Here is a 116780-nt window from a genome sequence, read left to right on the forward strand (position 1 = left end):
CAGTGTGTGGGGGGGTGCTTTTAGCAATGTGCTGAAATCTGTCATTCCTTTTGTGTCCTCTGTGATGCTGGGAGCAGGACGCACCAGGGATGTGGGCCAGAGGGGATTAGCAGACAGGAAAAACACAGGCAGACCATCTATAAAACTCCGACCAGCCAACATCAAATTCTCACTTAGTTCAGCTCTGTTTCCAGGCCGTTTCGGTGGAAAAGAGACCTCCAAGCCTGTAGGATAGTGACCATGCAGGACTAGGGACTTGTCCAACATGACTGTAGTGTCCTGTGTCTCCCCAAGTTTTCAAGTCAAGGCTGCAGTTCGCTTTGCAATCATAACCAGCCCAAATCACCGGCACCATTTACAAATCCAAGACGCATGCACGCGTTCAAATGTAGTGGAGGCTTGAGAAAGGCTGGTAGACGTAGATGCAGAGCGTCTGGAGGATTGCATACCGATTGCAAAGTCAACCCAGAGATTTGGTGCATGCTAGAGAGGTCCAGAACTGTACTTACAGTACCAATGGGCTGCATGCTCATTAAAACCCCAATCTCAGTCCATTACGAACAGTAACACAACTGTGTGAGTCTGTAGCCAGTCCACGCCCTATAGCCCAAGCCTTGGCAGACCCCCAAGCCTCAGAGGTTTCCCAGCATTGCCCTGGCTGTGGGGATCACCTCCGCACACTGACGCCCCAACAGAGACGTGCAGGTTTTGCGTTCGTCGGCCAGTGTGCCAAATTTGTGCAGTTATCTCTGAGGCCCACGCCGCAGAGCCACACCACAGAGCCACTCCACACCGGGTGACTTTTGCTTTCACTTCTTACATCTGCAGCAGTAGATGTTTACTTCTCCCTCTGTTTGTTTTGTATCAGTTTTATTTTTGGCCAGGCTGCGGTTGTGTAATATTAATCAGGTTTCTAGGCATTTGTGGCGATCTAACGGGCTCTGGGGGTGACCTGCTCCTTCCCTGGGAGAGCGTGTTACGTAACAGTCCCAGCTGTCTGCAGTTGTAAGCAGCCTGAACAAACAAGAATCCCGCTGCTGTCATGTAGATTACAACAGTGTCCAACCCTGTATCACTTTGCATGAGTCTCTGCTGTGTTCACCATCTGTATTGTTTTCGTCAACATTAATTGCATTTGCCTGTGCATTAATGCTAACTCTTTCACAGTCCCTTGTACTTTTATAACCGACTGCTTTTTTGTTATGTTTCTAATGGATCATCTTGGAAAAAGTAATCAGAAAACGCAGTTCAAATGCTTGGTTACATACGCAGCTCCGTTACAGAGTGTTAGAATGTGGACGGTTTCTCTGTCCCTTCCCCTGTTAATAAAAAAAACTGTTGTTTCCTTGGGGGTCACGGAAAGCAAGAGCCACTGGTACTGTCATTGGTTTTAAATAGAGAAATGGATGCATTAATTTTGCCGGTGGGGGGAAAAACAATAAAAAACAGGATGTCCCTGCAGTGTGGAATGTTCTGCATTAGAGTGTCATGGCAACTTATTTGCGTGGATGACCGCAGAGACAATGGGGTCTCTTACAGGATCACGGGAGCCGGAGCATAGGGGTCTCAAAGGAAAACATCCCGTGAGACAGCGCTGGGTCCGGATCTATCTTATCTGCTAGGTCAGGGTGGACGCTAATGTTTAACCAATGATACATTGGACATTTTGCATGCGACGATTCGCCTGCTGTTGGACAATAGGGGCTTCCAGATTCCTCTCTTGGTTCAGATCTTTGCCGAGCACTGTTTGTTTGTTTAAGGGCAATGTTTGGGGCACTTTTTTCCCCACAGAGGGCTGCAATTAGGCCTAGATGACTGTATTAGAATTTCAAAAGGTAAAAGGTCTACCAGTGAGCCTTTTATTAGACGTTTTGTTTGATAAATTAATCTAATGTAAAGATTTGCCTTGCTGCTTAAATGTTTGCCTTCCCACCACTACACCCCTCCCCCCCCATCTATCCCAGCAGCTTTCGAGCAGAACAGTGTAATTGTTGTTTTCAGAGGCCGAGATAACATTCCAGGGCCTTGTTCCGCTGCTGTTAACACTGGGCTGAACATGCTGTCCCCGCGTCACGGCACAGATAACAGCGGCCGTATACTAATTAGAGGGAGGACGGCGGTTGCAGTCACAGGGTTTTTGCGTACGCCAAGCGCTCACCGAGACTCCCTGGGTCCTGCTCCGCACCACTCTTCTCTGACACACGCTTTCTCGATGTCTCCGTCTCTCTCACACACCTTCCCTCTCTTCCCTTTTTGAAAGTGGGGTCATTGTTCATTGAAGTGTGTACCCCGAAGTGTTTAGTCGATCTCAGTAGTCACACTCGGTACAGTGAACCCCCAGCCTGGACGAGAGTTAGTAGTAAGTGATGTACAAAGTTGTTTGTTGCTGTATTTTTTAATTTTCTCTGTTCACTTTGTAAGTTTTACTGTTCACTTTGATGGGGCTATTCACGTCCCTCCATCCCTCCCAGTGCCCTGGTTCTGGTCACCTACTGACCTAACCAATCTTCCCTTGTTTAAGAGCTGAAAATAACTGACCATAATAACTGAAGTAAGGGGATCACAAGATCAAATAAGGGTTCGGTTAAGGAGACTGGGGCTCCCTCGGGACACAGGGTTGGGAAGTACTGCTTTAGTAGGCTCCCATCTGGTGATTGTTTGGCTGAGGGGTCCCCCCCAACACACACACACACATACACACACACACACTGTTGTGACCCAGAAGTGCTTCACGGCGCCTCTTCACAGCTCTAACTCACGCTCTCGCCGCCGCAGGGTCCTGGGTGGAGCTGGAGATGAACGGGAACACTGGGGCTGCGACCGCACCTGCCCCCACCCCCGCCACCACAGACCCCCTGCTGCCACCCCTGGGTGTCATCGCTGGGGGCAACGGGAACGAGGGAGAGACGGGCGAACTGGAGGCAGAGCAGGGCGGGGGTGGGCTGGAGCACGTGCCGTCCTCGTCCTCCATCCACAATGGGGACATGGAGAAGATCCTGCTGGACGCCCAGCACGAGTCCAGCCAGAGCAGCTCCTCCTGCGACAGGTGAGGGGGGATGGACAGAGCGGGCGGTGGGAATGGCGCTGTGGGGTTGTGAGGCCGGGGTGGTGCAGCGATGGGCAGACCTCAGATCATAAAGCTCTCTATAGCATTAGCTTCTCTTCTCTTTTCCTTTTTTTCGTCTCTTTAAGTTGCACAGAAACACTTATCTGAAGTGCAGCAGGTTCAACAGTAAATAAAGACAACAGATTTGCCGAAGTTGGTTAATGATACACCGCCTATCTCTGTGTTCGCAGCTCTGAACCCCACTGAACTGCTTCCTGCTGCTCTAATAACTCGAGCCTTATCTGCACAGACTCCCTGACCCCGTAACTCGCAGGCTGCCCTGGTTTTAGAGGGGCCTGACTTCACACACGCTCTCACACATAAAAGCTCTCATACACACACACACACACACACGCACACACACTGTGGACTGGAAAACGTGGGTTTTTATTTCTATGAAACAGAAAATGAAATGCTTGTTTGTTATTGTATTTGCTGCTCAGGACTGTTTCTTGTGGAACCTGCAAGTCGCCCTGGATCAGGGTGTCGTCTAAGAAATAAATTATTATAATTATCATAATTATAAAACCAGGCCCAGTTTTAACCCTTACATTGCTGAAGCTTTGGTGATAGTAACCTTTCCTTCCAGTTTACTCATGAACACAGTACATGCCAATAAGAATATCTGAGTGTGTATGAGTCTCATATATTATAGACTGGCAGGGTTAGTTTCCTGCCTGCTGCACTGTGTAGCTTTAACTGATCCCACTCTACATGGTATGGGATATTTACATACAAATTAGCAGACAGAGCTAATCAAGTTAAGTATGGCTGTTGCTTTTTCTCTAGTGTTGCGAGGCGTCACCGCGTCTATAAAAAGGTGTTTTTTATTTCATTTTTTCTTTGTACTTCCCCTCCACACCCTTCAGGGCTGTGTGCCCAGGGATGAATGCCTGTTCTACATTTTTTCCACCTTCTAAGAGAAGAAAGAAAATAAAAAATCAGCACCCAACCCTGAGTTTTATTTAAAAAAAACATTTGATTAAGACCCCCCATGTGACATTACGAGGCGTGGATGACACCGCAAAGCTCGCTGCCCTGCCCTGCTGCAGACCTCCCCATTACAAGTCACTGGCTCCAATAGCGTTCACTGAATCTAGGTGATTAATCAATTATGGGTCAATCGAGCAATTAAAAAAGTGCTGGTGGGATTGGAGTCCTGCAGCTTGGCGCACTGGAAGAGTGTTGGCTGTGCGGGGGCTGATCTCTGTGTCATCTCTTCCCAGCCCTCCCCGGCCCCACAGTCCTCAGGACGAGGGACAGATCACCTTCGACGTGGAGATGCACAGCGGCAGAGACAGCGGCAGCATGCAGGTACGCTCCCCACACCCGGCTCCGTCTGATACGCACCCAGACACATCACTTTTATTATGCATTGTTTCTGAAACCCCCAAGTCTTCATTTCATACAGATATGGCAGTTAATTCGCCTAAAGCCCAAACAGTATTCTGAGCCACACCTCTGCATTGCAGGACAGAGAAACACACACTCCTCACTATAACTACATCTGTATGGTCCCGGCCCCATTTTAAGGCCTAACAACAGCCTGAACCCCAAGCCCAACAGCTCAAGCTAAGCCCATGCAAGTCTACCCTCGATTGGTTAACGAAGGCCTGACTGTACTGGGGACTCTCAATCCAGCCCCCAGCCCCGGCCAAGATGTTTGGTTTGACATTAAACTTTGTTTTCATGCACCATTGATGTAAATTATGGTCAGGACCTGGCAGATAGATTAACGCAGCATTCAGGGAACATGATGGGTTGATTTGTAACCTCCAACATGGAGAGGAGAGTCTTGTACAGTACAAACCAGGACAAGGTCGTCTGGCTTGTGTGACTAATCACTGCCCACTGCCCTGTGGTTAACCCTCTTGCCCACCCATCTCTCTCTCCCCGCCTCTCACCCCTCTCTCTCTCAGTCTGAAGAAGAAGGGATGGAGAAGGAGAGGGAGGACGACATCCTCATGAAGAAAAGTGCGGACTGGGTAGCGGACTGGTCCAGCCGACCTGAGAACATCCCCCCCAAGTGAGTGTCCTCCTCCGCAGAGCGACGTCTTCACACACCTGAGCCAGGAGACCCAAGCCAATCAAACCCAAATGTTTTTACTTATCAGACTGCAATTTACTTAATGGTTTCTGAAGGATTCTCTCCCTGTCCCCTGTCCCCTGTCCCCTCCTGCCTGCAGGGAGTTTCACTTCCGGCACCCCAGGCGATCTGTGACGCTCAGCATGAGGAAGACCGGGGCGATGAAGAAGGGTGGTGTGTTCTCCGCTGAGTTCCTCAAGGTCTTCATCCCCTCGCTGCTCCTGTCCCACATCCTGGCTCTGGGGCTTGGGTGAGTGAGCGGCACCCGGGCTGACTGAGATGCACACACACACACACACAAACACACACGCACACAGACGCACACACACACACAGATGCACACAGACACAAACACACACACACACACACAATACAGACACAAACACACACACACACACACACACACACACACACACACACACACACACATATACACACTAGCCCTATCCATATAGTGGGGTCAGCAGCCAGGGAGCTGCCCAGTTAAAGTGAGGCTCATGCCTGATGACAGCTGGGTCCGGGGGGATTGGATTCAGCTCCTCCTCTCCATTTTGATAAGTAGCGATAATCATTTCTGTAAAATACTTTATGATACATATATAAATATATTTTATACACACTGTATTATATAAAAGTACAAGTGTCAGTGTAGACATACAATGTGACCTGTTATGTGAATACATCACAGAGGCCGCAAAAGGCCAGATCAATAGTTGCCGGTGTCCCCTTACATTATATTAATCATATTTAATGTGCTCTCTTAAAATGTACTTGTTCATATTTTACTGTTTTTTTATTTTGCCATTTCTGTTCTACCATTATTTAAGTTGTTAGCCTCATACACACACAACCCCTCCCCCTTTCCAGCAAGACAGCAAGGATTTATTTTGAAATTCAATTAAAAATGCTGCATGAATAAATAAATACAATTAGAGCTCCTGAATGCAATATAACTAACTCACTCTACAGCATCTCATTAGGAGTGAGGAGATTGAATGTTTCTAGTTGATAATTGTTTTCATGAAATACTGTTCAGTTGACCTTTGTTTTCATTTAATAATTTTAGACACAAAAATGGTGGAAAAAGCCTTCTGATATTGTATAGGTAGATATTATACATACTATAGCGTGCCAGAGGGCAGTGTGGTGATCTCGAGCCTCACTAAGAGGCCTGGGCCTTCGAGTGATGCAGCAAGATCGCTGCACTGTGGTGCAGAACTGTTGTGGCCACTACCCCTGAAATACCACACTCTAATTATAATAATAGGTAACATTATTGAAAAAGACATTGATTAGCAGATAATGATTTAGTATTCCTATACTTCGTAAAAACAATCATTGCTCTATGAACTATATATATACACCGATCAGCCATAACATTATGACCACTGACAGGTGAAGTGAATAACACTTATAATCTCGTTATCATGGCACCTGTCAGTGGGTGGGATACATTAGGCAGCAAGTGAACATTTGTTAGAAGCAGGAAAAATGGGCAAGCGTAAGGATCTGAGCGACTTTGACAAGGGCCAAATTGTGATGGCTAGATGACTGGGTCAGAGCATCTCCAAAACTGCAGCTCTTGTGGGGTGTTCCCGGTCTGCACTGGTCAGTACCTATCAAAAGTGGTCCAAGGAAGGAAAAGCGGTGAACCGGCGACAGGGTCATGGGCGGCCAAGGCTCATTGATACACATGGGGAGCAAAGGCTGGCCTGTGTGGTCCGATCCAACAGACGAGCTACTGTAGCTCAAATTGCTGAAAAAGTGAATGCTGGTTCTGATAGAAATGTGTCAGAACAAACAGTGCATCGCAGTTTGTTGCGTATGGGGCTGCGTAGCCACAGACCAGTCAGGGTGCCCATGCTGACCCCTGTCCACTGCCGAAAACGCCTACAATGGCACGTGAGCATCAGAACTGGACCACGGAGCAATGGAAGAAGGTGGCCTGGTCTGATGAATCACGAGTTCAAGGTGTTGGATGTGCTGGACAAACAAGTCCGATCCATGGAGGTCCCACCTCGCAACTTACAGGACTTAAAGGATCTGCTGCTAACGTCTTGGTGCCAGATACCACAGCACACCTTCAGAGGTCTAGTGGAGTCCATGCCTCGACGGGTCAGGGCTGTTTTGGCAGCAAAAGAGGGACCTACACAATGTTCGGCAGGTGGTCATAATGTTATGGCTGATCGGTGTATATAGTATAAGAATTAAAAGCACACGCACACAGACACACAAAACACACACGCACACAGACACACACACACGCACATGCACACACACAGGTGGCTCAGACACACCAGAGCACTGAGGGAGGAGAGGAAGTGGCTGCTGAGAGAGGCGCAGTTCACCGTGCAGCCAGCTGAGGGGGCAGGGAGTCTTTGCAGGCCTGGATCCCAGACACTGCTGTAGTGCCCAGCACCCCTGACCTCAGCCAGCTGATCATTAAACTGAGCTGTTATTATTGTTATTATTATGGCTAATAGCAAGGTTTAAAGAGTACAGTCACACGTGCAGTTTGAGTCCTGGGCTGGGCAATAGGAGAGCAACACAGTCATCATCATCATAATAAACTGCTGTGCGAGTCTTGCCCATGCTGACCCCCCCATCTTCTGTCTGCAGGGTCTACATTGGGAAGAGACTGACCACCCCCTCCACCAGCTCCTTCTAAGTGCAAAAAACACACAGGAAACGTGCCTGGGATCCACTGAGTTGTGTTCGATGTCACAGTTTGTACGACGACTTCTCTCTCTCTCTGTCACTCCCTCCCTCTCTCTCTCAAGCAACATGTTTCTGTATTTTATTTTTTGTTAAGTATTCTTATTTCCAGTTGTTTTTCCTGCTCTCCTTGTCACCGACATTCACAAACTCAGGGGAGGAGAAACTCCCAGTCCCTTCGCCCCCCCCGCACGCAGACCTCACCCCCCACCCCCCCCAGCCCGCCACACAGGGCACTGGTCTCCTGTTCTCCGCGCCCATGATAAAGCACAGAGTGACGCGGAGGTGAATCACGAGTCAGATTGCTACATGTCTCCTTACCGATTCGACTCTTTAAAGAGGAGGCGAGACCGAGGACTGACATCGCTGCTTTTCTGCACCCCCGAGTCTTGTGTGTCTGGGTTTTTGCTTAAATCCAAGGACATGTTTAGAAATGGAAGACTGGTGGTGTAGAGATGCTTTGATAAACACTACTATGAAGTGAAACTGACTGCAGCCATTTATTTAAAACCAAAAACGGAGAAAAATGCCTCTAGTCGCTCCTGAAACGATATTGCAGACCTTTATCTCTGTGCCGTGTCGATTTCAGCCATAGGAAACTAGCCCATTATAAATGACAAACTATCCGACTACACACTAGCCAATTAGAAAGGACGGTGATTTAGTCGTGTCTGGGTGTGTGTTTGCTAGTTGAATCGCCTCTTCTCTTCTTTTCCTGGCTTCGCTTCGCTTTGGCATCTCAGCAGCGGCCCCCAGAGTCACAGCGCAGTATTTGAGTTCCAAAACAACAGAAAACTGGAAATCTGATCAAATTGGGAAAAGAGTGGAGGAGGACGTGCACTTTAGAGGCAGAGGTGATCATATCAGTATACACACACTGGGCTCAGACTGTTCAGAGTTGAATCCACACTGCTGGACGAGGAGTTAGTCTGATCTCACAGGATGGCCCGCCCAGCTCAGCACCAGAGCGAGGCGAACCCGTCTGTCTGTGAACGGGTGGAGTAAGCGTCCCGTGCGGGGGTGCCGGGGGCGCTGGCGGGGCAGAGGAGGGAATAGAGACGACCGGGGAGTCCAGGCAGAGACACAGAGAGAGTCTGTCCCTTCATAACGAACCGCACAATAACCCCCGGTCAAACTTTTGTTTTTAAATTAGTATTATTTATCTTGATTGATTTTTGTTTTGTTTTAGTATCTTAAATCAGCATTTGATGCATATAGTCCCAGTATTTACTTAGAGTACGCACATACACACCTCTGTAGGTTTTTTTTTTTTTAACTTCTGTTTTTCCTGCTGTCTCCCAGCTATTTGATCTTTTTAAATTATTATTGCATTTTTAGACCAGCGGATGGTTTTCAACAGAGCAGAAATATAAAAAAGACTAAACAGCATGGCGTGTCAGGGCATTAAATGAATGTAGAGCAGTAGCTAGGTTAGTGTGAATTGCTTGCGTATTGCCGGAAGCACGGGCACTCCATTGTGCTACAGCAACACGAGTTTGCGTGTCGGGCCGCGGTGAAGCTGGCCGAATTGTCACACCAGGCAAGCTGAGACAGAAGCGACGCTGGCTGTGACTGCAGTGACATTGCACAGCGCAGGGTATCCCAGTCACAGTTTTGTGTAGAAGTGCAGTTTTCCCAGATGCACCCTTGGCTCCGTTCTGCCATTTTCACTCCCGGCTCGATCAATCCAAATCCACTGCTCATCTGCTGAGAGAGCGAAAAGAGACGAGAGAAACCCAGGCTTGGATCGATGTTCTTGTGAGATTCTAGGGGGCTGTTTGCTTTAATTTTATTGGCAGTTTATTTATTATGCTCCAAATGTGCTTATTCAGATTCGGGTGGCGGGTAGGATTCCAGTGTAAGCAGGTCTCTGGGGCTCGTCCGACACCAGCCATGTGAAGTAGTGCTGAGAAGTTGTGCGTCCCTGTACTGTGAGAATTTCTGGGAGGAAACTGGCCAAGAAAAGGCATTTGGAGCGGTGCGCGCTGGCCGTCGCGTGGCGGACACTGTGAAAGACTTCCACTAGATGCGTATAATCCCATGGCAGTCACTGGACCTCCCTAGTGAAACGCAAAGTGAGCAGGACCCAAGTTCTCCCAGCCTCGGTCATCCCGAAAACCCTTAACCCATCTCTCCTCTTCTCAGAGTATCCGTTTTAAAGAAGGCATGTTATAACTGTATTATGACAGATGTTTTAGTGTGATTACAAGCACATACAAAAATGTTGCACAAGCTTCATCCTCAACAGTGTCTCCCAGTGCTTTGTTTGACTTTAGGCAGCTTCTTGCACACTTCTATTCTTTATTATGAACACCCCCCCCAGTAGCAACTCTGCCTGCTGTACTACTGTTGTGTCTCTTCTGTGAGGAGAGCCGTAGCAGAAGCTGCACTTTATCCGACTGTGAAGGTACAGAGCCAGAAATGTAGCGATCAGAGATGAAGGAGAGTCAGGCCTGGGTTACAGGGTCCGAGACAAAGAGGTGTGTCTTTGTTTCTGTTCTTTTTTTGTTATGTTTTGTTTGATTCCTTTCTTTCACAAGCTGAGTTAGAAAGGGAGGGGGATGTATAAGAAAAGCTTTAATGGTGAGTTTGAAGGGCAGGGCCCCGTGTTTATCCTTTAAACAAAAAATAATGAAAATAGTCACCGTGACAGTCGTGTCTCTTTCAATTAATCAAACCGAAAGGTTTGGATGTTAAAAAAAAAATCCTCGGCAGCCTCCGTGATTTTATTTGATCTTCTTTTTGAGTGTGGAGTATGATTTTGATGGTGCTTTTCTTCCTGTGGTTTCCTGCATGCCGTGTGTGTCCAGTAGCTGTCCACGCCTCTGTGCCCTGCGCTTTTTCACACCCAGAGGGGCGAGCTCACAGCCGCGTCCGGGACAAGAAAAGTAAGATACTGAAAAATTGTGGGAAGTCTCGTGGTCTTGCTTGCGTTCATTCAAGACCAGTTCAAGAGTCCAATAGCAAGTGGGGATGTGGGGGAGGTCTGAGTGGCCAACCCTGTTTGACTTCTCTTTCCCCCAGTGAAGGTAGGACTTTCATTGTCTGCAGCAAAACTGGGCTGTTTTATTGATCTTATTTTTGTTTGTTTGTATGTTATGTTTATTAAATGAACCCGAAATAAATTAAAAACCCAAAGTACGTGTCTATATTTAGCTGTGATGCATGGGAACGCAGTCCGCATGGCTTCGCTAAATTAAAGGGAGGGGAAATTAAAAGATTAAAAGAAGAATCCGACCTCATCGCAGGCATCTTTTGTGTGGGAAACAGACCTAAAATGCAAAGAGAAGCTCTTGGGTGTAAAAATTAATTATAATCTTATAAGAAAAACTGCCGCAACTGCATCGAGAAGGGCAGTAAGGATCGTGGAAACGAAACCGCATGGTACACGCATGGATTAAAAAATAAATGTAAATATGGTGACCTGTATTTCTGTACCGCTAGAGGAGACAGAGCCTGGCACGTGGAGAGCGGAGGACAAAGCAGATTTGGGCTGGGGGTGGAGGCTGGAGGTGGCAAGGCCTCCACTCGCTGTGCTTTCACCTGTCGTTCCTCACCTGGCACTTGCACAATTCAAAGATTCGTAACTATATTTTAAAATTAATTGTATTCAGTTTTTCTCATTCTTATCCACGTGATAATAGAGAGGTCAAACAAACGGCAGATCACCCAAGCGCCCGGCTCCCTGGTGTGACTTCTCGGCCTAGCTGTAGCAGAGCACATGTAGGAGGTCATGTTTTTTTTTTTTTTTTTTTTTACATATTTCCATCGAAACATTTCATTGCTGTGGGTCCACCTCCACATTCAGGAATCCAGCAATTGGAGTCCTGTTTTACGAGGTCCTCACACACACACACACGCACACACACGCACACACATGTCTGGCTACATGTCCTCATTATTGTCGTGTTCACAGGCATTTTCGCTCACAGGATATATTTTCATGTATCTACTTGTTCGACAGGTGTCCGATCGCTGTGCACGTCCACTCGGTCCTGTTGTTGGGTTCTCGGTAGTGCCAGTCCCCCGTGGTGACTGTGGCCTGACCCCTTTTCACATCGTGTGGGATCCATCATCTGGACCCCGACAAGGAAATAACCAGAAGTTCCACTGGTGCGTCTCTCTGTAGGGTCTATGAGAAGCCAGTTATCTGGGCGGTGGGCGGCTGCTTTGAACACCTTAAGGATAAATGAATGCAGCTTCTCCCTTAACTATTGAGTAGACTTCATTGTGTTATGGCACTCGTGAAAACCTAGTGACACTTCAGGAGGTAAACTTGTTTGTTTGTGTAACTGGCCACAGGATCTCTTCTTCTTTTCTTTCTTGAAACGGAGAGTTCATCACTCGTTCTGTTTTTTTGTTTTTTTTAATCATTGAAGTCATTGAATGATTCTGTCAGATGAACTTTGTGGACGGGGCTTGGGTTGAATATCTGCTGGGCGAATGAGACGACAATGAACAACCCTGATTTGGTCATTTAAAGTGAATCTTCACTAGCTCCAGGCACTTTTACTCTGAGCAACGTGAGAAGTACTGTACAAAGTTCATCTCTGTTCAACATCTAACATCGTTAAGCTTTTTAGTTGTGTTTATTTTAATAACTGAATCATGTGAAGGGTTTTTTGTTTTGTTTTTCCGAAAGCTTCAGGAGTTCACTGAGCCAAAGTAAATTGTTTCCTGCTTTTCCAGTTTTTTAGTTTTTGTTTGTTTACTTGTTTTTTTTGGGTAGCTCTTTGTAATATTGTAATTAATCATCAGACATGTAAGCGTAGCACTACTCATAATGTGCCATTAAAGAAAGTCTCTCAAAGAACTGCCTGCGACTCGAGTGTCTTGTTGTGCTTCTCTGTGAATGTTTAAATGAAATCCAGGTCCACCTGAAAGAAAATGAAAACCACTTCCCCCGTGATACCGACGTGCAAGCGATCCCAAACAGCGATCCGTTTGTCTGCGTTTTCGCACTTTCGCATTTCAGAAAGCTGTTAGTGACTCACGGGGGCCGGGATGGCAGCTCGCCCCAGGTCTCCTGCCTTGGGTAAGTGTGTAATTCACTTCAGTTGCTCTGTAGCTCTTTCAGATGCTAAGCGGGGGGAGCTAATGCACTGCATTAGGCGTTTAAGGAGCCGGAGGAGCAGAGGAATTCTCCCAGGATGCATCAGTAAGTGCAGAATGGCTGCTGGGATGGCAGCTCCCTCCCAGGCAGCTCCACCACCATTCTCCAGGGAGGCAGGGAGTGGAATCGATTACCCCACAGCTTTTTTTTTTTTCTTTTTCTTTTTCAAGATCCAGACTTCACCCTTTCCCGGTTCCTCCAGGATCTTTTAACCATTTTATGAATGATTGTTTTTAAAATGACTTTTAAAAATGAATCTTAACTGTTTTTAAAGATTTAGTTGTTTTTAAATCACTAATTGTTTAGGGTTTTTTTGGTTTAGTTTTGTTCTATTTTTTTGTCAAATACATTGTCCGTTTTGGATTTAATTTTAAATGCATTGGACCTTTTTTGTTTGTTTTTTATTTTTACCTTTTAATTGTTTCTTTATTTTGTCCAGTGCATTTTCAGTTATTTTCAATGTATTTGACTTTTATGTTGGTAGCAGTTTTGCTTTAATCACGTTTGTTTTGTTGTTTTGTGCACTTGTTTATTTGAAGTTAAGTATTTTGTTTTTCGTTAAATCACAAAGTGATTTTAAGAATTGATTTTAAAAAAGTTTTTAATCATAAGTATTAAAAATTTGAATTGTTTTTATTTGTTAAATGTAAAATACTCCAAACAATAAAACAGTATTTCCCGGTTCCTCCAGGTTTTTTCTTTCAGGATTCTTAGGGAACGCTACCTTCCAGTGCCTCGCCTCTGAACTGCCACCGTCCGCCTGTCTCGGCTCTGCCTGCTGGTTTCAGCACAGACCCCTCTACTGGCTCACTGTAGCCAAGCCTGCAAAGGGCTAGATTAGCATTTTAGGTGTTTGTGTGTGTTCATGATGTATAGTAGTGTGTCAGTGTTCGTGGTGTATTGAAGAGTGCGCGTGTGTGTGTGCGTCAGTGTTCATGATGTATGGCAGTGTGTGGTTGTCAGAGTGCACTAGCCTGATTGCCTTGTCTCTCTCAGTGGGGGGGAACAGGCAGTGCTGATTAATATTCATGTGTTTCAGTCTGCACATCGCACCGCCTCTGACCCCAGTCAGCTGTGAACATCCCGGACGCACTGCTGCTCTGTCCTCCTGAACGGGGGCAGGTGAGGATCCCTCTGTCTGTCCCCGCCTGCCTCTCCTCTGCTTGTGTTGTTTGTCTGTTTCTGGCGCATAAGCAAAGGAGAGGAAGTAAAGAAATTGAAGAGGAAACCTGGATGTGTGGAGGCCACTGAAATGTCATTTATTCAGTTACTAACTCAGACAAAGTTAGAGTGAAGATTTTAGAATCAATTTATTTATGCTTTTGACAAGAATTTGAAGGTGATCTTTGAATGGGCAGTTGTGATCAGGCTGGGAACTTCTTTAACATTTTACAAAAATCAACAAAAAGCAGCCATGATCTAAGAGTCAACAACAGATTCCGAGATTCTAGGCTGAGGCATCCATACTGCCCCCCCAGAAACAAACTTTTGTCTTGGAAATGTCCACAAAATTAGATCTTCCAGGCATCACTCCCAGCATCCTCCCTGCTCTTCCCTCGGTGCAGCTGCGTGTGCCGGACCTCCTCCTCCTCCACTGCTGTTGCTGTGCCTCTGCAAGATCGCATTGCAGGTCATCTGGTAGCAAATTAAATCACCGGCCGGCGCTCAGACCTGGGCTGGCCAGCTAATGGGGCCTTATCTGATTAGTGCAGCTTTACTGTACAACTGGGGGCAGGGCCGAGACTCGGTGAAATCCAGTGAGTCACCAACTCTGTTTAAAACAATTCGGCAGCCATGGCCCTGGTGAGGGGTGGGGGGTCTCTTTGAAATCCCCACCTGATTCAGTTTGGTTTAGCGAATACATGTCTTGGTTGTGGTCCTTGAGAGCCCAAAGTGCAAAAAATCTGCATTGGGCCCTTTACTGTGCTGTGATGTAGTGGGGCATTCCAGGGCCAGCACTGGCCTGTGTCTTGGATGAGGGCGAGGCTGCAGGCTGGACGGGAAGCAGAAATGGAAGAGGATGCTCCATGGGGAGCGTTGCCACTGCGTTCGGCATTTTCACAGAATGCCATTAGCAGGTTTTCCAAGCAGAAAAGTGTGTGTCAGTGAGTGTGTAGGGGTGGGGGCGTGACAGTTAAATACAGAAGACTAAGCTGAGGGAAGTCATCCACTAATTATGTGGGTGAATCGACCCAAAGGATATTTAATTGGGTCCGGCAGCAGCGATGATGGGAAGTAGACATTCCACAGTCAGAGCATCTCACCAGCTGCTGACCTCCTCTCCCACACAGACAGGGAACGTCTGCAGACCGGCACTGCCAGGACTGACCGCCTCGCCCTGAGTGCACCCCGTGCCACTGAAGAGGTGTGTGTGCGTGTGAGAGAGAGCACATCTGTGTCTTTGTTTTCTTCCTCTCCCTGTCTGTTCGCTCACAGGGGCCGTCGACAGCAGAGCCGCACGGCCCACGCCCTGGTAACCCACGGCAACATCACAAGCACTGCAGTGGGAGGAGCTGCGGGCTTCGGCGGGATCCCATTGGCTGGCAGCAGGTGTGCTGAGGTTCCGTATGGTGTGGAGAGGGGGAGGAGGAGGAGAGAGGGCCGTGTCCGAGAGAGAGACGATGCAGATTGTCACTGCAGACCGTGGGAGGTGGATCTGTCATTTGACTTAATTGTGTATTTCTGTATGTATGTGTTGCTTGGGAATGCATTTTTCTTCAGCTGAAATGCTTATCTAATATGATATGCAAAATAACCCATAATCCCTTAGGCACAAACTATATGTTTGCATTTCAGAGCAGGGTGTAAGGGAAAAGCTCACCTCAGCAGTTAGCAGAGTGGAGACGCCTGGCTGTAGCGTGCAGACCCCACCCTCAGGCCCCCACAGCTGTCCACCCTCAGACTTCATTTCAATCACAACGAGAGGATTCTTTACCAAGCAGCTCCTGGGTGCCACTGAGAAGCTGGGGTTCAAAAAGCAAGGAAAGGACAGCTTTGCTGAACCCCCTGCCCAAAAATAAATAAAAAGGTGCTGACATTTTATTTATTTGTTTGTTTACGTACAAATTTGGGGAGGAAAAATATAATTGCAACAGATGCAGAAAGATGACCAGGGGCCCCAGTCTAAACAGCGCACAGGGACTCGGACCGGCACCGGCTTTTAGGCTCCTGAGTGACTCGAGTGTGCCTGCAGCGGAGGGAGACCGTTCGCTCTCAATATGCTGATGTTAACTGTCTTGGACTGGCGGGCTGGTAAAAGGGGATCTGAATTTACACTCCCTGGGTGCCGGTGGTGATGCTGCGTGTTTCAGTGGGCTGTGGCTCTGTGGGAGGAGGGCTGCCTCGTTCATCGATACAGATGAAAACGCAGGCATGCGGGGGGAAGCATATCGCAGCTGCACAAACCGTATTAACCCACAGTGCAAGATGAACATGCCTGGGGCTAGGAGCACTGTGCAATGCTAAACTGATTCCCCGCCACACTTCCTTAATTGTTTGTTTGTTTGTTCTTTTTAAGTAGGAGGTTTATATTCTACTCAGTATATTTCTGTGGAAGGCAAGACAAACCACTGAATAAGGATACCACATCGCGTGAGGAATACACCAAAAACAAGGTGCACAACGTTGCAGATAAAAACAAAACATCCTTTGTCCTGTGAAGCTCTGAGATTCCAGTTCAATAGGCTCCTTTCTTTCTTTCTCTCCCTCTCTCTCACGTACTGGCTCAGGGCTCGGCTACGCGGGCGGCTCCTGCACGCTTCACGGGACTTGTGTTCAGATGTTTACAGAGAGAGCCCTTCTGCACAAGTAGCAGGCCTGCTTTGATGTGCCAGCCAGCTCTCCGAAGGAGCACCAGCCTGGAGACAACAGGGCTTAATTAGGGAGAGGCTGGGAGGGGGGAGGGAGGCTGATTCAGACCTAAAGACCCCCCTTGTCTCTCTCTCTCTCTCTCTCTCTCTCTCTGTCCAGTGCTGGCGCCAGGTTGTGCCCAGCCTGCCTGTTCAGCCCCTCTCTTCTGTGCTGCTCAGAGGGGAGCCACAAGCCAGCTTAACCCATTGTGCACCGTAACAAAACAAAGCCACCAGCCACCAGCCCGGCACACACGCTTTCAGAAGGAATGAAGCCTCTGAATTTAATAGAATACACTTTTCTTTTTAATGTGAAGCAAGAGAAATGTAATTAGGCCTAACGCAGAGACCGCTCAGCAGGAATTAAAATATGCTTTTATATCTCAGTGTAGATGCCACGGATACACGGACACACACAGAGAGACTAGAGCCCGCTGTTCCACGTACTGTAGTTATCCGTCTCTGCTGCCACTGCCTGTGTTGTACACGCCTGGCCCGTGTTCCTGCTGCAGAAAAGGGTCGGCCGAACAGCAAGGTTTTCGGTGGAAAGGCCAGAGCGATCTTATCAGGGCAACACTGGTCAGCAGTCTTTGCTTTGTTGTGAATCACACTCCCCCTTGCTGTTGGTCGTGTCTCATTGGTCACATTGTTTACACACACACACACACACACACACACACAATGCCCAAGGGAGACATTATTTTCAGAAAGGGCCAGAGAGGTCTTTGGGCTACCTCATCTCCATGGAAACAAGGCCTTGACTCGCAGCCCCTACTGAGTGGAGAGCAAACCAGCGCGACTGGACCCCTCCCCATCCCGTCTCTCCTTCTCTTTCTCTCTTCACTCTCTTCTGTTCTTCGTGTGGTGCAAACGGATATCAACCAGAATGTGTGTGTGCACGACAAGGACACGTGTATTATAATGTTTGTCATGTCATAAATAGACTATAAACTGAAGTGAACATGAATAGTCTGTCTAGCTATAGCAAATAAAGAATAACGATAGTATGTCTTTTAATTGATATTTTAATATACATCAATCGATAAAATTCCTAAAAAAAAAGTTGTGATTGATTGTACTGTGCTGGGCTCTGTGAAGACATGGTGAGTGCCAAGTGCTTTAAAGTGCAGTTGAACCCGAAACCAGCCACGGATAGAGCTATTGATTGGGCTTTCCTGTTCAAAATATATATGACCCTGAAACCAATATACACATGAAAACGAATCAATTAATTGATATTGACCGGAAAAGAAAAAAGCTTGTCAGTTTCCACAACTTGGATTCTCTCTCTCTTTTTTTATAGAAATTATAACTACTAGTACCCTAACCATAACCCTAACCCTAAGAAATTATAACTACTAGTACTTTACATCTCGCGGTGATGTTCAATTATGATTCAATCAATCAACCGTTAAATTACGTGATTTATTACTAATGCAGCGGGTTACAACGAACAACTGACCATACTAAGACAAAGAAATAAGCACACGCACACTCTCTCACTCTCTCTTGTTTGTGTGTGTGTGCTTATTGTTGTGTGCTTACACTCACACACACACACACTGAAATAGAAACACACACACACTCACAAATAGAAACTCACACACACTGAAATAGAAACACACACACACAGTAACACACTCACTCACACTCACGCACACACACAGTAACACACGCACACACACAGTAACACACACACACACAGTAACACACACACACAGTAACACACTCACACACACAGTAACACACACACACAGTAACACACACTCACACACAGTAACACACACACACAGTAACACACACTCACACACACAGTAACACACACACACAGTAACACACTCACACACACAGTAACACACACACACAGTAACACACACACACACAGTAACACACACACAGTAACACACACTCACACACACAGTAACACACACACACAGTAACACACACACACACAGTAACACACACACACAGTAACACACACACACACAGTAACACTCACACACAGTAACACACACACTCACACACAGTAACACACACACACACAGTAACACTCACACACACAGTAACACACACACAGTAACACACACACTCACACACACACACAGTAACACACACACACAGTAACACACACACACACAGTAACACACACTCACACACACAGTAACACACACACACACAGTAACACTCACACACACAGTAACACACACACACAGTAACACACACTGTAACACACTCACACACACAGTAACACACACTCTCACACACACACAGTAACACACACACTCACACACAGTAACACACACACACACAGTAACACACACACACACAGTAACACACACTCTCACACACACACACAGTAACACACACACTCACACACAGTAACACACTCACACACACAGTAACACACACACACAGTAACACACACTCACACACACAGTAATACACACACACACAGTAACACACACACTCACACACACAGTAACACACACACACAGTAACACTCACACACACAGTAACACACATACACAGTAACACACACACACACAGTAACACACACTCACACACAGTAACACACTCACACACACAGTAACACACACTCACACACACACTCACACACACACACACACAGTAACACACACACACAGTAACACACACACAGTAACACACTCACACACACACACACACAGTAACACTCACACACACAGTAACACACACTCACACACACACACACACAGTAACACTCACACACACAGTAACACACACTCACACACAGTAACACACACACACAGTAACACACACACTCACACACACAGTAACACACACACACACAGTAACACACACACACAGTAACACACACACTCACACACACAGTAACACACACACACAGTAACACACACACACAGTAACACACACACACACAGTAACACTCACACACACAGTAACACACACACACAGTAACACACACTCACACACAGTAACACACTCACACACACAGTAACACACACACACAGTAACACACACTCACACACAGTAACACACTCACACACACAGTAACACACACTCACACACACACACACACAGTAACACACACACACAGTAACACACTCACACACACAGTAACACACACTCACACACACACACACACAGTAACACACACACACACAGTAACACACACACTCACACACACACACACACACACACACACTCCTCCAGTTCAGCAGTGTTGCGTGGTGCTGAAGGGACAGCGCCCATCTTGCACCGGAACGACCGTCCAGCGCGCCGGTGTGATCAAACTCCAGCCCCGGGAGCCGCTGCTCAGAGGCGGCCACAATTACCAGTATTTGAGGTGCTCGTTTATGCTTTTCGATGCTGACGTCAGGTACTTCACAGCACCCCCCTGGGCTCGCATGTCCGCCTCCTATCCGCCCAGTGAAAAATACTATTGTTGTATCATCTTCAGTTTTCATTCATCCTGAGTCCACGTCCCACTGACTGGTATATATATTAAAGAACATGCTTTCAAATAATAATAACGCTTTTATTAGGATTATCATTGGTTTTATTAGTATTGGTATTATATTAACATTAAGTAGTAGTAGTACAACTTCCAATCAATCTTCAGAGTTTCAGTTTAATCTACATCTGACATTTATTCTGAAAGAAAAGTTCATTCATTTCAACGCTTGGCCAATGCAGCTAGAGAGACCGCGCCTTTATGGGTGGGGGGGCTTACTGACAACAACACAACACGTTATTGAGATCCATCATTCATTTTGTCAGCATTGCGCTTCGCAAAGAGAGACGCAGCCCGGGGGGGCGATAATAATAATAAAGCTGCCAATGCCTTAATTTGCAGGATGTCTTGAGTGGGAAAAGACTATAAACCTGAAATACAATGTACAGGGGTAGTACAATGTATTCACCACTGCCACCGCATCACTTCCGGATGAACACCCATCCCTCTCTCTCTCTCTCTCTCTCTCTCTCACATGTGCTTTCCTCTTCAGTGTTGCAATAGTCCTGGCATGTCTCTAGCCCACGCCTTAGATGCAACAGATTATAGACCCAGCCGATTCCTAAAGAGCTGCGAAAGCGACCATATGAGGAATAAGGACAATAACTAAAGTGCCTGGAGGAAGAAGAATCGATCCCGCTAATAGGTTTCATTCTGCATTTCATTACAAACAAACAAAAATCAGTGCTTAGAAATATAACCCGGAGACACGGCAAAGACACCCCCTAGAAGCACAAGTGATGGTCTTGCGCCTGTCGCTGTGACAGGGGGTTTCATTTCAGCTGCTGCCTGGCATAATCAGAAAAAGTCGAATCACAATGACTTGCGCATTGGAGATTCTGTACACATCTCACGTATACTGTAAAGCCTAATTTATTGTCTTTATTCCCCCCCCCCTCCCTCACCAACCCCCCCACCCCCACCACTCCGCCTCCCCCACTGACCTCCCCCCATGCATTTCATCCTCTTTTCCTTTCAGGGCTCCAGACCGGTCCAGACTGCGCCTCTCGTTCTGTATTGACTGAGCTGGGGGACCACCTGCACCCCCCCACACTGGAGACGGCAGCTGTGTTTGCTTTGTAGCAGTAGCAGCACCGGCGGCAGCAGCAGCAGCAGCAGCAGCAGCAGCAACATCTTTTGAACGATGTCCACCACCGAGGAAGTGCCTGCCTTCTTCAGGAACATGGGCTCGGGCAGCCCCAAGCCGCGGCAGAAATTCTGCGGCATGTTCTGCCCGGTGGAGGGCGCGACCGACAGCAAGACGCTGGATCTGGACTCGCTGTCTGCGGGCCGGGGCGGCGGCAGGGCGGAGAGCCGGGTCATTGACAAGCAAGGGGACATCCAAAGGAAGGTGGAGATCCGGAGGAGCACCGGCAAGGAAATGCTCCAGAACCTCAACGACATGGTAAGTGTGTTAATATGCGCAGTCATGGTACAGGTCTGTTGTATGTGGTCTGTTCCTCACCCTGCAGCCAGTCTTCTTTTGCATGTTGTTGTTGTTGTTATTATTATTATTATTATTATTATTATTATTATTATTATTCATTTTATTATTATTATTATTATTATTATTATTGGTCAACATGTCTTAATAAAATAATATATATATATACATTCAATACTCCTCCTCCTACTAATATTAATAATAATACTGATCACATGAATGAAAGAATGACCACAGCAAACACACCCTGTATTGATCACATTTTCCTCAGTCGCTCACGACTTGTTACTAATCCACCGCGTGTCGGGGAGGCGGACTGTGACAGCAATCACTTTCCAGCACGGAGGACATTTGATTTTGGAAGCTTTAAACTAACGATGGCTGCGTAATCCTGCCTGACAAAGGCCAGCAATGCACCTGCCGAGTAAGAAAGTGGGCAGCCATGCCTTTTGCACGGGCAACATTTGCAAAGTCACTGCCTCTATGCAATCTCTCTGGTTTTTGTTTGGTTTTTCCCTTTGTGCGTTTACCCAGGTCTCACAGGCTCTTGAGTAGAATTGAAATACAAATTATCAATTATTCTCCTGATATCAGAGACAGGAGTGTGCACCACCATTCCCAATAGCACCTACAGCTGGCTCTAGTACCTGGCCTGACCTAAAGAAGAAAAAGTCAACAAAACTCAAGCCCATTTCATTCATGGTATAGACAATCCTAAAGACTGTCCACAGTCCCGCTGTCCACAGTCCCATCAATTGTCCTTTGATACGGCGACTGAAGAATACAGTACTTCCATAGAACATGTTTTCTAACGCAAAAAGAATGAGAGAACTCAGCCTCTTCAGTCTCTCTCTCTGTCCAGATCATCCCAGAGATGTTCTATGGGCTGGGGTTTAGGACTCCAAACAATAGCCAGGCAGAGTTCTCAGATGCTGTTGTCCTTCTGTGACACTCCCATCTTTGTGACACTTTGTGCATTATCACATGGCACTCAACCCTCCCTATAAAACTCCATCAATTCTGGCAGTGACAATTTACTTTTCTACAAAACAAACAACTCACATTACTGGCTGGAATGATCACAAACACTAACCTCTCTGTAGCCCCCTGGACCAGCCTATGACCAGCAGAAGGTCTGTCTGAATACTTTGTGTAACAGTGAGGGGCTAAACTGTGTCTTCAGAGTTTCTAGAATACTTTTCTCTTAAGCTTCCCAGCTCCCTTTGTGTTCCTTTGTCAACAACTGCAAAACATCCAAACACATCAAGGGGAAGTTTTTGACATGATTAAAGCGCACGTAAGGATGGGAACCCAGCTGCCAAGCAACTGTTAGCAACACAATCGTTTAATTTCTCATTGAAGTGCTACAGGTGTCTTCCTTCACTACAGCAGTTCTTCGCAGCTCAAGTGGCAGTCCATATAATCTGAATTGCACATGTGAACACAGTGTAAAGATCTAGATGGGTCTGTAAACTGGGCCACAAGCTTCATGCTACCTTAGAACTGTTAGCACTTGTGTCGGGTTGGTACATGCAAGAAATAGATTTATGACAAGAGTGCCAACTTTAAAGGGTGAGGTAGTTCCTCTTGGACAGATTCTGTCTGGCATGAAAAAGCAAACTGTGGGCATTGCCACTGTGGCACTCAGTCACGTCTTGGTGTCGTTCGTTGACATTAATCCAAAGGAAGAGAATAGGGAATCAAGAATCGCACACTGTACTGCTGCTGCAGAGTCATCAGGCAACAGTTTTACCTATTAACACATGGATGGAGTGAATTAAAGTCCAGTAACTGCTGCAGGGTAAAGCGCAGTTCAGGGGCTCAGAGGTGAAGCTGGCAGCTCGGCCTAGCCACCATTAGAAGCTAAACTGAACTTCATACAAACCCAAGTGGGCATGGAAATCTCTTAACAACACCCTGAGGAGACCGAGGCAGCAACTGGAATAATCCCTCAAAAATGTATGCAAAGAAAGGAGAGCCACTTCTCCACCACCTGGAGAAGGTTATTAGCAGGTTCTGCTCATCGACTGGACTCAAAGAATCACTGAGATGAGCCCAAAAGACAAAGGACTGCAGGAATAAAGAAACAAGCCAACAAACAAACATTGCTCTTGACTACAATACAATTAATACTGTGAAACAGTGCACTCTATCCTAATCTTCGGAATTAAGAACATAAGAGTTAATGTAGTGATTAGAGGTAACTATGGGCTTGAGTCACTGATAGTTCAGCGATCTAGTAAAAGTGTCCCGTCACCTCTTGCCTCGTCCCAGTGAATAAGCACTAACTTCAGTTCTTTTTTATATTCTCTAAATATGGGTTGTGCCTTTTGTCAAAAATGTAGGGACTGATTGGAGTAGGACAGGTAATTGAGATGCACAGGAATAGAAAATAACAATACAGCGATCTCGTGACATGTTTTTTCTCAAACATTTAATGTTTCTTTAACCAGATCATATTTTAAATCTGTAATTTCCATTTCAACTGTAGACACACATTTACACATTTCCTGCGTTGTCAATGCAAACAGCTGGATCCCCCCAGTTTTGTCCCTAGACTGAATCAGTGTTCAACAGACTTAGACAATATAATTAATAAAATAGTATAGTTAAAAGAAACAATATTGATGAAACTACAGTAAATCCCTGAAAAAAAATGTTTCAAATGAAGGCTTTGAATATGATTCACTACAACAATACATGCATAACTGCACGGATACACACATACATCTGAGTGAGAAGTGCATCGCGATCACAGCAGAATGGGAGAGAGGTAGTGCTGAGCAGTGCATTGTGGTCCTGGTCTCTGCACTGCGAACATGACATCAGCAAGATGGCGGAGCGTGGTGGCCATCAGCCTTTCTTTTTGGCACAGAAGCGATGAGGGTTTAATGAGTTGCCTACACAGTGATCAGTGGAGGAGGGATTAAGTGGGGTGGGAGACAAGGAGAGCATTTTGGGGTCATCTTTACATAAAGTAATTTAATTTCTCACTTACCCCTGCCTCCTCCTCCCAAGGGAAGGGCAGCTTTAGGCTCTGAGTGCCAGTGTCCTCAGAAGCTAATTACTGATCTGAACTCACTATTCGGACAGTAAGTCAAATTGCCAGTTATTTTTAGGCGTTACTCAGCTGCTAATTAAACGATGCATCAGAGAGCTGATGGAATCACATTTAAATCATTTTTAATTTAATATGCTGTAGAAATGTGACATCCATGTGCATGAATTGACCTGTTTCTTGTATATTTGCAATGTTTGGGATGCATTTTAAATATATTTTAATCTGTACTCCACATATGTATTTTATACGCTGAGAATATAATGTACAAGTCAACCTCACCATATACTTGTACAATCTTTGAGTGGACATTTTGAGTTTAAGTGGAACAGAACACAAGAGGAAAAGGTTTAAAAAACTCCAATACGGTATAATACACTTTACTGTATTATATAACACAACACTACTACACTTCAGTATATTACATTACACCGTTATATTAAACACTACAGTGTTATATTAAACCACACTATAATATAACACTACAGTACTACACGGCATTACAGTATATTGCACTTCACTGTATTATATTATAGTACACTACAGTATATTACACTATACTTTATCTAAGACTACACTACTACACTGCACTACAGTCAATTACACTACATTTTATTATATAAGACTGCACTACAGGGTATAATATAACACTACAGTATTAGACTGCATAGTACAGCATATTGTATTTCACTGTATTATATAAAACTACTGTACTACACTACACTGAATATTATAATACTACAGTACTACACTGCACACTACACTATATTACAATGCACTTTATTATATAAATCTACAGAAGTACAAATCTAATAACAGAATTCCTTCTACAGGTGAACTACAATGGAAATATTCTCAAGAATAATTAGGCTGTTAATACATAATAAGCTCTTTCATATGCAAATCAAATCAAATAAGGAAAGAACAGGCAAAGTGTGGTACAGGACAGACAAAAGGTGTTTTACAGGGAATAAAATGTCATACGTGACCAAAAAATGTCATGCACGACCAAAAAAGTCATACTTGACCAATAAGTATCATATGTGACCAAAAAGTGTCATACCGAAATATAAAGTGTCATACCTGACAAAAGAATGTCATAGGCCTACGTGACCAAAAAGTGGCATACGTGACCAAAGAATGTTATACCTGACAAAAAAAAATGTCATACATGACCAAACATTTTCATGTGACACTAAAAAGTGCAATATCATATACAACTGAAAAATGCTATAATAAAAACCTGTCACATTCGACCAAAAACTCACACGGGACTGAAAAATGTCATACGTGATAATAAAATGAAATATCGGAACATCGGAACATAAAGTATTATACTGGAAACAAGTGTTGTTGGGGACAAAAAGGTGTCCTAGAGACAGCCCAGATGCATTCACTGTGCATTGCTAGCTGTTCAAATTTGGTAAAAATCTTGTTATACATCTTATTATTTATATATAGAGGTTATTAGTCAATGTTATACTATTAAACAATGCAGTGAGCATAAGCATTACTGTATAGTGAATGAATCTGAGGTGCTTTGTATATATATATATACACACAATGAGGGAAAAAAGTATTTGATCCCCTGAGAGAGTGAGAGACAGAATAACAACAAAAAAATCCAGAAAAACGCATTTCAAAAAAGTTATAAATTGATTTGCATGTTAATGAGGGAAATAAGTATTTGACCCCTTCGACTTAGTACTTGGTGGCAAAACCCTTGTTGGCAATCACAGAGGTCAGATGTTTCTTGTAGTTGGCCACCAGGTTTGCACACATCTCAGGAGGGATTATGTCCCACTCCTCTTTGCAGATCCTCTCCAAGTCATTAAGGTTTCGAGGCTGACGTTTGGCAACTCGAACCTTCAGCTCCCTCCACAGATTTTCTATGGGATTAAGGTCTGGAGACTGGCTAGGCCACTCCAGGACCTTAATGTGCTTCTTCTCGAGCCCCTCCTTTGTTGCCTTGGCTGTGTGTTTTGGGTCATTGTCATGCTGGAATACCCATCCACGACCCATTTTCAATGCCCTGGCTGAGGGAAGGAGCTTCTCACCCAAGATTTGACGGTACATGGCCCCGTCCATCGTCCCTTTGATGCGGTGTAGTTGTCCTGTCCCCTTAGCAGAAAAACACCCCAAAGCATAATGTTTCCACCTCCATGTTTGACGGTGGGGATGGTGTTCTTGGGGTCATTCCTCCTCCTCCAAACACGGCGAGTTGAGTTGATGCCAAAGAGCTCGATTTTGGTCTCATCTGACCACAACACTTTCACCCAGTTCTCCTCTGAATCATTCAGATGTTCATTGGCAAACTTCAGAGAGGCCTGTACATGTGCTTTCTTGAGCAGGGGGACCTTGCGGGCGCTGCAGGATTTCAGTCCTTCATGGCATAGTGTGTTACCAATTGTTGTCTTGGTGACTATGGTCCCAGCTGCCTTGAGATCATTAACAAGATCCTCCCGTGTAGTTCTGGGCTGATTCCTCACCGTTCTCATGATCATTGAAACTCCACGAGGTGAGATCTTGCATAGAGTCCCAGACCGAGGGAGACTGACAGTTATTTTGTGTTTCTTCCATTTGCGAATAATCGCACCACCTGTTGTCACCTTCTCACCAAGCTGCTTGGCGATGGTCTTGTAGCCCATTCCAGCCTTGTGTAGGTCTACAATCTTGTCCCTGACATCCTTGGACAGCTCTTTGGTCTTGGCCATGGTGGAGAGTTTGGAATGTGATTGATTGATTGCTTCTGTGGACAGGTGTCTTTTATACAGGTAACGAGCTGAGATTAGGAGCACTCCCTTTAAGAGAGTGCTCCTAATCTCAGCTCGTTACCTGTATAAAAGACACCTGGGAGCCAGAAATCTTGCTGATTGATAGGGGATCAAATACTTATTTCCCTCGTTAACATGTAAATCAATGTATAACTTTTTTGAAATGCGTTTTTCTGGATTTTTTTGTTGTTATTCTGTCTCTCACTGTTAAAATACACCTACCATTAAAATTATAGACTGATCATTTCTTTGTCAGTGGGCAAACGTACAAAATCAGCAGGGGATCAAATACTTTTTTCCCTCATTGTATATATATATATAGTCTATCTATCTATCTATACAGACGGGTGACAAATTAAAGGAAAAAAAACTATATAAAGTGTCTCAGTAAGGTGTTGGGCACCACGAGCCCCAGAACAGCTTCAATGCTCTTGGCACAGATTCTAGAGTCTCTGAACTTTTGGAGGGATGAACACCATTCTTCCAAAAGATATTCCCTCATTTGGGGTTTTGATGATGCTAGTGGTGGAGAGCGCCGTCTAACACGTTGGTCCTCAATCTCCCATAGGTGTTCAATTGGGTTGAGATCTGGTGACAGCGAAGGCCATAGCATATGATTCACATCATTGTCATACTCATCACACCATTCAGTGACCTTGTGCCCTGTGGATGGGGGCATTGTCATCCTGGAAGAGACCACTCCCATCAGGAGAGAAATGTGTCACCATAGGATAAAGGTGATCACTCAGAATAACTGTGTAATGATTTACAGTGTCCCTTCCCTCTAAGGGGACAAGTGGACCCAAACCATGCCAGGAAAATGACCCCCACAGCATAACAGAGCCTCTGGACCCCCTTACTGTAGGGGTCAAGCAGTCAGGACTGTATCGTTCTCTTGGTGTCCCACACATGCACTCACCCACTTGTTGAGAATATGGTGAAGGATGACTCATCTGATCATATCACTTTTTCCACATCTCTGTAGACCAGTGCCTATGGTTTTTGCTCCACTGAGCTCTCAGATGTGCATTTGTCTTTGTAATGAGGGGTTTCTGCACTGCAGCCCTACTATGATATCCTCTCTGTGTCACTCTCGACGGACTGTTCTTGCTGACACAGTCTGATCACGTCCTGCACTGACATTCTCAGTCACCTGGGAAAGGGCTGCTCTTCTGTTTTTCCTTAAATATCGCAGTAATGCACGAGCATCACGGCCATCAAATGTACGCTTTCGACCAGAATTTCCAACCCTATTTACTGTTCTTTCCCATACATGTAAATGCAGAAGTTGTTCCTATTGAAACACTAGTCAGTTAAGCGTCATTGTGAATGAAGCTCCTGCCATTCGTGCCCCAATAATGACCTCTCTGTCAAAGTCACTCAGATCCTTTCCTCTTGCCATCTTGATCCAAAATTGAGCTAAATTGGTCCTGCTCAGCAATTCTATACATGCCACAGAGCATGATAGCATGTTAATTGCTTAATTGTATCATGCAGTGCACCTGTTTGGAGGCATCTGCATTCGTTATGTTCCTCCACTCATTTATTCATTTTTTTCTTTTAATTTGTTGCCCGTCTATATATATATATATATATATATATATATATACACACACACATATATATACAGTACTGTGCAAATGGCAGGTGTGAAAAAATGCTGTAAAGTAAGAATGCTTTCATAAATAGACATGTTAATAGATTATATTTATCAATTAACTAAATGGAAAGTGAGTGAACAGAAGGAAAATCTACATCAAATCCATATTTGGTGTGACCACCCTTTGCCTTCAAAACAGCATCAATTCTTCTAGGTCAGTCATTTTGTAGGCATATAGTCAGGTGTTTGATTAAACAATTATACCAAACAGGTGCTAATGATCATCAATTCAATATGTAGGTTGACACACTATCATTAACTGAAACAGAAACAGCTGTGTAGGAGGAATAAAACTGGGTGAGGAACAGTCAAACTCAGCTAACAAGGTGAGGTTGCTGAAGACAGTTTACTGTCAAAAGTCCTACACCATGGCAAGACTGAGCACAGCAACAAGACACAAGGTAGTTATACTGCATCAGCAAGGTCTCTCCCAGGCAGACATTTCAAGGCAGACAGGGGTTTCCAGATGTGCTGTCCAAGCTCTTTCGAAGAAGCACAAAGAAACGGGCAACGTTGAGGACAGTAGACGCAGTGGTCGGCCAAGGAAACTTTCTGCAGCAGATGAAAGACACATCATGCTCACTTCCCTTCGCAATCAGAAGATGTCCAGCAGTGCCATCAGCTCAGAACTGGAAGAAAACAGTGGGACCCTGGTACACCCATCTACTGTCTGGAGAAGTCTGGTCAGAAGTGGCCTTCATGGAAGACTTGCGTCCAGAAAGCCATTCCTCCGACGTGGAAACAAGGCCAAGTGACTCAACTATGCACGAAAACACAGGGACTGGGGAGCAGAAAAATGGCAGCAGGTGCTCTGGACTGATGAGTGAAAATTTGAACTATCTGGCTGTAGCAGAAGGCAGTTTGTTCACCGAAGGGCTGGAGAGCGATACACGAATGAGTGTCTGCAGGCAACAGTGAAACATGGTGGAGGTTCCTTGCAAGTTTGGGGCTGCATTTCTGCAAATGGAGTTGGGGATTTGGTCATCCATCATGCAATTCCATCAGGGAGGCTTCTGATTGGCCCCAAATGTATTCTGCAGCATGACAACGACCCCAAACATACAGCAACAGTCATTAAGAACTATCTTCAGCGTAAAGAAGAACAAGCAGTCCTGGAAGTGATGGTATGGCCCCCACAGAGCCCTGATCTCAACATCATCGAGTCTGTCTGGAATTACAAGAAGAGAGACAAGCAACTGAGGCTGCCTAAATCCACAGAAGAACTGTGGTTCGTTCTCCAAGATGTTTGGGCCAACCTACCTGCCGAGTTCCTTCAAAAACTGTGTGCAAGTGTACCTAGAAGGCAAAGGGTGGTCACACCAAATACGGATTTGATGTAGATTTTTCTTCTGTTCACTCACTTTGCATTTAGTTAATTTATAAATTATAATCTATTAACTTATCTATTTTTGAAAGCATTCTTACTTTACAGCATGTTTTCACACCTGCCTAGTACTTTTGCACAGTACTGTATATGTATGTATGTATGTATGTGTATATACTGTACACCGATCAGCCATAACATTATGACCACTGACAGGTGAAGTGAATAACACTGATAATCTCGTTATCATGGCACCTGTCAGTGGGTGGGATATATTAGGCAGCAAGTGAACATTTTGTCCTCAAAGTTGATGTGTTAGAAGCAGGAAAAATGGGCAAGCGTAAGGATCTGAGCGACGTTGACAAGGGCCAAATTGTGATAGATAGACGACTGGGTCAGAGCTTCTCCAAAACTGCAGCTCTTGTGGGGTGTTCCCGGTCTGCAGTGGTCAGTACCTATCGAAAGTGGTCCAAGGAAGGAAAAGCGGTGAACCGGCGACAGGGTCATGGGTGGCCAAGGCTCATTGATGCACGTGGGGAGCGAAGGCTGGCCCGTGTGGTCCGATCCAACAGACGAGCTACTGTAGCTCAAATTGCTGAAAAAGTTAATGCTGGTTCTGATAGAAAGGTGTCAGAACACACAGTGCATCGCAGTTTGTTGCGTATGGGGCTGCGTAGCCGCAGACCAGTCAGGGTGCCCATGCTGACCCCTGTCCACTGCCGAAAGCGCCTACAATGGCACGTGAGCATCAGAACTGGACCACGGAGCAATGGAAGAAGGTGGCCTGGTCTGATGAATCACGAGTTCAAGGTGTTGACTTGGCCTCCAAATTCCCCAGATCTCAATCCAATCAAGCATCTGTGGGATGTGCTGGAAAAACAAGTCCGATCCATGGAGGCCCCACCTTGCAACTTACAGGACTTAAAGGATCTGCTGCTAACGTCTTGGTGCCAGATACCACAGCACACCTTCAGCGGTCTAGTGGAGTCCATGCCTCGACGGGTCAGGGCTGTTTTGGCCACAAAAAGGGGGACCTACACAATATTAGGCAGGTGGTCATAATGTTATGGCTGATCGGTGTATATATGTATACACACACAATCTACAAACAATCTGAATGTAAGCAAGCATAGGAGATAACAAAAACTGGTCATATGCTTGCTTACATCCAGATTGTTTCGTGCAAAGAATAATAACATAAAAATCAGATTGGTGTTGGTGTATGTGAGGGAAGGGAGAAATCAGATCTGGGAATGATATGGGTAGTAATTATTACATAACTGCCTTTGGAACGCCCTTTTGATTTTACACTGCTGATTTATTTTGATTGTAATTGTTGTTGATGTTGTGGTTGTTGTTGCTGCCTAATGAATTTGGGCAGGAATCGCTGTCTGATCCACGTGGAATGTCGATGGCTTTGATAAGATCAGTGCACGAGCCCCGACACCAACACACGTGTAATAGAATATAATTCATAATAATGTAATAATTTAGCTTTATATAACAGGGTCATTGTATTTGAAAACTACGACTATGCTTAAATACAGAAAAGAAAATGACTAAAGTTAAAACCGTTATAGTGACGCAAAGGAAGGCAAATGATGGAAATGGCCGATGGCAAAACTACATGGTAAATTATTTATATTATTAATACTGGTAATTTAGTCGCAGTAGAAGCAGTAATATTTTAGCAAACTGTGTTACTAGTAGTTTCTGTGGACTTCTTATTCATGTGGGTACAGGGATTCCTCAAGAATCGTTCAGTTTAGGGGATATTACTGTGATTTCGTTTTTTTGTAACATTATATATATATCATTATATATTGATTATTGATTATATCATTATGATTTTACCAACGCTATGGTAGCTCAGTACCACAGATTCAGGTCATATAATAGTAGCATAATAATAATAAATGCATACATAGCTGAGTGATAAGAAGCTACACTCACTATCCAGAAATACTGTTGATTTATTTTGGTTATTATTTATTTGGCCGGTCAATTTTAGTCAAGAAACTATAATATGATGCAGAATGGCCTGCTTTTTAAAAATGTCTGCTCCTTAGTTATTTAATAATGGCTCCTTGAAGGTTATTTTCTTCATTCATGGAACCTTTCCATGGTTCCAAACTTGGTAGCAAGAACCAAAAGGTGCTACATAGAACCCAAAAGAGCCTGTATTTGTTTACAGTGCACACACAGCAGCGGGTCCAGCGCAAGGACTGCACCACCTCGTATTTCAGAGAGCATGCAGTATTCCAGCTGACCTCTGGGATACAGACAGCGGATCAATGCAGTGCACTTCCAGGGAAATGCAAATGAACCACGGAGAGGCCGGTCCTGGCCCCAGTGCCAGTGCTGTGATTTGCATTCTGAGCAGGGAGGCTGTAACACCGAGACCCCCCCCACTGCATCCCAGGCTGAGAGAGAGAGAGAGAGAGAGAGAGAGAGAGGAGGGGGGGCTTGTCTGTGGAAGCAGGGCGGGGCACTGCGCATGCGTGCTGCACTCGGCTGAGCCGCTCTCTCTCTAGTGTGTCTGTGTCTGTCTGGCTCGGTTTGCTGCAGCAGCGACAGAAAGGAAACAGTCTTTGCTTTGCAGCCGAGAGGTTTTCTCAGTGCTGCAAACCGGCTGCGAGTCCGTCACAATCTGCCGGGTCCCGGTGTGGCTGCGTGTCCGTGGGGCGCATAGTCCAGTCCAGTCCAGTCCAGTCCAGTCCAGCCTGTTCCTTCGTCTCCCGATAAAGACCCGACCAGCCCGCATCCACTGTAGCGGCGAGGCAAGCCGACCAAGGACGCCAGCAAAAGCCCCAACGGAGTCGAGATGTCCGGGTACCAGGGCAAGAAAAACATCCCTCGCATCACCGTGAGTACAGAGAGATCTGATCCCCCCAACAGATCCGCTGGGGTCGGGCTGGTCTCGGTGGTGGGAGGATAGCGGTGCCTGTTGTTGGTGGTGATGGGGAGCTGAGGACAGGGATTACAAGGCGCACAATGGGGGCGAACAGCCCGGTTTTGCAGGCACGGATAAAGAGAGGCTCTGCAAACGACGGCGATCGTCCATTAGATGGATAATTGCGCATGGGACGCTTGGCAGCGGTTGCGGGCGTTTGCTTGGCGGTGTTGGGGAAACGTAACGGTGCAGCCCAGTGTTTCGTACGCAGTCGTCTGCAAGGTGTTGGCACTGACAGAGGGAGGGACCCTGGTTTGAATAGCACGGTGTTTTTTGACATTTTGGGCAATATCTGCCTCCAGTGCATAGAGAAAAGCGCACTCTTGCACTGTGATGGCGTGGTGCATATTTTGCGCGATCAATAGAGCGGTTTGAGGGGTTGGCTCGCTCGGTCGCAGTAGTGTAAGGTCCATGAACGGGTGGGTGGATGCCCTTGCCAATGCATGTGAAAGCAGGCCGTTTTAAGGGTTTCTGGGTGACGTGCCAGTGTGCGGCGAGAGTGGGCTGCGGAGCTCCTTTGTGCGCAATGTGCGGCTCGGCGAGGGGACTGCGCACACACGCCCATCCGCTGCCGCGTCGCCCCTCGCTGCGGGGCTGAGCCATCTTTGGTTCATTGCGTGCCATTGGGACAAGTGAGTTTTATTCGGGTGCAATACTCTTTTATGTAGCTGTGGCTGCGGTCCTGGGTCGCGGCTTGCTCTCCTCTTGTCTCCCTCTCCGCACACAAGCCCCAGGAGATCATGGCGCAGGGAGAGAGAGAATAGCGGAGCAGGATAATGGAAAGAAACAGATGGAGCTTCCCTCCTTCCCTGTCTCTGTCAGCCGCGGTGATAATGAGCAGGCATAGAGGGAAGCCAATAACACCACCAAAATATACATCTGTGTATTAATTACAGCTACTGAAGCGCTCTGGATGGGTCTCGTTTTGTACCCTGCCCAAGCATACATCTCCTACAAAGACCACCCCACCCCCCTCCTCCACATTCTGTACATTCATTAGTGAATAACCCTTGCTTTATTCAAGTCACCGCCATGCAAATTATGTTTGGGAATTCAAATAATCACAGCTCACTAAATAAGAAAAATGGGAACTAGGTCAATGGTTACAGCCCATGTTTTCGCAGTGGCTATGTGAGCAGTAGCATGCATTATTGAATAAGATGGGATAGTTCTGTAATACCCAGCGTAAATATCTCCACAGTCCTGTATATATCAATAGATTTATGTTTTTACTGGAAATGTACCCATTGGGGGGACAAAATTAAAACCAAAAATCCCCTTTTTCCCCGCTGGCCCCCCCTGCTTTTGTCTCGACAATGGCAGCATCTCTGAAGCGAGGTCTCGAGCGAACATGGGTGGGATCCTCCAGAGATCTGTCCAATTTACATTACAGGTCGGGAGTGGAGAGGGTGGGGGAGTGGGTTGGTCAACTGGTACGTTTCGAATGATGAATTGCAGACTGAGCAGCTAGACTGGTGCTGATGCTGCCTCAAGCCCCGAGCCACAGCCATCGATAGATCTATATTTTCCCCCCTCTTTGTTTTGATGCAGAATAAATCTTGCAATGGATGTTTCTCGCCGGATAAATCGTGCATTTTGCGATGAATGAATCTGGCTTCGGCTGGGTGGCTTGTAGGGAGCGCGTGCTTTGTTCGGTCTCCCTGCGTTGTCATTTGTCCTCCTGTTCTGAGTGCACCTGCTCAGCTGACATGCTGGTGGCGGAGTCTAGCCAACTGCTGTGCGCCTCAAGAGCCAGGCTGCCTGGTCCCGGTACGAGGATGCAGATTCTCTGCATAGCCCCGGCACAGAGGCCTGCACTCCGCCTGGCCTGTTTTGGCCAAAGAAAGGGGTTTTGTGTTGGTTTGCATGTGTGTTTTGGACTTATAAACCAGTGTTTTGTGCATTGTGTCTTTACAAATGTGTCATCAGAGCAGGAACAGTCTTTAGGACAAGAGAATGGGAATAAAACTCTAGTTAGTGTATTATGCGTTGTAGTACTCCAAATTCCTTTTAACACTAACATTAGGCCATATATTTAATTCCAAAATTAGTTGGATGTTGGTATGGCTATGGATATTGTTAGTTATAGTTGTAATAAAAATATTCAGTTTTTGCTGGTTCTTGTTTTTTTCCACCTCCTGGTTTGCCTGATTTGAGACTGACTGCTTACTTTAAGTCCTTGCTGCAGCCTGCTTATGAAAACCTCTGAGACTCATGGAGTTGTTACTGCGTTGAAACTGTATCAAATATCAAAATTTTACTTTAACAAACAGCAGCCATGATGCAGTTAAGACATAGATTATTGTAGATTGAACCCATGTGCTGACTTTTTTAATACAGCAGACGATAGGTCATACATTTCTCATTTCATACTTTTATCAGCAACTGGATTGAATTTGAAAATGTCCACATGGGTAGTTTTGTCTATCTATAAGCGTTATTGAAGTACGACAGTCATTCACTTGGTAATGCAGTCATCTTCACATTGGCTGTCTAATCGTTTTTAGGCCATTCTTCTCCCCGTTAGTTACTCCAGCTGCAGACGACGGGATTCACACGCTACAGCATTTGAGTCTTTTCCAAATTTGCGTAGCGGTCTCGGTATGAATGGTTTGTCACAGTTCTCGTGTGATGTTGCCGTGCCACAGGGAAGCCAACAAACGCAAATGCAGGGGACAGTACTCTGTACTCTTGGTTTCAAGGGAGGATGCTGGAGAAGGAGCGAGCGAACATCTTTCATCCCAGGGCTGCACGGTGAACTCATCCTTGGCTCAGATAATTTCCTTTGTAAAATTTACAACCGGCATTGCTGTGTCCTGCTGTGTTTCTCGTGGTATCCACGTTGCTGCAGAGACGACTATTGAAAAGGAAAATTAAAAAAAGAGGAAATAATACAGTCCGGGCACAATCCAATTTGGGAAAGCACTATTTTGTTTTTCCTCTTTTAAAACAGCAGCTTTTTCCCCAATTATTTATGAAGTCCTCTGTACAAAACATTAAGAAGAGAGTTTTCCACTGGCTATACAATTTAGGCCAATATATCTCTAGCTCAGGGCGATTCTGTATAGACAGCCACTGGATCAATGCAGACATCACTTGAGATTTGTACAGAAATGAGCAATATCCCCCCCACTCCTGTGGATGATATTAAAAGTCTATCGCCGCTGCCTGTTTCTCCCAGGGTGGAGTCATTGCAGCAGCCTAAAATGTTGTGGAATCGCATGGACTGATTGACACTCTGGAGTCCGTACTGGGAAAGGCAGGGCTTCTGGAATGCGTGGAAGCCCTGCTCTGGGGTTTTAAAGGCTGCTGCGTCCTGGGACTGGGAATTTCAGATCGAATGCCTAGTGACCCAGTTTGTACTCCACATAAATACTTCATCTGAAGCATTATCTTATTAAGAGACATTTCTGAGGGCGAGTGGCGTGACGGAACATAAGTGGCTGTTGCACGAGCTCGATTTCACTCTCGGGGCTTTGTGGGAATGCGAGTGGCATTTTTTTAATATGACAGCATGCGAGTCACATGTCCAGTATGTAACGTGTGGCCTAAGGTGCAAGTCGAGGGGAACACTTCATCTAATATCCTGTTTCCGCTGACCGCAGTACTACAGTGGGCTCGGGGTGTGTGTGAAAAATGTTCTTTGTTTCCTGGCCTCTTCTGACAAAGAGATTATTTTTCTCTTTCCTTAAAACCACTGTTAATTCTGTGCCTGACTGGATTAATTAGATATGCTTTCTGTAAGGGATATGGGAATGATTTCTCCGACTGGATTTGTGTGTAAACGGATGCTTTAGTCACAACACCACCTTCTGATGAAAAGGTTGTTTTTTTAAATTATAAATACACTGTCCCTCCCTTCCTCCCTCCTTCGCTCTGGTCTAAGGAGTGTAAGCATTCACTGAGAAACCGACATCGTTCTTCAGACTGAAGGTCTCGTCATCAAGCTAATGCACCCGAGTGCAATCCAGCACGACACCCTGGCACTCCGTGAATTAGCAGCTGTGAGGAAAATGTGTTTTCAGTCTCCACCACTTGTAAAATACATACAATGAAATAAAGGAGATAAAGGCCAGTAACCAAAATAAAGCATTACATCATCACTAAAGGAGTTTATTTAATGTATTGAATTATTAAAATCAGATTTACTAGTAATGTCGGTTCAGTTAGGGCTTTGAAACTCGTGCATTAAAGTGAACACACTGCAGTGGAAGCAAAGATCACCGTTAAACTTGATTTTTAAAAATGAATATATGCATCGTGGGCGCGTACACCTCCAGATCGAGGCTGGAAGTCTGCTGGTGTTTAGGAATTCTGTGGCAGATATCTGCATCAGGAATAATTCAAGACTAATAATAATAATAATAATAATTCAATTGTTTTTTTCATACATAAAGAAAACCAGATTTAAAGTAAAGCCGTGTGATGCTTTGTTTTTCAGTAAAATGCTCAGTTAAAACATTCTGAAGGTTTTGTATGAAGTTTCGTTGGTGACATGAAACCCAGTCTTCAGAAAGCAAAGGGGTGGTTATTGCCCTGTGTGTCGATACAGTGAGTCCAAAGTCAAAAGGCTCCCATTTAACCAGGAAGCGATACACTGGGTTTTCCAATTAACTGCATACGGTTTAATTTGGTTAACAAAGTGTGTGTTGCAAATAAACCAACAACAAATAAACACTTTGCCCATTACTGCTGGATGCAAAATAATGTTGGGATGTTTTATGTAAATCTGGCACAAGATGCACAGTACTTGTTTAACACTGGTAACAGCTCCCAGACTGACAGCTTGTGGTGCGGATCTCTTTATAGCATTGTGTCCCTCGAAGACTGCGTTTTTGTTTCGGAGTGATCCGGACATCAGGGAAAACTGGAATAAGTGCAAATCACAGTCTGGAAGCATTTAAAAATATTGTTGTCAGGCTAACAAAATATTTGTTTTAAGGGTCTCATTCCTTTGTTGTGATTCAGTGATGCCTACAATGGCACCGTATGACGTAGGTAACTGTTTGGTTTTTGAATTTCCAGCCTGTTGTTTTTCAAAGGCTAGTTTTAAGTGTGACATATTTCACCATTCGCAATGTGTAAATAAATAGACATATGAGTTGGTGAGGGCTGCTGTTTTCCATGATCCCTAGTTCCTATGATGATGTCTGTCATGAAAATAACAAGGCAAGCTCCATCAACTGAGAGAAACTTCTAGAGGTTTGTCTGTAAGTTCATTGCCAAGCTTATCCCACTCTCCATGTACACATCATACAGTTTATCTGAGTTAAATTAGATGCTAATTCATTCATATGTGCAGTCATTTCAGCTCTATATGAGAACATAAGTGGCTTAAGAAGGAATCAATCAATCAGTGAGTCCATGTTAAGCTCACACTATGCATCCCACCCAAACGCTCTCTGTATGTTTCACCATCTGCATCCGTTTAAATTTTTCCTCAACATGAATGTAGTAACATGGAAAAATAAGAAGGGGGAAAAAAAAATGCCGTGCGTCTTGGCCATTTCATTTCCAGCTCCCCAACTGTAATTCTGAGCGCTTGGACTGAGATGAAGAAAGGGGTGACGGCAAAACAACCTTCAATTACCGAGCTGCTGAAGGATCCTTCCCCGGGGTGACAATGGCTTGGGCAGAGTGCAGTCGGTTACATAACCCCGCAGAGGAACGGAGAAATTAACAGAAAAAACAGGCGCATCGGCTTTTTTTCCATTACCCTTTTAGCCTTTTTTGGCACAGTGCATTAGGAAAGGTCATTGATTGCCAGGGGTCTCTTTCCCACTCAGATGCTGGACTCATTTGTAAGTGGTGTATTGCTAATTGTGGCACAAGGTAGATTAAAAATAACTCCATAAATAAAGCAGGAAGTCGCTGATCTTAGCCTTCCTTTCTTTGTAATGAAATCGGCTTGTGCTGAGAGTGGACCTAAAAATAATAAATAAAAAAAAGTCCAGCGTCATGTTCCACATACCAGGGCCCTGGTTTCATCACCCCTTTGTGTGCAGTGGAGAACCCACAGCTACTGCTTAGCAATGATTTAATGCTGCTTTCCGGGAGAAGCAGCTTGGATTTTAGAAAACTACACAGTTCATCTTTCATGCAAAGGCATAATTGTGTGTTTTGTGGCTGCTGTTGAGTGCAATGGCGTAGTATGGTCCGAGTATGTGTAATAAGATAAAACTCAAAAATTGTTGAGTGTGCTCTCGGGAAGGCTGAGAGAGGAATGTGTAGTATTTTTGTAAAAATGTGTGTTTAGTCTGCGTTCAGTAAACTATCCCATTAATCTAATCTATAATATAACCTGGTGGATTGTTAATTTTCTTCTGTTCACAATGACTGAGCCCAGACAGAGCAAAGAAAATGGACCCAGTGTCCTCTCATTGTCACGTCTCCTGCTTCACTAGACGGACAGTAAATGTGAATTATTAGAGGGACAGGATTTTTGTTTGGTTTTAGTTTTCCCCTAATTGTTTTAATTGTATTTATTTTTCACAGCTGGGGATCGTCAACACAAGTACAGTAAAGAGGTGAAAGAAGGAGGGGGTTTGTGTTGTTCAAGTACACAGTAGCTCCTTTCAGAGCCAAGGTCTGTGGCCGTGCAGGGCAGGGTCACCCTCTGAGATGATGCAGACTGTCTCTCTTCCAGCACAGTCTGTTGCCCCACCCTACATCAAAAATAAATGCCTTGAAATAGATATTTTACGTAATGCAGTTTTGATCACAACTGGCAATGTCGGTTTTAGTTTTTTGCTTTGTTATGATTAGGGTTGTTTATAGGGAAAACTCTTTAGGGCTGTGTGATCATTAAATCAGGATTCCCACTCCATCCCACCGCAATACATGAATATCCTATGTATAGGCCTTGCGCTCGGTCCTCGGTCTGCGGCCTGTTTAATAGTCTGATTAACGCAGTCAGGCTGCTGTGGATATTACCAAGATGTCTGTCTGGTAACTACATTACATGAGTCACACACATGCCCTGTATACCAGCCCCATTTCTATATAAGGCCCCGAGCTGGACGCTCCTGTAGATGCAGACTCGGCAGGGAAACACAGCAGGCTTTGTTTGGAGAAGCCCAATAAGCGTAACAGCCTGTTTCCTGAAGATGTGATCAGGACCCCAAACAGTCATCTCTCCTGTTGTGTTGCTGGCAGATTTGCTCTTCTCGGTTATAAACTAATTATTACTCAGATTTTCCTGTTAGTTGAGCATTCACAATACTTCTAAATTGCTGGCCACAACATGTGCAGAATATGCTATTGCTTCAAGAGGGGGTTGATGTAGTTCTGTTGCTATAGAGGCCCAATTGTGGCTTGGTTATGCAGTTTGCCTCGGCTCTGTTTGGAGGACAACATGGCTGCACTTTGACATTGACACACGTGGTTTGTGTGTTTTAGTATTGCGGTACTGTACTTCTCAGCGCAGGTAAAAATGTCATTAATTGTAACTTGTCTTTTTTTCAGTGCACTTGACAGTGGAAAAGGAAAGGCGATGGTGGGGTAAATCATCTTGGTAATTTCTCGAGAGATTTGTTTTAAAAGGCAGAACACTGTGCTTTTCAAGGTAACTTCACAAGTCTAATTCCCACTGGCTGTCGTCCAAAATAAATCCTGCTACCGTAGTGTCAAGCTCACCTTTCAATGCTCTCTCTGTTCACAGGAGCATTCTGGTGTACAACCACTTGCTGTATAAATCTTTATTTAGCGTTCACAGCAATCCCCCAGTGTTTCAGTTCACACATGCAGCCCTTGACTATTGTCATTAATGTGTAAGAACTTGTCTTTAAGAACAAGATGCATTGTCTTCGTCTGTGGTGTTGTAATGAGAGGGTGTTGAAAGCCATGTGGGTTTAATTGCCCTGTGCCAGCTGTGATATGTGTATTTCTGGGAAAGCCTGAGCTTTGACACTGCATGGCCTGTGTGGTGAGTCTTAGTCCGGTTGTCCACACATCTTCGGGCCGAGAGTTTATAACTCCTGCTCAGTCTTGGCTAGCCTTCCCTCCCTCGGGTCACTGGCCCGTCACAGTGAGAGACACTCGTGCTTCTCCCCACTTGTGAGACACTTGTTCATGTGGATTTCTTGTTCCAACACTGGGACGGTCCCTTCCTGAGTTTTATAATGGTGTGACTTAAACACAACCCAGTATCATCCCACTTGAAGTCTTCATCGTCTGATTGTTTAAACCCTATAAAAATCAGGGGGGGTCAGAAACTCGGAATGCCCAATAGTTTTGACCAGTGAGAATTTTGCCAGAACTTGCAAGATACCTATGCAACAATATGGATGCTTTTATACATCTGCCAGGTGTAGCTGGCGTGAACAAGATGGGGGGGGGGGCATGTTCAGCTGTAGTGAATGAGAGCAGGGGGCGGAACAAGAGCAACGTCGCTTGTGTTTTTCAGCGTTCACGCGATCGTTTGACGGGCCCAATTTGCCCCAAAATAGCCACTTTCAAGTGTAACTGGAAAGCCTTCACCCAGCGCAGCCTTGGACAGAGAGCAGGAATGAGTGAAGCAGTCTGAGCAAACCAAGGAAGACACAGGAGTGCTTTTCACTCCAGCCCGTCTCCTAGCTTCTCTTCCAGGTCTCTCCCATTTGCATTTTATTTTCTTCTGTTTTTGTGTGCTGTCTTTCAGAATGAAATGTGTTTATACTGTGATAAGACTGCGAGCAGCCGAGCTATTCAGGGTTTTTGGCGAGGAGACCCGAGAGTTTTGCCCAGTCCTGGTAGTCATCCAAGCAGGCTTGTGTTTTTCTAGTCTGCTGTGTTCATCCCTTTGGGCCATAAAGACCCTCCTTACATCACTGTTTCGCTATTCTTATTTTGAGTCGGTACAAGCTGGTGTGCTTTATTCCTCATTCTTGATATATTGTACTGCTTTCAGATTCCCTTTCTTCTTATACAACACTGATGGGTGACAATATCAGAGCAATTACTTTGTAATGATAATGTCTTGGTGAACAGTGACACATTGTAACATGACGTAAGGTAGAAAGATGGTAGTGTTGTGATTAATGGCTGAAAGCAATCGCTGGCGTTGCACAATCCAGGCTAAACAGCCCCAGAAAGAAAATTAATATGAAACCACTCTGTGGATGCCTTCAAATCTGTTTCAAGATCAAAAGCATCATTATAGTGGTGGTGGTGGTGTTTTACCTTACTGAAGATTTGTCCGGTTTCACTTACAAATAAATTATACGTGTAAAGATTTCTGTGAGGGTTTTTGTTGGCTTGGTGGTGAATTGGCATTCCTTGACCCTAGAGATGATTGTATTATTGTATTAACTGATATTTACAGTTTCCCATTGGACAGTTACTGGTATTGCGTCAGCTTAAATACCAGAAGAGGATTAACAGTTTTCTATACTAAACGTATTCCCCCAAGGCAGCATGTGACAGTAGTGATTTAAATTAATCATTTTCTTTCTTTTCCAACCCCCAGAGTGACCGGCTCTTGATCAAAGGCGGTAAAATTGTCAATGATGACCAGTCTTTCTATGCTGACATCTACATGGAAGATGGCCTCATCAAGTAAGTTTGTGTTCATTGTGGTCTCATTCATGCAGCATTTTGGAGACCCTTCCTAATGACGGCAGCCTACTTGGTTTGTCGTCTCTCCTACAAACTGTAAACGTGGATGTACGTGTGCTCTGTGTAAACACAGGATCTCGTATTAATTAATTTTCCACCTCAATATTTGGGGAGATCTTCACAGACTACACACCATATCACTATTGATATCCATTACATGTGTTTTTTTTGCATACTGCTAAATCATTAAATCTAACTTGACCTGTATTCCTGTATTCTTATATAATGTTACCTGTAATTATATAACCTTTCCACCTGACCACTTTGAAGAGGGGCTTTTGAGGACATCCGCCTCGGGGAATGAGGGGCAGGGAGGTTTTGCAGAGCTGGGGGGGGACTGGAGCTAACCAGGACCTTCTTCCCCAGACAAATCGGCGAGAACCTGATCGTCCCTGGGGGGGTGAAGACCATCGATGCCCACGGACGCATGGTGATCCCTGGTGGCATCGATGTGCACACGCGCTTCCAGATGCCCGACCGGGGCATGACTGCTGCCGACGACTTCTACCAGGGCACCCGGGCAGCGCTGGCGGGGGGCACCACTATGATCAGTGAGTGGTAGTTGCAGGGGGCTAAAACGCTGCCGGACAGGGGGCAGTTGCAGCCCTGCCAATCCATATCAGCACACGTCTCTAGTAAAAGTAATTTTACTCTAATTGCAGCTTGGAACGATTATCGTCTCGTTAACCTAATTATCGAGTCTTTAATCTAATTATCGTCTCATTAACCTAATTATCATCTAGTTAGCCTATTTGCGAGCTGGTGGCGCTGAGATCTGTGAGAACATGGATTCGAATGGATTGGCAGGTGCTGGTGTTTGAGTCCCTCTGGATGCTGAAAGGGGGGCTTCTGTTTTATGTATTGTGATGATCAAAATTTTATATTATGAGGAGTAGGAAATCATTCAGAGAAGTGTATACTGGCCTGTTGACCACACACCTGTAATTGTTCCTCCTCTTTCTGCTGCTTCTGACCTCTAAGGGTTGGTCAGTCATGTTAGTCTCTCTTAGAAGAGAATCTAGTTTTACTGCACTTTATTCTGGGGGAAATCACACACTGTCCTTCTGTCATCATCCATAATCCACCACTTAATGGAAAATATGTATCTGAACGTTGATTCCTGTGATTTGGGTGATGTTTAAAACAAAGCATCAGACACCACAGTAAATGTATGAGAAATGAATGCTCGTGCCCCTGTAAGCGAAGCCCTGTCCACAACGCTGAATCTGCTTGTTTGTCTGGACAGTGGACCACGTGGTGCCGGAGCCAGGCGTCAGTCTGGTGTCTGCGTTCGAGCAGTGGCGTGAGTGGGCCGACAACAAGTCCTGCTGCGACTACTCCCTGCACGTGGACATCACTGAGTGGCACAAGGGCGTCCAGGAGGAGATGGAGGCGCTGGTTAAAGACCACGGTAGGCTCAGTGTTTTTCTTAATCAGTTTGACACAATGATTCCCTGCCCCACCCCCAATCAATATGAGCTTCCACTGAGTTCCCTGCAGTCACCTTCCAACCCTTCCAGTCCCTTAACCGGCCGTTCTTTGTCTATAGGTGTCAACTCTTTCCTGGTCTACATGGCCTACAAGGATGTGTTCCAGCTCACCGATTCCCAGGTAAGACTTGCTCCTAAAACCTGAAATGGCGGAGTTTGCGACTTTACCAGCATTCCTAATTGCATTTGCTATTGGCATTCTGTTCCAAAAACAGTGCTGCTGGTAATTAAAGGATGACTCTGGTAATTTGAACTTCTGAATAAGGGAATAAATAACCCAGGTTCCCTGTAATGTACAACCGAGTGATCTTCGTATGAGAATGTGGAATTCCATCCTGTATTATAACGGCTGAGGAAGTATGTTTGTGGACATGTCTCTGGGGATTATAGTTATCCCTGCTGGCCCGCGTGAAGAACAACTTCCTGTTGCAGCTGTGTACCCCAGCCTGCTGGTCTGACGCATTCCTCCACAGAAACCTAGTGCTGCAGGAATGAACAGAGCAGCCAACTGGAGAGAGAGAGAGAGATGGGGAGAAGTGCGAGGGCGAAGGCGGGGATGTATTTAATTAATCTTAAAAAAAACTTCATTCCTAAAATTGTAAATATAAGTCCCCACACCTGCTGTAGGAATGTGTGGGGCTATAGTGTTTCTTTGCCAATAGCGAAACACAGCGAGCGAAGGGAGAGCTGAACTACGGATGAACCTGGTTTGCTGTTGAACGGGTGGGGTGGGGGGTTCTATGCAGGGAGGACAGACTCAAGCATGTGAAAATACCAGACATACCAGACGGGAAAAATGATGGTCTGGCTTTAAACTCTAAAGAGACGGGCTTATGTCTGTCTCACAGTGAGTGTCTTGGAGTAGCCGACCTGTGGGCTGACCGGCCTCTGTCTCTCTCTCTCTCTCTCTCAGATCTACGAGGTGTTCAGTGTGATCCGGGACTTGGGCGCCATCGCGCAGGTTCACGCAGAAAACGGAGACATCATTGCTGAGGTAAAACGCTCGCTTCAAACGCTCATCTTTTTTTTTTTTTTTTCCAATTTATTGTACAGCCTCTGAGCAAAGTTATGAGCTGTGAAGACAGCTGCGTTCTTCTAACTTTGTAACTGACGGCAGGATAAAGGAATACAAATAAAACAAGACAGACTTTCTTCTCTCTACAACTCAGCGAGCGAAAGTTTTCTCCTCTTGTCTCTGTGGCTGTCAGCCTGCCTGGGCTGCTCGTTTGCATTGCAGTGCATGACCTGAATTAGCAATTAACTTACTAAGGAGGATAAAAATAGGGATGGATATAAAAGCCTAAATCTAGTGACTTTTGGGGGAGGGGGGGGTATGGATTGTCTTCAGTTTCTGTCATCCATCTTAGTCCTTTTTCTTTCTCTCTGGTACTTTCCTCTTCTTATTCCTGACCCGTTTGCGCATTGCTTGTTCCCCCAGGAGCAGCGTCGGATCCTGGACTTGGGTATCACGGGACCGGAGGGCCACGTGCTGAGTCGTCCTGAGGAGGTACACACTCCCGGGTCCCACCTTATTTTTTCCTCTCCAAGTTACATCAGCAGCTATTTAATTATACAGTTGATTCCACTGTATAAGAAATCAGTCATTCTCTTTCAAGTGCTCGGGCTGCTGGGAAACGGCTTCTGTGTTGTGGGGAAAGGAGTCCTGCTGTGCCCTCCCTGGCTCTACATCTGTTTGGCGACCCAGTGTAGTGCTGCCTTTTATTACAACAGATATGTTTCAAATTGAATAATTTGCCTAATCCAAACTGAATAATTTAAATAGCTGGAGATTTCAAGCATTTTCGCAACTTTTTGTACATGAAGCAACTTATTGGATCAGTTAATGTGTCAACGCAGTAACTGAGAGCTCAGCGGGATGCGTGGCTCCAAATGACGCTGTGCTGCGTTCGTCTGTGCAGGTGGAGGCCGAGGCCGTGAACCGCAGTGTCACCGTCGCCAACCAGACCAACTGCCCCCTGTACATCACCAAGGTGATGAGCAAAAGTGCGGCCGATGTCATCGCACTGGCCCGGAAGAAAGGTAGGCCCCTCCCACGCACGTGCTTCAACTGACTCTCATGGGATCACTATTGTTGCCAACTTCCTTGTTTTTGTTTCTTTTTTCACCCTTTGTTTTCTTCCCTCATCCCACACAGGAACCGTGCTTTATGGGGAGCCCATCTCGGCCAGCCTGGGCACCGACGGCTCTCACTACTGGAGCAAAAACTGGGCCAAAGCTGCTGCCTTCATCACGTCCCCACCGCTGAGCACTGACCCCACCACCCCAGACTATCTCAACTCCCTGCTGTCCTGGTGCGTAGTTTTACTGGGACCCACATAGTGAAAATACTAGAAATAATGACCTCTGCACGCATGATTACAAAAGCAAAAGAATAGAAGCGGCAGGGGAGCTAAAAAGTAATAAAGCTGCTCAATGTTCACCTGCTGTTACCAAAAGGGGGTGGCTCTTTTGACACTCGTGTATCGGTCAATAACATGGACTTCCTGGGTTCCTTCTGTGGGTTTTAAAGGTGAAATAGTCAATGGGGTCCATATCAGAAATGAGTACCTCTTTTTACTTGTTTTTCTTTGTAAACCTGACTGAAACTCCTGGATCCCAATGTGCTAGAAATGTCAACCCAGATTTATTTGGATCTGAAAGTTAGTCAACAATATCCTGTCTTTTCCTCCCGTCTCCTGCCACAGCGGGGACCTGCAGGTGACTGGCAGCGCCCACTGCACTTTCAACACTGCCCAGCGTGCCGTGGGCAAGGACAACTTCACGCTGATCCCGGAGGGAACCAACGGCACCGAGGAGAGGCTCTCCCTCATCTGGGACAAGTCTGTGGTGAGAGAGCCTAAATCCTGACCTGTGATGGGAATTTTCTTTGTTTTTATTTCATTATTTTGAGTTTGTTTGTTCGTTCTTCCTCATGGAGAGCTCTGGTGTGTCCTGTTCTTGGTGCTGATGAGGCTGTGTGGTTTCTTTTGCACACAGGTGACGGGCAAGATGGACGAGAACCAGTTTGTCGCCGTGACCAGCACCAACGCCGCTAAGATCTTCAACCTATACCCACGCAAGGGGCGCATTGCCGTGGGCTCCGACGCTGACCTCGTGCTCTGGGACCCAGACTCGGTCAAGATCATCTCCGCCAAGAACCACAACCTGGTGAGCAGGCGGGAATGCCACTCGGCCCAACACACCCCCTCACTTAACTCTGCCTAGAGGATTCAGTTTAGTACATGAAATGTAATAAGAGTTATATGCGAAATAATCACACTGAGGGTTAAGGCCTTTGCACACTGGATCCGTTGATGCATCCGATTTGTACATACATGAAAAGAGGAAAAAACTAATGTGTGCCTCCATATGTCACCTTGCACCATAATCCGTAATTGTCGTACAACGGTGATGCGTCAATTTTGGAAATTTGATTCGATCCGATTTTGTCTGTTAAAAATGACATTGGCCAATGAAAAACAACAGGAAGACGTGGATTGATGCACTTTGTTTGTGTCCTCTGGAAAAGCTTATATTCATGTCTAACCACGAAGTAGTATACAACAAAGCGCATAAATATAGACATCACAATGTACGGCAAGCTACTGCAGAGGAGCTGGGCATGAATGGTACCTACTGATGTAGCTAGAATTCTCCAAGAAAGTGGTTAAGCTCAGATAAACAACAAAATATGAGTTACATTATTTACAAGACTTTGCCCTTTCAAATAAAGTTTAATGTTGAACTATGTACTCCGATTTTTAGCCTTTATGGCAAGGTGTAGTTCTGTAGTTCTATAGTGTGTTGAGGAGGTAAAACGGAAACCGTGGCGTGGCTTGCGAGACCAGTGCAAGAATCAGGAAAGGCTGTGTATCTGGTGTGGTTTTAACGGATCCAATGTGCAGAGTCCTAGATGGACAACTTTCTAGATGACGGACTATAAATGACTCAACGGATCCAGTGGCAACAGCCTTTAATCTGCGAGGAAATGTTCTCCAAGCTCCTGAAAATGCATCGCCAAAGAGATGCTCCAAACAGCGCTAGACTGTGTTTATTACGTAATTTTCTCTCTCTCTGCTCCTCAGGCAGTGGAGTACAACATCTTCGAGGGGACGGAGGTGCGCGGGGCCCCGCTGGTGGTGATCAGTCAGGGCAAGATCGTGCTGGAGGAGGGGACCCTGCACACCACGGAGGGCACGGGCCGCTACATCCCGCGCAAGCCCTTCCCCGACTACGTGTACAAGAGGATAAAGGCCCGCAGCAGGGTGAGAGAGTCTGTCCCCACCACCCAGAGCTCCGTCTCTGAGCAAGGGGAGCCTTTTCCAACGCTCGTGGGTCCGGATTTTAATGTGATTTTAATTTGAGATGTTATAGTGGCTGTGCTGGCATAGAAATACTATTTTATTGGTAAAAGTATTTTACATTACAATAAAAAACAATCAAAACAAATTTTAATACTTGTGATTAAAATTTTAAAATCAATTCTTAAAATCACTTAATTTTTTTTAAATCTTAGTGATTAATATAAACAAATAAACTAAAATAAACGTGCTTAAACAAAACAATAAAACAAACGTGATTAAAGCAAAAAATGCTACCAACAAAAGAGTCAAATACATTGAAAATAACTGAAAATGCACCGGACAAATAAAAAAACAGTTAAAATGATAAAATAAAAACAAACCAAAACGGTCCAATGCATTTAAAATTAAATCCAGATGGTCAATGTATTTGACAAAAAAAATAGAACAAAACTAAACCAAAAAAACCCAAACAACTAGTGCTTTAAAAACAACTAAATCTTTAAAAACAGTTAAAATTCGATTTTTAAAAGTCATTTTTTTAAAAGACAATCATTCATAGAAATGGCAAAGGTAATGTGTTGTGGCAGTGAATTTGTGCAGTTCTGACTGTCTGTCTGTGCCGTCCCCAGCTGGCGGAGCTGCGAGGCGTCCCCCGCGGGCTATACGATGGGCCGGTGTGTGAAGTCTCCGTGACCCCGAAAACTGCCACCCCCGCCTCCTCGGCCAAGACCTCCCCTGCCAAACAGCCGTCCCAGCCAATGCGCAACCTGCACCAGTCTGGGTTCAGCCTGTCAGGTGAGTCTATTCAAACACACTGGCAATCACACACACACACACTACAATCCCACATCCCGACATATACACACACACACACGCACAAACATACACACACTGCAATCTCACATCCCCACAAATAAACACATACCCACAAACAGTGACATTCACTCACATTTAAACATGCACACACTCACACTCATTTATTTATTCACTTGACATCTTTACCCAAGGTGCAATGGACACAATTTGCGTTATACATTTTGTTTTACGCTGAAAATAAAGTCCTGAAAAACAAGGGGGTTATTCTCCGCAATGCACATCTATCTAGCTATCTAGCTAAAACATGAATGAAAGCTAACAAGCAGCCTGATATGGAGCCCCATGTAGTATAGGAACTAAATTAATAAGACACACACTATCAAATGGATTAGCCCAACACCTCGCCAACAGTTTGATTTAATTAATATTGATATTGAGACAGACGTAGAAGGCTTTTTGCCTGTGAGTCAGACAGAAATTCAGGTGAAGGGCAAAGAGATGCAGGATGTTTCTGTATAGCGGCCTATAGGCAACTTTAAGAGAAATTGTTAATCAGTTCCCCATGGTAACACTCTGGTTTCCCCTCCGTGCCACAGGAGCCCAGGTCGACGACAACATCCCCCGACGCACCACTCAGCGCATTGTGGCCCCTCCTGGCGGGCGAGCTAATATCACCAGCCTGGGATAAGCTCTCCGATCGGCTGCCTGGGGGGGTCAGGAGGCGGGTCACGGCCCGGAGTCCACGCCACCACTTGAGCTGAGCCCGAGACGGTCCCTGCAAGACGGCCGACTCAGCTACTCCCCTCACCCCCTCTCGCCCTCTCCCTCAACCCCTCCCCCGCAACCCACCATGGAGACACCAACCTCAAATTAAAATTGGTTGCCTCTTTAAAAAAAAAAAGAAAAACAAAAAAAAAGAAACACACACTCCATGTCAGAGCACTCCAGACTGTATTATTTAGTGTTTTATACTGTATTATCCTGCCATGCACCATTGTTGTTTTGTTTGTTTTATAAAAGGAAGAGTCAAGTGAATTGAGACTGAGCTGCATCTGTTTTTGTTACACAACATGAGGGATGTTTTTTTATGATTGTTCTTGTTATTAATAATAATAATCCTTTGTTGGTCTCTTGAGAGTCCGTATTTTATTCTGGGGAGAGAATGATACCCAAGAGCCGTCTTATTTATTGATATTGCTACATCAAAGCTGATGAAGTTTGTCTTTTGACCCTTTAAATTATCTTGTTTTCTACTGACCGCAGGCTAACGTGCCAAGGCTCAGAGGGCCGCTTCTTCACTGTACCGGTCAGCCCTTTATCATAGCGTCTCAGCCAGGGAGCACGAAAGCCAACAACCTTACTCACTAGAGAGCGATGGTTTACACTAAGCAGGCTTTGGCTTCAAATGAAATGGGTTTGGTCGGATCGTATGCGATTATGACCATTTTTTATCTTTATTCTTGGAGAAGCTGCATCAGAACTGCCTTCTGGTGTTTGGGACGAGTCAGAGGTCACTCCCATCAATGCTAACGAGTACAGAACCTGCTCTCTCGCACAAATACAGCTGTGTCTTTGCCCTTGTGCTTTTTTTCCCCTGCAAATGACCATGAATGTGGTTACTGATGGTAGGAATGGCACACGGGTCTCGTGGTATGATGACCAGGCCGTGATGGGATGGATTGAGGCCACCTCGATTCATGCCAGCTGCTTCAGGGGGTAGCTTTGTGTCAAAGACAGTTTAGTTAACGTAAAGCTAAAAGGGAAAGAAAGGATTTGGGACATTTAAACATGGACAGAATTTTTAATAGGTTAAATAAGAAACCTTGAATACCTAGTCTCATTTTCAAGGTATTACACTAACACAATTGTCAGATTTTATTTATTCGTGTTTTTCTCTTCTATACTGCTTCTGTACAAGAAAATCCTCTCAAATATTATACGTCTGTGTTTAATGTCTCACCAGTGTAATGGTTATTTATTTTTTAATGAGTCCTCGAGGGAATTGAAGTTTACGCTTGTGGGGGTCTGGTTGGCTGGAGAAACCTCTTGAACAAATGGGCTTCAGTGAGCAGCGCTCTGAGTTTTACAAGGACTGGAATATTGTGGTGCTGCACACTGGCCGATTTTACACCTCTCGTTTCACTTCATAGAGGGCCGTAAATGTCAGCACCGCTCAAGCGATTTTGAACCATCTGTTTCTTATTAAGTACAGCCGTGCGACTGGCTTGATAGTGGGGGAAATTTGGATCTAGTATGTAGGAAGGACTTAAGTGGAGATAAACTGAAAATCTATTAAAACTATTTTAAGTCTTAATGCTTCGTTTCGTATTTGACACGGATGGTTGTTTTTTAATCTACTTAAATACATCCTGGTGAAAGGTATATCTGATTTGGAAGCAGAAGACGTCTGAAAGTGCTCTGCTACTAATGTCTTACAGGGACTGGTCTTTCTCAATGCCTGAGGACTGTGCAAATACATTGTGAAACAAAAGTGATAGACATATCAGTGAGAGTGTAAGCCCTGTTTGAGAGAGAGAGATTGTGTGTGGTGTGGTGGCCAACTGAACCAGATTTCTAGTTCCACTGTGTTGTCCGAGCCTGTTTTACAGTATTATTGTTTTTTCTGTTGCTGGAAATGGTTGAAATGTCAGGTTCCCACTAGCTCATGCACCCTGGTTTACAATCTTTAAGGCTTTCTGTAACACAGCTCAGCGGTCTATCAATAATTCACTTCGGTCTTCCTTTTCTCTTTGCATTGATGCAGTCGGTTTTATTTTTTTCTTTAGTTTTTTACCCTCCTGATATTTTTTTATTTAAACCTTTTAATCGTGTTGCTGTTGTTGTTGTTACTTTGTTTGTTTGTTTTAAGGGAACAAAATGTCATACTGAAACCCAGAATTAGTATATTGGCTGTTAGCATGAGTCTCCTATTCGCTTGTTTGGTGTTTGAATGCGCAAAGCAAAAAAGGGGTGGGCAACACGGGGTTAAAAAAGTGATTCTTATCCCTTTATTCTCATTGCTGTAAGCCTGTTTTTTTAAAGCGTGTACAATACATTTTGGCAGAGGGGAGGGTTGTGTTCTCCTGAGACTAAAAGTATTTTGCTTGCTTTTCCATCCCCCCCTCTTCCTCTTTGGCTATCCAGCTGTTGTAGCAACAAGGTTGCCCGGGCGACAGCCTTCAGTATCCATGGCCTGGCTCTTTGTTTGTCATGACAACAGGGTTGGCTCAGAAGTTGCCTTAGCAACAATTCTGGACCTGGTGCTATTAGAATAACATTGCATTGGGAGAGTTTTTGCCCTTTTCTTTACCGTATCAGAGCCACCGCTGTGATTTCCGAGCCCATACAGTAGGTCTCCGGCTGCCGCCTGCTCCTATGCAGGGTTTTGAGAACTGCAGCTTGATTTAGCTTTTTTTGGGCACTTCTACAAGTCTCATTTTTTCAGTAATCTCTTGCTAGTGTGGTGGCAGTGAGGAGTTATGCTATTGTACTGATCCCTGTCAATTTATTTTCTGATGACAGACAAATGAGCTTTTTCTACTTATTACATGGTTCTTATTTTACTTTTCTCCCCGCTTGCTCTGTGCTCTGGGGGATCACTGTTCACTTGCCTGTCTCTGCCCCCACCCCACCAGCCCCCATAGTGCCGAGAAGAAGAAAAAATACCAGTGAATGGCACCTCTTAAAGGACCGCTTTGTGTCGCTGGCGTTTCCCTGTTACTGTTTGTCCCGTGGGTTTCTTGACTGTTGTTTTCTGGAGTGGTGGTTCCTGTGATGTCCAAGCCAGTTCTGCGCTTCTGAGTCTGTGGCCTGTTGATGGTTTTCACCCATCTGTAAGGATGTTGTAATGGAACGAAGAGCAAGAAAGAAGTGTCGATCTGACGTGCCCATGGCTGCAGTATTTCTGCTGTCAAGCTTATTGTAACACTAATGAGCAGTCCTGCGTCCCGGTACCATTCTTTACTGTACGTTTTTACAATCTATTGCTCTCCTGCAAGACCAGAAAATAACCAATCTGAGCAAAATGAATAAGAGAATTAAAATGACAGTAAAGAAACGGGCGGAGCACATAGCAGCAGGATATCAATCCAGTAACGGGAGAACACGAGGTCCAAGACTATCCTTTTCCACCCCCGTCCATCCACCTCCTTCTACTGGTCTGATCTGACTTTTCTAAAATGCAAGTCTGTGTTGTGAGCAAAACAGCACAGATTGAGAGAGCAGCACAGTCTTCTCGATGTCGGTTTTCTGTTTTGGTTCTTTCATTCTTTTCTTTTTTTTGCCATTGTAAAAGTGAAAATGTTGATGGTGTATGTTCGTAGGCTATGGGTTTGAGGATGCTTGTCTCGCTGGAAAGAATTCCATTGATGGTTAATTAAAAAAAAGATTAAAAAATATTTTAAAAAACGATAAATGCCTTCCAATTCATTTCTTTTAAATATGATGATATTATTATTGTGTTCTATCTAACATGAGACCTGGTAATAAAGCCCGGTGTTGTTTCAGTGTCTTATGTCAAGTCTTTATTTACTTCAGTCTGCGTTTATTCCTTGTTGCAACCACAACATTTAAAGATATAATTTTACAAATCACATCCCTGTTGTGCTGCATTTAAAAAAACAGGTGGTGACCATTTATTATTATTATTATTATAATACTAGGTTATTACTGTACACTAGAGGGCACTACAAAATCCAACTTTCAGTCTTTCTGAAGTGCATTACTCTTTTCAGGAATAACACTCTGTTAAGATCAAAGCTTTTAACGAGTCAGCAGATTTTAAGAGGTCGTATATTTTTACAGAATGTGGGTTTCGTTTTCCATTAACGTAATCCCACCGCAATTCCAAGCACAAGGCGAATTACAGGCCAAATGGCTGCCAGGAATCTGCTCTCAAAGCCTGCATGCAGTCTTACTAATGGCACGGTTACTGGGTGTGTTTAGCAGGGAATGTGATGCATGGTACAAACACACAATTTAAGGGAGCTTTAGTTACCATACTGTGCATTTGTGTTTTGCAATTTGGGGTGCACTTAGTGCCTCCGGAAGGGGGGTTGCCCCATTTTACTATATTAAAGCTGTGGATTCTGTCCCCGAAAAACTCTCCAATATGGAAGATTAACTGTTGTCCAAGTGGGCAGTATCAATTTTTGAGAAGCAAAGTCAAATCATAATCACACCTAATAGAGAATGCGCAAGGGACCCGCCCTCAGACAGACCGATGATCAGTCAACGGGACACATCCACTGGCCAATGTGTTCTGTATTAGAGCTGTTGGGGGGGGGGTACTGTATGTTTATTACTATGAATAATAATGAGTGTCTGGGACAGGTGTTTAGGATACAAATATTATAACTATAACAATAGCCAGTGTGCGGTATTGCTGGATGAGTGTGTATCCAAAGGAAACTGTTCTATTTATGTTCTAAAATAAATACACCGAGAAAATAATAAATGTTGAAATACACAAATACAACAATAAATAAATGTCCATGTATTTATTTATTTCAACATTCATTTATTTGTGTATTTATTTCAACATGTATTTATGTATTCTATTCTCCGTGTATTTATTTTGAATTTTGTCATGGATGCCTTATCAATGTGGGGAAGCTGTTCCAGTCTTTACGCCGGTGCTACTCTCGTCCACTAGACGGCGCCATCATGCTGGCGGCAGCTCTGACACAGACAGGTCTCGTTTCTAAAGGTTTTCAGACGGAGGAAATAGGCCTAGAGCAGGCTGACCAAAGAAATCATCCATTTTGGGTTCAAACAAAACAAAACAAAAAATAGTTGATTGATTGATTGATTCATTCATTAATCCAAAGATCCTTTTAAGAGAATTGTTGATGAGTGGCATAAACATCCTTCAGACTTTGTTTTGCATTTTTGCTGGAATTGCAAGACGTATTAAAAATTTGTTACAAATCCTACAACATTGCTCTTAATTATCTAGAAATATAATGTGAAAATATATGTCTAACGTCATTAAACATGCTTACGATGGGATTATATGTAGTCAATTTAATGTGCATAAGGTGAGTCATGCTTTAATTTTCATTTGTATTTTTTTATTGTGATGGAAAAGGGAGGTTGGCCACCGGTGATCAAACTGAATTTTAAACAATTTCATGAAAAACATGTACTAGGGATAGTTACTTCGTTATTTCCCCTCATGTATTAATATTGTTTACTGCTTATTGTTGATTACGTGGGTTGTGTTTATTTGTACACCCTCGTTAACTTGCTAAATTTGAATGAATCGCGTAGCAACGGCCTAAGCAAGGAGACCCACAAGGAAAGACTGCCCAGCGACTCGCGCAGACCCCCACGTTAACCGCGCTGTCAACTAACTGAGCTGAACTGGCTTAAGGTCAATATATTTGTATTTATAATAATAATAATAATAATAATAATAATAATAATAATAATGACCCTAATAAATAATACTGTGATTAATTGGCTCTTATTAACCTTAATTGGACTGAGCATTGTGGCCAATCACGGGATGTCATATCAGGAGCAGATGGGGATATAAGCAGGGCTCAGAAGATACATGGGAGAGACTTTTCTACTGCTAGCATACTGCTGCTGTCTGGGGTTGGGCTGCCTGCAGAGAATATGGGGCTGCCTGTTTTAGACTAAACTCGGTGCCAAATCCTGGATGGGGGGAGCTGTCCAATTGAAGGGAAGTTCTCTGGCTCCGTTATACAGCTATATGTGTTTACATTGTGTGTGGGATTGTGTGTAATTGAATGAATGCTTTAATTGTTAATATGATTTTATGCTAGTCCTTGTCCATAAGAGCAGTTTTTAACTGATTCACAGATCGTGAGTTAATCTGTGTAATAGGGCCAAGTGACTGATTGAACAGTGCTGGATCCTATTATATGTTTTTATAGTTGGAATTGCTGTGTTGGAATTGTGGTTATCCTATGGTGGCCCTGAAGTTCAAAACACAAAGGCAAAAAGAAAAACAAACAAAAAGCAGAATGCAAAAGGAAGAATACAAAATGAGAAACAACTTTTTTATATATATATATATATATATATATGTTTCTTCATGCCCCAGCCACATTATTTCGATGCCCACACAGGACTGAAGCGCTGCCATTGGTCAGCGTCTCTGCTCTGTGCTCTCCGTGCAGGAGAGAAATGCTCGATTTCAAGTATAAGTGTTGATGCAGGTTATATTACAAAGGTTAGAAAGTGATGTTAGCCTACTTTAAGTGTCCCTTAAAGCAATTGCCATGCACATGGTGTGTTGGTGAGTTAACAGAAACGACTAAACACAGATGTTAACACAGAAATAAGAGGACTGATTTCACATCATGCTTTTATTAGCACTAAAACGTTACAGTTCACACAATACTGCCTGTGTGTATGTGGGTCTCTGTGTGTGCGTGTACATTTAATACATATGAGGACAGTATTCACTGTAAACACTACAGGGAACACACGCACAATTGGTGCAATGAATGTGAGTTAAGCTCTCTATTTACACAGTGTTTATTTCTGATATTAAAAGTGATTTGGTCCTAGAGCTGGTATTTTTGCATTCTATATTAACAAATGTAGGTCTTGATCAAGATATGAAATTAGCCTACAGGACCTTATCGCTCTATACAGTCCACCTCCACTTCTAATTATACTTCCCAGTAAAGACTTTACAGTCAATAGAGTCATTATTTGTATTTCATGTTTTAAATAAATGAAGCGAGAGTGACATTCAAAATAATCGTAATTCCAGGAGCCGTCTGGGTCTGCATCAATACGTGTACTTTAAATCGAGCGCTTCTCTTGCACAGGCTGCCCAGAACAGCGGGGGCATCGAAATAACGCGGCGGGGGGTGAGGAGGCGGACACGTTTCCTATTGGTAGGACTCTAGATGACGCAATTCCGTAATAATTTGCGGTTTTCTTTCTGCCTTTGAGTTTTGCACTTCACGGCCACCGTAGTTATTGATGTGTTTATTGTATGATTTATCTGACATTTATTTGTGGTTCTTTTTCACTTACATTGGTGTTTATTTTAGTATTTTTATGAAGGCTGTTTGCTGTTAGATCATAATTGGTTCAATGTATGAGGACTGACTTGACTGAGAAATTAACTAAACAATTCAATGCATATTGACTTTTTATGGATTGTTTAGTGATACTGTGATTGTATCCTATTGCCCAAATTGCACATTGTGTACCCAGCTTTTATTTTTTTACTAAAAAGACTGCATTTCCTCCTGGCCTTTCACTCTCCCCTTTTACATAACTACCTCCAGCTTCCAGAGTTATTTGACCGGACCGTCCCCGTAAACAAAGATGGTGGCAGATACAGGCTACTGTCAAATCCAGTTACAACATAACCTACTAGGCCAGGTTTCGTTACAATACCTAATCATTTAAACTTACGCTGGTCAAATGATCCCCGAGTTTGGTTGTTCCTCGGTGCTATAGGCTACCAATTCTCTTGCATAGCTGACGATCAGTTTGTTTTGGGGTCTTCTGTGCATTTAGTGAAAAATAAAAATCCCAAACAGCAGATGTTTTTGACAGCTTTGATTTGTTCACGTTTCCATCTCTACCGCACATCGCTTTGCTGTTAAGATGGCGGATAACGGAAAAAACGAGAGGCCGAACAACATGGAGTGGTCCACATGCATAATGGGGGGGGGGTGGATATATTTTTCAGAAGATCATTTAAACCGGTATTTTGTTTCATACTGATCATACCTTAGCATGTTTCTCACAACCTTCATACTTATCGTACCATAGCATGTTTCTCACAACATCTCGCACACGCGTACTGTACGTATTTACTACATAGTTTACATGGACCCCTATGGTGTAACGTAATGGTCTGGTCCGATGCCTGCTGACGCGACACTGGCAATTGAGGGGCTTTTAATGACGGTTTTGATTTGTGTAATATACAACAAGTTGTATGTAAGTAATGGGCATTATACAGATCAAATGTTTAATTTATATAGGCTACGAGGGACATCTGAAGTGTGATTTAGCATTGTCAGTTTCGGTTAACAAGATAAAAAAAAAAATCGCCCTTCGTGACGTCGACAGCCCTGCTCAGTTCTATGGATTGGATAGAGACACGGTCGTAAACAGACGATGGCTACATGGTTATTTTGCTCGGGTTAAAACTCGTTTGTAGACTTGCTGCACATTTAAATTGGCGTGTGTTGCCAATTGTTTCAGCTGGTTCAGGTAAGGAGTAACTGTGTATGTACGTATTGATGCATGTATTTATTGGCACAACGGTATGTACAATAATTGAACGTCTGTGGTAGAAGAACGATTAACGGCTGACGGAATTACAGGCCCCGTCCCAACTCGCTACTGCGGTCGTTTAAACTGACAAAATATCGAAGTATCTTTTTAATTTCTCAACCTTAATCACATGCATCCATGGAAACTTTTTAATTCTGTGCGTCGTTTGAAGAAATTTGGGTTTTCATTTCGTTAGCACGGCACAATTGCTGGAAGCAAATGGTCGGTCGCAAATCGCTGACTCTCAAAAGCCAGCTAATAGACTTTTTAAATACTTAAAAGCTGGTTTGAGCACATTCGTACATTTAAGTATTCCCCAAAAGTCTATACAAAAGCTAAAGTATTTTGATGAATATGTTTAAACAGTCCCAAAAGAAAAATCTGGTCGAATTACGCATGTTATCAGCCGTGATGAGGCGGCGAATGAAAACACAGCGCGGGCTGAACTGAAAGCAGTCCGTCAATAAGGAAGTATGTGGAAACTCATTTCTTACGATTACTAGTAAAGTAACACATTTATTGCACTGTTCATTTACTATTTATAGTATTATAAGACTACAGATGACAAACGGACAAGCTTTTGAATATTTAAAAGATCTATTGGCTTTTGAGAGTCAGCCATTTGCGACCATTTGTTTCCAGCAATTGTGCTGAGCTAACGAAACGATACATTAAAATTCCTTCAAACTGGGCACACAGCATTAAAAAAGGTTTCCATGCATTCATATGCCAAAATGCCGGAGTCCCGGGTGGTAAATGGTGGGCAGCAGGTCTCCGAGTACTACAGGCCGTGATTCGGGTATATATAGATTACACTGTAACAGTACCTGCATGAGTTCAGTGTAAGCCTTCCACATGTCTGGCTGGTTTCAGAAATGGGAATCTGTCATAAACATCACAGGGGAAACAAAAGGTGACACCAAGTCAGTAAAACCTCCTCGCATTGTTTCAGTGCCTTTAGCAATTCCCATAGCCTCTGCAGCGATGACCCACAAGCACCAGTGGGTGTCTGGAGGGAAATGTTCCTGCACTGGAATGGTCTGGGGTGGAACAGTGTTCAGTGGGACAGCTGTAATGTTAGTTTTTTCTACTGATCTGTGTGGTGTAAATCTCTGTTTGCAGGTATAAGCAATGGGATACTGAAAGTGCTCACCTGGGCCCAACTAATACGTTTAACGCAAATGATGGTGTGTACAATACAAGGATCGATTTCACAACAAACCGACTGTATAACTTCAAACAAGAATAAACATTTTCCTATGAAACTTGTTTACAGGATATTGGTGCCATCCATGATCACTACATTTCTGCTGTGGATCTGTTATATCCTCTACTTTGAGAAACTCTGTTTGCGCCGGAGGTCAGCACAGCAGGCAGGAAGAGAGTTGGACCTGGTCTTTGTGGTGTCCGTCCCACGCGAGGACAGCAGCCCCAGCCCTACGCCCTACAGCTCTGAGCTCCTTAACCCTCCGCCCTACGGCCAGGTGCGCCACTGGGATGAGGTTTTCAGTTTAGTGTAATTTTTAACAGTCAATGTCTATTTATTTGTGGGTTAGTTCGTTTATTTATGTGTTTAAAATAATAACAAGAGTGGGGAAAGTCCAGAAAAGACCACGACAAAGTGTACAAGAAAGAACAAGGACAGAACAACAAACAAATTATCTAAATCCACAATAATCCACTAGGATTCATCCCATGGTTTTCCTTAGGTGAGCTGTAGCTCCACATTAACCCTTTCCTGCCTGGCGTTGTTTCAGTTTGTCTCGCAGCCATATCAGATCCTGATCCAACATGATCTGAAAGCACACCCTCATTTAAACTAGACCTTCTCTTTGGACTATTTTTTGGTCCCCGTCATTTTTATTCTGAGCACATTGTACAGTGTATTTATTCTGCCCAGTCTTAAATTGAGAAAGTGATATTGTAACATCGATACACATTGTGCTTGCATACACACTAGGGATGTTCATGATAAATCGAAGGTCGATTAATTGTCAATAACAATTTGATTGACGTAGGCCATTTCAAATTAGTATCACTATGTAATTGTTGTTGGAGGGAAAATTACCTGAAGAAGCTAGCAGTAAAATCCAAAGAAGGATGAAGTGAACAAAAAGAAGCGTGGTTTGGGATAACTTTGATTTAAAAAAGGATCATGTTCACTGCAAATACTGTGATTCTGTGTGTTAAAATATTACACCACGACTATGCCAATGATGTATCGCCTGACAAACAAACATCCAGCCGCCCTGGCTAGAAATAACTGTAATGAACATCGCGCTGAGAGGATAACACGAGATTTGCTGGTTAATAGAGAAAGATATGATGCCAATAAATATTGATGATGGCGAATGTTTTCGGGGCTGAATGATTTTGGTGGAACTGGGATATAGCATTCCATCGTGAGGCACCGGCGCATAGAAAGTGCTACAGAGAAAAGAAAGCAGATCTTACAGCACAATTGGCTACAATCGGGGGCGTTGCTACACCCTATTTAGGGGGGCTTCAGCCCCCCTGTATTTCCTCTCAGCCCCCCTAAAAATACAACAACAAAAGAATCCAAGAATGAAGAAGTAACTCCACAAAACACTGTCAGCAACCCACCCCCCTCCCGCTCTGACATCGGAAAATAACATCCTCAGCACCCCCCCCCCCCCCCCCCCCTTTGATACGGGGGGGGGAACGTCAGCACCCCAACCTACCCCCCCCCCCCCCCCCACCTGATTCTGGACTCCATTTCGAAGCCCCCCAAAAACTTAGAAATTCTACAAATGGCCCTAACTACCAACTGCTGGACTGCCTTGACCGCGGAGAATCACATCACCATCACCTACCTTTACATTGGCGGTGATTGCAAGGTGAAGTCCGCAGTCCTGCCAACCGAAAGTCTGCCAGTCCGACACAGCGGACCACCCTGCAGAAAAACTAGGCAGTGGATATATACTGCCAGAGTCATTTAAATGTAATACTCTTCCAAAGATGGTTCTTTTTAAATATATAGTTTTCTGATATGTGGTTATCTGCATGGTGTCAAATATGTCCACGTCTTGTTAAAATAAAGATTTTATTGAGGAAAAACGCACATTGGAGATTTTCTGCCATAGGCAAAACCCCCCACTTTTTAATAAGATTAATCAATTGATTGATCTTTAACAATGTCAACGGTCATTTAAGGAAAAGTCTTTGAATTTGCAGCCCTAATACACATTCATCCAACAATACCACACACTGAACCTTTACCCTTCACGTGAACTGTGCCATGCCATTGTCCAGCAATGTGGTAGAACCACGAGATCATCAGGAATGTAACTGGCAAGTTAATATCCCAATGAATGCATGTAAAAAAAATATATTATCTGAAATCTTTAATTTTCTGGCCCTGCGGCAACATTGCTTTCGCTCACACTTCAGGTTCTCATCCCACCATGAAACCCTTGATTAATGACCAGGGAATTAATTAATCCAGGTCTTGACTGCATTGGTCAGCAGCAGTGTGTCAGCCAGGTCTTTGGCCCATTGATGATCAAGACATTCGATTGAATTCAAAAGCTTTATTGTCCCTCTTCAGGGTAGAAAACCTGCAATTCTCCTTCAGCTTCATTGGCTTAAAACACAACAACACACAAAATTCAATATATCTGCAGAGAACAGTTCTCTCAGGGCTGTGCAGGCCCTGGGCCGCCAGAAACTCCAATTTGTTTCCAAACTGAAACCTGTCCAACTGAATTGCATCCCCCACCTCATCTCTACTGATTCAGTTTCCACCCGCACAGATGGGCTCTGGTGCTGCACTGTGTGAAACGGAAAGGCAGCCAAATGACATTGTCAAACACACTCCTTATTTTAACCTGATTTTGAGTCGCCTCGTTAAATCCATCAGATATTGAGAAATAAACACCTAATTCTGGTTATCGAGATATAAAATTAAATCATGGAACGAATGGCACATGTTGTTGGAGAAAATGTGAATGGATCACGTAAAAATGTAATCTATTATCAATTGACTTTTATAAATACTTCTGTGTCTATGCCTAATTATCATGTATTGAAATGTGTATGTATTGAGTCATGCATTGAAAACATCCGGTAATTGTAAAATGAATAGCATTTAGTTCTTTCAAAACTCAAAATCACGAGTATTAGCTTTATTTCATGTTATTCTGATCGAGCGAGCTCCGTGAAGTTGGCCCCCCACTTACAGCACAAACGATAAATTACATATCATTCATTTGTGCTACGTTTGTGCCGTTGAAATAAACGTTTGTGCTGCTTTGGTTTGGAAGATATTAACATTTATTTATTTTCGGCGAGTGACGTCAATCAGCCCCCCCACAACATCAGAATCAAACCAAACATATCTCGTTCGTTTGTGCCGCTTTGTGCCGTTTAAACTAATGTTTCAGCTGTTCTAATATTAAAGATATAACGAAATTAAATTATAATGACATTATTTTTGCTGAAACTCCTATTGCATGTGAATAACAACCACAGTAGGCTACAGTCCTAGTACTAACGGGATCCAAAAACAGGATCGGATCCGGGCTCACTAGATCCGGATCATGAAAAGGCTTTGCACGAAGCGGATCGAGATCCGGCGGTGTGTGAGCTGGTATTGAGCAGCGCTGCGGGGCTGAGAGTCTCCTGTTAAACCAGCTGTCTGACTGCTGCTGTATATGACCGGCTCTACAGCTGCAGTGACAGTCAATAATACAACCTTCACAAAACTAACGGGATCCGGGCTCTGATTTTCATCTTGATCTCATTGTGTTGTACTAAACGGATCAGCGCTCAATCAGAGCTGCAACCTGATCACAATGCATGCGACTTCATTGAGTTCGCCACCTTCATGGACACCGCAGGTATATAAGCGCAGGCAAAACCCTTCGAGGTGTTTGGTGAGGAAGGTGTATGAAAGCAGTATACACTCACCTAAAGGATTATTAGGAACACCTGTTCAATTTCTCATTAATGCAATTATCTAACCAACCAATCACATGGCAGTTGCTTCAATGCATTTAGGGGTGTGGTCCTGGTCAAGACAATCTCCTGAACTCCAAACTGAATGTCTGAATGGGAAAGAAAGGTGATTTAAGCAATTTTGAGCGTGGCATGGTTGTTGGTGCCAGACGGGCCGGTCTGAGTATTTCACAATCTGCTCAGTTACTGGGATTTTCACGCACAACCATTTCTAGGGTTTACAAAGAATGGTGTGAAAAGGGAAAAACATCCAGTATGCGGCAGTCCTGTGGGCGAAAATGCCTTGTTGATGCTAGAGGTCAGAGGAGAATGGGCCGACTGATTCAAGCTGATAGAAGAGCAACTTTGACTGAAATAACCACTCGTTACAACCGAGGTATGCAGCAAAGCATTTGTGAAGCCACAACACGTACAACCTTGAGGCGGATGGGCTACAACAGCAGAAGACCCCACTGGGTACCACTCATCTCCACTACAAATAGGAAAAAGAGGCTACAATTTGCACAAGCTCACCAAAATTGGACAGTTGAAGACTGGAAAAATGTTGCCTGGTCTGATGAGTCTCGATTTCTGTTGAGACATTCAGATGGTAGAGTCAGAATTTGGCGTAAACAGAATGAGAACATGGATCCATCATGCCTTGTTACCACTGTGCAGGCTGCTGGTGGTGGTGTAATGGTGTGGGGGATGTTTTCTTGGCACACTTTAGGCCCCTTAGTGCCAATTGGGCATCGTTTAAATGCCACGGCCTACCTGAGCATTGTTTGTGACCATGTCCATCCCTTTATGACCACCATGTACCCATCCTCTGATGGCTACTTCCAGCAGGATAATGCACCATGTCACAAAGGTCGAATCATTTCAAATTGGTTTCTTGAACATGACAATGAGTTCACTGTACTAAACTGGCCCCCACAGTCACCAGATCTCAACCCAATAGAGCATCTTTGGGATGTGGTGGAACGGGAGCTTCGTGCCCTGGATGTGCATCCCACAAATCTCCATCAACTGCAAGATGCTATCCTATCAATATGGGCCAACATTTCTAAAGAATGCTTTCAGCACCTTGTTGAATCAATGCCACGTAGAATTAAGGCAGTTCTGAAGGCGAAAGGGGGTCAAACACAGTATTAGTATGGTGTTCCTAATAATCCTTTAGGTGAGTGTATATTAACACCATTACCATATTCATCCTCACAGACATGACTGATCCTGTAGTGGAATCAACTATGAAGCGCAATGATCGCAACCACATTTGTGAAGCTGTGTTTAGCGTTGAGTAGTAGGTGACATTATCGGTGTAGACAATAGAAATGTGACCTTAAATCATTTACAGAGATTTGCACTTGCAAATAAACAGTTTAAAGTTGAACAGTGCATTCTGCTTTTGTGTCTTTATGGTGAGGTGCAGTTTGTCTGCGATTAGGTTTTTATTTGTAAACGATGATGTAAAAGCTGTGTCTCAACACGGCGGATGACGGAGCTCCGTATGCAGCGCAGCTCCGCAGATGAGCAGCGACTCCACAGGCTCTGAAGCGCCTCTCCACGGTTATAAGGACATCCTTTCAAGGATCTCTGTTAGTTGCAAGTTTTAAATAATACTTTTGTTGCTACTGCTGTTTCATGTTTTATCTTTTTACTATGTCTGTTTTGACTACTTGACTTGTCGCTCTGGTTATGAGAAGAGAGGGTTATAAATAAAACGTATTATTATTATTATTATTATTGCAGTTGGTGAGATACAGAAAAAGTGACGTAGCTTTCGACATGCACACTAGTGCGAGAAACAGGCTGTACTTTGTGCTGAGGCAGAAGCTGACTGATTAACATGTATTGGGAAATGGAGTGAACAATTAATATTGTTTCATTAATAAACTGTACAGCACTTTAGCACAATATCGTTTTGTGAAGGTTGTATTATTGACTGTCACTGCAGCTGTAGAGCCGGTCATATACAGCAGCAGTCAGACCGCTGTAACGAGTGGTTATTTCAGTCAAAGTTGCTCTTCTATCAGCTTGAATCAGTCGGCCCATTCTCCTCTGACCTCTAGCATCAACAAGGCATTTTCGCCCACAGGACTGCCGCATACTGGATGTTTTTCCCTTTTCACACCATTCTTTGTAAACCCTAGAAATGGTTGTGCGTGAAAATCCCAGTAACTGAGCAGATTGTGAAATACTCAGACCGGCCCGTCTGGCACCAACAACCATGCCACGCTCAAAATTGCTTAAATCACCTTTCTTTCCCATTCAGACATTCAGTTTGGAGTTCAGGAGATTGTCTTGACCAGGACCACACCCCTAAATGCATTGAAGCAACTGCCATGTGATTGGTTGGTTAGATAATTGCATTAATGAGAAATTGAACAGGTGTTCCTAATAATCCTTTAGGTGAGTGTATACTGCTTTCATACACCTTCCTCACCAAACACCTCGAAGGGTTTTGCCTGCGCTTATATACCTGCGGTGTCCATGAAGGTGGCGAACTCAATGAAGTCGCATGCATTGTGATCAGGTTGCAGCTCTGATTGAGCGCTGATCCGTTTAGTACAACACAATGAGATCAAGATGAAAATCAGAGCCCGGATCCCGTTAGTTTTGTGAAGGTTGTATTATTGACTGTCACTGCAGCTGTAGAGCCGGTCATATACAGCAGCAGTCAGACAGCTGGTTTAACAGGAGACTCTCAGCCCCGCAGCGCTGCTCAATACCAGCTCACACACCGCCGGATCTCGATCCGCTTCGTGCAAAGCCTTTTCATGATCCGGATCTAGTGAGCCCGGATCCGATCCTGTTTTTGGATCCCGTTAGTACTAGGACTGTAGCCTACTGTGGTTGTTATTCACATGCAATAGGAGTTTCAGCAAAAATAATGTCATTATAATTTAATTTCGTTATATCTTTAATATTAGAACAGCTGAAACATTCGTTTAAACGGCACAAAGCGGCACAAACGAACGAGATATGTTTGGTTTGATTCTGATGTTGTGGGGGGGCTGAGTGACGTCACTCGTTTATTTCAACGGCACAAACGTAGCAAAAACGAATGATATGTAATTTATCGTTTGTGCTGTAAGTGGGGGGGGCAACTTCACGGAGCTGATCAAGCGGTTTTGTTTCCTTGTAGAATCCACAGAACTGCTCCTTTGATAGAGATGCCCGCGGCATCCAGCACCTTGTGGAGCCACTGTCAACAACCGTTCCTTCGATGGTAATAGACTCACTTCACATTCAGCTCACTGAATGCCTTTCTAAGGTCTCACCTCCTAAATTAGTGCACTGGGTTCACATACAGCCCCCAGGGGCTTCATTACATTGATCCGGTACTCTCACTGAAGTGAAGGTTTAGCAGAAGGTTTTCGTTACAGCTTCATGGATTTTTTTCATGGATATATATCTGAGGGTTCTTCTTTATTAATTTTTTTGACACCGTCATGCTCTTTCTCTGCTGCTGTAGTGGGGGAGCTTGTCTGGATCAGACACGAGATGCTTTTTTGGTCAGGGAGAAGAGTACATTTAAAAGATGTTGCTACTCTGTTTTTCAGGGACAGTGAAGCCTTTGAACTGGTCGAAGCAGGCCTGTGAGCTAGACAGCCACCTGACGGGTTTCTGTGCCAGGACTTCTTGGTGTGGATGAGGATCCCAGCTCTGCCACAGTTCAGGAAGATCGACAGGAGGATCTCAGAGGGAGATTCAGAAAGTACTCTGGTATGGCAGAAGTTCTGCACATTTGCTGTTATTAACCTGATTGATTAAAACATTGAGCTGACCCAATGCAGGCTCAAAATAAGGAAGATTGACAATATCCCACGTCACTCTCCCAGGCTGGGAGATGAGAGCCCGCCCCTGCCCCTCCCTCTGTCACTCAATAGGCTGCACTGCGCGGCTCTGACGTCAGTCTCGATGCGAGAATACCCCGATGCAGAGCTGCGGTGCTAGGATGTAACTTCAGCACCAACAGTCTTGTCTGAATGTATATTTGTTACACTTGAAATCAAGCATTTCAATGTTTAGACATTATGAAGCACTGACGCATGTTGAAGCAGAAGCGTCTACTCGAAACCATCGAGAATTCGAGTAAACCGCAAACACTTATTAACTGTAAGCACATTATTAGAGAGCTGTGAGATGATTTCATTACATGCACCTGTTAAATCGACAAGAGATTACTATAACACAATCTATTGTCTCCACATATTACTCGTTCTCAACACAGTAACCACTTTGTCTCTCCCTCAAAACAACAACACTGCGCAAGATCCTAGGAGACCAAATATACCGTAATTACACACATACATGGAGTATTAGAATACTGAACATAGTACATACCCTAATTACTTATCTAAAAGGACTATTACAAATACTGAATTTACTAGCATCAACCACAGAATGCTGATTTTTGAAAAGGTTCACTGTTTATTTTATATAATTCTAGTGCCAGATACACTCATGAAATGGCCAGAAACACCTGGCAAAGCCCCCTTGGAACCCCATACCCCTGTCCCAGGTTGTAGCGCCTTTGGCATCTTCTTCAGACCTTCTGACTCTCCACTCTCATGTCTGAGTGTTGGAAACGAAACTAACATGTGTGATGCCTTCTTGCAGCCATGCATGGCATAGCAAGGTTAGCTAGAACTAAAAGTTATTATTTTAGGTATTATTCATTGACTGTGCTGCTGTTCACTTTATTTATTCATGAAATCTTGTCTTTTTGTATTGACAGCTAAAGTAAATGGCAATGAGCTACATATATGTATGCTTTCAGGTAGTTACAGGGGCTCTAATTGTATTTAGTAATAATTTACTTAATCTTTATATTGAGAAAAAGCCCATCAGGGAGCACTATCCCGATACCAGGACACCAGGTTAACGTAAAAACAAAGTAATAAAGGAGTTGTTATTCGAAGTATATGCACAAAGTATTGTTTTCTGGTGGACAGATTGAGGAATGTTGTACATACGCCCACAACAATTTTAAGTGTCTTTATTTTACCCTGCTGATGTGCTACTCAAGAAAAATGTCCACAGTTGGTAGGTCTGGAGATTATGCCAGTGTCTTGCATGCTTGGACATCTTACACAGTATCCTTTCCAGTAGACAAAGATCTTGGCCAGAAGGTGTGAAGATTATCAATCCACACCAAAGATTGATCCTCAAATTGGAAGCTGTAGGCATTCAGGGTAATGTAAGTAGATGGATTATGAACTGGTTGATGTGTAGGAAACAGAGGGTGTCGATTAGAGGAGTTGCTTCTAACTGGAGTGAGGTTGTTAGTGGAGTTCCACAGCGATCAGTATTGGGGCCTTTGCTTTTTCTAATCTATGTTAATGATCTGGACTCAGGGATAGTTAGCAAACTTGTCAAATTTGCCGATGATACTAAAATAGGTGGCTCAGCAGATACACTCTCAGCAGCACAGGGTATTCAAAGAGACTTTGATAATATTCAGTTGTGGGTCGACACCTGGCAGATGAAATTCAATGTGGACAAGTGCAAGGTAGTACATGCAGGTAACAAAAATGTCCACTATAATTACACTATGGGAGGAATAGAACTAGATGAAGTAACGCATGAGAAAGACCTAGGAGTCTATGTGGACTCCTCACTTTCTCCATCCAAACAATGTGGGGAAGCAATAAAAAAGGCAAACACAATGTTAGGGTATATTGTCAAAAGTATATAATTTAAAACAAGGGCAGTGATGTTCAGACTGTACAATGCACTAGTTAGAGCTCATCTGGATACTGTGTACAGTTCTGGGCTCCACACTTCAAGAAAGATATCGCTGCTCTAGAGGCAGTTCAGAGGAGAGCAACCAGACTTATTCCAGGTCTGAAGGGAAAGTCCTACTGAGAGACTGAGGAACTGAACCTTTTCACCCTGGAACAGAGGAGACTATGTGGGGACTTGATTCAAGTCTTCAAAATCATGAAGGGCATCGACCACATCAAACCAGAGGAGCGTTTCCAGATCAGCAGGGACACACGCACCCGAGGACACAAATGGAAATTGGGCTTCAAGGCATTAAAGACAGAAAACAGGAGACACTTCTTCACACAGAGAGGCATCACAATCTGAACAAACTCCCCAGCAATGTGGTAGATGCTGAAAATTTGGGAACATTTAAAAATAGACTGGATAGGATCATTGGATCACTTATTAATGGACACCAAACGAGCACGATGGGTTGAATGGCCTCCTCTCGTTTGTAAACTTTCTTATGTTCTTAATTTAAACTATGAAGAGGGGTTGCACAATTACTCCATAGCCACTTGTTTAGATTTAAAATATATCCATGTGGTGAAGTATTTCTTATCCTAGAAGTGAAAAATAAAGAGTGAAAAATGTCACAATTCCCCAGGGATCAAATTCTTTAATGGGGGTAGAATGAGATTTATGCAAGTTTCCCTAGTGCTAGAAGACAAGTACATATTCAAGTATGGAGAAACATTAGCACAGCAGGTGGATAATCGCACAGTCCAGCGAGCTCAGGCCACTGCTGTCTGTATTGCAAAAGGCATCGGCTTTATCAATGTGCAAAATCAATGTTCTTGATGTTCTTTCAGCATTCACAAATAAATAAAGAACCATGCAACTCTTACATAACAGTTATAGCCTAAAACCAAAATACATTGATTTACTCAACACATGTATAATATTATAGCTTTCCCCCCTAAAATATCAGTTTTAATGTATTATAACATGTTTTATTGAAATATTGTTGTTCTTCAAGGACATTCAAACGTGTTTTTAACGAGTCGATGATAGACTTGTACAGCCCAAGCTGAAAATCAGTTTTATCTACTGGTATTGATAAAGTGAACTCTGAGGTTGTTTTTTTTGCGTGTGTGTTAAATTATAACCACTGGGGGGAGACATATGATGTCTTACAGCTAGACTGTCATGCAGTAGACATTACACGCTGGTTTCATTACTTTGTTTTGAATGATCAGGCATGTCCGTGTTCGTGTCTGGCATCCTGCTGCCATGTAGTGGGGAGCTAATTATTTAAATTGCCCTATTGCTAGTGAGCTGGAGCTCTGTTTTATAATGTATGTGTGCAGCACATTCAAAATTAACCTACAGCTGATATAAGGTCTTGTGAAGTGTGGAGCGGTGGGCAGTGTGGGGTGAGTGCTGTGCTGGTGATAGCAGGTTAGAGGTTGTAAAGCGGAGAGAGGGATCCAAAACAAGATGACTGTGACTAGAGGCATCGCTGAAGAATGTTCTCATGTCTCATAGCAGGATTAACCATAACCTTTTATGTTGAGGTAAAGAGATGCAGAGATGGAAAACCAGACATATTATCCCCTCCCCTCCCCCTGTAAGGTAACAAATATGAAATGTATGCAACAGTGGTGTTGGATTGCTTAACAGTCTGTATCATATTCCTCTCTACTGTAGTCTTATTTATATCTCGGATAAAACTATCCCTGCTTTGCTTTATTTGGCTTTTACTCTGAGGCCAGGAATTGACAGTTAGGCCTTGTATCACTATGAGCAAAGCAAAGGATTTCTCTTGGGATAAGAACGCCCTGGAAATGTGAGATAAAAGGAGTAGGAAAAACAAGACTGTATGTTCTCCAAATGGATCCGACAGGAGGAATTAGGTCCAGAGTCAGTTTTCCATCAGGATCCATTTCTCGGCCTACTCCAGCTTCACATCCTGGGCTTAACCTTCCGTCTGTGTCCAGGGTCAGGTGACTGCCTTGGGGCTGCTTCTTTCCCTCTCAGCCACTGCTGGAAAGAGTTCATCAGAGTTTTTTTGCTGCAAGAAACCAACAGATGAAATGCATGAATACTTTCCCTGGAGAACTCTCCCGTGTGTTTTCTTAACAAATGTAATCCTGAGCCCCTATAGCAATGTGTGTGTGTGTGTGTGTGTGTGCACGTCTGTGTATATATATATATATAGAGGAAGTGCGTGGGGGGAGATAAATTGATGTCTTGGTGTCATGGCGACGCAGTTGGCTTTAGTTAGTTTTCGATCGCTAAAAAGAAAAAACTGCACATTTTCAAGTTTGTGAAGAACTAAACAAAACAACAGTGTGGTCACCTTGTGTATCACTCGCTTCTCCCCACAACCCCTGTCAACAGCCTTACCAGTCACAGAAATGTGCTTCCAAAGCCGCCAAATGTGCTAAAATTACAAATGCATCATAGATCGATTGCATTTCTACAAATAAACACTCAGAACTTATTTTGTGTCAATTGAACAACCGGGCAGTGCCAGAGAGTCATTTAAGACTTGTTAGTGTCTCTCTCCGCATTCAAGAAGTGATTCAGTCAGCACCAGGGAGAGCGTGTAATTTGTACAGGAGAGCTCTGCAGGGAAGGAGAAAAAGAGGAATAAAGAGAGGAGAGCACAGAAGGACAGCCCAGGTGAGGAAGAAAGCTAGAAAGAGAACGAAATCTAAGAGTGCGTTTCCGATGTGACGTTGACGTGTGCATGTGAGGTAGCAGGCGTCAGTGGTGGGGTGGGGGGGTGGGCGTTGAGGTTTTTGCAGTCTGTCCCAGGGAAGTGAAGATAAATGAGGTGCTGTGCTAATGAGCCTCTTCGCTGCGCCCATCCTGGAGGAGCTGAGTCACTGGGATGCAGAGAGGCTGGGGGGAGGGGGTTGTATCCTGGGGATAATGGTCTCGGCGGCGGGGGATGTTGTGTTTGTCGTAATTGACTGGCGACGCGCACACGCAAGTGGTGGGAATGACAAGATGGAGCCCCGGGGAGGTGGGGGGGGGCACCTGGCATCTGGCACCTCTAGCGAGAAAGACGAGTGCTGTGAGCTGACGAGTGAGTGACGCCTGTTCGCTGCCGTCGCTGTTCATTGCATTGAGATGCCTCCACATACGGGAGGGGGGGAATAAATACACGAATACATAATGAGAGAGAAGCTAATGCTGCTGTGCCCGTACTTGAGGTCGGTGTCTAGCATTATCGTCTCCTTGGCACTGGACGCCTCTTGTCTAATCGGTGCCAGAGGGCCGGACAAGCTGAATGCCTGGCAGACTGCAGACTTCCTACTAATTTCTCCAAAGCTAAGGTGGTATTGTGATGAGCCCAATATTTGGGCCTGGATGGGCATCTGCTAAGAAATAAATCATAATTATATTAATACTAACGTGTGCACGTGTGTATGCCTGCGTGATTATATCGATGAACGATGGAGCGGAAAAGCGGCTGTACACATATATCACTGCCAGGGACAGTTGGCACCTGCAGAGAAACACAAATCGAGGTTGTTGGCTGTCTGAGATGCTCTCCGCAGTGTGAGGAGTTCAGTGTGTGCTGGGTGAAGGAGGCAGGGCCTGGCATCTGTCGGAGGTTCTGGGAGGGTCCAGAGGTTGCAGGGCAGCTGGGGAAGACTCCCACATTGAAACTGCCCGGTGAAAATGATTCTCAATCCCACTGTGGCCACTGATTCATGTGCTGTCAGTGCAAAGTGCAGAGCAGAACCGTGGGAATGTCTTGACTGTACAGGGACTGTGGCAGGCTTGTCTGTGCATACGTATATATACACATATATATATATATATATGTAAACGAATGCTTTGTTACCTAAATGAAGGGGACCAGCCTCCATCCGTCTGCGACAGATTGCACCAGATGCCATGTGCTGTGTAGAGTTATTTTTATTATTATTTGTTATGGTTTTTGTTTTTTAAGGGTATGTAGAGTAATATTCTCAGCAGTGGGTGTCCCAGCCATCGAGACCAAATGGTCTGGCAGCAAGACACGGTGTGGTGATAAAGCTGGTAGGGTAGCTTAGTGGGCCACTGGAGAATAGCATAAAATCTAGGGGCAACAGTAACAGTGCTAGACTGTAAAAGTAAATAGATAAATTAAAAATACGTTTTTTGTGACTTTGATTCTTAGTGTTGGACTTCGCAGACAATTCGCAACACAAGTTTTTAAAAAGACATTTTTATTTACTTCATTACAACATTGGACAATAAAAAGACCCACAATGACATCACCGATTCAACAACAGTCAGTCAGTCAGCAAAGATTCAGAACAGCAGGTATGGCAATTGCGATATTTTAATTGGAAATAATCCCACAACTCTCACACGGGTCAATTTCATTAATTGCCCCCTACACCCATCAGTCATTTATCTCTCCTAGTATAATTAACAACCATATGAAAGGGGCACATGCAGTCCTGCACACGTGCCACAGCCCCCACACTCAGAGCTGCTCTTCCGTTCATGTGAGAACCGGCTCCCTGATTTCCAATCAGCAGATGTTTTCAGGGCTCGCCTTAAAGCTCCATCAATCGAAACATCATCTCAGTTTTAATTGCTGAACGGTTACACTGCCCACTTCGTGCCAAGTTTAATTTAATGGGCACACATCCCAGTGTTCCTTGAGGGAAATCCAGGCCCAGATGTCTTTTGGTGAGAAGCAATTTTCTGTGTGTGTAAGTGTGAGTGAAATTGAGATTTTGTGGTATGTATTTAATATATATCCTGGCATTGCAATGGAGGATTATTAACAGAATCCTTGTGCTCTTAGTGTATCAATTATCAGTTAGGCACTGAAATCTCGGCCAATGGGACAGTCCACTCCACTCCACTTTGCTTTCTGTGATGCCACTAACTGCCAAGCCTGACCGCTGCCACTTTGCAACTTGATATGCAAAGTCCTAACTGATGTTTCAGGCTAATTAATCCCAGCCCAACCCTGGATTCTATCACAAAACACAAGGCATTGACCCAGACTCTGTGCCAAACCTAACCTTCAATGTGAGGTTAAAGGTTTTGGACTAGATGTGAACCCCTCAAAACCAGGGGTTTACTGGGGATATAATGGTCAGACCAATGATTACATGTGAGTGGTCCTTCAGGATTGTTTTGGACTAGAAACATCCAGCGTCAGGATATATTCTCACAGCTGTCGTTGAATTTTAACTAATTAATTAATTAAACTGGAGATGCTGAAATCTTTCAGTATTTATATTGTGCACTGGAGAGCCATCTAAGTGTTTTTGTTGAAAAGGTAAACCCTGTTCAGCTCAGTCTGAGGGACAGCGGTAATTTAATAAACTCCGCTGTCAAAGGTCAAGGGAAATGTCCCAGTTTAGCTCGGATCATCCTTGGAAAGATTCCCACGGTCTGGTGTTACGATGTGTGCCCTGATATGTTATCACACCGTGCTGCAGAACCTCAGCATGTCGTTTTTATCTATTTTATTTGTGTAAAGAAGAACCTGGTCAGATTTATACGACTGTGCTGGCTGAGCGATGTCCTTTTTGTCGTCTCCGGGACCTGCCGATTGCTTCCAGATCTGTCTGTGGAAATTGCCTAGCGACCTCATTGATCGGAGTGACTGATTTTGTAAAAAACGGCCTGGTTTTAAACGCCCCGTAATCTCTTTTAAAGACCGCCGTATTCCAGGGGGGATGGGGAGGTTGGTTTACCTGACTGATGTTGATAAACCTCCACACAGTGGCAATACATCAACTTCCATATCCTTAGTGGGAACATAAATAGGAGGTGGGGTGGGCGTATAGAGTTCCTCATTTTGCAAGCCAATTGTGTCTCCATGGCGCTAGGGCTCGGGGCATGCTCTCTGATTCATGGCCGAGGCTAGGCGAGGGGAGGAAATGAAGCTGAACCTACACTTATTTAGCACCATAATACAGCTGCAGGGGCTATGAAAGCACATAGGCCAGTGTTTAAAACGGCAATCATTCAGCATCAGTACAAAAATATACAGCAGAGGAGATGTGCTGTTTGTGTGTTTTATTTTATTTTTTTGTGCTATTGTATCATTTGCTGCCTGGGGTGATCGTTTGTGAAGTTGTGCAAAGTGGATGTTTGAGGAACAGGAACTCTGTGGCAGACAGACACACAGGGAGAGAGAGACGGATACACAGGGAGAGAGAGAGACAGACAAAGGGAGAGACGGATACACGGAGAGAGAGGCACACAGGGAGAGAGACGGATACACAGAGAGAGCGACAGACAGGGAGAGAGACGGATACACAGAGAGAGAGACGGATACACGGGGAGAGAGACATGGGGAGAGACGGACACACAGGGAGAGAGACAGACACACAGAGAGAGGCAAAAGCGGGCAAAGGGTGAGAACGCAATGCCAGTTGAAAGGGGAAACACGGGTGTCAATGCGATCGGGTGACTCGTGTTTGGATGACGATGAAGACGCAGATGTGAAATCATGTAATGTAAACAGGAGCAGTTTTGTTTGGTCACTAACCACATAATCCAAGTACTCTTCAGTTAGGAAGAGAAACATCTCTAAATACGTTTAAAGGGACATCTCCTGAAACATACACCCAAAATCTTAATCTCTCAATACAACTGGGGAGACAGATCCTGGTCCTGGGGAGCCACAATCAGTCCGGTTTTACGGGCCTCCTTGAAATTGCCAATTTCCTGAGACGTGGAAGGATTGATTTTTAAACGGTGAAGCAGGCGATGTGTTCAGTTAAGAAATGCAGAGCTTATTTGGAACAATAAATCCTCCCGGTCTGCACTCCAGAGTGTCTGAGCCACTTCTCACTTCATGGAAGGAATTAAATAGTGGAATTTCTCAAAACACTTAAAACACAGATTCTGCATCTTAATCCATGACTTATTCTACATCTTTGTGAACTGTGGCTCCACAGGGAAAAGGTTCAAGATCATAGAAGATACACAACATGTCACCATTGGCACAGATTGCACAGATAAACAAAACAAAACAAACGCTGCAGGAGTGAGTCTCCCTCGGCCCATTGTGTTTCAGCACTGGCTGACCGTTGGGGGTATGATGGAAGGGCTGGCATGGAGGATTCTCGGGGAGCGTTGCCTCCTGGCTGACTCCGTTGAGTAATGTAGTCCCTCCTGTGTGTTTAACACATTGGGGGAGAGACCAAGAGAGGGCTGTCCAGACCTCCAGAGCAGAAGACCTGTAGCTGAGCTGCCGACATATTGTGAGAGCTGAAGTCTTTGCTTGCAGCCAGACACACGCTTGCTGCGTCCATCAGAACAGCCTCGCACTCAAATGCATTTCCCAGCATTCCTCCTTCTTCTGAGCTCCCCCTGACTCCCCTTACATCCCTCCCTCCCTCCCTCCCCAACACACACACACACACACACACACAGATCCTGTGACAATTCCAAGCCACTCTCCTCGTTTCAATCAACTTTGCTCTTATCTCCTCTCTCAGCTGTGTGGCAGTGTATCTGCCTCTGCCACCTGAGACTAGAGGAATCATCTTCTCTCTCCTTGTTCCTCTGAAGCATTGGAGTGGAAAGTCCCTCTCCTCCTGCCCGGAAAGGAGATCAGTGTGCAGTCGGAGAAGTGGTGTTGGCTCTCTCTGTCTGTTGTTGTTGTTGTTGTTGTTGTTGTTGTTCTGAGCCCTTGAGAGATTCTCTCCGACCCCTGCCCCCCTGCTCACTTTTTATCCCCCGGATTTGATGTCCGTTTGGGAAAACAAAGATAAAAAGCCCATCAGGTGGTTAAAACGAGTTCAGGAATAAATCTAAAGCATTAAATAAAATCCGGATGTCAGCTCGCTTTAATTCTGCAGCTGTATTTCTCTCCTTGGCCCCTTAGAACCATCGGGAACTTCAGATCTAGTCCTGGAGGGGCTCAGCCAGCACCTGGTGGCAGTTACTGGGAGAACGGAACAGTTATCCATCATCTATATATATATAATTTATTTTCTGTCATCACTACCCCACCTCTAGTTAAACAGCCTCTCCATTGTGGCACAGCGACAGCTTGTGCACCTTGAAGACGGGCGCGGATGGTGAGGGCAGCGGTGGCACGGGGAACTGCGTCGGCTCTCCGTTGGCGACACAGCAGCACGCCCTCAGCAGACTCTTGCTGCACACTCGGGCAGCCTCAGCGCGGCAGCTGTGGAGAGTGGGCGGGGGGAGCAGCGTGGATGCTCCTGCATACAGTCCCCGCTCCCCGCCACCGCCCCCTCCGCCACGGGTCAGCACCGGGGTTGCCGATGGGCTGCGTCCCAGATCCCCTCGCCCTCCAAGCTCCAGGCCCCCAGGGTGCTGCCTGTGCCCCGGCGTCAGGGAGTGCGACTTGCAGGTCTGGCCGGCTTTCCGTTTCAGGCACTGCACCCTCAGTACGTTCTGGAAGGCCTTCTTAAACTCCTGGCTGGAGCAGGGGTAGATGATGGGGTTCATGCAGCTGTTGAAGTAGCCCAGCCAGAAGGTGATCTTGAACACGGTGTCTGACGGGCGGTAGGCAGGGAAAATGGAGCCTGCGTGGAGAAAGACACACAGGAGATAAAGTGAGACACGCACACGCACACGCAACCCAAGATAGAGTAAACCCAAGATTAGGGGAGCATTAGATGACCGCCTGTGTGTCGATACACCTGTTGACAGGGGCATCCCGGGCAGTCGTCGAATGCTCACCTTCTCCGCCTGTTTGGAAAAGGGCTCCTGTGAAAAGGACGGCAGGAAATTTAGTGTGAATATTCTATTGCATTAGCATTTATTCCATCGTGGGTTGCAATAATATTGTGTTCTGGCTCAGCAATTTGGCCAGGATTGGGAGCCATGCACAGACACTGGGATCTTGAGGATTACTGTGAAGCTATATCTGTGAAAAAGTACATTTAATATATATCTACAGAACAAGGTTGTCTAACAAGCTTATTACGTTTGTACACAATCACTGCCTCGGCTAGACCAGACAGCGTGGGTCGCCTATTCTTATGTTAAAAAAAAAAAAAAAATTAACTTTAATAATAAATAATAAATAACTTTAATCTACCACAGCCACTAAAGAAATAATGAAACCTTTTAATGAAACTAATCTGTGCTGTCGCTTATTGATAAGGCAAGTGGCAAGCAAAACAAATTTCAATTTCCTCGTCTTTGTCGGGGCCACTGTCAAGGTTAATGGTTTGCGTTGTGGAGGCAGCTCCGTAAATCCCGCGCCTTTGTGAGCGCCGATGAGGGCAGACTGAAAAAGCCGGAGTGGTACACGTCTCTTGCGGAGAATGAAAGTGCGCGGTGCCACGCCATTAGCACTTGGTTGCTGGGGACCCTTTTAATTTGAGGCTGGTTAGCAGTTCAGGAAATGTAGGAAATGTACCTGGCAGCAACAAATGAAGCCATTAATCTCCTGGACTCCTTTTACAACACCAGGGCCGGACCAGCTGGCTGGGTTTATTGAGGTGGCAGTGGGATCTGTTTATAGAAAACTTGGAGGAAATTAGTGGTGGGGGGGTAACCTCCTGGAAAATCCCGGAAGAGAGGGAGGGAGGGAGAGGGACGTTTCTTAACCCCAAAATTCCCAGCTGCTTCTCGGGTCATCATTGTTTGAATTCCCACACTTTGGATGTTAGATTAAGGCCTTTCCCAGGTCTGTCATGTGTTGCCAGCGATGACCTTTGAACTGTGAAGTCCACTCTGCAGCATTGCGGTGTATAGACGGACACTGTTTGGTATATTCAATACCAAAAAAATCTTGTTTTGGGACAGTATATATAGACATGTCTTGGTCTGTAGGACCATATATATATATATATATATATATATATATATATATATATTTATATAATCACAAACTGGATCATAAAGTGCTGTATCTACTGGGGAGAAAAAGACACATATTTCTTCTCCCTGTTGTTACGAAAGGACTGAATCACAGCTGCACTTTATTTTTTTATTTTTTTATTCTGCTTAAAAACAAAATAACCCCCAAAAATGTGGATTGAGCAAGAATCAATCTTGGGCAAGTACAGAGCTTTACTCTCCATGTCTCACTCTCTGTCCTCTTTCTCTCCCTCTTTCTCCAAATGGATCACAGCCAGGTTACAGCCAGTCTCCCCCCCCCCACACTATCCTACTCTATTTGCAGTTTGGCAAAAAGCAGTTTGTAATTAAACATCTTCCACTCACTACCCTCTTGAGAAATGCTGACGGTATGCAAACTCATTTTTATTTAGCTGTGTATAACCCATGACTGCCTGGGGTTAGAAGCACCTGGTGATCTCGTGCTGTGGGAATTGCACCCCTCGTTTCAAAAGTTCTTGTTTGACGTGTTTCACTTTTCAATCAATATTGTTAACCAGACTGTGGTTATTTATCACTATTATTACTTGATTCCTAGGCACGTCGTTTTGATAACATTTCTAAACAGAATACAGTCAACACCCAATGTCTCCATAGAGAGATAGGCAGATTCATTTAAACTCAAAATGTGTCTTTGAACAGCCTTCCTATTCCTCTGTATACATTAGCTGAATCACTGCTGAATAGAGCAGTATTATACAAACGGACCATATTTCTTCCCTTGAGCTCGTGTCACCTGTTGCCACATCCACTGAGACGGTACAATGGCGACAGAGAGAAACTGACGTCTATTACTGATGCTTTGGCAATACTTAGTCTGGTCATGCCAATAAACCACTTTGAATTTGAGAGAGGGGGAGACCGAGAGAGAAAGAAGGGGAGACAGACGGAGGAGCTGAAAGGTGCAACCTCTAAATGCACGACAAACCACGCAAAATCCCACAACCTCCCTCAGTTCCCTGGAAGTCAGACTGCCTGCTGGGACAAGGGTTAGTCGAGGAAAAACAAACAGCCCAGCTGGACACGTAAGTCCAGAGCCTGCAGGAACTCTCTTTATCCTCTAACTTTCGACTTTGACCTTTAACCTGGTCACATTCCAACTGAGGTCATATCCTGGACTGGCTAAAGCCCCCCCCCCCCCCAACTCTATCAATTTTATTTTTACCCTTCCCTCTGTCTTAACATGCTTCTAAAAACAACCCCACTGGCTAATGTAATTGCATTCAAATTTTATTTCAAGAAACAACATGCTTTCTAATAAAGTACATTACTGCAGCGGCTCTGTCTGATGGGCTTGCTGTATGACGTGAGCGTGGGCCGGTTATAAACGTTTCTTTCCACCCCCCTACTCCCCTTGGCTTGTATCCTGTAAACACCTCCAGGGAACTTGAGGCCAAAAATAAAACCACCCCCCATAGTAACAGAACAATATCAGGTCCTGTGCTGGAGGCCCTGAAGTAGACTTTGATATGCTTAGTAAGGAAAGAAATGCCCCTTAGAAGATACGGAAGACCAAGACATGTTTATGTGTGTGTGTGTGTGTGTGTTTGTGTTGTATCTATGTGTATTACAGTGGATATTATCTTATAACCTGTGCACATTCCACAGAGAGTCAGTGTGTGGTTTGGTTGTCAAATGCAATCCAATCCTGCCTGTGGGTATCTCTCATTGTTACTCTAATACACCATGATTTATGTTTTTACTTTTCTACCAAGTTGTTGCATAGTTGTCTTTCTGTCAAAACGCTCTACATTGCTACATTTTTTATTCTTTAACAAATATATATGAATACAGTTCCTTGGCAGTTTAAAATGCGGCATTGGAATGGGCTTGAATGACAGTGTCGGACAAATCAATACTGATCAATACTAATCACAATACATCAGCATGTACGTTATTTGTTTTTCTAGAGGGTGCAGTTGATCGTGCCGAGAAGATCGTGAACGGATGAGTGTGAAGGAGTGGGAGTGCGACTGGTTGGGGAAAGATGAGAAAAGCTCATGGGGACAGGGAATATTTTGTCCATTGTGAGGAAGGTTGTTGTTTTTGAAATCATGTCAATGGAGTGTCACCACAGACATTCTCCTTTGTTAAAGCAATCGCCCTCTTTACAATTCCTGCCAGACACTGACAGACCTGGGAGCTCATCTTCCTGTCTTTTGTGATCTTAATGTATATGCAAATATCTTTTGTTCCTTTTTTTCCAAATGCCTTTAATATGTGCCTGTGAGTGTCTGTCAATTCGATAGACTGCATCACCATTGAGACTCCCGCAGTAAGTCGCACAGGTGATTGTTTTCTTTATTCTTTTAATCTTTACATTCTTCCTGCCACCGCAGTGACCTGAACTCCTTGTCGCCGATCTACACGCTTGTGCGGAGCCGGGGGGTTGATTTGACCAACTTGAGTGAAAGAACGCAAGGAAACTAAAACAAAACTTCTGTGTTTTTCTTTGGTTTTGCTTTTTTAACCTCCTGTCAGAATGGCGGGCAAATACCAGAGGCATTGGGGGCTTAGACTTGAGCCCCAACCAAAGATAGATTTTCAACAACTAAATACATAAATCTGGTTCAGTTTTTTGCACCTCTTAGCCACAAGAACGAAATCATACAAGAACGTTGTTTTAAGAGTGAAAGAAGAGCTGCCTGGTCTCATGGTGCCACACTGCGACTGCGACCACTGAGGTTCATAGAAATCCTTTTGTCGTGCATAAACACAGTTTTCCGTTTGACAGAGAACATACACAAACCCAATATATTGAGTTAAACAAAACGTTTTAATTAAAACTTTAACCATTTTAATCAAGGTTAGAGCCTTCGGGGGGCTAAATGCGTACGCTATCTGAGACTTGTACTATTAAACAATCGTTATTTAATTGCATTGTAACTTAAGACGTTTTTTGAAATGCTTTCATTCAGTAAATAAAGTCAACACCAAAGCCAACACCTTAAACCTTAAATACAAATTCAGAGACTTGTGTGTAGTCTGCTTTTTTAAATTAAATGACTTGTATAATTTTCAGTCTGAGAATGATGTTAAAAAAAACACCACATACTTAACACTAAAGATCACTAAAAATCAGTAGCTACTGTAAGTATATTCAATTAATTTGTGCGGGTGGTATAATGATGAAATATAGGCCACTCTGAAGACGTAAACCAAGTAAATGTATTTCCTGGGAGTTTTTCATCTCCCTTTATCATTTAAAGAAAAAAACATCCTGACAGGGTAAAGTAATGATAATCTAATGGGCAATGATGATGGCAAATACAAGATATGCGAGCAGGGTCCAACAATTAAAACATATTATATTTAGATTATGTGTTTGTGTTGTTGCTGTTTTGCCGGTATGGCATAGCCTACCGCCCCCCTTTTTTATTTATAACGGTGAATACCATGCCATTTTAGCAGCTGGCAAGATGGGGGAAAAGTGATTTACAATTGTGTATCATAATGGGGATTTATGCCAGCAATGGACAAAATAAAATAACATACGTGTGGACCATTCTGCATGTTGAAACTGTTTAGAATTGTTTTTTTTCCTTATGTTCTATTTTCACACGTTTCTAGCTTGTCGCTGTCAATGTAGGAAGCACAATTTACATAATTTTTAAACAGCAATCAGGAAAAAATAATTCAAAATTGGAAATAATGAAAATCATTTAAAACAGCCCTACATAGCTATACTCTGCTGCATTTGCAAGGAGGAACAGAATTTGTATGACAATTTATAATCTATTTGTTGTTTCAAATCATCGATTGTTTTGACTTCTTTAATTTAGACTTTCGGAAGAATTTCCAACTATCCATTGGACTTTGTTTCTGCTTGTATTGGGATCTATGTTAGCTAGGCCAGTTACTGACTGAGCAGCCTATATGGAGAGTAGCCCATACGGGGAGCAGCCCATACAGGGAGCTGCACAGGACAAAAGCATTTGTCACGGATAGGCCAGTTACTGTTGTTAAAAGTAAACAGCAGCGGCATAATAAAATTTGAATGCTGCGGAAGTTATTTCTGGGTTGTTTATACACAGACCTTCACTGGAGGAAACCTCAGAACTGCAAGGAACAGGGGCACAAGCTCAGACCTTATTCTGTGTATTTCCTGCATGGATAGATCTGCACACAGTTCTGTCTGCGTTCATTCCCAGCGGCACCTAGACAATTTGTCAAATAAAATAATGTTGATGCTGAGATTACAGGCCGTGGGAATCCATCTTATTTTATGAATGGCTCAGAGAATGGAAATGGCCTTTCTCCTTCTCTTTGACAGAGAGAGCAGAGCAGTGTTGGTTTAAACCGTTGATGCTGTGAATGCTTAAAGGATCTGTCTAAAATATATGGCTCGCTGTCTTCACGTCTGCAGGGCCGCTGCGAACGTGGAGCCAAGAACTCGGGATGCCGAAAGGTTTTTTGTGCGAGGGAAACAGATGTGGGTTTTTTCTACACACCGGCTCATAAATCAAGTTTACCTGGCTTTGTACATCGCTTCCAGATGCCTCCCTGAGTTAATGTATATTCGGTGTATCAGGTGTAGGTGATTCCTGTGCTTAAGGACCTGTTTCTGTCCGTTTTATAGATTCCTTTCAGTCAGCAACCAATTCAGACCTGGAACTAATGCGTGAGTTGACTTATGGTCCAGATAATGACTTTGAATTGAGTGATTAGGACCCGAGGTGGAAGAAAAACAGCCTCCCTTTGGCCCTGTGGGAGTAGAATTGCCCACCCCTGCCACCCTTGTTTGCATTGCCTTCTCCTTGTTATTCAATCCACAAATTTGTCTTGGACCAGCACCACAGTCAGCACCTTTTGGGTTTGCCATGGAAGCTGTGGCTGACCTCCACACCAGATTTGGGGTGAGCATGTGACCAAGCCCAACGTGACAACAGCAAGCTTTACCACAGTGTACAATAACAAGGACCTGTGTGTGATTATGGAGAGAGAAAAGAAAGAAAGAAAGAAATCTCTTAAACGTCTGCCATTTTTATACCGAAAACAAAAAGCAGCTGGACGAATACAAGAATGAGTGATTGAATGAATGCGAGATTAGTTCGAGGGGGCTTACCAATGGGCATCACCAGGAAGAACGGCAGCCAGCACAGCACAAAGCAGCCCACCACGATGCCCAGCGTCTTGGCGGCCTTCTTCTCATGGGAGAACTTGAGCAGCCGCATGGAGAAGTGCAGGCGTCCGTGCAGGGCCTCCTCCTCGCTGCCGGCTGCGTTGGTGTGACCGGAGTTGGTGGTGGGGGGGGTGGCGTGGGAGGGGCAGTTCCCGCGATGCATGCGCAGGGTCACCCCCTCGGCGTCGGACTTGTCGGTCTTCATCCCTTCCCGCAGGCTCTTGGTCTCGCGCCGCGCCACCACATATACGCGGCAGTACATGGCTAGGATTACGGCAAGCGGGAGGTAGAAGGAGCCCACGGCGGAGAAGATGGCGTAGCCCGGCTCCTCAGTGATCTTGCACACCGTCTCGTCCTCTGGCGCCGGCTCCTTCCAGCCGAACAGCGGCCCGATGGAGATGGTGATGGAGAGCGCCCACAGCCCCAGCAGCGCCAACACGGCACGCTTCTCCGTCATCAGGGCCGGGTAGCGCAGCGGGTAGCTCACGCCCACGTAGCGGTCCACCGAGATCACGCACAGGCTCATGATGGAGGCGGTGCAGCACAGCACGTCCACGGCCGCCCAGATGTTGCAGAAGACACGGCCGAACACCCAGTGACCCAGGATCTCGAAGATGGCCGAGAAGGGCAGCACCGTGGAGGTCAGCAGTAGGTCGGCCACCGCCAGGTTGACGATGAAGTAGTGCGTGACCGTCTGCAGGTTCCGGTGACACGCCACCGACAGGATGACCAGGATGTTGCCCAGGATGCCAAACAGGATGAGAAGCCCCAGCACCAGCCCCAGCGCCACTGCCTTGGTCAGATCCAGGCTCGGGCTGCCCCCGGGGGCCTGGGTGCAGTTGCTGCAGTTCTGAGGCAGGGACTCGGGCGTCATGTTCTCCCCCAGTGGCACCATCTCTGCGCTGTGCTGTATGGCAGACTTGCACAGTAGAGTCTTGTATGGTTCAGCACCGTCCGGTACGTCACAGCACAGTCAGGATGAAAGAAATCGTTTTTTTTCCAGCAACGAGAGGGATTTGTCTACCAGTTTAGTTCACATTCAGTAGGTGAGGGGTGGGGGGTGTGTCAGGTCCAGGGATTGGGACTGTGGTGTCATTTTCTCTCTCCTGTTTGATCTATTCAGACAGACTTCTGGGGGCCTTGTGCTCCTTTATTGAAGCTTGGCGGTGGTGGATTGGTTTTTTTTTTCTTCTCCAAACCAGTTATGCAAAAGTGATGTGTCTTCAGCCCGACTGGGTTGGAAGAATAAGTCCATGGGGGGGACCTTTCACTATTCACTTCCCCCTGCTCTCCTGCTTCTCTTTCTTGATGAAAGGGCCTTTCTGAATGGCTGCCGTTTATTTATCATTCAGCTAACGTCAACGCTGGAGTTGGCCTCCAACCCCCCCAGTCACCGTGGTGATGTCCCGCTCCTGCTCTCGCTCTCGTTATTATTTTTAAACGGTATCTTCAGCAGCTTGGATCTGCTTAATCGCTTGTCTTCAAGAGCTGTGAGATGACATTTGTTTATATCTGTATCCTGTACTGGGTATAACCTATTGCGCCATGTCCCTTTTTGAGAGCAAGAAAAAAAAGGAAAAACAACTTTGGCAGTGTGTTGTGGTGAATATTTCTGGGTTATGGTGTACAGGAAGAATATCTTATGCCTCGTAAACCGCCTGCGAACTGTGGGAACCAGCGGGATTTGGACGGGCCTTTTGGAAATGTGCAGAAATGATCACTGTGGGCTGCTGTTACAGTTCACTCTGAAATAGAAGGAAAGCAAAAATCGTCATCAGAGCCTTTCAACTGAGCAGCTCAGAAGAGCGATCAATGCATGATTGATGGTGGTGTTGTCTGTACTGTTGTTGTTATCGTTATTAGGTACTTTAGTAGAGGCTTCTAGGCTTCTACATATACACAACTTTGCAAGAGTAACAAGCTCTCTCTATACATTTCACTATTACATCAACTACATTTCTCCACCCCAGGACTGCACTGCTATTCACAGCCCTTTAAAGACAGGCTATGATGAGTTAATCCAGAAAAAGTTGTTATTAATATTATCACATAAAGAACACTTTATAGCACATCATGTCGCTGTTCCGGGTATCCAGTCCTAAGGATGATGATAGTCTAAGATTAATAATTGCTGCCACACTTTCAACCTCAACCCGGGTGAAACTGCTCTGACGCCTTGTGAGTATTCACCACACTGGACTGCGTAAGCCAACCTCCGGCGGCTTCCAAAGCACGGATACAAACTCCGCATCTCAGCTCCTGATTTACGCTTTCTTCCATGGGAAGGACAGTACTGTAACGCCTGAATCAACACCAGCGGGAGAGAATTCTACACCAGCAGCTGCTGCTTCTCACAGCCCTGTGTGAATGAACTCAGCCCTGACCACGTCTCCATCGCGGTCACTCGTAGCCTGATCGGTGCTCTCGGCAGCAATGATGCTCCGAGCTTTCCAACTTGGCCCCTGGTAGCATTTCTCTGTTGGCAGAACCCACATCTTTTAGCTAATCTTTTTGGCTGGTGGCGTATTTACATGAACGCTGTAAAATTAAATGACATCACTGTCATGTATGAAATGCAAAGGAAAAACTTTTATTATGATTTTATTCATTATTTTATTTAATGGGGAAAAGCAAGTCTAAAGCTGAGGTGCAGAAGAAAACCACAGTGGACGTATACATCACAGAGAGTGTTGTTGAGTGTAAGCTCAGCATAAAGAGCCACAGTGATACACAGTTTGCACACAGTTTGAATTGTTTTTACCTGTCTCTCGCAGGGCAAATTCTGCAGAGATCACCGTGCAATCTCTGCTCACTGATGTTTTTTGTGAACCTAAAAATAATCAGAGATTTCTGAATGATGGAAGGCGAACTAGAAGCCTGTAGAAGGAAAGGAATTCAAGACTCTTGTTTTTGACCCCACGCTGTAGTCTTCGCTCCGCACTGGGGTATTTCTGCGAAGGATTGCGTTAATCAAAACTGAGGAGATGAAAAGTTATTTTAGTTCGCTTTATTCATGCGCCATTTTGATTGTTTCTTCAGAAACCACAAGAAGTCCCGTGGGGTCGCTGTGAATCACCAGTCTTCCTACGAATTGGGGAGTCAAATTAAGTTAGAGTGAGGTAAATTAGGTTGAAAAGAGCTCAGGACAGTGGGGATATAAACCTAAACACACTGTGCCCCCAACTACCACCAGCACCACCCAAGACCAGGGCAGTGCCTCCTGTGTGTACAGTTGGCATCTCAAAGACAGAGTGGGCATGTGGTTTCAGTTCCTACCTAGCTCCCAGTAACTAAACTGGTCTGATTAGCTGATTAACTGGATTAAATTCACACCACAAACTGTGAAAGACTTTAAAGCAGGGCTACGTCTGTCTAATCCATCAGAGATTTGGGTAAATGGAGAGCGAGAGAGAGCTGGAACCAGAAGGCCTTGTAGCCTTCGCAGGAGCTAGCTACGACAGGCCTGATTTACAGCCTTCGTCTCGGTTTTCTGTTTTGTTTGGATTTATTTTCATGATTATTATGATTTACTTTCCTACGCTTCCTACGGGAAAGAAAGAAAGAAAAAGAAAAAATCTGCCATAGCCACGAGAGTTGGGATGAACCCAACCAGCCAACCAAATAACCAAACATGGAAGCGTGGGACGTAGTGCAGGTAACAAATGAGATCAGAGGCTCCCACAGCAGCTATGATCCTTCTCCCTCAGCGGTGATAATCCAGAGGCAGGACACACACACTCACACACACACTCACAAATACATAGTTTGAGTGTACATAGTTACATAGAGTGCATTTATCACAATTCCGGGCAGTGATGGCTAGACTGGTATAATGCTTGATATTTCTTTATTTTAAATCTTTAAAAAAGCAGACTACTGTCCACCCACACTAACTCAATAACACAACACCCCCCACTGCCGCCAGTCCATCACGACCAAAAGTGATTAAGATTCGTGATCAGGAATCCGCTCGCGCCGCATCCCTCTGAACGCTCCCTGATCAATTCGATTACACTCCGCGCGCAGGGACATTAATCTGCCCGCCATTGATATGTTTGAATAGCGCGTTGTGAGCGGAATAGTAAATAGGCAGAGTGATGCCCCTTCTGCCCCTGGGTCTGACGCAGAAAGGGTCTGTGTGCCATAACTTATTAATTACGGCATCGAATGAGCGGCACTGGGCCCTGTAGCGAATATCAGAAAAAAAAGAAAAAAAAACTGCCTTTAATGATCCGTGCAAATCTATTTCTTCATTTGCTTTAAAAAAAGGATTTTTACTTTTACGACAACGTTGCTTGTTCTGACACCCAGCGTACTGAATAACTTACAGCTTTTCCTAAAATTATTGGAATATGTAAAGTATGTGATTTTTCAGTTCAACGCTATAATTTTAGTAACTCTGAACACTAAACACTGTCCCCTCCACCACCGTCATGGCTCCTGTGAATACCCCACAGAGGGCTTCTCTGTAATTTAAGGTGTGATGTTTCAACACCAGATATCAGGGAAGACCACATCTACAAGGGGACTGGGGACTTCCCCGCGGTAGGGGGAAAGGGGAAAGTGTACGGAAATGTATTGTTTGTGTTTTTCATTTTTTTCCAATTGGCCACTCAATCATTTAGTTTTCATTCAAGACCAGATATACAGTTATTTACTTGGATGCTCAATTACTGGATAGATCCAGGGGCACCAGGCAGCAGTCCCGGAAGCTCACAGTGTGCTCTCCCTACCCCTTTTATATCCAGGTCTTTTAAGATGTCAGAGATTTCTGAAGCCTGCTGTACGATGTATGAGTCCTTGTCTGAATTAGTGAAGCTCGTTGCACTTTGATTGTTTCCAACAGGACTCCTGAGCTGCGCATAGTTGGATAATTTTCAAATGGTTTAGCTTCTCTGTAACCGTCTGTCTTGACGGGGAGAGGAAATGTAATGTTATCAAAACTGTCGCCTGCCTAGCTCCACACTTCTCATTGTCGACAGGGCATTTGTGTTTTGCTTTTGGGCTGTTTTTGGCAACCCCCCCCCCCCCCCAACATGAAAAAAATCATAATAATGCATTTCTTTCCTTTTGTTTTCCCTGCTTTTTGTGCAAGTTCTTCTGAAACCGGAACCAGATTTTAAAAAAGTGACATTCCCAAACTTCTGTATATATAATGGAGGAGGAGGAGGATGATAATGATAGTGAACATTTAAAACTTCTTGATATCCTGGGACCGTCAGAAATCCAGGTCATGTTGGATTAACTATTCTTTGGAACTTTCTAGTAACTATAACATTCAAAGACAGAAAACATATTGCTTTCCTTATTTCTCTCTCTCTCTCTAAGGGAAAGTTACAATTGGCTATTAAACTGGGCCTCTCACATAGAGCTGCCTTTAAAAAATGTGAGATGTAAGAAACCAAAGTGTTCATTAGCCTAACGAGAATCTATTTGTCTGCAATGACGGCTCTTAGTGTTGAATCGCGCTCTACCAACCTGCTGCTCTTTCCTATTTGCATTCCAGCTACAGACTCTCTTTGCTGCATAATTTATTTGGGTTATTAATCCAGGAGCCGTCCCTCCCAGCGAGAGATGTGACTCCCCGATTCTGTATTTATTTATTCTTATTGGTATGGATGCACATTCTCTGCTTTGTCTGATAGTGTCAGTGACAGAAAAACTAAAGTTCACGACTCGATTCAAATCACGGTCCTGGTGGTCTGTGAACTAATTGATAACATGAACGTGAAACAACTCTTGCCTGTTAGTTAGTTAGTCAGTTAGTCATTCATTCATTCATCTTTGTGCATTCCAGAATGCATTCTCTTGGGCTGCTGTTCTGTGACATTCAACACTGACCCTGCAGAGCCACAATACGGAGTGCACTCTGGGTAAATTCACCAGAGGCTTTTTGCACCTTTAAGTTGGTTTTACTATCGATTTCCCCCTCTAGATTCCCAGTGGTTTCCCATCGTGATTAATCTGTGCATTACTTCGCTGGACTCTCACTAAACCACAGTGAGCTGAATTGATATTCACTGTAGATCCGGCTCACCTGTCACTCACGGCAGGTTTATTGGGAGAGCTGGAACAGAGGCACAGCCTAGATTATTACTAAACCGAGGAAATGCATTGGTAAACAAAGACCTATACATCCAGCATTTTGAAACCATTTTGTTTGCTTGATTGTTTTTAGTTTTTTTCCCCTACCATAGGGAAAAAATAAACACCAAAAGGACATACCATTTACGGGCGAGCTGCTTCAGCTGTACTCGACCAAAGTGGTTTCCAGCTGGAGACTCGCTTGTCAGGTGACCTCAGGAAAGAGATGCACAGCTCCTTTCCTGAACGATGGCACACCCCCATGACAGCACACTATCTCTGATACAGGCTGGTTGGGTGCTTGATTGAGCGTGATAGTCGAATTTGCGGGGGCCTATTGGAAAACCCAGTGGCTCTGCAGATCAATAAGGCAACACTCATTCATTTGGCAGGATCTTTTCACCCCCGGTGACTTCACAGAGACCACCGTGGAGCTGCCTAGAGAAGCTGCAACTCTTTCGCTTACTAAGGGGGATGCACAGGGAGCCAAGGACACACAGGACGTATGCTAGGGAGATCCTGATGTGCAACCTTCCATTTTCCACCTCTGTGCACTGCTACTGGACTCTATCCATCTCCACAGCTCTGACCCCAGCCCTGGATTTGTTTGTGCAGACCAGAGATACTGCAGTGCAGATGTTTTTTTTTTAAGTGACCAAATCTGCACAATGCATCTCATGATCTCAAGGAAAGCCACACCCAATGACCTGCAAAGACCACGTCTTCCTGCTCACATTAAATCGTCATTTGGGCTCTGCCTTCATGCGCCAATTATCAAGCTTTCCCAGAGGAGTGCGTTGTGGGTTTTCACATTAGCAGATGCAAAATGTAATTTATTTTTCCAAACGGACGGAAGATGGAAACTTGCACCAATTTTCTTAGCTGTTTAGAACTCTGTGCTGCTACTTATGGAAATCACTAACTGTGGGAAATGTTAAGGGTTTTCATGTAAGGAAATTGTAAATGAGAAACTCAAGGGTGGGAGAAGTAGGCTTGAATTGAGGGATAAAAATAGGTATCTCATGAGAGTGTGATTACTCTCCCATTTCATTTGGGATCTGAGAACCTTTGCAATAGAGGGATATATGAGAAACTGACTTCTGAACCCTTGACCTAGCACTACTCAAGTCCAATTGGTTACTCCAGGGGAGGTGGCTTTGGATCCTCCAGCCATCCGTCCAATCGGAACCAAGGTTGCTGAGGTGCCATGTGCTCCCATTCATAAACAAGGTGACCGGTGATAATTCGGAACACTCACACACGATCACGTGGCCCGACCTCCTGCGCTGATGATGACATCACAATGTCACACTCCAGAGCTGAGGCCGAATGGACGTGTGCCAGGGTGCTTCTCATTCTGTGACATCCTCTATCTTGTCCTCTAAACATTCCCGGCACAACGAAGGGGGAGACTTCAAAGTGGCACTTCGATGGTGCAGATGTTCCTCTCAAGGCAAATGTTAACATTGGCGCAGCTTTGATGAATAGCAGAGCAAGCTTATTAACAACCACATTTGGTTTTAGTGAAATGATTACCTCCGTCGACAGCAGCACAAGGAGCTTATTATTGGCAACTTATGACATCCCTTCTGGGGGGATTTAAAGAGCTTTATCAACATGTAAACCTTTGATGCCTCCTTTATTGTCCTTTGCCTTCTCATTTGTTTTGATCTCGCGTATCAGATTTGTAATAGTGCGGTCTTGATGTATAAGCTCTTGAAAAGAGTTATTTGAAACTTCAGGATAGAAATTAAAAAAACACATGTTGGGGATTTCTCTTGGGGATGGAGTTTATTAAAGCCCACTGTCTCTGTGCTCTTCTTTTAGGGTGTTGACCTTCTCACAGAGCAAACATCAAAATCTGGAAAAGTACAAGGTCGATAGGGCAGATGGCTGCATGTCCCACATGTATTATTAATACATCTCTTATTAATATGCCATGCAGGGGGGGGGGCATTAATACAGCCTGCTAAAAAAAGTGTCTGGTCTCACGCAAGCCTCCCCTCACTGGTAACAGGTTGTATCAGAGATGGTGCCAGGACTGGTATGGTCGGTAATAATCTAGACACCAGTGTCACGGTTTGGCAGACCATACTGTATTTACACTGTATCCACTGGACTGTGCTATACTATATGGTACTATACTATATCCTACTATAATATGCTATAAATTCTTGAGCAGCTGCTATCTGCTGTCCCAGTACTTTTGGTCAATTTTTGCCATGCCGACGCCTGCAGCGTCCATCTGCACCGCGTCAATGGCCGGAGCAAAACACCCGGCTCACTGGCCTTATAAGGACCAGGGCTGTTTGAGCTTGGTGTTACAGTGATGGGAGCAATCCAGTTTACATTGGCCTGGCTGGAGTGTTTTTAGAGAAGTGGAGGGGGGGGTGTGGAAGTGGGGGTCATATAGGAATGAAATCTCAGGCTTGGACAGCTGGTTTGCATTTTGAAAGTTGCCCAGACAAAGAAAAAAAATAACAGATTATTATCTTCTAGTCTGTCAGCAATGGGCGAGAGGGTTGTCCATCAGTCTGTCTTGTTTGTCCCTGGGAGTCGCTGCCATTCTGTCCAATCAGTCACTGAGGGGACAAACTCTGTCCCTCATGAAGACAAACAGTGCCTGTGTGTTGCCCTCTCCTATTAAGAGGTGCTGTCCATTGCTTCTGTCTGTCCTAGAGGCAAACAATCTGTCAGTCTGTCCTATAGAAGTGGAGTCTGTCTGTCTGGACCAAAGCAGTGTTAAGACCCTTCTGTGCCTGAGACAAAAATCTCTCTTAGGATGTGATATGATTGCAGATGCAAGTAGCAGGTCAAAGGCTAGACACCCCGCCTGGTATTCTCATCTCCTCTCTGGATGAAATTCTCCCCGCTGTTTTTATATTTTTATTTTGTATTGATATCGACTTTGACGTCACACCGCCAGGCAGGCTACTTGCAATAAAACCATATGCATTACTTTTTTTTATAACTAAAGGAAATAAAGAAAAAAACGAAAATGAATACATAAAAAGAGAACGAGTCAGCCTATGTCTGGATAGTACAGTCATTTAAATCAAAGCAGACGACGCCGGAAAGCAGGACGTGTGACTAAAAAGACTACGTGGGGGAAAACAGGAGAATGAGATTTGCTGTTGTAGTGGAATTTGCGAAGCAGATTAAGAAACGTCAGTTATATTAGATCATGATAATAATATGAAATAAAATAACAATAAGTATACCATACAACAATTAAACAACATTAATAAAGTAGAGAAAAACTAAATTGTCCAAAGTATCCATATTAATGTCTGAGGTTCGTGACTTTTTGGTGGAAAAACCCAACAACAAAACAAAAACAAAAACAATTAATGTATGATAATGTTTGGTAGCCATCACGTAGTGCCTTTGCGGGAATGAGCGCACAGGGCAGGATAGTGCGGTGGTGTAGTAATAGAAAAGCTCATGTATTCAATGCTATAGCAATGGAAAAGCTCCCATATTAATGGTATAGCAATGAAAAAGCTCCTGTATTACAGCTGCATGGTGAAATTAAAATGAAAAGCCTTCAAACTACACAATAGTTAGAGCCAGTCGCACCATTAGGCTTTCCGCTCTACACCACCAACAGCGGTGCGCAAAACTATTTTTACGCTCAATTATTTTCAGTTGATATTCCTTCATGCGCAATAATGACCGTTTCATCGTGGACAGAAAAGTTATTGGAAACACATATATTCTATACAGACTGCTTAAATACATACATACATCATAAATAAAGTTTTTCATTGTAAACGGGCAGTTTATATTAGAAATGACTTGCCTACAGCTAAAGCACATATTCCGCAGGATATTTGGATCCGTGTTTCCTTATGAACATTGGCTCTTAAATTTCCCATTCATTTCCTAAGCTAAAAGCATTTATTTGATTGCTCGAAGGCAGACTCTGAATTCCAAGCACGATTTATTCCAATTTGTATCTGCTTACCTTGGTGTAGTGGTTATTGCTCCCTGCTCCCTATGGCTATCCTTGAATGTATGCATTCCTTTTTTGCGTATATTCAAAATACCGATGCAAATATCATATCATATCATTTTACAAGCACAGTGTAAAGATGCAATACAATAACATGTATTTTTTAAATAAAGTAGTCTTGAAATACGTGGAAGCTCTCAACTGGTTAGTAATAATGTACCCGGTATAAATAAGTTCATGCATGAATAAATAAATTGGGGGAAACCTTGCAGTTGGTCAGTCGGTTATCCGCTGGTGTCGGGCAGTGTCTCCGGTGGCGCTGCGCTCCCAGTCCTCTGACCCTCACTGGCGCTGCTCTCCTGTGCTCTCCTGTGCTCTCCTCGGAGCGACATGTTCAGCCACAGACCCGCTCCTCTCGCAAAACCTCAACTCCGAGACGTGGAGTGACTCACGCCGGCATTCCCTCCCCACTGCCTGTGTGTGTGTGTGTGTGTGTCATGAACCGTATCCCCCACCTCCCCTCTCCTCCCTCTGTGTCTCTCAGCGCAACCGGTACGTCTTCATGAACGTGATTTCCATGTTTGATTTGACTGGTTTTGCCCAGGACCGCTGGCGTGGCGAGTGTCCCTCTCTCTGCCCGTGTCCGTGCGCCGCGGCGCCCACAGAGACTCCGCCAGTCCGGGTGCATCTGTCGGCTCTCGAGTAGTTTTTCATGACTGTCCCCTGGACTGGATGGCTTTCATGCTGTCTGCTATTTGTGTTTGACAGGTGCGGCCACAGTCTGTGCTGATGCCCCGTGTCCTTGTCGTGCTGTCCGCTCGCAGTTGGGTTCAGCCCGGCGGGACTGACCCCGTTCACCGCTGGAGCAGACACGGGTCCAACAAGATCCGCGCAGGAAAACCACTTCGCTTTTTACAGATATTTAAAACGTCAGCGACTAAGTGTTACATTTTTGTATTGATTTATTTTGACAACAAGGCGAGACGAATTCGCGAGGGCAACCTGCAGAAATCACATGGTTTAATAAAAAAAAAAAATACATCACATAACGGCAATGCAGTAAGTTAGACAGTGACGCTAAATCCAGTAGGGGACAGTCCACATGTGCGTTTATACTGCAAATGTGTTCAAACGAAAAGGAAAAACTCCTGATTTCATATATATATATATATATATATATATATATAATTTAACACATTCTGGGTTTGTTCAAGGACAACTCAATTTTGTGTTAAAACTTACAAAATTACAATACGATTATGTGTCTTTTGTAACACAATATGAGGTGTTTTTAACACTATTTTTCCCACACAGATATACACATTATTGTGATGTGCTTTGGTGAATTTTAATATGAAATTGTTTTGCCCTTGAACACACACACAATTCATTCTAAGAGTGTATATAGTGTGTGTGTGTGTGTGTGTGTGTGTATATATATATATATATATATATACATCGAAGTATCTTGGGGAGTTGGGGAGGCCTTCATCCAGCAGTGGATCGATGAGAGCTGCTGCTGATGAAGATGATATATATGCATTACTGCTTGTGTTTAAGGAGGACACCCTGTTGTGTTGTGATCATGACGCAGGTGCTGGTGTTGCTGCGCTAGGGGACGGTGGTCGTGTATCTGAGGGACACTATTCCACACAAACGCCACACAGGCAGTGTCAGTAATGTTAACAGGCACATTTTCTGTGGAATATCAACACATCAATCTTCAGAGTGAAGCAACGCCAAGCCTGTGTCTCCGTGCCTCCGGCTGATAACACCCTTTAAAGCAATTAACCCATCTGCTGCAGCTGTGAGCGGGCAGTACCTCTCCCTGCTCCCTCACGCTGCGGACGGGCTGGGAGATTGGGCCGGGGGGAGCACTAGGGTATAGGGCAGGGAGGTGGCAGTGCCTTTCAGAGCAGAGTCGAGGTCTGTGTTTGTGCTTGTTGTGGGAGATTAAAACATTGATTGAAGGATTTTCTCTCCTGCTCCGCTGTATTGATGCTCTTCTGCCCTTTGTACTGCGGGAATGTGTGATTTTCTTCTGTGCTATCCTTTAACATTGGACTCTCCATTGTTTCATTCTTTCTTTTTCATTCTGTTCTTGCATGTCTGTACTGTGATACCTTGCATCAGTGGCTAAGGTGGGGCAGTAGGGCAGTTACTGTACTGTGTGCCAGGCTGGAGCAGAGTGAGCTGGACTCAGACTTCAGATGTGTTCGCAATACATGTTGGCATCAGGAACGGGTGAGGATGGCTCCCACTGCCACACAGCGCTGTCTGTCTCTCTTTACTGCTCCATCTCATCTGCCTCCACTCCTGCCCTTCTCTCACTTGCTCTGACACTCTCTTCTTCTCTCCGCCTTCCTCGTTATCTCCCTTCTACTCGCTCCTGCTTACTCTCCTCTCCTCCCTCTTTCTCTCTCTGTCTCCCTCTCTCACCCTTTTTTTTTTCTCTCTGAGGAGAATGGTATGGTTCAAGGCCCAGTCGGGGGTCTGTTCCCAATTTATCTGAACACCAACCTTGATGCACAGATGAGATGGGGAGACAGCGAGAGAAAGATAGAGAGAGAGACAGATACTGAGATAGAGAGAGGGAGTGGGAGGTGTGCACAAGACTGTGGTTGCTTGCTTTCTGGAATCATGAGTTTTAATAGAACAGGTCTTACACAATATTTTCTATAATTACATGAAAGTCTGAGATAACTGGCTGAAGCATTTAGTTTCCAAGAGCTTCCCGGTTCAAGTCCCGGCTGCGCCTCGAAACCCACGGGTGTGCGTCATCCGTAATTGAGTCCCCGTATCTCAACCTCCTTTCGCACTCCGCCCCTGCTGTAAGATGAAGTGTGAAGCCTTCCCCGCACTGCGCGTGGCCCTGCAGCAGCAGCAGCCGTCGCAGGGGTTACTGCAGTCACAGCCTCTTGGCGGCGCGAAGTAGTTTTCGGATAAAGCGGACTTGGGAAAAAAACGCCTGATTGTAATTACTTGTGAGAGGAGGATTTCCACTTGCTGAAGGGGTTTGCAGATCCGCTCCGCTCACCTTTCCCTTTGCTGCGTTGACGCCATTGATTGCAGCATCGGTCCTGTCTGTGTGCCTGGACTCTTAGGAGCTCCTCTGTTCAGCAGGACTCTGGGTACACAGCCCCACTCTCGTCCCAGTTTCCAGACGCAGAGGAACCTGGAGCTGGACAGGGATAGGTCTCAGAGTCTGAAGGGCAGGTTTAACACCCTGGAGGAGGATGAGGGGGGGGGGGCGGTAGTCTTTATCAGGTCAGAATCATCACAGACGGTGACAATGACCTCCAAGTGGCATCCACCAAGTGATTTATGAGGGAGAGAGGGAGAGGTGTAGAAGCTCAGTCAGTGAGCCACCCCTTCTCCTCCCCTCCTGTCTTCTCTGCTCCACTCATCCTTGTCCTTGTGTGTGTGTTTTTTTTAGTTTTCTCTATAAATAATCATAATAAAACAATAACCCCCTAAAAATCAAAAAACAAAAAAGCAATGAAAAGCCATCTGGGCCCTCCAGGGAGCTTTTCGCCACAAGGGGATCGAAACCCATTCATCCCCGCTGACAGATGAATCATGAGGGAGATTTATCTCCAGTCTGCAGATCGAACAGACCTGGGTTTCTTTTGTGTCTTTTTTATTTTTCTTCTAATAAAAGTTTTTATTTTTTTTGAGTGGGCTGGGTCTGCAAGGGTTTTCTGTGGTGTTTTTTGTTGCCTAAAATAAACAAAATAAATCCACACCCTTGATCCCCATATCTCTTGTTCAGTGCCTTAAATGGGAAAGGGAACCCAGGAGGCCTCATCTCATCTGGAACCAGCCAGTCTGCAACAACAGGGTTTTGCCCAACAGCACTTCACTTTTTTTATTCTGCCAACTCAGCCGATGCTACAGTTCAACAAGACGACAACAAGCGCAAACAAAGTAAAGGTGTCTGTGATATGTTTTCTTTATTTTTTCTCTTTCCTCGTGGGCAGTGCTGTGCTGGTGATATCAGTTTGTAGGATGCAAAGTAGAGAGGGGTGGCAGAGGCGTATGGCTGCTGTGTGGCCAGCACAGTGCGGGGAACTGGGCAGGGTTATGGTTACTGCTGTGTTGTAATCCAGCGGACAGTTTTGGAATGAGGAAGCGTGCGTACGTGGGAGGGCAATCTGGACAGCTGACAGAGCAGCTCATTTCTGGAATGGCATTCTCCGCTTTGCTCTTACTGTTTTGCTGCTGCTGCTGTTGTTGTTGTTGTCGGCGTCGTCGTTGAGATAGTCGCCAGGGAAGCTGAAAGGGAATATTGAGTTGCGAGAGAGAGAGTGGTTCTGTGTCACATTAAAGAGGTGAAAGGGTTGAGGGGCCGGATCAGGGGTGGACGAGACAGTTTTCAACGTGTCAGTGAACTGGAAGCAGAAAGGGCTGGTTGACTTCCTTGTTCCAGATCGCTGGTCCAATTTAGTAATTTGCATCCGAGGAGTCTGATTATGTTCACTCTTATGGTCACATTGGCTGCATTGTGACCATCTCTGTTGTGGACGCTGTGGCTGTGCTCTCTGACACCCTTTTTGTGAAGGGCGCTATACCAAATACTGATTGATTGATTGATTGATTGATTGATTGATTGAGGTGCAGTAAACACCAGCATAGCTTTTCCCTGGCCCAACCCCGCCCCCTCAATACTTGGACTGCAGCGGCCCAACCAATCAATGCACACCAATCGCATCCAAATACTATACCACGGTACCAGGGCCCAAAGCCCCGAGCAGGACCATGTATGGAACCTCTCACCCCACTCCAATCATCGCTCAACACTTGTTGCTTAGTTTTATTTTTATTTTTTATTTTTACTTTCCACAGTTTTTTCCTTATTATTGTTTCTGAGAAGTCTCTGATGCAATAAAAACAAGCGACCAAACAAACCCGCCAAGAAAATCAATCGAAAAAAGATTGTGATTGACGCTCGTGCGCCGTCTCTCTCCCCCTGCCCGCGGTCTGCCCCTTTTTCTGCTCGAGGAGCCCTTTATTTCCCTGTAGCCGCCTCCTCTCTTTCTATGCGGCATGACCTTGTGTGTACATATTTCAGTTAATAATGTGTGTGTGATTCCAGTCCTGTATCTGCATCTCCTTAGTCATCGCCTGTGTTTATTTTATGAATTATTCACATCTGACGGCGACTTCTGAATCGTATCTCTCCCACATCTCTCCGTATCTGACCCCGCACTTCCCTCTTCTCACCCCAACCCCCCGCTCTGAAAGCCCCGGGTCGCCCAAAATAAAGAAGAATACGCCGTTCTCTTGAGTCAGGCCTGTGCAGACGGGCCGGTAAATTAACCACAGCCACAAAATTGACACTTGGAAAAGGGCAAGTCAGGAGTGATGGAGTTGGGAGCTGCAGAGATTTAATTTCCACCGCTCTTCTGCCGCTGCCTCTGCTCTTTCGCCACACAGGAGACCTCTGCTCTCTCTCTCTCTCTCTCTCTCTCTCTTCCTCTGTCTCATCAAAATCTCAAACAGAAGAGCTGTCAGTTTAAACTGTTAATTAACTGAGCTTTAGACTGCAGCGGAGGAGGGAGGATGGTGGAGGAGGGGTAAGAAAGAAGACAAGGGAGAGAGAGAGAGGGAGAAGATTGTCAGGTAGTTGTACTTTTTTGCATTTTTTTTCTTCTCCCTTTCCCCTGTTTTGTCATCGGTTCATCCAAGCGGAAGGCAACGTTTTGCAGATACTTGTCAGATTAGCAAGCGGGAAACTTGAGCTGCCATCGCACGACAGCACTCCCTCGAACGGCGGCGATACGGGTTTCCTCTGAGGACAGAGGGAGGGGTTGTCAGAGGCTGCAGAGTCACATTTTGTGAGCACAGAACCTGCTTCATATACACAAGATAGACTTCGTTACCGCGTTCCTACTTCAGACCCGTCATATCTTTCTCCCTGTCGAACTACATCAAGGCTGTCAAACTCCAGTCCTGGGGGGGGAAGGTTGTTTTCTAGTTTGTGTTCCAGCCGGAGCTCTCAGCTGCTCAGTTAATTGAATGTTTTTTTCAGTTGGGCCTCTTGGAAATTTTCACCCCCTTTTCATAATTATCATTATATTAATTCATTATCGAGCTGGGGGAGCTGGGCAGGAACAAGACCCAGAAGACAGTGCGAAACTACAGGACTGGAGTCGCCCTCTCATGAACTATACCATCATTCAAGAGAGTTTAGGCCTGGAAATGCTCCGGTTGGGGTCTGCCAGTCTGCTGCCTTGAAAAAGTTCCATCACACTGATGCAGTGTCATCATTTAGTTAGTTAGTGAGTTCGTTAGTGAGTATTGGCTGTCTTATTCGATGAAACCTCACACTGTAAGGAATGCTTCCACAGCTCATTAAATAACGGTGATTTTATGTATTTTCTTAAGAAGAAAGGGAGATGAGTTTAACAAGACTAATTACTTTGAAGGAAGGACGTGAGAGCAGAAATTAGCATTGGAAACTGGCAGCACCTGCTTCTGTTTGATCAGTGATTTATCCTACCCCCCCCGCCCTTACTCCTCCATTTATACTCAGCACGACCTGCCGTGTACATCTTTCAATCAATAATCTGTGGGTGATTCAGTCCTGTCTCTCCATTTCCGTAGTCTTTGTCTGTTTAGTTTCATGATCCGTTCCTATTGAGCGGCTGGGTCTCGCTGTCTCATCCTCCGTACTAGGCAGCCTCGGACTCATTGTTCAGCATCCGTCTTCCCCAGCACACCTGCTGCTCCTGTATTGTAATGTCTGCATGATTCACACTGCATTTAATGATATATACACGGTGTTTGTGTAGTGGGGGGTACAGTGCCCAGCTGGTAAAAAGGCAAGAGGATCAGAATTTGAACTGATTTCATTGTTATTTAATGTTGAGAGCCAGACAGTGTCTCCTGTTCAAGTGGAACTCCGCCGAAATTCCACAGTTTCTCAGGTTATTCTAGAAGTAGAAACATATTCTGTGCAGTGAGTTTATCATGTCCAGCTCATTCTAGGTACCAGAAATCAGAGATCGAGAAATATGCCATGACGTCATGCGGGGGCTAACTCCTGGTTTATTGGAAGTCAATGGGGAAAATCAGAAAAGTCACGAAAATCATTAAAAACAAACATTTTATGCATGTTTAATTGCCCCATCACCCTATTTTTCCGAAAGTACCATCGGTTTGTAGTCATAAAAACTTGATTTCACCACCCAGAACTGTAGTAATTTCCTATTAGCGAATGAGTGGAAGTTCCGATTTAAGTGAGACAGTCAACAGGTCAACGCTATTTGGCAGATCTCCGGTACAGACTGATCTCTTTTCTCCATCAGTTCTGGCTCAGACTGTATAGTTTGGTAGTGTACAACACTGCCGTCCCACATTCCCTCATTCCTTTAGGACATGTAGAAAGAAAGAAAGGTGCAGAGAAAAGAAAGACAGCACAAGACTGGAATTCCTAAACTTTCCTAAACAGTTATTTGCTGCAGAGAGGTTCAGATCTCCTTTCCCCTCCGGTGCCAGCTGTCCCGTCATCCTGTCCTCCCTCACCACTCACTTTGCAAGGAAGAAAAGAAACGCAGTGGAAAATCTGCAGTTAAAAAAAAAGCAAAACATGACGGCAACTTTCGATGGCCGACCAGTGACAGTAGGAGATGCGTGTGAGGTTTTTCATGCAGCCCTGTGATCGAGGATGTGTGGCGGCGCAGCGGAGTTGGGTTTCTGTGTTTGTGTTGGAGATCAAGCAACTAGAACAGACTGGCAGCTGGGACAGAAACACAGGGGGTGGGGGGGTGTCTGAGTCGGGGATGTGATGCCTAAAATAAGCTCACGAGGGCCTTGAGTGCAGTGTTTGCTTACATTGCGCTCTGCCTCGAGCCTGGGTTGGTTGTGTCTCATTCATCAAACCAGAGGGAACTTTTTGACTGTTACCGGGCGATTAGTCTGGACACAAATGAGGCACAAACACAGGGTCAAGTCGTTTTTGCTTCCATTATCACGCACGTCCGCACACTCACGTACACGGGGTCCCGGGCCAGCGCGGCTCGGGGGCAATTGGAGTGGAGCGGGCGAAAGGAGGGCAGGACTGTGACGCAGAAAAGACTGGGACCACAGAAAAGAAGAGATTATGTTTTGGTTATCACACATGCAAAACAAAATGGCACAGAGGGTTTAGGCCAGTCGGGAGACCAACCACGTCAGGGGATTGAAGTGTGATTAATCTCGGAGAGCCTTCTGCCAGTGTTGCCCCACTGTGTCACCTGTAACTGACTGGTGATGGCAAATTACATTCCCCCCTTGAATAAATGTCCCCGGAGAAGGCGAGGGAAGTCTCGCATCTGTTCTCCACTCATTCATAATTCTGTCCTTTTGGTCTTTCCTGCTGCGTTCTCCACGAAGTGACAGAAACAGTTGGCCACCCTTGGCCCTGTGTGAGAGACGAGAGTTTATTGCTTCCCCCCCTCACCCTGAAGGGCTCAAAATGAGTACAAGTGTCTGGCTGGATTATTTACTCCACTGGTACGCCGCGGCCACTCCTGTGCAATTTCAGACAGGCACAGGCTACAGAAAGTAACTTTATTAAAACCTCGGCTTGAGCAACGAGGAGAGGAACAATTTTCTCTTTATCAGCCCTGGCTCGGGGAGGCCGCCGCAGAGGATGAATTATTCATTGTAAACAGAGGCTGCTTCAGGTGTGATTAGTTGTTGTTTTCGCTTCTGCTCGCAGAGGCGTCGGGGTGGGTGACGGGAGTTTATCAGGAGGTAAAACCCCAGCAATTGTTCTTCGCTGACACTGAGATGCTGAGACGCACAAGGACTGAGAGAGATGGAAACAGGCACGCGGAGATACACGGAGACATACAGGGACACATGAGGACGAACAGAAATATGGGGACACAGAAACATCTGAAAAAACAAAACAGAGATGCACTGAGATGGAACTTTTAAACCCACGCAGTTACGTGTGGGTGACGTGGCTCCCGATGCCAGGAGCCCCTTTCCCATACAGCGCCTTCCTGGCACAGCTCGGATCGCTGCCTCTGCCCTGCCAGGGACTTTAAAGCTCAAGCAAAACCCATAGCGTATCACAGCCGGCTTAGAATAACAATCTGCGGCCGCAGACCTTGAATGAGCTCGGAGGCGTCAAGCTGCTCTGAGTGGAGAGATTAACCTGGAGGGTTTTTTCTCTTTCTGGAGCACGACTGCAGTGTTGCAATTAATGTGGACAACGCACTGTGTGATCTGACCGGCTGTTCTACACTGCCCCGGCTGCCGCACTTAATCAGAATATCGATGTTGGTTATCCCCTGAGCCATGAGAGACAAGTGACGCCAACCAGCTACATTAACCCCACCGCCGACTGAGGCAGGAGGAGCCTGCAGGTTATACCTCTTAAGCTTCATTAACTTTATTAAGCCCTGGAACACTTGTGCGTTGGCCGATCAATATCCTGCTGCAGTAATTGGCAGTTTGTGACAGCAGGGAGTGCCCTGATTGGCTGCAGGTGGTGCAGCGTTTTCAGGATGTCAATCCCACTTAATCCTCAGTAATTTTGCTGGGGGGGAGGTGTAGACATGAAAAAAAACTTAAATTGTTCCCATTTAAATTACTTGTTTTGAAGTGAGGCAGTTACATTTTTTCAGTCAATGTCAATGTGAATGAAACTGTGGTCCACGTGACCAACATCATCACCTAAATGAGCTGAACAGTACACATTTCTGCAATACAGCAGGTCTTTTATAGTTGCTTTAACAAAATGCAAATGCCAAGCAGATTTGTGCAAAACATTAAACACAACTCTCTACGTAAGACACTAAAATCTATTGGGTAAGTCTTGTCAAACAAAATTAGAACTTTTGTTCACAGTCAATAACACATACTCCCACACGTGTGAATCTCTACGGCACATATGCAAATCGTCATTGCTTGATTGTTCAATCAGTCCATAATCACATATAACAGTGAGCTGGTGTTGGCATGAAATGGAGTAAGTCAGAAGACAAAGACAAAAGAGAGAAAGTAAACTAAGTAAAGTATAATCACTTGTCAAAGTGAAATTCTTTCTACATTGGTCTTCTTGGTATGAGTCACTCAGAGAACGTGAGTTCAGCTCTTGCTGGGGTGAACTCCTTACTGATTATTTATGCTCATTTCACATCGAGCTGAAGAAGACAGAGAGCTTGTACAGGGTTGAACATGACACACTGATGTTCATACATAGTGTTTATTGTGCCATTGTGAAGTGGCTGATGGAAAGAATGTTTCATTAGATGACAAATTATCCTGTTTTGATGGACTGATAAAATGTTGTGACGTGCATTTGCTGTTTAGAGAGTGCATTTTGCAAAGGATTTGTGTCATTTTGGCCACACGTGTTTCAGTTTGTGCTGTGTGTTCATTGTTTTGAAAAAGTGAATTCTGTTTGGACAAATGTGCTCAAGCAATCGAGAAAAACTAAAACCTAAAAGGCATTTTGTATTACAGAGAAAAATCTTCTTAATTAGGATCAAAATAATAAATAAATGGTAATGATGACAATACTAATTAGTTGCAGTGATAGTATTGCTGTTGTTATTATAGCAGTAATGATATTAATATTAGTAATACGATTTACAGCACCGTGCCAAGCCCTGTAGAAGCGAAAGTCATTTGATCATTGGCAGCCTTAGTCCCTGTGACACAGTAACTGCCCCCCAGACGTTGTGCTGCTCTCCTGCACTTGATAGAGGAGATGGAGAGGTGAGGAGAGGCGGGGTGTGCAGTACTCAGTCAACAACTCTCTCTCTCTCTCTCTTTCTGGGGCTTCCAGGAGTTCAGAGACACTGTATCTGCAGAGTCACCTTGGGAGGCCAGGGGAAGCCTGTGACAGCTGATGATAATATGGCTGCCCTGAGGAATGTGAGTCACTAATCACTAACACAGACTCTCTCTCTCTTTTTCTCTCTTTAACTCTCTGTTGCCGCTGCTGCTGAGTTCCCCTTCACACACACCCTCCATACCAAACCCCCAACGTTTACACACGGCCCATGCAAGACCACAGCAGCAGTGCCCATAGGTGATACAACACAGAGCACAAAACGGAGCAGACCCTAACCTGGACCCTTCCCTAGCCCTCACCTCTGGCCTTGTCCGATGCTATGGATTGGGCAGAATTAATTATGGATCTGTTTCTTCAACATGATCTTCTTTTCAAATCACAGTAGCTAATTATTTGCCTCATTAGCGAGCCCTTGACAGTATGATGTGTGCGTGAGTGTGTGAGTGTGAGAGTGTGTGTGTGTGTTTGCTTTGACCCCACTGCACAGTATAGTGTTGCCTATTTTGTACTGATTTTAACTCACTTTAAATACCCTGTACATTGCACTTCTTATGCTGATTGTAGTTTTTGAGAAACAGGTCTGCTGTGAATGTCATGTCGAACGTCATGTTCTGGTAATCCGTGCTCCTCTCTTTTCGTGTCTGCTGTAAGTCGCCCTGGGTGAGAGCGTCTGCTAAGAAATAATTAGCTGTCTGTCCGTCTGCTGTATGTCTGTCAGTCTGCCTGCCACAGGAACAGCAGCAGCCCTGCCGCACTCAGAGACCCACCGCAGTGCGATTCTCCAGGGCAGCACAAAATACTGTTACTGGAAGTGTCAACATGAACCCGGCTCTTCTCTCAGGCCACGGCTGTTAAAGCTCAGCATCTCTGTGTTGAGATCTGAAAGGTCTGGCAGATCCTTACACTTTACATACCGCTTACTGGGAATATCTGCCCTCCTGGATGTGATCCCAGCTTTCTTTGCAATTTCAATCCAACTGCCTGGCTTGGCTAACTCCTACTTGTGTGTGACCGTTTCATTTTTGCCTGATTGTGTATCTGTGTGAGTGTGAGTGAGTCTGTCTGTGAGAGTGGTGAGTCTGTTTGTCTGTGTTTGGGTGTCGGTGTGTGTCAGGGTGTGTGAGGGCGAGGGTCTGTCTGTGTGTGTGTGCATGTGTGTGGGAGTCTTTCGGTGTGTGTGTGTGAGAAAGAGAGAGTCTGTGTGTTTGTGTGTGTCAGTGAGGGTGTGTGTGTGCATGTGTGTGGGAGTGTTTCGGTATGTGTGTCATTGTGTGTCAGTGCCTGTGTGTGTGTTTGGTTGGGTGTGTGTGTGTTTGTGTGTCTGTCAGTGTGTTAGACAGACTCTTCCACTCTCTGTTGCTCAGTTTTCTCTCTCCAGTGGACAGATGCCCGTGTCAGCGTTCTGCTTGTTGCTCTCTAAGGTTCTGTCCATAAATCATCACACCGACCCGCTCCTCTGCAGCGCCGACACTTTTAAAGACTTGAAAGCTTAGATGCTCCCATAAGGATTTCATCATCATTTTTGAATCGCTATAAATTATTTTATACAGAGGTTGAAAAGGACACATGTAACCGTAGCTCAGCCCTTACTCAGTGTAAATGAACTCCCGGTGTCCCGTCCCGTTCTCACTGCTCCTCCCTCTCTCCCGTCCACTCTATCCCCTTCGCTTGTCTTTCCTCTCCTCTGTCCCCTGACTCAGCTCTCCCTCTTTCCCCATTGAAAACACGTTTCGACCTTGCTTGGGGCATTTGAAAATCGCTGAGTGTTTTTTATTTTTTATTTCTGTTGTTTATTTCTCTTATTAATGTATTTATTTGATCGTTGGGAAAAACGCAACAGGTGAAGTGTTCAGTAGAGCAGCAAATTAAGCTGTGCACAGCCACAAATCTCCCTCTCTCTCTCTCTGTCTCTGTCTCTCCTCTCTCTCCCTCGGTCTCTCTCCCTCTCTGCAGTGGATTTAATGCTGCAGGAGCACTTAGCAGCCCGGAGCAGAGAAGTGGTCTGAGCTGAGGACCTCCCTCCACCGGCTTGTCTGCTCCAGGGGTCCGGAGAGAGCGGTGACCGCAGAGTGAAGGTGGGGAACCCGGAGTCGAGCAGCAAATAACGGCACATATTCAATTCAAAATCAAATCAAGTCAATCGTGTTTCATGAGGTGTTAAATGAAATGGCACAGTCGATTAAGTTATATATTTTGAGAGCGATGTTATCTTTTACCTTGCCACCAAAATTAACTTAAGTTTCAGTATGAACAACCTCGTATTTCCTTTTCCTTTCTTTTTCCATTTTCCCTTTTACACATCTACCGTGTGTGACCCGTTCTCATTTCAAACCGCCTCCTGAGACCCGCGGGACAAACTCTGTCTCCGCTAGTAACAGTCAGTCTCTGGGGAGCTCTCGTCTCTTTTCTCCTTCTTTCCGCCCTGATCCGTAACAAACAGGAAAAAAAAAAAACGATCATTGTGAACATTGATTTTAATTGAGTCGCCACTCATATCAGTGCAGGGCCTGGTGTCTGAGTGGAAACACAGAGGCCCCGGGGAGCGAGGGGTTCTTATTAATAGTGGCCACATTACCCAGCTGATTAAAACCCAATAACAAGCTGTGTGTTTACTGCCCTGCAGGAGGGACCCGGCGCTGATGCCTTCTAATGTGCAGGCTGATTGATTGCGGCTCTGACTGACCGGTACTGTGTCTGTAATGCTCTCTGCCTCGCTCTCTCACTCTCTCTCTCTGTACAGGGTGCACTGGTAAGTACAGCTCGTTCTCTCTCTCTCTCCCTCCCTCCATCCATCAGCCACCTCCCAGTGTGACATTGACAGAAATGGTTTCATTGCGGGTGTTTCAGATTATTAAGCTTCATTTGCAGCAATCATGTAACTCTCCAGCCCCACAGGAGACACAAACACACACACACACACACACACACACACACACACTCACTGACATAAACACTTTCACACACAGACACATACACACACTCACACAGACACACACATTCTGTCACACACACTCACTCACAGATACAAACACAGATACTCACAGACACACACTCACTCACAGACACACAGACACACACGCACTCACGCACACACACACTCACTCACGCCAACACACACACACACACACACAACACATGCTCTTAATTGCTAGTTGATTTGCAGTTAATGGACTTCTGTACGTGGAGTCATGGATGGATTGATGGTGGGGGAAGTGGGGAACCTGAGAATTTGCTTCTTCTCTGAGATTAATGTAGTATGAAATTGAATAGAATAAATTAACAACGATTATTTGTATTAATATTACTAATATTGGACAAGACGCAGATTGCTTCACAAATAAATATTGTTGGCATCCAGTTGTTTTATGAGCATTTTCACAGGGTCAAGGTTTCATACTTACAGCTGTCCGATCCTTTAGCTCATTTCAAACCACCATCTAAGGCCTGCGGTACAAACCAGAGGGGTCCCCATCTCTCTCTCTCTCTCCTCTCCTTTTTCCTTTTTCCCTTTTTTAATATTAGCACTCCTGTGATAAACAACATTGATTTGAATTGTGATGCATACCAGTGGACTACACAAACCACTATACCCCCCCTACAAACACACACACACACACACACACACCTACACACACATACACCACCCTCACAAAGCCAGCAAGAAACAAGCTCAAAACATCCAGATTTGTCTGTATTTATCTCTTCCTTGGGTTCCGTACACTGCAAAAAAGAAAAAAAAGATTTCTTGAATTTACATTTAAATGCTAATTTTATGGAGCCGGGGGGGGGGGTGACAGTGTGATATTTCACGGTTCTGTGTATTCTTGCACAATCCACTTTGTTGCTTTATATGCCCTGGATTCCTGTCCGCAGTGAACCAATCCTAAGGAGGGCCATGTGGGGGCGGCTGGGGAGCTGCTTGCGGAGTGACATCTGTGCTCTCAGGAGTGGGGAAGCCAACCAGGGGCGGGCCTGTCATCAGCCAGAGTGATGAATGGGCCTCGGAAGGGGAGAGAGAGAGGAGCTTTGACGGACAAAACCACACTATCAGGATTTCCATTAATGGCTACACCATTGAGAAGATCTAGAATGTTTGATAGTTCCTTCTTTCAATCCGAAGATTCCTGTGGAAATCCTGATGGTTTGAGGGACACAGATCCGCGTCCTGTAGATAGACTGTCGTACGGGCAGTTTGTAATTACATTTTTGACAAAATGATGTAACGCAGCAGAAACGATGGATGTACACAAATAGCAGTAATCCAGACAAGATATTTCTGCCTTTTGTGCGTCAGAGGGGGCTTTTATTTCGAGCAACATCCGTATTAATATCTCTCTCTGTCTCTCTTTCTGAAAAGCCACCAACAGACACGGTGTGTGAAAAGACATGTCAATTCTCTTCTGCGGTATAGATGCCCTGTCGAAAATGCCTGGTCTGTCACGCTCTATGCATCGCAATGAAAAGAATATAAATTCAGTCACAATACGTCTGGATCAATCGGAAAAGGTTTCATCCACCCTCGGCGCGTGGGCTCTTAATTAAACGAGGTTCCTGAGAGGTTTCAGAGAGGCACTGCAACAAACGGGCAACTGTAAATTGCTAGTAATCTGTAAGATTTATTTTTCTTATTGTCAGTATGCACTCGCTTGATTACTGACCGTTTGACGCAAGCTGACTCAATTAGGTTTGTTTTGTTTATCTTTAAATGCCAAGGAGCTGTTTAATAAGCTGCTGTGTGTTTTGCAAAACATTGTTATCTTTCAGGTTGGAAGCACTGCCCAAGGGGGAGGGGTTTCTGCGCACTTCTGTAGGAACCCAATTGAAACGTCACTCTATCAAAGCTGCCATTGGCCCCTGCGCTCGTCACTCAGAACAGGTCTCTTCCACTTCCTGTTCTATAAAACGTGACATCAGTGCAGGTTCATCCTCTTTTGCCATTTCGCTGGACCCAAGAATGTGAGCTCTCTGTGTCTGTGTGTTGCATTAGACCTTAAAAACTGCGTATTTCGGCTGGCTAGCTTCACTAATAGTGTTGTTCAACACCATTTCACTACATCTGTCTATATTGTGTGTCTTATTAGTTTATAGCTAATTTTGATCCTGTCCGTCCGCGCACCGGAGCTCCGGCTTCGCTTTCAGTTTCAGTTTCGGTTCACAAATAGAGCATTTAAAAATAATAATCGTGTTAATATAGTTGCTTGCTCTCAGCTTGCTGGGATCGAGCTCTGCTGTGCTCCACCGTCCGCAGGTGCAGCCTCGGTTCTAGGCCCTGCTTCGGCTGGTGGTGTGCTGCCCTCGGACCCCAGACCCTGCGTCACCCAGTGTCCCCAGAAATCCCGGCACACACGGTGTGGTTAAGCCTACGGGCCTGGTATCTGGCACCTGGTGCTTGGAATACACAGTGTTCTGTCCGGCAACAACAAGGTTGCGTGTGGTTGGTGTTGCCGGACATAAATGTTGCCGGGTGGAGACGTACTTACAGTGGCGAGTCCGCTAGGCGCTCCACTTGTCACGGCGGCGTTTCAGTTGCACACTGGCACCACTGGCACCCCGCTGCACGTTTCCCTGTTCACACGCGTGTGCACTCGGCGATGAGCTCCTCTCGCCCCTGCCATTGCGCCGCTTGCGGCCGACGCACCTTACCCGCCTGGAATGGGGAGGTCCTCTGGCCCATCTGTCTGGGCACCGCCAGCGGGCGCACATTGGCTGCAATTTCTGGGTCCACTATGGCATGCCCGGAGCCCCAACCTCCCACTGGGTGCCGCCGCCGCGCCTGGCGATCTCCCACTCTCCCTGAGCTCAGTACGTCTCAGTAAGTCTGTCCTTGATAAGGACAGTCTATTGCACTGATCGAGTGAAGAAAGGTGGTGGTGTGGCTATATATGTGAAGAGTGGAAATGTCTCAAACTGTTGGTAAACAGTTGGAATTTTTGGCTTTGCATATTGAAGTTTCAAAGGGTCTCTCTATGACTGTGGTTGGCTGTTATAGACCCCCCTCTGCTCTTGGTGATGCATTTTCTTCTTTGATGCACCTTATGTCTAAACTTCATTACGGTGAAATGATCTTAGTTGGTGATCTTAACTGGTGTTGGTTAAAGCCGGTGTCTGATGATTTTAAAATGTATTGTAGTTCTATTAATCTTACCCAGTTGATTAATTCACCCACTCACCCAAATCTTAAATGTACAGAAAAATCTACTCTAATTGATTTGATATTGACAAACGTTCCTCATAAATACTCTGCAGTTGGTGTATTCTGCAGTGACCATAATGCTATTGTATCTGTTAGAAATACTAAGGTCCCTAAGACAAACCCACTCTTCATTTTTAAAAGAAATGTAAAGAGTTTTATTGAGCAGGCTTTTTTTTATGATTTATTTAATTTTGACTGGAGCAAGATTGAGCTAATTCCTGATGTGGAAACTACCTGGAAATTCTTTACTTTCACATCCCTATTGAGCAGGTACACAGGAAGTTCCTCTGCTTCGCCTACGAGGGCCGAGTGTTTGAGTTTGCTGTTCTCCCCTTCGGCCAGTCGCCCCACGCACTTTTTCCAAGTGCATGGACGTTGTGTTCGCCCCCTTGCGTTGCCAGAGGGTCCTCATCTTCAATTATTCGCTGGCGCCAGAGAGAGTTGCCTCCATACATGTGTGTCTCTCCCTCTTCCGACTGAGAGCTCGTGTCAGTGTGTCCCCTTGCCAGAGCCTGCTGGCCTCCTAGCGGCAGCATCACAGACCCATTCTCCGTGCTAGACCGCTCAGGAACCCTAGGGATTGACGTGCTAGCCCAAGCGTGGCCACGCTGTCTCCTTTACGCATTCCCACCATTCCCCCTTCTCACGGTGGTCCTAGACAAGGTCAGGAGAGAACGAGTGACAGTTCTGCTGATAGCCCCTCAGTGGCCTCGCAGATTCTGGTTTACAGACCTGATCGCCCTCCTCCATAGAGAGCTTTGGCAGCTCCCAATGAGAGCGGACTTGTTGTCCCAGCTGCATCTGCAGGGCACACTTTGGTACCCCAATCCGGGCCTCCTCCAACTCTGTGCCTGGCCCCTTAGCAGGAGCATTTGATTGCCTGCGGTCTGTCAGACGCGGTGGTAGTCACTATTCAGTTGGCGAGAGCTCCCTCTACCAGGTCGCAGTATTCCTACCGCTGGCGGACGTTTAGCACCTGGTGCCAAGACTCAATTAATTGTCCCATTGGGGTCATATTACAATTTCTACAAGAGCTGTTGGACCAGGGCAACTCCCCATCCACGCTCAAAGTGTATCTGGCGGCCATCTCCATATGTCATGTCCAGATTGATGGCAAGCCCCTTGGTCTCATTTCCTGGCTGTGCAGGAAAGCTGGTGTCACTTAAGACTGCGTTTTTGCTGGAAATCACCTCTGCAAAACGCGTGAGTGAGTTACACGCCCTGTCCATACACCCATCGTGTGTCCATTTTGCGGGAGATGGCTCCAGGGTCACGCTACGGTCTAACCCTGCATACCTCACAAAAGTGCTGTCTCCATTCCACGTCAACAGGTCTATTGAGTTGATGGTTTTTCATCCTCCTCCCTTCATTTCAGAGCAAGAGAGTTGGCTTCACCTGCTCTGCCCTGCGAGCCCTCGGGTGCTATTTGGAACGCACTAAGGACATTCGTGGTGACCCACTCGACTCGCAGCGTTGCCACATTATGGGCCCTTTTTCAAGGCGCCCCCTTGGCAGACATTTGTGCGGCTGAACCTCCAAGTCCAAGGTCTCTTGCAGACTGATGCAGGTTTTCCTCTAGGATTTTCCTAGATTTGTCTCCAGCCATCTTGCCTCAACCCTGACGAGTTTCCCAGTCCCTGCCAATGAAAAGCATCCCCATAACATGATCATGCCACCACCATGCTCTACTGTGGGGATGATGCTCTCAGGGAGATGAGCAGTGGGCTTCTCGCACACTTGCTCAGTTTCGTTGGATGACCTGTTTTAGGTTGTGGTTCTGCTATATTCCTTCATTTTTGTATTATGGATGTAACTGTGCTCCGGCAGATGTTCAGAGTTTGGGATATTTTTTTGTAGACTTGTTTTGAAAGCTCCTTGGTCTTCATGATGTGGTTGTTTGGATATGCTCTCTGACATACTCTTGGGCTTTTCAGAAGCAAATGTATTTAATCTGAGATCATGTGACACTTTAATTGCACACAGGTGGACTCTATTCAACTAATAAATTGGCTTCTGAAGGCAATTGGCATAACCACAGTTTAAGTGTGTCATAGCAAAGGGGATGACTACTAATCCTAGTCAAGACTTTATTTGTAATAAATAAATAAAAAAAAAATATATATATATATATATACACTCACCTAAAGGATTATTAGGAACACCTGTTCAATTTCTCATTAATGCAATTATCTAACCAACCAATCACATGGCAGTTGCTTCAATGCATTTAGGGGTGTGGTCCTGGTCAAGACAATCTCCTGAACTCCAAACTGAATGTCTGAATGGGAAAGAAAGGTGATTTAAGCAATTTTGAGCGTGGCATGGTTGTTGGTGCCAGACGGGCCGGTCTGAGTATTTCACAATCTGCTCAGTTACTGGGATTTTCACGCACAACCATTTCTAGGGTTTACAAAGAATGGTGTGAAAAGGGAAAAACATCCAGTATGCGGCAGTCCTGTGGGCGAAAATGCCTTGTTGATGCTAGAGGTCAGAGGAGAATGGGCCGACTGATTCAACTGATAGAAGAGCAACTTTGACTGAAATAACCACTCGTTACAACCGAGGTATGCAGCAAAGCATTTGTGAAGCCACAACACGTACAACCTTGAGGCGGATGGGCTACAACAGCAGAAGACCCCACCGGGTACCACTCATCTCCACTACAAATAGGAAAAAGAGGCTACAATTTGCACAAGCTCACCAAAATTGGACAGTTGAAGACTGGAAAAATGTTGCCTGGTCTGATGAGTCTCCATTTCTGTTGAGACATTCAGATGGTAGAGTCAGAATTTGGCGTAAACAGAATGAGAACATGGATCCATCATGCCTTGTTACCACTGTGCAGGCTGGTGGTGGTGGTGTAATGGTGTGGGGGATGTTTTCTTGGCACACTTTAGGCCCCTTAGTGCCAATTGGGCATCGTTTAAATGCCACGGCCTACCTGAGCATTGTTTGTGACCATGTCCATCCCTTTATGACCACCATGTACCCATCCTCTGATGGCTACTTCCAGCAGGATAATGCACCATGTCACAAAGGTCGAATCATTTCAAATTGGTTTCTTGAACATGACAATGAGTTCACTGTACTAAACTGGCCCCCACAGTCACCAGATCTCAACCCAATAGAGCATCTTTGGGATGTGGTGGAACGGGAGCTTCGTGCCCTGGATGTGCATCCCACAAATCTCCATCAACTGCAAGATGCTATCCTATCAATATGGGCCAACATTTCTAAAGAATGCTTTCAGCACCTTGTTGAATCAATGCCACGTAGAATTAAGGCAGTTCTGAAGGCGAAAGGGGGTCAAACACAGTATTAGTATGGTGTTCCTAATAATCCTTTAGGTGAGTGTATATATTGTTTCCAACATTGAAATTATGTAATACTTCGTGACAGAAAATCCCAATTTAATCATTTTAGTAACGAGATTTTTTTCGAGATTGTAACAAAATGTTTTACAAAATATTTACTTTTAATCTCGTAACTAATCTTATCCAATTGTTAGACACTTCTTCAGCAATGGATTTACTAACATGATGCGCATTTGTAACATTGTAACACCCTGTTCTGTTCTGATTTGGAACTAGCGCACTGTCTTAGTCGAGGGCATGAGGTACTAGCTAGGGGATCATCTGGAGCTTTCTGTTCGTTGCAATTGACCGGTTGAATTTAAAAACGTGTACTGTCCTTTCCATGCTGTGGGCGCAAAACAGCTCATAGCAATTTGAATAACAATAATGTACATGTCACCATTTGAATGATTTACGATTCATTCGCCTCCGACTCGTATCCCTTTCCTATATATTACGTCTGTTGACGCCTGTTCTCCGTCCTTGAGACGAGCTATTATTTTTAATGAACTCTGCAATATCTTTCTGTCCTAGAGCGCCATCTTGCGGCGCGTAAGTTAGCCATTAATTATCATTCGACCGCCACAATTGTATTATAATTATTATGTATTTATTAGCAGACGCCCTTATCCAGGGCGACTTACAAAACATAAGAGCATTATACAAGTGCAATACAGTCTAGAATTACAGATCAAAACATAGTACACATTACAAGTTCAAAATTAACTATGACTTCACATCTTGTCTGCAATTAGTAGCTCACAAATCTAGGACATAGGACAGTATTAACTATATTTTCTTATGCACTTATGTAATAGTTCAAGGGAAAGGGACATAAGGGGCAATCTATATATACAACACGAGTACTAGCAATTTAAAAGCAAGTTATACGATGAAAACTAGATATAGTGCTATTTAACAGGAGAGACCCGCAGGGGAATAACAGCTAAATTACAGGTACAGTGTGAATAGGTGTGTCTTCAGTAATCGCTGGAAGGTGGTAATTTGGAATAAGGAGCTATTTACATATATGAAATTAAAAGCGTAAGTGTAATTTTTCTTGATTTACATTATTATTATTATTATTATTATTATTATTATTATTATTATTATTATTATGTAAAATATCCCCAATACTAATTTAGCCGTTTTTAAATCAAAACCCTTTGTTAACAACACAACATGTAGTGTGGTGTACTGTGTTAGGACAGGGGGCGTGACGTATGGGACGAGTGCAGTATTTGGTCTATATGGTGTGTGTGTGTTCGTGTGTATACCGTATACAACACGTCATTGTCTTCTACCACACTTTAACGACTGAATGGCTGCTACACTAACAGACTGTAACCTACACACACTTCTGTTACTACTTAAATAACACAGCGCTAACCCACATAGCATCACGGACAATAATCCACCTTCTGCTACAGTACCAATGTCACCCATCACACACTGTCACTGACGCACACATTGCTGACTGGCAGAACTGGACTACAAGCGCACAAAGGGTCCATGTGTATCTGTATTCTGTCGCATATGCTGCTGCTACTAGAATATATGCTCTTGTATGACAGTTTGGGATTGCTTATGACATTTTATACTCCCATGTGACACTTTTTGTACCAAACTCTGTGTATTTTCCCTATCGGACTTCTATTTGCATATTATAAA

General features: G+C 44.8%; 3 protein-coding genes and 1 long non-coding RNA gene across 5 annotated transcripts in view; 3 read left to right on the forward strand and 1 right to left on the reverse strand.

Moving 5' to 3' along the window:
* The window catches only part of bnip3lb (BCL2 interacting protein 3 like b), a 15005-nt gene extending 2285 nt beyond the window's left edge, over nt 1–12720 (forward strand). The window contains exons 2-6 of the mRNA XM_066714207.1: nt 2776–3046; nt 4333–4420; nt 5026–5132; nt 5293–5442; nt 7812–12720. Coding sequence (XP_066570304.1) covers nt 2776–3046; nt 4333–4420; nt 5026–5132; nt 5293–5442; nt 7812–7860 — 665 coding nt within the window. The 3' untranslated portion in view covers nt 7861–12720. The remainder of the gene's footprint in view (nt 1–2775; nt 3047–4332; nt 4421–5025; nt 5133–5292; nt 5443–7811) is intronic.
* Nucleotides 12721–20894: 8174 nt separating this feature from the next.
* LOC136759288 (dihydropyrimidinase-related protein 2) lies at nt 20895–54307 on the forward strand. 2 transcript variants are annotated; one of them, XM_066714208.1, is made up of 15 exons: nt 20895–21028; nt 21362–21787; nt 43041–43129; nt 43556–43740; nt 44436–44600; nt 44739–44800; nt 45593–45673; nt 46118–46186; nt 46599–46719; nt 46835–46991; nt 47385–47526; nt 47677–47847; nt 48765–48944; nt 49613–49778; nt 50396–54307. In XM_066714208.1, exons 2-15 carry the CDS (start codon nt 21527–21529, stop codon nt 50485–50487), a joined length of 1941 nt encoding a protein of 646 aa, XP_066570305.1. In that variant the 5' UTR covers nt 20895–21028; nt 21362–21526; the 3' UTR covers nt 50488–54307. The 2 variants fall into 2 exon arrangements, with proteins under 2 accessions (XP_066570305.1, XP_066570306.1); XM_066714209.1 differs by lacking the exons at nt 20895–21028; nt 21362–21787 and adding an exon at nt 33144–33508.
* Nucleotides 54308–67180: 12873 nt separating this feature from the next.
* LOC136758292 (uncharacterized) lies at nt 67181–110426 on the forward strand. The gene is made up of 5 exons (XR_010819951.1): nt 67181–67266; nt 67601–67763; nt 105555–105643; nt 107517–107638; nt 108187–110426. It is a non-coding gene; the product is annotated as an uncharacterized LOC136758292 (long non-coding RNA).
* On the reverse strand, nt 77158–95348 carry adra1aa (adrenoceptor alpha 1Aa). The gene is made up of 3 exons (XM_066714210.1): nt 95034–95348; nt 84673–86474; nt 77158–78283 (listed from the first exon to the last, which is right to left on the reverse strand). Exons 2-3 carry the CDS (start codon nt 85622–85624, stop codon nt 77751–77753), a joined length of 1485 nt encoding a protein of 494 aa, XP_066570307.1. The 5' UTR covers nt 85625–86474; nt 95034–95348; the 3' UTR covers nt 77158–77750.
* Nucleotides 110427–116780: the final 6354 nt, after the last annotated feature.

This window comes from Amia ocellicauda, chromosome 9 (genome assembly GCF_036373705.1).
Source record: "Amia ocellicauda isolate fAmiCal2 chromosome 9, fAmiCal2.hap1, whole genome shotgun sequence".
NCBI classification, from domain to species: Eukaryota; Metazoa; Chordata; class Actinopteri; order Amiiformes; family Amiidae; genus Amia; species Amia ocellicauda.

Excerpts from the sequence above, each read along its gene's own strand:
- LOC136759288 (XM_066714208.1), top strand. The coding sequence starts at position 21,527 with ATGTCCACCACCGAGGAAGTGCCTGCCTTCTTCAGGAACATGGGCTCG. Across the intron at positions 46,720-46,834 it reads CGCACTGGCCCGGAAGAAAG|GAACCGTGCTTTATGGGGAG; the intron begins GTAGGCCCCTCC and ends CATCCCACACAG. Across the intron at positions 47,848-48,764 it reads CCGCCAAGAACCACAACCTG|GCAGTGGAGTACAACATCTT; the intron begins GTGAGCAGGCGG and ends TCTGCTCCTCAG.
- adra1aa (XM_066714210.1), bottom strand. The coding sequence starts at position 85,624 with ATGGTGCCACTGGGGGAGAACATGACGCCCGAGTCCCTGCCTCAGAAC. Across the intron at positions 78,284-84,672 it reads CTTCCTGGTGATGCCCATTG|GCTCCATTTTCCCTGCCTAC; the intron begins GTAAGCCCCCTC and ends TTCTCCACGCAG.